This window comes from Emydura macquarii, unplaced genomic scaffold (genome assembly GCF_026122565.2).
Source record: "Emydura macquarii macquarii isolate MOO-44397 ecotype Brisbane River unplaced genomic scaffold, CSIRO-AGI_Emac_v2 contig_2448, whole genome shotgun sequence".
Lineage (NCBI taxonomy): Eukaryota > Metazoa > Chordata > Testudines > Chelidae > Emydura > Emydura macquarii.
Window position 1 is genome coordinate 2,829,405 of NW_027132585.1, and position 144,179 is coordinate 2,973,583.

General features: G+C 41.3%; 1 protein-coding gene and 2 long non-coding RNA genes across 4 annotated transcripts in view; 1 reads left to right on the forward strand and 2 right to left on the reverse strand.

The window, feature by feature from the left end:
• LOC137162657 (uncharacterized) overlaps positions 1 to 128 on the reverse strand; it is a 3,728-nt gene extending 3,600 nt beyond the window's left edge. Inside the window, exon 1 of the long non-coding RNA XR_010922453.1 lies at positions 1 to 128. This exon is cut by the window's left edge and continues 209 nt beyond it. This is a non-coding gene — a long non-coding RNA (uncharacterized lncRNA).
• Positions 129 to 26,784: 26,656 nt separating this feature from the next.
• RBPJ (recombination signal binding protein for immunoglobulin kappa J region) lies at positions 26,785 to 107,717 on the reverse strand. 2 transcript variants are annotated; one of them, XM_067562555.1, is made up of 12 exons: positions 106,679 to 106,713; positions 67,138 to 67,209; positions 64,777 to 64,815; positions 60,606 to 60,701; positions 50,759 to 50,924; positions 49,900 to 50,074; positions 46,400 to 46,537; positions 46,086 to 46,198; positions 43,600 to 43,740; positions 32,998 to 33,153; positions 31,661 to 31,764; positions 26,785 to 31,474 (listed from the first exon to the last, which is right to left on the reverse strand). In XM_067562555.1, exons 4-12 carry the CDS (start codon positions 60,692 to 60,694, stop codon positions 31,159 to 31,161), a joined length of 1,398 nt encoding a protein of 465 aa, XP_067418656.1. In that variant the 5' UTR covers positions 60,695 to 60,701; positions 64,777 to 64,815; positions 67,138 to 67,209; positions 106,679 to 106,713; the 3' UTR covers positions 26,785 to 31,158. The 2 variants fall into 2 exon arrangements, with proteins under 2 accessions (XP_067418656.1, XP_067418655.1); XM_067562554.1 differs by lacking the exons at positions 67,138 to 67,209; positions 106,679 to 106,713 and adding an exon at positions 107,697 to 107,717.
• A 9-nt stretch (positions 107,718 to 107,726) lies between these two features.
• LOC137162659 (uncharacterized) lies at positions 107,727 to 109,527 on the forward strand. Its single transcript, XR_010922454.1, has 2 exons — positions 107,727 to 108,273; positions 109,113 to 109,527. It is a non-coding gene; the product is annotated as an uncharacterized lncRNA (long non-coding RNA).
• Positions 109,528 to 144,179: the final 34,652 nt, after the last annotated feature.

Here is a 144,179-nt window from a genome sequence, read left to right on the forward strand (position 1 = left end):
CCCTAGTTAGAGGGAGCTCACTTTGGATTTTGGCGGTATCTTGGCTTTTTTGCAAAGAAGATCGAATTTTTCACGGCCTCCACCATCCCCTTACAGCCGCCCCTTCGCCACACCATGTTACAGGTGACTCGGCCAGGAAACACAGGTCACAAATAAGATTTCACTTCAAAGGCCCCAAAAGTCAAGTAGAAATAATTCGAGGCGAATCCGCTGTCATTAAAGGCAAGAGACTCTGAACCCTTCTTAAAGGGTGGTCATTCCGCCTCAGGCACAAAAAGGCTCCTCTAGTTGAAGAATGGGAGGGATAAGACCTTCCAGCCTGTCATTTTGCCTGGCATTTCAACGTGACCCATGGCTTAATAAGTCTGGCAAAAGAGACCCAAACCCTGCTTACAGGGTGGTCCTTAAGCCAAGGGCATTGCCATGGGCCAGAACCAAGAGCGCTGGAAAGGAGAGACCTCCATTCCCTCAGTAGAGGGGGGTCTCTTTGCCCAGGCAAGTCATTTGGGCATTAAGAGGGCCAATTTAGAGAGGAGAAAAAGGAAACACCACCAGAACCCTGAGTACAGGGCGGTCACCCAAAAATACTCCTCCTTTAAAGAAGGGGGAAAAGTCCCCAATTTGGAAAGAGCTGGATAGGAACAGGTAAGTGAGGAATCCTGCTGACTCTCCCAGTACCATGCAATTCTCCATCCTCAGCGACACCCTTCCCTCCTTTCTACCCCACCAAGAAAATGACAACTCTGTGCCCCTGAAACTTTACCAAAAAGGACACCCCTTCCAGGGGACACATTTCTGTTAATAGTGTTAGGTGCACCCACGTGCAGGATCTGAATACCACAACATGTACCTACACCACCTGAGCATCAACACATTTCAGAAAGGACAGTCACATCAAACATAGCCCTAGGAATATCCTCGGTCTATCAGCAAAGAGACAAAAGGCCTGCAATTCGGACACAACATACGCAGCTCTCCGAATCTACACAATTCACACTAATACGTCCAGCAGCGTCTTCCTTGTTCACAACAAAACAAGGGGTCAAAGCTGAGGTTGGTAGGGCAGAGTAAAGAGGGCAGGGCAAGAGGAAAGGAGGAAGGATTACGTGGCAGACAGGATCTGAAAGGAGCCCCCACCTCACCTGTTCCTTTCCAGAGTTTCTGAGATTTGGATCGTGGGGCGATTTCTTGGCTTTTTGGAAAAAAGGGTCGAATTTTTCACGGCCTCCACCTTCCCCTTACAGCCGCCCCTTCGCCACGCCATGTTCCATGTGACCCGCACAGGAAATACACAGGTCACAAATGAGATTTCACTTCAAAGCTCAAAAAAGCCAAGTAGAAATCATTCCAGGGGAATTTACTGTGACCAAGAGAAATAGAATCTCAACCCTTCTACAAGGGTGGTCGCTCAGCCAGAGGCACAAAAGGGCCCCCGAGTTTAAGAATGAGAGGGAGAAGACCTTACACCCTGCTTACAGGGCAGTCATTTTGCCTGCCATGTCCAAGTGACCTGCGCCAAAATAAGCATGGAAAAGGAGACCCAAGCCCTGCTTACAGGGTGGTCCTTGAGCAAGGCCAACTACCATGGGCCAGAGCCAGAAGCGCAGAAAAGGAGAGACCTCCATTCCCTCAGGAGAGGGTGTCTCTCTGCCCAGCAAGTGCCAGCGGCCCAAGACACGCTAGAAAGGGGAGACCTGCACCCTCCTTACAGGGGGAGGTCAATGGCACAGAGCATTTTAAAGGCTAGGTCCTGAAGAGTGGAAACCCAGAGAGACCTCAACCCTTCTTAAAGGGTGGTCACTCAGCCAGAGGCATAAAAAGCCCCCTACTTTAAGAATGAGAGGGACAAGACCTTACACCCTGCTTACAGGGCAGTCATTTGAAAGAGACCTGTGGCTTAATGAGCCTCTCAAAGGAGACCCAAACCCTGCTTACAGGGGTCCAGTCATTTGAAAGGACCTGTGGCTTAATGGCCTCTCAAAGGAGACCCAAACCCTGCTTACAGGGTTGTCCTTAAGCCAAGGCCATTACAATGGCGCTGAAAAGGAGGGACCTCCATCCCCTCAGTAGAGGGTGGTCTCTTTGCCCAGCAAGTGTCAGCGGCCCAAGACAAGATAGAAAGGGGAGACCTGCACCCTGCTTACAGGGACAGGTCAATGGCAGAGGGCATTTTAAAGGCTACGTCCGAAGGAGTAGAAAGTCACAGAGCCCACAACCCTTCTTCAAGGGTGGTCTCTCAGCCTCGGGTTCAGAAAGGACCCATAAAGCCTTTCGCTGGGCAAGGAGTGGACCTTGATCCCTGGTGACAGGGAGGTCCTTTGACCTGGCGACTGGTGGGGGATTAAGTCTATGCGGACGAGTGTCAATCCCAAGCTCCCAATACAGGGAGGGGCATGTGTGCAATGTTCTTTTTCACTGGCCTTTTCTTCTCTCTTCCTGAAGTTGCTTTGCTGCTTCACTCGTCTTGTCCATTTCTTCCTTTGAGTTGCTAGAACGAGAGAGAGAGAGAGAGAGGAGAGAGAGAGAGAGAGAGGTGCAGCGGCTTCAGTCTGGGCTCAGTGGACACCATGCTTACAAGGTAAAATCAGATTAAACGGACGAGGTACTTGCCCCTCGTTGAAATTACCCCAACTCCTAGTTTTATTTGATTTTAAGCTATTAATAAATAGTTTTTTAAATAAAAATAAAAAATTATATATTAAATTTTTTTCCTAGGCCCTGAAAGTTTCGTAGGCCCTAACCACTGTGCCTATTGTGCCTAATGAATACGGCCCTGCTTCTGCCCAGTCACTGCGAGTCACCTCTGAGCTTTCGCACTCCGCACCTCCGGCCCTGTTAGCATGAGCCACCTCTGGGCTTTCCTTCTCATCCCCTTTGTCTTATCCCCTCTTATCCCCTCTGCCTTATCAGCATGAACTGCCTCCAGGCTTCTCATGCCCATCGTTTCTTGCCCAGTCAACCCAAGCCACTTTAGGGCTTTTCTCACTCAGCGCCGCCTGCCCAGTCAACCTGAGCTGCCTCACAGCTTTCCTGCCCAGCACCTCCCGTCCTCTCAGTTTGAGCCGCCTCTGGGCTTTCCCTCCCAGAGCTTCCTGTCCAGTCAGTGTAAGCTACATGTGCACTTTCTTGCTCCACACCCCTTGCCCAGTCAGCTTGAGGCACCTGGAGGCTTCTCCTGCCTTGAACCTTGTGCCCAGTCAGGGCCAGTTGCCTCCGGACTTTTCCACCTATCTCCTCCAGTCAGCATAAGCCATCTGTGGGCTTTCCCACTAAAACCAGTGCTCTGTGAGTGTGGGGCCCCTCTGAGCTTTTCCATTTCGTGCCTTCTGCGCAGACAGCGAAAACCTGCCTCCACGCTTCTCTCATCCAGTCTTCCTGCCCAGTCAGCTCCACCCACCTCAGGGCTTTCCCACCCAGCACTTACTGGCCTGTCAGCACAAACCCCCTCAGTGGTTTTCCTGCCCAGCGCCTCATGCCCAGTCAGCGTGAGCCACCTCAGTTGTTTTCCCACCCAGTTGCTTCTGCCCTGTCAGCACAAGCTACCTCAGGCTTTCCCTCCCAGCAGCGTCTGCCTAGTCAGTGTGAGCTGCCTCTGGGCTTCCCTGCCCTGCACCTACTGTCCTGTCAGCATGAGGCACCTCAGTGGGTTTCACACCCAGTTACTTCTGCTCAGTCAGTGCGAGCCAGCTCTGGGCTTTCCTTTCCAGTCAGAACCTCTGCCCTGCCAGCATGAACTGCCTCATGGCTTTCCCTCTCAGCACCTCCTGCCCAGTCAGCAAGAGCCACTTCTGGGCTTTTCTGCTCAGCACCTTTGCCTGTCAGCGTGATCTGCCTCTGGACTTTTCTTTCCAGTCAACATCTTTGTCCTCTCAGAATGAGCCACCTCAGGGCTTTCCCACCCAGTTGCTTCTGCCCAGTCACTGCGAGTCACCTCTGAGCTTTCCCGCTCCGCACCTCCGCTCTGTCAGCAGGAGCCACCTCTGGGTTTTCCCGCCCAGCACCTACTGGCCAATCAGCACGAGCCACCTCCGGGCTTTCTTTCTCAGCACCATTGCCTGTCGGTGCCAGCCGCCTCCGGGCTTTCCCACCCACTGCCTACTGCCCAGGCAGCACAAACTACCTCCATACTTCTCCTGTCCAGCCCTATCCACAGGCAGCTCGACCCACCTCTGGGTTTTCCCGCTCAGCACCTCCCGCCCAGTCAACCCAAGCCACTGCAGGGGTTTTCTCGCTCCGCGCCGCCTGCCCAGTCAGCCTGAGCTGCCTCACAGCTTTCCTGCCCTGCACCTCCTGCTAGTCAGCAAGAGCCACCTCTGGCCTTTCCTGCCAAGCACCCCCTGCCCATCAATGCAAGCTGCCTCTGGACTTTTCTTTCCAGTCAGCACCTCTGTCCTGTCAGAATGAGCCACCTCAGGGCTTTCCCGCTCAGCACCTCTGTCCTGTCAGAATGAGCTACCTCAGGCTTTCCCACTCAGCACCTCTGTCCTGTCAGAATGAGCTACCTCAGGCTTTCCCGCTCAGCACCTCTGTCCTGTCAGAATGAGCCACCTCAGGGCTTTCCAACCCAGTTGCTTCTGCCCAGGGCTGTTTTAAGATCTTCGTAGGCCCTAAGCACACTTGCTTTCATAGGCCCCCCAACCGAAATATCTAATTTGATTTTAAGCTATTAATAAATAGTTTTTTAAATAAAAATAAAAAATTATATATTAAAATTTTTTTCCTAGGCCCTGAAAGTTTCGTAGGCCCTAAACACTGTGCCTATTGTGCGTAATGCATAAGACGGCCTTGCTTCTATCCAGTCACTGCGAGTCACCTCTGAGCTTTCGCACTCCGTACCTCCGCCCTGTCAGCATGAGCCACCTCTGGGTTTTCCTTCTCAGCCCCTTTGCCTGTCAGCGCAATCCGCCTCTGGGTTTTCCTGCCCAGCACCCCTTGCCTAGTCAGCGTAAGCCACTTGTGGGGTTTCCCGCTCAGCGCCTCTACCTTATCAGCATGAACTGCCTCCAGGCTTCTCATGCCCATCGTTTCTTGCCCAGTCAACCCAAGCCACTTTAGGGCTTTTCTCACTCAGCGCCGCCTGCCCAGTCAACCTGAGCTGCCTCACAGCTTTCCCACCCAGCACCTCCCGTCCTCTCAGTTTGAGCCGCCTCTGGGCTTTCCCTCCCAGAGCTTCCTGCCCAGTCAGTGTGAGCTACATGTGCGCTTTCTTGCTCCACACCCCTTGCCCAGTCAGCTTGAGGCACCTGGAGGCTTCTCCTGCCTTGAACCTTGTGCCCAGTCAGGGCCAGCTGCCTCCGGACTTTTCCACCTATCTCCTCCAGTCAGCATAAGCCATCTGTGGGCTTTCCCACTAAAACCAGTGCTCTGTGAGTGTGGTGCCCCTCTGAGCTTTCCCATTTCGTGCCTCCTGCGGAGACAGCGAAAACCTGCCTCCACGTTTCTCTCATCCAGTCTTCCTGCCCAGTCACCTCCACCCACCTCAGGCCTTTCCCACCCAGCACCTACTGGCCTGTCAGCACAAACCCCCTCAGTGGTTTTCCTGTCCCGCTGCTGCAAGGGTTTTCCTGCCCAGCGCTTCATGCCCAGTCAGCATGTGCCACCTCAGTTGTTTTGCCACCCAGTTGCTTCTGCCCAGTCAGCATCAGCCACTTCTGGGCTTTTCTGCTCAGCACCTTTGCCTGTCAGCGTGATCTGCCTCTGGACTTTTCTTTCCAGTCAACATCTTTGTCCTCTCAGAATGAGCCACCTCAGGGCTTTCCCACCCAGTTGCTTCTGCCCAGTCACTGCGAGTCACCTCTGAGCTTTCCCGCTCCGCACCTCCGCCCTGTCAGCAGGAGCCACCTGTTGGTTTTCCCTCCCAGTGCCTATTGGCTAATCAGCATGAGCCACCTCCGGGCTTTCTTTCTCAGCACCATTGCCTGTCAGTGCCAGCCTCCTCTGGGCTTCTCCACCCACTGCCTACTGCCCAGGCAGCACAAACTACCTCCATACTTCTCCTGTCCAGCCCTATCCACAGGTAGCTCGACCCACCTCTGGGTTTTCCCGCTCAGCACCTCCTGCCCAGTCAACCCAAGCCACTGCAGGGACTTTATCACTCAGCGCCGCCTGCCCACTCAGCCTGAGCTGCCTCACAGCTTTCCTGCCCTGCACCTCCTGCTAGTCAGCAGGAGCCACCTCTGGCCTTTCCTGCCAAGCACTCCCTGCCCATCAATGCAAGCTGCCTCTGGACTTTTCTTTCCAGTCAGCTCCTCTGCCCTGTCAGCATGAGCTACCTCAGGGCTTTCCCGCTCAGCACCTCTGTCCTGTCAGAATGAGCCACCTCAGGGCTTTCCAACCCAGTTGCTTCTGCCCAGGGCCATTTTAAGACCTTCGTAGGCCTTAGGCACACTTGCTTTCGTAGGCCCCCCGACCGAAATAATTAATTTGATTTTAAGCTATTAATAAATAGTTTTTAAAATAAAAATAAAACATATATTAAAAAAATCTTCGTAGGCCCTGAAAGTTTCGTAGGCCCTAGGCACTGTGCCTATTGTGCCTAATGAATAATACGGCCCTGCTTCTGCCCAGTCACTGCGAGTCACCTCTGATCTTTTCCACTCCGTACCTCCGCCCTGTCAGCATGAGCCACCTCTGGGTTTTCCCGCCTAGCACCTACTGGGCAATCAGGACGAGCTGCCTCGACGTTTTCGTGCTCAACACCTCCGGCCCTGTTAGCATGAACCACCTCTGGGCTTTCCTTCTCATCCCCTTTGTCTGTCAGTGCCAGCCGCCTCTGGGTTTTCCTGCCCAGCACCTTCTACCTAGTCAGCGCGAGCCACTTGTGGGGTTTCCCACTCAGCGCCTCTGCCTTATCAGCATGAACTGCCTCCAGGCTTCTCATGCCCATCGTTTCTTGCCCAGTCAACCTGAGCTGCCTTACAGCTTTCCTGCCCAGCACCTCCCGTCCTCTCAGTTTGAGCCGCCTCTGGGCTTTCCCGCCCAGAGCTTCCTGCCCAGTCAGTGTGAGCTACATGTGCGCTTTCTTGCTCCACACCCCTTGCCCAGTCAGCTTGAGGCACCTGGAGGCTTCTCCTGCCTTGAACCTTGTGCCCAGTCAGGGCCAGTTGCCTCCGGACTTTCCCACCTATCTCCTCCAGTCAGCGTAAGCCATCTGTGGGCTTTCCCACTAAAACCAGTGCTCTGTGAGTGTGGTGCCCCTCTGAGCTTTCCCATTTCGTGCCTTCTGCGCAGACAGCGAAAACCTGCCTCCACGCAGGGAGTTGGTGAGAACCACTTAAGGGAGTTTGGGCAGGAAAAAGGCTTGCATACCAGACATATTTGTCTGAGTGTCTTTGAGGGTGGTTCTGGTCTGGTTCTGGTTTAAAGTGCACTCTGGTTCTGGTTTAAAGTGCACTTGTTATATTTCTGTAAGCCGGAGTGTGATTGTAGTGTGAGTGTTGTGAATTGTATTCCCTGTTATTGTATTCCCCCTGTTGACCAAGGCTGCCACTAATTCGTCTCAAGATGCCTGCACCCTCTGCGAGCTTAACTGCTGTGACCAGAGAAGTTGTAATAGCCAGTGGGGACGTTTTGGCTGGTGTGCCTCAACAGGTTTGAGTGAAGCGCCTGTTTTGAGTGTCCCGAACTCCTCGGTACGAAACCAGACTCCGGCGACCAGATTCCACATCGCAAACTCTGCGGTGCCAGGATTTCCTCCTCCGACCAGGTTCCGCACCGCCTCGGAGAGGGCTAACTCATTGGTGCCGGGTCCTCCGGCGGTGACCAGGTTCTGCGCCATCTACATACAGGCGAACTCATTGGTGCCGGGGATCTGGAACAGGAGCTGTCCAAGTGCCGCCTGGCAGACCTTGACCGGTGCCGTCTCCTGGCGGGCTCTGCCTCCAGTGTCGGGGAGCAACATCGGCGCCAAGAGAGAGACTCCACGTCCCGTGCCGGGGCAGGTCGGCTCGACGACACCGACCTGGAGTGACTACTAGGGGAGCGGCTCTGCTCTACCCTAGGTGACCGTCCTGCGGGAGATCTTCCTCCCCGTACCGGGGATCTCCTCCATCATTCAGGGGACCCAACGCGGGTTTCACCCCTGACACCGGCCCCTTCTCCTTCGGCAGAGGAGTGGGAGGAGGTGGCGTAAGCAAGGCCAACAAGGCTCTTGCCGCCTGAAAAGCCTCCAGCATCGGCAGGGGCACTCTCCCACTCCCAGGAGTCGGGGGAGGCTCCCTTACCGGAGATGCAGGCACTGGAGAAGCCTCGACGGGCCGGGTCCGGTGCATCTCTGTACTCTACACTGCCCGTACTGACGGTGTAGGGGAGTGTCTGCGCTCTGCACACTGCTGCTTCTTCTTCGGTACCAGTGATGTTGTGCGCTACCGAATTGAGGACAGCACCGAAGGTGCGCTCTGTACCAAAGTCACGCTCGGTACCGAGGCAGAGCAGGTCAGCTCAGATGCCGGGCGGAGTGCTGCCTCCATCAACAGGGCTTTTAACTGGATTTTTCAGTCCTTCTGAGTGCTCGGTTTGAAAGCCCTGCAGATTTTGCACTTGTCCTTTCTGTGGGCTTCCCCCAGGCACTTAAAGCAGCAGTGGTGGGGGTCACTGAGTGGGAAGGCCTTCCTGCAGGAGGCACACGGCTTGAAGGACTGCCTTATCTCTCACTTAACAACACTTAACTAGCTAAAACTAAACTTAGAATACCAAACAAGTCTCTTAAACAAGGGGAATAGTACTTGCTGTGAGCAAGGCTAGTTCCTGCAACCATCACAGGTGGAAAGAAGGAACTGAGGGGGCGTAGGGCCGGCAGCCCCTCATATACTGGGGCATATGTGCGGGGCTCCAGGGGGCGCCAGAGCTGGCCCTACAGGGTCTGCTAAGGGTAAAAAAGTTCCAGGTAACTGTGCACAGAGGTGTGCACACCCCTATACTGGGATGGACATGAGCAAGCACTTGGAGAAGAACTTGTGTATTCTATGGTTCTATCACTGTAGAATCTACCCTTTGCTGCAGAATTCTACTATAGTCTAAGCTTTCATTTAACAGATAGCTCACAGAGGCAGGAATTATCTTTTTGTACAGGGCCTACCACACTGGGGTCCAGGCCCACATCTAGTGCTCCTAGGTGCTATGGTAATGCAGATAAAAGTATCTTTCCTAACCTTCAGGATTATGAAAAACCTTTAAAACGTGAACTGAGTAACTGATGAAGTATTGTCTTACTTAGTTTGCAGCCAGACTGAGGGAATCTCTCCAAGAGGTGTGAACCACCCCAGTCATTTCTATGGGTCACTAATTCTGAAGCCTAAAGGTGACAATTAAATGTCAGCATTTAAAACTATTCCACTGTTGATTATTTAGCAGAAGCTCCATGTAACAGGGTAGCATGTGCCTTTAAGGGCCAGCCAGCCAGCCTTGTTCATTAATCCAGTGCAGCTGAGAAGGAAACAGGTGTTCCCTATGAAGACCTGTGCTGTCAGTGAAGGAGTAGGAGCAGCAGGGAGTCCCCTGGGAGGGGAGGCAGTCATAAGCTGCTGGGCTAAGGGAGAAAGACCAAGGAGGTGGTGTTCAGCTGAAAAGAGCAAGGAAGAATCTTGCTGTAGGCCCTGAGAGGCAAAGGGAAAAATCCTCAGGGAGCTGTAGCCCTGTTTTTGTGTGTGTTTGCCTAGGTTTGGGAAATAAAACATTGCCTGAAAAGAGATTTGGTGTGGCTGGGGACAAGCAGCACCTTATACTCTCCCTGTGTGTTTACACGACAACCTCAAACTGCCTCTTCTACTTCCCTAGATGGCAAAACCTCCAGCTTCCCATACAATGTGACTGCTGCCATTGTATATTGTCAGTACTGAAGCCTTTAGCCCATCGAAAAACAAATGTGTAGAGAAAATAAACTGCATTTATCAAAATAAATAATACTCACGATGCCAGAAAACCACCGGATGTCATTTCAAAGTGGATTATGGGAAGTTTACCTAAATCAAAGAAAAACATCTTCTTTCTCAACAGGAGAGGACAGTTTGGAGGATGACTTTGTCATCATGGAACACCAGGTAGAGAGTGAGGCAAGAGAGACTTTATTCCCTACATCTTGTACCAAAAAGGATAACCACTAGACAAATGGTTATGATAGTAAAGTGAAACAGGTATCTTCAGGTATTATGGGACATTACATCTCTAAGGAATAACCTTGCTGATAGCAATTGGTAGGAATCACAGCAAGGTTTTCCATATATCTAATACATTTTCTTGCCTTTTTTGTACTTTTTCCAATTCCAATACATCTTTTTTGAGATGGGCAACCAGATCTGCATGCAGTATCCAACATCAGGGCATACTATGGATTTATAAAGAGGCAATATGATATTTTCTGTCTTATTATCTATCCCTTTCCTAATGATTCCCAACATTCTGTTAGCTTTTTTGACTGCCGCTGCACACTGAGGGGATGTTTCCAGAGAACTATCCACGACTCCAAGATCTCTTTCTTGAATGGTAACAGCTAATTTAGACGCCATCATTTTATATGTATAGTTGGGGTTATGTTTTCCAATGTGCATTACTTTGCATTTATCAACATTGAATTTCATCTGCGATTTTGTTGCCCCATCACCCAGGTTTGTGAGATCCCCTTGTAACTCTTCGCAGTTTACTTTGGATTTAACTATCTTGAGTAGTTTTGTATCATCTGCAAATTTGGCCACCTCACTGTTTATCCCTTTTTCCAGATCATTTATGAGTCTGTTGAACAGTATTGGTCCCAGTACAGACCCCTGGAGGATACCACTATTTACCTCTCTCCATTCTGAAAACTGACCATTTATTCCTACCCTTTGTTTCATACCTTTTAACCAGTTACTGATCTAGGAGAGGACCTTCCCTCTTATCCCATGACCACTTACTTTGGTGCCTTTGGTGAGGGACCTTGTCAAAGGCTTTCTGAAAATCTAAGTACACTATATCCACTGGATAACCCTTGTCCACATGCTTGTTGACCCCCTCAAAGAATTCTAGTAGATTAATGAGGCAGGATTTCCCTTTCCAAAAACCATGTTGATCCTTCCCCAACAAATTGTATTAATCTATGTGTCTGATAATTCTATTCTTTACTATAGTTTCAACCAATTTGCCTGGTATTGAAGTTAGGTTTACTGGCCTGTAATTGCTGGGATCACCTTTGGAGTCTTTTTTAAAAATTGGCATCACATTAGCTATCCTCCAGTCATCTGGTACAGAAGCTGATTTAAATGATAGGTTGCATACCACCCTTAGTAGTTCTGCAAATTCACATTTGAGTTTGTTCAAAACTCTTGGGTGGACACCATCCGGTCCTAGAAACTTATTACTGTTTAATTTTCGATTCGTTCCAAAACCTCCTCCTATAGCACCTGAATCTGGGACATCTGTTTAGGATAGCTCAGTTAGTTAAGATTGATCAAATGGAAAGGCAAATAGTACCACAAAAGAATTTACAGACTGCATTGACAATTTTTTTTGGTTTTTTCCCTGATAGAAATATTCCTCAGACATAAAGTAGTTACTCACCTTGTGCAGTCATTATGGTTTTTCAAGATGCGTCCCCCTATTGGTGTAAGTGTCCTTGCATCCTTGTGCTGGTGATTAGAGAATTTTGGTAGCAGTGTCTGTTGGGTCCACACATGCGTTGTCGCCTCCTTGTGCTGCACCAAGAGGGTAACCAGCACGCACAGGCTAACCCCATTCATCTCCTTCTCTACTGCAGGATCATTGACAAGCACTTTGAAGTAGAGGGTCGGCTGTGGAGCACCCCTAGGGACACACATTTCGAAGAACCATAGTTACTGCACAAGATGAGTAACTACTTCTTCTTTGAGTAGTCTCTTTATGGGTGCTTCACTGTAGGTGACTCCCAAGCAGCACTCCTTTTGGAGGGCTGGGACTTCAGAGTCAGGTCAGTTACAGGTGACAGCACTGTGGAGCTGAAAATGGCTTTGGAGGCTGAGTCCCCGGTAATTGCATAATGTTCCACAAAGGTACAGACTGATGCCCAAATCACCACTCTACAGGTTTCTGAGATAGGGACATTCTTGAGGAAGGCAACGGATGAGGAGATTGACCTCATGGAGTGTGTGTGGATGCTATTTGAGGTATCATGTTATGAACCTGGTCAGGGTTTTCAGCACCAGGTTTAGATCCCATGTGGGGTGGGATGTTGGGGTTATGAGCAAAGGTTTATTTTTACTCCATGAGTAATCATTTTGTGGCTGAGTATGATAGCACTGAGTATCCCTCTACTTGTCTATAGAAGGCTATTATAGAAGCCACTAGGTGGACCCTGAGTGAACTGAGAGATAGTCCCAATCTTTTAAGAGTCAGTACATAGTCTAGGATTTCTGGAAAAGTAGTAGAAGACTTCTGTTGGGAATTACACCAAGTCTGAAACCTGGACTACTTTTGCAGATAAGTATGCTGTGTTGTGGACTTTCCCGTGTAGTAATACCTCTTGTACCTTCTTCGAGCAGAAGCGTTCTATGCATTGGAACCATGGAGCCAAGCCTGGAGGCAGAGACTCTCCAAGTTGGGCTATAGAGTGCATCCTTTGTTCTGTGAGAGGATGTATGGAGTGGATTGGAGAGAGACCGGAGGGCACATCGTAAGTTGTGACAGGTAAGGGTATCAAGTGGGAGCAATCAGTATGATGTGTGCTACTTCTTTTTTCAGTGGTAAGGGAAATGGGGGAAAGGCATAGAAAAGATCCTTGTTCCATGGAAGGAGAGCATCACCCAGGGAGTGTTGCTCCATTCCTGCTCTGGAGCAGTAGCATGGATATTCTTGTTCAGGTGAGTAGCAAACAAGTCTGTGGTCAGTGTCTCCCACCGTCTGAATAGGTCATGAAGTACTTCTGGGTTTATCTCCCATTCGTGGTCGTGTGGGAACTTGTGACAGACTGTTCGCTATCAAGTTTTGTGTGCCTGTAAAGTAGGTTGTTGATAGTGTAATGTTGTGGGAGATGCACCAGATCCATAACTTTAGTGCTTCTGTACAGAGGGAGGGTGACCTGGCTCCTCCCTGTTGATTTATGTAATACATACATGCTATGTTGTCTGTTTGGACTCGTGTGTTCCCATGATCAGTGGAAGGAAATGGGCACAGGCATTCCTGACTGCCTTGAGCTTGAGAAGAATGATGTGGAGAGAGATCTCCATGGATGACCACTTGCCTTGTGTTGTAAGGTTGTTTAGATACACAAACCATCCTATGAGGGATGCGTTGGTGGTGAGAAGTAATGACAGGGAAGTTTACAAAAAGGTGATCCCTTTGCAAACATTTGCTGAGTTTTTCCACCAGTCCAGAGAGTTCCTGGCCTAGGCAGGCAGGGGCAGAGATTTGTCTAGTCTGTCTCTGGTCTGTAGACTGAGCTGAACCACATCTGGACACATCACATGTAAAGCCTGGCATGAGGTACCAATGCTGTGCCGGTTGACATATGCCCCAAGAGTTGGAGGCAGTGTCTGGCTTCCCCTTAAGTTCTGTTCCATTAATATATTACGTTTCTAATGTATTTGCTTTTAAATTGCATAGATTTTTTTTTTGCACCGGTTTTGTTACTGAATAAAATTCTATTACCTGAAAAATAATTAATCTTTTTTAGTTCACACTATATACTGCAGAGCGCCTACCGGTTCTGAAAGAACGCACTTGTTACTGTACAGCATGACAGATCATAAGATCACAAACACAGTGTAATAATTACAAATGTACAGCAAGCACCACAAAATAAATAGGTGCATTGACAGTGTTATATTCATAGACCAAGCACCACACAATTCCTAACATGCTTCAAACACAGCAGGGCATGGCAGAGCAAAGTACACCACAATGTGTTACTGTGGCTCACTGTTAAAGTCCTCTTTCAAAGCCTCTCTGAATCATATAGCTCCGCATTGAGCTCTTCTAATAGCCCTTGTGTCTGGCTGTTCAAACTCTGCAGACAGCTGCTCCACCTCCGCCCTCCACCCTGGCAGCAACTCCCCCCTCCCCCCCTTGACATTATGCAGGACATATGACTACGATATTATGCAGGACATAACAGGCAGCTATAACCACTGGGATTCTTTTTCACTGACATCCAGTCTTTTGAATAAACAATCTCAGTATGCCTTCCATCTACCAAAAGCACATTCAACTCTCATTCTGCATCTGTTGATTCAGTAGTTAAATCATTCCTGGAGGCTTTCAAGGTGCTCGGTGTACAGCATGGCTATGGTATTGTCTGTCAGCACCTGCACCACCCTGCCCTTCAGGAACCTGAGGAACACTTTGCAGGCTAGCCTGACGGCCCTGAGTTCTTTCACATTGATATGGAGGTGCTTCTCCTCCTCTGACCACAGCCCTTGGGTGCCTAGATCGGCACTGATGTGGGCTCCCACCCCATGTCCGAGGCATCGGAGATCAGGGTGACTGATGGGGTCAGATCCCTGAAGGGGACATCCCTCAACATCGCCCCGGGGGTCCTCCACCAGTTCAGTGAGGCCAGAACCCATGGGGGAACCATGATCACCCTGTTCAAGGGGTGTCTGCTCGGTGCGTACACCGAGGACAACCATGCCTAGAGCAGCCTGAGTTTGAGGTGAGCTATCTTCACCACATATGTGCAGGCTGCCATGTGCCCTAACAGCTGAAGGCAGTGCCTGGCTGTTGTCGTGGGGCACCGGTGCAGACGGGCGATAATCGCCGTCATAGCCTCAAACCGAGGTTGCGGCAGGAAGGCTCTGGCCTGGGAAGTGTCCAGGGTGGCCCCAATAAACTTTATGCACTGCACCAGGGCTAGGGTCGACTTCTGCTCGTTTATAAGCAGCCCCAACTTGTTGCATGTGGCACAGATAAGGGACACACTGTCCCGTACGTGGGCCCTGGACCTGCCCCAGATTAGCCAGTCGTCCAGGTAAGGGAAAATCTGCACCCCCCTGCGCCTCAAGTGGGCCATCACCACTGCCATACACTTGGTGAATACCCTGGGGGTGGACGAGAGGCCAAAGGGCAGGGCCGTAAATTGGTGCTGGGATCCAGCTACCACAAAGCGAAGGAAGCGCCTGTGGCTGGGAAGGATAGAAACATGGCAATATGCATCCTTCAAGTCGAGGGCGGCATACCAATCTCCTGGATCCAGAGCAGGGATAATGGAGGCTAGGGAGACCATGTGGAACCTGAACTGCTTGATAAATTTGTTTAGTTGGCATAGGTCTAATATGGGCCTCAGGCCCCCTTTTGCTTGGGGATGAGGAAGTATCTGGAATAGAATCCTCTCCCTATTTCGTGTGGGGGGACCGCTACCACCGCCCCCAGATTGAGGAACAGGGTGGGAGGGCTGTTTGGAGGGAAGGCTGTGAACTGAAGGGCGTATCCTCGGAGAACTATTCCAAGGACCCAATGGTCTGATGTTATGTTTTCCCATTCTGCATAGAAGGGTTTTAGCCTGTCGAGAAAGGGACGGGACTGATGCGGGAGAAAGGTATCCTTGGGTGCACCATCAAAATTGTTTTCTGTTACCCAGCCCCTTGGGGGGCCCTTGCTGGGAGGTTGAGGGTGAGCTAGGCCGATTGCACTGCCCGAACCCCTTATTCCTCTCTCTGCCCCGACTGGGCTGAAAGGGCCTACGCGGAGGCCTTGGCTGCTTTTGCTGCTGTTGTAGCTGGGGCCGAGACTGACACCTCAAGGCCTGGGGTGTGTAGAGACCCAAGGATCGCAGCGTGGCCTGCGAGTCCTTAAGAGTGTGCTTGCAGTGTCTGCGGCGTCACTGGCTGTTTGTAGTGCCACCCCTGCCAACCTGGTCCCCTCCTCTGGAACCGTGGCAAAGTCCACTGCCTGGTCCTGGGGCAACCTCTCCGTGAACCGCCTCATGGAGTCCCAGAGGTTGAAATTATAGCGCCCTAACAGGGCCTGGTGGTTGACTATGCAAAATTGCACGGCCCCAATGGAGTATATTTTCCTCCCCAACAAATCAATTTTTTTGTTTTCTTTGTTTTTGGGAGTGGTGCCTTGGTACCCCTGCCTGTCCCTTTGATTGGCCGCTTCTACCACCAGGGTTCCTGGGGCCGAGTGGGTAAAAAGGAACTCAAACCCCTCTGCAGGGACATAGTACTTCTTGGCGCCCTTGGACGTGGGGGCAACCGAGTCAGGGGTTTGCCATAGGGCCTTGGCGAGCTTAAGGACCCTGTGGTGCACGGGCAGGGCCACCTTTGATGGTCCCTCTGACACCAAAGAGGGGATCCTCCTCCTCTGATAGCTCCCTCACCTCCAAATTGAGGTTGGCAGCCACCCTTTTCAGGAGCTCTTGGTGTGCCCGGAAGTCTGTCAGCGACGCCCTATGGTCCCTGGAAGCTGCCTCATCAGGGGAGGAGGAGAACTGTGGGTGCTCATCCCCTTCTTGACGGGGCCCCGTGGAGGGTCCCTCCTCTGGGTCTGATCCCTCGTCTGAGGAATGGCCCTTGCGCTCTTTGTGTAGCGCGGGGGGCCCGACCGTGCTGCTGAAGATGGGACTGATACTGTGCCCTGTCCCATATGAGCCCGCCATGGGCCCCAATAAGGCCATTGCCAGGGACCCTGAGGCCAACCCAGTGCTGGCATCGGCACCAGCTGCTGTGTGTCCTGGTGGCATCATGTGTTCTTGTCCTTCCAGGACCCGAGCCACTGGAGCGGTTCCAGCAACCGTCAAGGGTGAAAAGAAGGAACTGAGGGGCCGTAGGGTCGGCGGTGCCTCATACACCGCAGCATGAGCGTAGTACTCCAGGGGGCTCCTGAGCCGACCCTACAGGGTCTGCTAAGGGGAAAAAAGTTCTGGGAACCCATTCAGGGTGCCGTGCACTCACCTATAGTGGAATGGAAATGAGCAATCACTCGAAGTACAAATTCCCTTTTCTGTTGATGTACTCTGTGGCAAGGTGGTCAGGTGCTAAAATAGGGATCGGCCTGCCATCTGTTTCTCCACTACTGTTTGGGAATCCCATTGTTGTAAATCCATCCAGTACACTCTGCACATTGCTGAGAGCCACAGTCCTGCCTAGCAGATGATTAATGGCCCAGCACACTTACATTGCAATGGGCCCCACAGTGGATTTTCCAACTCCAGAATGATTTATCACTGACCAGAAGAAGTCCAACATTGCAAGTTTCCACAGTGCGTTTGCCACTTGTTTCTCAACTGTCAGTGCAGCTCTCATTTTGGTGTCCAAACACTGGAAGGCTGGGGCGAGTTTGGCACACAAATCCAGGAATGTGACCGTGCGCATCTGAGAGTTCTGCAGCCACTGCTCATCCTATGCCTGAACTACAATGTGATCCCACCAGTCTGGGCTCATTTCTCAGGCCCAGAAACAGCACTCATTATCTGCAGCAGCTACATGAATGCTACCAATAACCTTGAATTCTTTCTTGTTATGTCCCACACAGCAATCTGTTCTCCAAGAAACTGTCATGTTCCCCAATTATTTGGTTCCTCTTATGGTTCTGCAAATAGCAGAGGACTATGTGTCCTGTGCTTGCAATGCTAATGACAATAGTGCAGAGCTGTTCAGGATCCATGCTTCTGTCAGTGACGGCATATAGCAAGGAGGGCCATGCAGGTTCCTGGGTTTTTTAAAAAGGCACAAAATGGGATATAGATGACATTATGAGATGGAGACAGTTGCATGATGGGAAGTTGACCCCTTGCTCCCAGTCACTTCATGCAACTTGTTTCTGCTCCCACCATGCACTGCCAAAACTTCCAAAAAGAGTGCGCTGCACAGTGGCGGATTGCAAACTGGAATACCAACCATGGTGCATCACTCTGAATCAACACAAGCACTCCTGGTGAGTGCACACAGCACTGACGCCGGTAGCCAAATATGCATATGCACAACCAATATACTAACGGTGGCAGCTTTATGCTGACAAACTTGCATCAACCAAAGTTTGTAATGTAGAAGATAAATGATTTCTTTGAATAAGTATTCACCACACAGGATGTTGTGCAGTTACTTAACCTAGTAACCTAGCTCTAGATGTACTAGATAAGATACTATCAGAGATGGAGGGATTAAAAAGTGGGGGATGCTAGAACAAAGTGGTTCATTAAAAAAGCAACAAGTCACCAAGTGCAGATAGTGTTTACCCAAAATTTCGGAAAGAACTTAAGAACAAAGTGGCTGTACTGTTAACAAAAATAGCATATGAAGACGCTTTTCCTCACCAGAGTTGTGGGATTTCAGGAAGACGACTGGCAAGAAAATAGCCTGGTTGACATAAAAATGCAATATCTTTGGCAGGCGCAACTGGACCTTATCCTTGTAGAACACCATATAAGGGGATTTGGAAGTCAGAGCCTTGATCTCAGAGACTCGCCTTGCTGAAGTGATTGCCACCAAGAAGGCAACTTTCCATGATAGAGATGAAGAGAGCAAGATGCCAGGCATTCAAAAGGGCGCCCACTGAGCCTTGATAGGACCAGGCTGAGATTCCACAGAGGGATCTGGTCCCTTACTGGCAGGAAGAGCCTCTCCAGGCCCTTGAGGAATCTGGCCGTCATCTCGTGAGAAAACTGATCTGCCCCGAATAGGAGGATGAAAGGCCAGTATGGCTGCCCAGTGTACCTTAATTGATGATAATGCCAGATCTTGTTGTTTTAATTGGAGCAGGTATTCCAAAATGGATTGAACAGATGACTTAGCTGGTTAAAGATTCCACTCAGGTGCGCAGCAAGTGAAATGCTTCTACTTGGCCAGGTATGAGACTCTGGTGTCGGGTTTTCTACTTCTTCGCAGGACATGTTGGACTTGGGTGGAGCAGGCCTGTTCCTCAAGGCTTAGCCATGCAAAATCCATGCCATCAGCAGCAGGAGGGCTGGGTTCGGATGCAGCAGTCGACCTTGGTCTTTTGAGATCAGGTCCGGTAGGTTTGGAAGGACCCAAGGAGGCGAGGGGGGTCAACAATAAGTCTAGCAACATGCTGAACCACTATTGGTGAGGCCATGCTGGAGTTATCGAAATAATTCTCGCTCTGTCCCTCTTGATCTTTATGAGGACCTTGTGAATGAGGGGAATGGGTGGGAACTTTCTAGCTCAGGTCCCGATACAGGACATCTGCAGAGCCGCGACATGGTTGTCTGTCCATACCTTCACATCCCCTACACCACTACTCAACAGGCCCAGGATGATGTGGGCTTTGGCAGAACAGTATTGCAATCGGAACTGATGAAGCAAGGTGAATGAGTGGGAAGGCATACATCAGATTCCCCAACCATGGTAGAAGAAAGGTATCAGGAAGTGAGCCATTGTCAAGCCCTTGCAGGGAACAGATGTGATGACATTTTCCGTTCTGTCTGTAGAGAAGAGGTCCACTGGGGAGTTCCCTACCTCTGGAATATGATCTTGGCAATCTCTGGGTGTAGGGACCATTTGTGGTGAGAAGATAAGGACCTGCTGAGGTGATCTGCCAATGTGTTCCTGACCCCCAGATGTACGGCCTCCAGGTGGATAGCATGGCACACACAGAAGTCCCATAGGTGGAGGGCCTCTTGACAGAGGGCTGGAGGACTATGCTCCCCCGGCTTGTTGATGTAATACATTGAAGCCGTATTGTCTGCCAACACGGACAGCTAGGGAGGGAACACCTTGCAGGCCAGTCAGGAGGCCTGATTTCCCTGACATTTATATGTAATGCCAGCTCCTCCTTGAACCAGAAGCCTTAGGCCCTGAAGGTGCCGAAGTGGGCCCCCCATCCTAATTCCGAAGTGTCCAATACCAGGAACAGCATCGGCTGTGGGGCCACAAAGGGTACACCCCCATTGACACACAATGCAGGTTCGACCACCATGCCAGGGAGGTAAATATTGGTGGAAGGATTGTGAGGACCAGGTCTAAATGATGCCTAGCTGGGGAGTAAACTGACGCCAGCCATATCTGCAGAACATATCTGCATCTGTATCAGGGAACAGTACCGGGGACCTATGGGGGGGTGTCACGTGCTGTCTTCCCGTGACCAACATTGGTGAGATGGGGACCTGTGCCGAGATTCCGAAGATCGCTGTCGTTGTTCTGGGGACCAGTGCTGCAACTTCGACCGGTATTGTGGGTCCAGAAACCAGTGCATTGAGTCCAACTGTTGGCGATGCCACACCAGAGACCAGTGCTGGGGATCAGGTGACTGCTGGCGAGGCATCAGCAACATCTGCGGGGCCAGGAAACAATGAGTTGGTGTCAGAGATCGCTGTGGAGACCCCATCACAGGTTTGCCTCTGGATGGTGCCACAGCCGATGGTATCAACAGAGAGTCCCACTGCAGGGGTCTCCCTTCTAGAGGCGGCAGCGGCACGGGAATCGACAGGAGGTTGTTGGCTACTTGGAGTGCCTGGGGTGTGGACGGTACCATAAGGTGCCGGGTACTCCTGCTCTTCCCAGGAGTCAGTGGCGGGTCTGAGATTGGGCTGGGAATTCTAAGGGTTGAGGCTGCTACTGATCTGAGTCTCGGTGAAGATGAGCAGCCTGGCATGGGTCTCAACTCGTCTCCTTGGTGTTAGTAAGCGCTCTCTCCCAATGTGTGTCTTCCTAGGCACCGGGGATGGTGATTGGTGCTGGGAGGAACTCAGTGCTGGAGGGGCACTCTGCACTGATGCCAATGTACTTGGCACCGAGCCTGAATGGCCTGGCTCAAAGACCAGACTAAGAGCCCACTCCATTAGAAGTTCTCTCAGGACAGCTAATGTCCTGTTTTTAATGCAAGGTATGAACCCTTCACAGATCCTGCACTTGTCTTGCATGCGAGCCTCTCCCAGGGACTTCAGGCAGCTCTAATGAGGGTCATTCAATGGCATAGGCTTACTGTACGATGCACAAGGTTTGAAGCTCAGGGATTGGGGCATGTCCCATTCCTGGGGCTATGTCCCCAGTGGGGTTGTATCTACAAAATAACAGGTAAATTAAGAGCTAAATTAACTAACTTTTAATTTTGTACACTATTACTACAAGAAAGAACCACTGGGTTAGAAGAGCTTGCTGAAGTAAGAGAACATTCCAGCACCACACAGGCAGTAAAAAACTGGGGGGAGAGGCAGGAGAACAGCAGCACCCCTTATACTGGTGCATTTGTGCTTGACCCCAGAGTTGGCCCTACGGACAACACTGAGGGAAAAAATCGGCACAGGTACTTGTGGTGCACACATACCGGACATGGAATGGACATGAGCAAGCACTCGAAGAACTACTCTGCATATGCGGGATGTGCCATCAAAGCTGCTATTTCCCTTATTTTTCTAGCCAAGGTAATGGCAATCAGAAAGACCATTTTCATCAACAGGTATGCTAGCGAACAGGTGACCATAGGTTAAAAGGGAGGGTCTAATCAGTCCTTTCAGCACTAAGTTTAGGTCCCATGAAGGGGTAGGAAGTCGAGGTTGAGGGAAAAGGTTTTTTATTCTGTTAAGGAACCTTTTACTGGTCAGGTGCAATAGTAATGAGCAGCACTTTGCAGGTTGATGAACTGCTGTAATAGCTTCTAGGTGGACCCTGTGAGAGCTCAGGGATAACCCTGATTTTTTTAAGTGTCAGGACATATTCCAGAATATGTGGAAGAGCTGCTGACACTGGAGAGATTTGTTGGGACATGAACCAAATCTGGAACCTGGACCATTTCTGCAGGTAAGTGCGTCGTGTGGAGGATTTTCTGTGTAGTAGAACTTCTTGCACTTCCTTTGAACATGAGCTTTCTAAGGTGCTGGAACCACAAAGGAGCCATGCTTTAAGGGAGAGGCTCCCCAAGTTGAGACGTATGGTAAGCCCTTTGTCCTGAGAAAGAAGGTGTGGAGTGGCTGGAAGAGAGATCGATGGGCACATCACGAGGCGCATCAAGTAAGGGTGCCAAGTCTCTCTCAGCCACATGGGAGCAATAAAAATTATGTAACCTCCATCCCTCTTTATCTTTAGTAGGACATTCAGCAGAAGAGGAAACAGAGGAAAGGCACAAAGGAGGTTCTTGTCCCATGGGAGGAGGAGAGCATTGCACAGAGAGTGCTGCCTGATCCCTACCCTGGAACAGTGTCTGGTAAGCAGCAAACAGATCTGTGACGGTGTTCCCCATCATGCAAATAAGTCATACAGTACTGACGGGTGCATCTTCCACTCGTGGTCATGCAGGAATTTGCAATTAAGCTTGTCTGCGATCTAGTTTTGCCCAGGAGGCAAGCTGTGGACAAGATGATGTAGGGAGAAATGAACCAGTTCCAGTTTCATTGCCTTCAAGTATAGGGAGGGCAATCTGACTCTTCCCTGACAGTTGAAATAATACACACAGGCTATGTTGTCTGTTAGGATCTAAGTATGTGATCCTGTTATCAGTGGGAGGAAATGGGGGCAGGCGTTCCTGACTGGTCTCAATTCAAGGAGGTTGGTGTGGAGGATCTCTCTGTAGGTTACCATTTGCTTTGCATTGTGAAACCATTTAAATGTGCACCCCATCCAATGAAGGATGCATTGGTGGTAAGGAGCGACTAAGGTGGCACCTGAAGAAAGGGGGTCCCTTTGCAAACTTTGGCCAGGTCTTCCACCAGTCCAGGGAGTTCTTGATCCTGGCGGGCAGTGACAGGGATTTGTCCAGACTGTCTCTGTTCGGTCTGTAAACCAAACTGAACCACAGCTGCAGTCATCACATGAAGTCTGGTGTGCGGAATCACCGCCATGCTTGCTGACATATGCTCCAGGAGCTGGAGGTAGATTCTGGCTGAGGACTGGCATTTGAGGACTGCATCGAGCTGCGTCTAATCAGGGAGACCAGGGATAGAAACCTGTCTTGACGTAGGAGGGCTTTGGCCTGTAGCGGGTCTAGGTTGGCCCCTATGAATTCTAAACGTTGCTCTGGTGTGAGGGTCAACTTCTGGGAATTGGTCTGTAAGCCCAGATCTGTGAACAAGTGTATTGTGTCATCAGTGGCTTGACAAGCCTCCTGAAGTGATGGGGCTCTGAGAAGATAATTGTCCAGGTATAGATCATTATCTCTTGTGATCGTAAATGGGCAGCCACTGCTGAGAGAACTCTTGGGGGCTGATGAAAGTCTGAAGGGGAGGACTCTGTATTGGTAGTGGTCGTGAACCTGAGAAAACATCTGTGAGCCAGCAGTACTGAAATGTGAAAGCAGGCGTCTTTTGTAGGTCGAGGGCCAAAAACCAGTCTCCCTGTTCCAATGATGGAATAATCATCGATAAGCTGACCCTCTTGAATTTCTGAAATTTGGCAAACTCGTTGAGAGCTCTGAGGTCCAGGATGGGTCTCCAATCTCCCTTCCTTTTGGGTGTTAGGCAATGATGAGAGTAGAACCCATTGCCTCATAGATGTTGAGGTACTGGTTCTATGGCTCCTAATTAAAGGAGGCGAGCTATCTCCTGCCATAGTACTTTCTTGAGGGATGGGGAAGGGTGTAGTGGAGGTGGTATGGAGGTGAAGTGGATGGAATAACCAGATCTGACAATCTCTGGGACTCATCTGTCTGAAATTATGCACTCCCAGACACTGCACAACGCTTCCAAACGCTGGCCAAATGGATGCACGGGTGCAGGTAGTAGTAGGGAGAGGTCTTGCGGCGCCTTGACCTGGCCATCAAAAGTGGTGCTTAGGGGCAGGTCGTTGAGTCGATCAAAGGCTTCAGTTTTGGGAATTTCCCTCTCCTCCTTATAGTGCCGGGGTGATGAATGAGGCCTCTTTTGGTATTGAGAGCTAAAAATGTCTCTTTTGCCCGTGTGTAGATTCCCAGTGACCTGAGAGTGGCCATAGAATCCTTCAAGGAGTGGAGGGAGGCATCGGTTTTCTGAGCAAAGAGCTTGAAAACCTCAAAGGGGATGTCCTCCACTGTAGCCTGCACCTCCTTTGGGAATCCTGAGATGAAGCCACAACTCCCATCTCATCACCACAGCCATGGACATGGTTCTGGCAGCTATATCAGCACTGTCAAGAACCAATTGCAAAGATGTTTTTCCTATCAGCTACCCTTCCTGGATGATGGGCTTGAAGGAGTCCTGGGAGCTCTCCAGCAGTTTATTGATAAAGTCACGTAGTCCTACTTTTCCATGAGCACCTGGTAGTTGGCAATTTGAAACTGTAGTGTCCGAGGAGTATGCCTTGCTACCAAAGAGCGCAAGGTGCTTCCAGGGTCTGTCAATGGATGCTGTCATAGAATGGTGCTGTCAGTCACAAGAGTTCACAGCATCCACCAAAATGGAATTGGGTGGCAAGTGGATGAACAGGAACTCTTATTCCTTCACAGGGACACAATATTTGTTGTCTGCCCGCTTGCATGTCGGGCCACCGAAGCCAGAGTTTGCCATACACTGTTTTAGGTGGGTCTAGGATTGCCTCGTTAACTGGGAGGATGATTTTGGAGGCAGATGAAGCATGGAGGATATTGATGAGCTGGTGGTGTGCATCTTTATCCTCCTCCAATGGTATGTGCCACTTTTTATGCCAGCTTTTTATGCCAGCTCTTGGAACAATCGGAAATCATCCACCATGGAAGATGACAGCATGACCGCTTCATCCGCTGAAGAAGATATGGCCTTGGGTTTTACCTCCTCTTCAGTGTCACTTCCTGTTCCTCCACTTCTTGAGATACTGAGGCCTGTGATGCTATGGCTGATGTAGAATACTTGGAAGGTTCCTGGATGATGCTCGGTGCCCCTGAGACAGGCTGTTGGTGAGCCATCCTGGGGTCACAATATGGCCACTGCGGTGGCATAGGGCCTGGTGGAGGTGACCAAATGTGTGCCATCTGATGGTACATGCCTGGACCCTGTTGATATTGGATCCCAGATGGAACTTGGGAAGAGTATTAAGAAACTCCTTCCAGCTCACTGTCTGAATCCTCAGTAGACAGTGGAGGAGCACGGCACGATTGCAGGTAAATACCCCTTGGTTGGCCTTGGCTCGATGCTGTGATCTTGGTATCGAGGAGCGGAGAGTCAGATGTTTCCAGCATAGCCAGGTCCCGGCCTGGAATTCAGCTGGTACTGAGTGCCCCGGCATCTGTGCCGGGGGGATGGAGACCTCGCCCATACCAATCTCTCCAGTGTAGATGGGCCAGTGCTGCTGACAATACTGACATCAGCTCGCGTACCGGGAGTGTCTTAGGGCATTTGTCCTTCTCTCTCTGTACCGAAGATTCGGTGCCCATGCCAAAAGGGTCCTTGGGCCTAACAATGGTACCAGACACTGATTGTCACCATGAGGTGTGGATGCCAGATGATCTCTGTGTCAGTGGTGCCGAGGATACTGAGAGAGACAATCATCGCTTTCAGTTATCCCTGGACTTGCTTAGGGGAGTTCCCGCTCTTTTTTGACTTATGAGAGTAGTCTTCAGACCATTTCTTCACCCCACTGTCCTTTGATGTCAAAGACTGAAGGAGACTCACACCCACTGGAGGGTTGGGGTCAGAGAGCCACCTCCATAAAGATTTTTGGTGGAGCTCTCTGTCCTTGTGGGACCTTGGTCTGAGCTGCTGGGAGAGGAAATATGTGGCCCTCGTTGAGGCAGCAAATGCACTGGAAATGCTTGTCCACGACAGGGATTGCGCCTCACTGCAAGAGTGACACTTCTAGAAGCATGGTGAGTCGGGCACACCCCTGTATTTTGGGGGTGGGGGGGGGAGGGAAGCAAGTCTCCCCCACTGGGGTCAACACAAGAACAAAGTCTTTCCTTTCTTCTTTTTGATTTTTTTTATTTAGACACAGCCAAATAGCTAAAAAAAAGCTAAAAGGTTTCTAAAGCTAAAGATTAACAAACGAAAAGGAGAGTTAACGATCAGCTAATGGACAGCTAAGGGCAAGGGGTGGTTGAGAAGGAACGGAGGATGATAATTCATGTGTGCTCACTAGCCTCATGGCACAGCACGAGGAGAGACAGCGCATGTACGGGCTCAATGGTCACTGTTACCAAAATTCTCTGTGCAGGCACACCTACAGTGGAGCATCCATAGGGACACTATTCTAAGAAGAAAATATAATCTTAACCATACAAATCAGTGGTTCACCCTCGCCTAGTATACTGTTTAGTACTGGTAATCAGATCTCACAAATGATACAGTAGAATTAGAGAGGGTTCTGAGTAAAGTGACTAGAATGATAAGAGAGATGGAAATAATTTATATGAAAAATTGAAAATATTTGGACTGTTTACCTTAGAGGGGATACAAATAAGAGGTGGAAACAGGAAAAGGACACAAAATAATGGTACAGAGGAAGATTGAGAACATCTATTCACCTTCTCATAATGCCAGAATAGGGGAACACTGATTTTGAAAGGTAAATTCAAAACTGATCTATTATTTAAAATCCTCTATCAATTTACTCCAGCTCATGTGTTTGTCCTAATAGCTCTTTGCTTATCTAGCAATAGTCTCCTTCTTCCTGTCCCTCCCACAATCTCACCACCGTTAATGAGTGCAATATCTGTTGCTTTTAGTATTCCTAACCATTTCCTGTAGGTATGCCACCTCTATTCCTCATCTCTTTTCAAGAGTTTTGTGACTTTAGGCATATAATGGAATTAATGATGTGTGACTGCAGCTCAAACAGGAGATAACCTCAATGAGCTGTAGCATGTGCACTTGATGGTTCATGTTCTCCCTAAAACCAAGCACAAACTAGTTTGCTGTTATGTTTTTGAAGATGAAAACTAAGCCTAGCTATTAACCAACATCTGAAAAAATGCTCCCCCAGATAGATTGCAGCTACTGAATGCGATGAAAAATAAGCAGGTTATCTAATTGTAATAGTAAGGCTGCTACATTTAAACAATTAAACACAGTTCATTTTTTCTTATTTAATAAATAATATCAAAAAGTGAACCAGTTCTTTTTTTACATTACTGGAAAAACAACAGTCACTTGTTTAACTACAGCAGTTATACAAGCTATAGAGAAACAGGTTTAGATTTGGAAACCAGTTTGTTATGTGGACATTCCATATCCAGTTTCAGTGGAGGCCAGGGTGCCTGCCCTCAACTACTGATGACTTTTCCTCTCCTGGGCTTGGTCTTCTGCTGCTCTGGTTCCACAGATGACCTCACTGTACACAAGCCAAAAAAACCCGATTTCTTCTTTAACATTATAAGTCGGCAAAAATGTGGCAAATTGTAACAACTGTGATCAAATTATATTACTCCTTATATAGTATTATCATCATCATACAGCTGTTAAAATAAGTTGGTCACAGGAGCAATAACATAACATTTCATCTTACTGAAGCCTTAGAAAAAACTGAAACCAAATATTATATGCGCTTACACACACTGGACAAAACACTTTTATGTGGTTTACATTTGACTTTTATTTATTCCTTGAAACTGCCCGTATTGCAGATTTTTTTTGATGAAATATGGAACTGAGTAATTCATTTTTCTACAAAATTATGGTAAAAACTTGCTCAATTTTCTACCTTATTGCTAAGAAATTTTACAGGTGCACAGTTTGTAAAATATAACCCTTAAAGGACTGAATGCATTCACTTGCTGCAAGGTTAAAGAAAGACTAAAACTAAGCATAGCACCTACATCTGGACCAATGCAGTACTGACGTAGGCAAACATTTACAAAGTTGGAACTGTTCATCCATTTGTTAACTTTATGGAGGAAATAGTTCAGTCCTAAAAGGGTTAAGGAGAAACCCTAATATATTACTGTTTCTAACAGAGTTGCCACTCAATCCCACAGTACAGTGCTTGAAAACAAAGTCAAACGTCTGGCACAGGAAAGTACACACATTTGTTCAGTATTCATCATAAACACAGCTGCTTTTGAAAGTAAAAGTAAATAACATGGTTAATAATTCAAGAGCATTTTGTTTCAAAATTGACACCTCTATGGAGTTATTTGGTCTGAAGTAGGTAACTCACTTGTTTCACTTGTGTCAGATTTGTAACAGAAATATTTTATGGATGGGGTATTTATGGTTTTATTTATTTAGGTTCATGTCTTTTCAGGTAACCAGTATGATCCCTTATGAGTCTGTGCAATGCAGACAGAAGTGAAATAGTGTATATCATAATTAACAAAAAAGACAGATGCAGGGAGCCTTCAGATACAAATAATTAAGAAAATGTCAGCAGCAGGTTATATTACACTAGTGTTGAATTCTGAAGTGCAGTTATAAACAAAAACAGAACATAGGTAGCTTTGAGCATTTAATTTGCTTTCTCATCCTATTAGTTGGAACTATAAAAACATTCTGAACAGACTTAATTTCTATGTATATTTTTAGAAATAAGATAAGAGAAGACTTAACAGCTACAGTAGAACAGTTCTAAAGTTTCATATTGAAACATTCTATAAGTAGTTTAATAGAAAATTTTAGCATTCTTGGGATATTGTTGGTATATTGAAAGATGAACAACAGTTCTTCATGCTATTAAAAGAAACAAAGCCACTCACAGGAAAGAGTCCAGGAAAATAAGTTATTTGAACTTAAATTACAACTGAGCATCTTTCTTAGTGCCTGTGTGGATCTGGAAGACAATTCCTGTGTTACCTACTAAAGATAATGGAGCCACAAGTCCAGGAAAAAGCCAACAATAAGCACTTTAAAAATTGAACATAAGCAAATGCTCCTGAAATGGTATTTAATGTATTTTTCCACCAACTAGCCTGTGGCATATAAAGTGGCAGAAATTAGGCAAAATACATTTGTTAGATTTTTTTAAAGTCCAGAAATATTGTGTATACTCCATTGGGCAAACTTATTGCAAGGAAAGAAACTGAATACAAAGGTCTATTGCATTTACATGTAAAAACATTTTAAAATAATGTATATAAAAGCAGGTGCCTCTTATGGTTTGAAAAGCTATTTAAAAATATTCCTTGGAAGTTAAAAAGCTTGCTATGGTTTTATCTGCTGTGTATGTAATGGTTTGTTCTTTAATGTGATTGTAAATCTACTACTAACCACTTCCTTTAATCCTCAAGCTAATAAATGAAGAAAACCTGAGGCTCATAAGTTAAACAGTACTGTATAAAACATACTTCTAGCAAAAACATGGTGAAATTATTTCTGTCAACACAACTGAGAGAAAATTAAATAGCACATAGACAAGTAAACAGATTTGCAAATAAATGCCAGTAAACAGCTTAAAACAGAGATAAGGCCACAATGAAGTCTGCCCTTGGTCACTAAAATAGAGATGAGGTGAGGCAGTATTTGTAACAATGTTGAAGGGAAAGTTACATAGTGTAAAATGCAAATAGGAAGGCTTGTGATAGACTACAAGCACATTTTAGGAGGACAGTGGTGGCACTGATATAAAAACTAACTGAATATGTTTTACAAATGATTTCTTCCTTTAACCACATTGTCTTCAGTCTTCAATGAATGCAAAAACAACATGTTCAAAGGAGCAGTTGAGGCAAACATGTAGAACAGAGTATCAGAGAAGACAAACATATTGCAGAGAAGCAACGCTTTAAAATGGTGCTGGTGCTGAAATTGGAAACTCTTAAAGTGGTCAATGGAAACCTATTAAAATAGTCAATGAGTAAGCCTGAAGGCATGCTCTGTAATAAACCACAGGTCCACATGTACACAGTAGTTGTGGCTCTGGTTTCATGGGATGGTAAAGGTTGAGCAATTAATAGATCTTGTCCTAGAAGGGAAAGATTACACTACATCCTACAAGCCTATGCCTGGTTCTGTGATTGCAAACCACTCGGATGTATTTTTCAAATATAGCTGAAGTGATCCATTACAAAGAGAGGGATAAAAAAGGCAAGTTCAGAATGAAAGTAACACAAATCAACTAAGTCAAACTGAGCCTTAAATTTATGTGGAGAGAAGACTTGAACATTGCACTAGTTCGCAAGGAATGAGAAAACCCATTGGAAATAAAGATGGGAGCTGACATCACTACAGTGCTTTTGTAATCTTATAATTGCCCATTTCTAAGTACTAAAATGTATTTCTAACTATTAGGGTACGATCACTTCACAATGAAAGCACATCTCAGTACAAGGATTACACCAAGGTTTGGCCTAATTTACTGAACAATAGGAAGAAAAACCATGCTTTTTTGTGATTTCTCTCATTGTATAATGATGAAGGGTTTCACCTACCAATCCCATTTGTAGCAAATACTTCTCATGATATTTTAGTCACATTCCAACAAGACAGAAGACATGCTGCCAAATGAAGTCACTGGGAACATTCCACATTTGAAATAAAATGTTTAACTTACACTTCATACAAATTATGTACAAGATTAGAAAAAACCTGAATGGATCCTGAAACAGTTTATGATGTATTTCTGACTTTAAGGAGGGAAGGGGGCAGAAACCACCCTTCAAAACACCACCGCATTCCTGTGACATGGCCAATCATAAACATGACTGTTTGAGATGCCACATATTTTAACTCATGTAATGTTAGACCCTCATGAATTATCACTATAAATACATATTTTTAAAAAAGGAAAACATAGAAATAACTATTAACAATGACTGAAAACAGAGCACTAACGTTAACATACATTGCATGTATTGCAGGCAAGGCAGAGGCATTTTATTTTAAAGCTTTTGCACAGACTTCATATAATCTTAAAAAAAATACGCTGGCCTTTACAAGGTTCTACTTGCTGAAATAAAAACAATTTCAGTTCATAAAAAGTCACAAGACTTCAATTTAAAAAAAGGAACAGTTCCAGCCACAGACCAAAAATATATATATTTTTTTAAACTGGAAGAGTATGGTAATTAGATTATACAAGCATGGTCAGGCTTGGAACCTGAATATACTTCAGAGCAAAAGCTCAGAGGAAAAAAAAATATAAACTATTTGGTAACAAAAGTGTACTATATGTTGTGATACAAAAAAGGTATGGTGAAAATGTACCTTTTATACTAAAGCTTATACAAGTTCCTTGGTCCGTAAAAACTATGTCATGTTCATGTTTTCTAGTTTGCTTAACTTGTATCCCAGCCACATTTCAATTTCTTGCCCATTTTAAAAAAACAGCTTAAAAATAGATTTTAATAAAGTTTTTACATTTCGGATGTATTTTTTTATTGTGGCTTCTAGGTAACAAGGTTCAAACAATATCACTTAGAATGGAAAAGTGTTTTCCCACGAAACCACAAAATTGTTCAGTTTTCTTGTCTGTAGCACTTGAAAGTCAGTTAAAGTCTAAGCAAACACTGTAGTTAGGAAACTACTGTTGCTGTAGATGATGTGACATTGGTTGGATTTGTGCTGACATTTGTGTAACTTCCCTCGCTGTTTGTATTTGTTTCACTGGAAGCCATGAGGCTTGAGTTGGCTCTGAGAATTGCTCCAGCAGCACTGCAGTGTGGTCGTGGGCCTGGCTCCGGTGTATATGTAAAGGTAAGGCTAGTGGAGTAGATTATGCCATCGTTACGGACCAAAGTTACTGGAACCTGGACTGGTTGACGGACCCACCTCCAACCCTCTCGGAAAGCAGAAATGTCTGGAACAACACACAGCATACTTTCTGCACATCTGACAAGAGAGAGGACAACATGTTAGCTGCCAAGCATGTATTCAATTAAAAAAGGCAGTAATTCAGAAAACAAAGAAGTATGTAACTTGAACAACAAAAATCAATATGCACCTCGCCAAAACTTCATCACCTACTATAAACACAACCCCACCCACAAAGTAAAGAAATAGAAAATAATACTGCACCTATACATGGTTTCAGCTTCCACATCCCCAAACCAGACACGTAAATTTGGAGTGAAATTCTGACCTGTAAGTTCCAGCATTGCTACATCTCCACCACCATTTAACTAGAGGGAAAAAAAACCAAACAGATGTACCAGATCAGAAGGAATTACTCTTATAGTACATGAGTACCATAAACATTATTTTGTTGCTTCTTTTCCAATTGATAAAAACAGGAAACAAATTCCACTCAATTAAAAGAAATCTCATGAAAGATAGCCCCAAACGGTTTGATGTCCTGAAGTAAACTCCACAAGTGAACTCTTGTGGAAGATCATTTAAATCAGAAAATATAAATAGCCAGCAAGCATCTATGAAAAGCCTGCACCCTATTCACCATTTGGTAGTCCATCAAAGTCCAAGTTGGCAGAACTTGAGGACACAGCATAAGACCTTTTGTGTAGCCAGCCTTTTGAGTCCTCTTTTAAACAAAATAAGGGTTTTGTTAACAAGGAAGGGTTCAGTCATAGTCTGTTATTTCGTAATTAGTTGTTATTGATAAGCAGTCAATATAAATTTCTAAATAAACAAAAAAGATCTTAGAGGAATTATTAGAGAGGGCAATTTTAAAAAGTTCAACAATTCTTAACAAATACACAAAGTCCATGTTCTCTTTATCGAGCATGTGTTCTCCTCTTGCATAACAGAGTTGAAAAAACATAGCAAAAACCTTATGGAAATAAAAATATTTTTATTTAATTTAGCAAAACAATCTCTTGTGGATGCACATATATAATGTAGGACTAGCTCAAAATTGTTCTGCTTAAGAGAGTTTGAAAGAGGCTTTCAAAGTGGGAGAATGCAGTCTAGTGGCTAGAGAAGGAAAGACTGGGAATCCTTGCTTTTACTCCCATGTCTGCCACTGACTCATGAGTGACCTTGGGCAAATTATTAAAGTTCTTTGATTCAGTTTACCCACGTATAAAATTGGTTACATAATACTTATCTACAGCACCTCACAGGAATATTATGCAATTTAATTAATAACTGTGAAGTATTTAAAGATTCTCCGATAAGAAGCCCAATAATAAGTGCAGTTCCAGAGGGGTAGCCTTGTTAGTTTGTTTTTAGCAAAACAGTGAGTCCTGTGACACCTTAAAGACTAAAAAATGTATTTGGGCATAACCTTTCGAGGGTAAAAACAGATGCAGATGCATCTGACGAAGTGGGTTTCTGCCCACGAAAGCTTATGCCCAAATAAATTTGTTAGTCCTTAAGATGCCACAGGACACTCGCTGTTTTTATAATAAGTGCAAAGTTTATTAACAAAAACAGAAAAAAGTAAACATCGGACTTACTTGAAGACTTTCTACAACAGGCACAGGTGTTACTGGAGCATGGACTGGTCCCATCCCCTCATAAAATGTATATTCTGCCTTATCTGTACTAATGATTGTCCAAGAAGCTCCATCATTAATCATCTCTTTATTTGGTTCTTTTGGGCATGGAGTGGCCTTTAAGAAAAAATGATTAAAAGTTAGGTCTGTATATCTGTTTGATCTTCACACCAGAACTAATGATTAGTAATCTGAATTGGTAAGAGGAAGTGGGTCATGTCTATCTTTTCAAAATTATGCAACTTAGTTTCCCTGTGGCTCCTCCTATAACAGAATGCAGTTAAGGAACAACCACTTGTACAATGTGGCATGGATTGCAACACATTGTGCTAAAATAGTAATCAAGAACCTTACGAGGCATACAAGATACAAAATAAGTAACAAAAAAGTTGATACTATAATATGGGTTCTAAACTTGGGAAATGTGAACAGGCCCAGAAGGAACATCGTTCACTTTTTTATGATTGAGTAGGAAGAGAAATCTTGATTTTTTTCTGTTGTGACATGGGGTCATGGTATGGAAAAGGCTGAAAATTACTGAATTAGAACAATCACAATTACTTAATGAAATACAGGGCTGAAAAATGTCATTTCACATGCTGAAGTGGTTCTGTGTTAATGTTTTGTTAACTCCTGGGGGGAAGGTGGTTGCATTGCAATGTCCAGGTTCAGTGTCTGACACCCAAAAGATGTGACAAAAGGAGAAATTTTACTTACCTGTTAATTTACTTTATTTGAGCAATTCAGTACCATTTGGGTTATAGTTCCTCCCAACCAACAGATGAGAGAGAACACTAAGACGTTTGATATCACACCCTTGACATACAAAGTCTGTCCGTTTTTCAAACTTTCTACTGAAAACAGTACCAAACAATAACTATTAACAAATAAATTCAGTAACTAGGATAAGCAATGTTAATATGGGATTGACTGCATTAAAATTCTCAGTAATGAGATAAATGGCCTTCAAAGGGAGGAGGAGGGCTGGACTGATCTAGAAGAGTCTAAAAAGATAACATTTCCCCTTCTCTTCAATTTTCTGTACCAGTCCAGGTGCTTGGAACTTTCCAAAGCAGTTCTTCATTTTAGTATGGACAGAATCATCATTAAACTATTAGTGCCTGCAATAACTTTTACAAAGGCTGTGAATGCAAGCTTATTCTTTAATGTTTTTGCAAAGATGTGGGCAGAAGCCCTGAGATAGTCTTACAAATCTCTATTAAAAAGGCTTCCTCTCTTTCTGCCCATGAAGATCCTACTGAACAGAAAGTGATTTTTAAAAGATTCTAGTGATTCCTTTCTTGCTGCAACGTAAGTCATTCTGATCAATTCCCTAATCCATCATCTGATGAGGAACTCAGAGGCACATGATGTCCTTTAAATTTTGGTGTGGGATGAAATACCTCTAAGACTGCTTAAGTTTTGTTATTCTTTCTGTTGAATCCATAGATCCCTATGGACATCCAGCCAATGTAGCCTTCCTTCTTTAGGATTCCAGGGCCAAATGTGGTTAGAGTGATTACCGGTTCAGGTGAAAGACTGAAGATGTCTTCAGCCTGAATTAAGGCAGAGTCCTCAGCATGACCACAACCAGGTGAAAAATCACATGACTGCTTGCAGAAAAGGCCTGGAACTCTCCAACTCTTCTTGCTCTTATTAGTATTAATAAGATTAGGGCCCAGATATCTTAACCAGGTCAGGACCCCATTGTGCAAGGCATGATATAACTATGCTTTTATCAAAAACAGGACTCGAAGACAGACGTCTCATCAAAATACCCTTCAGAAGGTTCAAAATTGGGAAGCTATGATGAGAGTTAGCTCCAGTTTCAAATCCTAGTCAAGAACCATGAGGCTATTTACAATTCTCACTTTATCTGCTGCCTTCAGGAACATTGGTCCCAGGTATAGAAGAAGTTCCTTGGCTTTCTCCACCCGGATTCTGTGTCTGGTCCTTGACTGACTGCTCAAAACCTGAACGCCTACCCCTGATGTTTGTTACCGCTTCTCTAGCTGGAGCCTATCTTATTGATATGATTCTGCCTTCTTTCTCCTGAATGATAGGTTTTTGTTGTGCATGATTTGTTCCTATTGGACTGCAATCTGAGAGTCCATATGGGCCTCTGTTGGGGTAGACTTCACTACTTTGAAGCAGCTATATTCTCTAACACCTCTAGGAAAATAAACTTGCCTTTGAAGGGATGAGCTGGTACTCTGACTTTAGGGGAAGAACCCTTACCCACAGTTTGAGTCACAGAATTCTCCTGCCTGCCACCAAGATGGCCATGGCTCTAGAAGATATAGACTGCCATATGTGGTTTCACACATGAACGAGAGTATGATGTCCAGAAATGGGAAAGTCATGATCAGTTTGGCATCCTCATCTTTGGTCTCTGCATACTTGCCATTCTTCTGAAGCCACCTTGCCATGCCTGGGAGACACATGCTGCATAAATTGGCGTTTGTAGTGACAAGCCTGAGATCTGACAAGATCTCTTTTAAGGGATTCCTTACTTCTGTCATAGAGATCCTTAAGAGTTACTCCTTCCACAGGAATTACTGTCCTCTTGCTACCCCAAATTTGACAGTGTCTGCCCTGTGGTTCTCAACGATCATCTCCCCATCTGACACTGAGAGGACAGAGAGCTTCTATTGCCATGTTTAGGGTCCCACTGACTGTCAGGCTTCTTTCTGACATGGGGGTGGGCAGTCAGCAGCTGCAGGGTACTATCAGATTAGGATAGTTCCCTGGCAAACAGTTCCTGCAGCTCCAGAGTATGTGCCATCCTCATTAGAGCATTGGCAGATCCTGCTTAAATACGTCAAGTTCACCCTTCTCTTAAGCTTAGTGATCCAGACTGACTTGCTGACTTTCCAGGGTCTCTCCTCCTTTGCCCTCTCTCTTCTTCTGGCTATCTTCACACTGACACTAGTTGTCCTCTTCCTCGGGTGGGATCTTGTATGCTTGATGGTGTCCGGGAAGGCTGATATCCTCTGAGTGATATTAAATAGCAAGTGCTCAGTGATTTCCCCTTTGGAATGAGCAGGTGGAAGGAGCTTTCTAAGCTGTTCCTTTCATCTCTGCTTGTTCTTAAATTCTAGAAGGTACAGTTCCAAAGATTCCATAAAGTCTGGACTGTAGTTCTGGAATAAGCAGCATAATGCTCATGCTCGACTGAGTAGGAAAAAAGCAGGTGAAGATGAGACTGCTTCTAGCAATAGATTAGAAGCTTCTTTTCCACTGAGTCTTTGCCTGCAAGAAGAGAGTGTGCTGTTCCACATATCCATTAATGATATGAAAAAGGGGGTGAAGAGTGAAGTGGTGAAATTTGCAAATGATACAAAATTATTCAAGATAGTTAAGCCCAAAACAGACTGAAAAAGAGTTACAGAGGGATCGCACTAAAATGGGTGAATGGGCAACAAATGCCAGATGAAGATCAACACTGATAAGTGCAAAGTAATGCACAATGGAAAACATAAGCCCAACTACACACATACAATGATGGGTTGTAAATTAGCTATTACCACCTAGGAATGAGATCTGGGAGTCACTATACATAATTCTCTGAGAACTTCCAGTCAATGCACAGCAGCAATCCAAAAGGCTAACAGTATGTTAGGAATTATTAGGTAATTAGGTATGCCTTGAATACTGAGTTCAGTTCTGGTCACCCCATCTCAAAAAAAATATAGTGGAACTGGAAAAGGTTCAGAGAGGGGCAAAAGAGATAATCAAGGGTATGGAATACCTTCTATATGAGGAGAGACTAAAGAAATTAGGGTTGGTGAGATTAGAAAAGAAACAACTAAGGGGAGAAGCGTGGGGAGATGTCCTAGAGGTCTGTAAAATGAGGAATGGTGTGGAGACAGTGAAAGTGTTATTTGGCCTCTCAAATAATACAAAACCAGGGATCACTGACTGAAATTAACAGGCAGTAGGTTTAATGCAAACAAGTGGACATAACTTTTCACACAACTAATCTGCAGAACTCATTGCCACTGTATGTTGTGATGGCCAAAAGTCTAACCGGGTTCAAATAAGAACAGGATAGTTCATGAAGGATAGGTCCATCAACGGCTATTAGCCAAGATGGATAGGGATGCAATCCCATACCTCTGACTATCCAAAGCTGAGAGTGGAAGACAGGGGAGTAACACTCTATAGAAGTCACTGTCAGAGACAGGATACTGGGCGAGATGGACCATAGTCTGATGCAGTATGACAGCCCTTATGTCCTTATGAATTGGGAAGAGGCCCATGTGCAGCCTGAACTGGGTTTAATCAGTGGGGAGGGAAATAAGAAGTTACTCACCTTGTGCATTAACAATGGTTCTTCGAGATGTCCCCCCAATGGGAGCTCGACTATAGGTATGTCTGTGTCCCTGTGCTGCTGATCGGAGAACTCTGATACCAGTGTCCATTGGGCCTGCACATGCACTGTCTCTCCTTGTGCTGTGCCACGAAGCTATCCAGCGTGTGAGGGCTAGCCGTCCTCAGTTCCTTCTCTAGCGCAGTCATAGCAAGAACTCCGAAGTAGAGGAAAAGAGGGCTGATAGTGGAGCACCAATAGGAACACACATCTCGAAGAACGATTGTTACTGCACAAGATGAGTAACTACTTCTTCAAGTAGTGTCCCTATAGATAGTCCACTGTATGTGACTCCTAAGCAGTCTTGGAGTCCTGGGACTTCAGAGTCGAGTTAATCACAAATGATAGTACTATCGGGACAAAGATGGCATCAGAGGCAGAGTCCCCGGTGATCACATAAGGTTCTGAGAAGGTGTGGACTGACAGACATGTCACCGCTCTGCAGATCTCTGAGACGGGGACATCCTTTAAGGAGGTGACAGAGGAGGATCTTGTGGAATGTGTATGAATGGAGTCCAGAGGGGTCATGTTACAAATCTGATAGTACTGTCTGATGCAATTCAAGACCCACTTGGAGAGTCTATGGGTGGATATCATTGAGCCCTTACATCTTTTCACCATGCACCATGGAGAGGAATAGTCTAGTGACTTCCTGAAGGCTTTTCTACTACCAAGGTATAATGCCAGGGCTCTCCTTATGTTTAAGGTATGCAGTATGGCCTCCATATTGTCTCAGTGAGGCTTAGGATAGAAAGTGGGAAGGTGAATAAAGTGATTCATGTGAAACGAGAAGGTCATTTTAGGGATGAACCTCGGATGTGGCCTGAGTGTAGCCTTGTCTGGGAAGAACACTATTCCAGAGAGTGCTGACTGATCCCCACCATGGAACAGTATTGCGAACACTTCTTATTCTGGAAAGTGGCAAACAGATCCATGGACGGCATTCCCTATCATGTGAACAAGTGGTGTAAAAATGTGCGACTGAGCTTGTTTGCTATTGAGTTTTGCATGCCTGGGAGGTAAGCCACGGACAAGGTGACATTGTGAGATATTAACCAGTTCCATAGTTTCATGTCCTCTGAGGATATGGAGAGCGATCTGGCTGCTCCCTGGTGGTTGATATAATACATGCAGGCTATGTTGTCCATTAGGCTCTTCGTATGTGATCCTTTTATCAGTAAAAGGAAATGGGCGCAGGTATTTGTGATTGTTCTCAATTTTAGGAGATTGAGGTGGAAGGATATCTCCTCATGTGACCATTTGCCTTGCGTTCTAAAACTGCATTTAAATGCACGCCTCATCTAATGAGAGTAAGGAGCAACAAAGGTGGCATCTGAAAAAAGGGGGCCCCTTTGCGAGCACTGGCCTGGTTCTTCTACCAGTTCAGCGAGTTCTTGGATCCTAGTGGACAGTGACAGGGGTTTGTCCAGACCCTCTGTTCAGTCTGTAAACTGAAATGAACCACAGCTGCAGGCATCACATGTGAAGTCTGGCGTGTGGAATCACCACCATGCTTTCCGCTATACACCCCAGGAGATGGAGGCAGATTCTGACAAGCACTTGACAGCTGCACTGAGCGGTGTTTAAGGGAGATGAAAGAAAGAAACCTGCATTGAGGTAGGAAGGCTTTGGTCTGTAGTGCATCTAGGTCAGCCCCTATAAATTTTAAGTGTTGCTCTGGTGTGAGGGTCAATTTTTGGGAATTGATCTTTAGGCCCAGTTCTGTGATCAACACATCATGTCCTCGGTGGCTTGATGAGCATCCTGAAACAACCGGGCTCTGAGGAGACAATTGTCAAGGTAGGGTAAATCATTATCCCTTGTTATTGTAAATGGGTGGCCATCATTGAAAGAACTTTGGAAAATAACTTTGGGAGCCGATGAAAGTCTGAAGGGGAGGACTCTACATTGTAGTGGTCATGTCCCAGAGTGAACCTGAGAAAATGTCTGTGAGCCAGCAGTACTGAAATGTGAAAGCAGGCATCTTGTAGGTTGAGGGCCAAAAACCAGTCTCCCTGTTCCAATGATGGAATGATCTTCAATAAACTGACCTTGAATTTCTGAAATTTGGCGAACTCGTTGAGAGCTCTGAGGTCCAGGATGGGTTTCCAACTTCCCTTCCTTTTGGGTATTAGGAAGTAAGGAGAGTGGAACCCCTTACCTCATAGATGTTGAGATACTGGTTCAAACAGGAGGCAAGCTATCTTCTGCTGTAGTCAACTCTCATGAGAAGGGTCCCTGAAGGGTGTTGTGGAGGGGTTGAGAGGTGAAGTGGACGGAATAATCAGATCTGATGATTTCTAGGACCCATCTGTCTGACATTATGCGCTCCCAGGCACTGCAGAACGCTGCCAAACAGTGGCCAAATGGGTCCATGGGCACAAGTAGTAGTAGTAGAGAGAGGTCTCAGTGCCTCAAACTGGCCGTCAAGAGTGGTGCTTAGGGGCAAGTGGTTGAATCAAAGACTGGGAGCCCAAAGGCTTCAGTTCTGGGAATTTCCCTTTCTTTCTTTGGGGCTCATACTGCTGCTGTGACAGGAATTTGGACGAAGAAGGCCTCTGTTGGTACTGAGGGCTAAAATCTCTTTAGCCCCAATGTGTAGATTCCCAGTGACCTGAGAGTGACCCTGGAATCCTTCAAGGAGTGGATGGAGGTGTCAGTCTTCTCGGCAAAGAGCTTGAAAGGTCCTCCACTATGATTTGCATCTCCTTTGGAAATCCCAAGAGGTGAAGCCACGACACCCGTCTCATCACCACAGCTGTGGAGATGGTCCTGGCAGCCGAGTCAGCAGCATCAACGCCCAATTGCAAAGATGTTTTTGCTGCCAGCTGCCTTTCCTGGATGATGGCCTTGAAGACATCCTGGGAGCTCTCTGGCAGTTGATCAATAAAGTCATGTAGTCATACTTTTCTGTGAGCACCTGATAATTGGCAATTCAAAACTGTAAGGTGTCGCGGGAGTATGCCTTCCTACCACAGAGATCAAAGCTCTTCCAGTCTGTCAAAGGGTGCTCTTCTAAAGTGGTGTGTCGGCCATTAGAGTTCACAGTGTCCACCAAAATGGAACTGGGTGGCATGTGGGTGAACAGGAATTATGTCACAGGGACATATTTTTTGTCCAACCGCTTGCCTATCAGGGCCACCGAAGCCAGAGTTTGCCACACTGTCTTAGCTGGGTCTAGGATAGCCTGGTTATTGGGAAGGTGATTCTGGATGCAGATGAAGCATGGAGGATATCAGTGAGCTGGTAGTGTGTATCATTATCCTCCTCCAATGGCCCATAGAGGGTATCCAGCCATTCTTTTCGCCAGCTCTTGGAACAAGCGAAAGTCATCCGTCGTGGAAGGAGGTGACGGCATAGCCATTTTGTCTGGCAAAGAAGAGGATATGGCCTTGGGTGTTACCTCCTCTTCTGTGTCTACCTCCTGTTACTTCTCTTCTTGAGGTGTTGAGCCCTGCAATACTGTGGCTGACTGAGCATGCCTGGAAGGTTCCTGGGAGATGCTTGATGGTGAGGCAGGCTGTTGGTGCACCGCCCACAATCCCAGTATGGCCACTGCAGTGGCATATGGCCTGGTGGAGGTGCCCAGAGGTGGCCGTACCAAGATGGTGGTGGTGCCATCTGATGGTACATGCCTGGACCCTGTTGATATTGGATACCAGATGGAGCTTGGGAAGAGTATTGAGAAACTCTTTTGGCTCACTGTCCGACCCCTCACTTGACAATGGAGGGTCATGATTGTGGGTAAATACTCTTTGGTTTGCCTTGGCTCAGTGCTGTGATCTCGGTACCAAGGGGCGGAGAGTCAGGTGCTTCCGTTGTAGTCATGTCTGCAGCCTGATAGAATTCAGCCAGTACCGAACACCCCAGCACTGGTGCTGGGGGGGATGGAGACCTCTCCCATACCTCTCTCTCCAGTGCCGGAGGAGCTGATGCTGCTGACAGCACCAACATAATCTCACGTACTGGGAGCATCTTAGGGCATTTGTCCTTATCTCTCTGTACCGAAGATTTGGTGCCTGTGCCCTAAGGGTCTCTGGGCCTATTAATGGTACCAAACACAGACAGTCATCGTGAGGCGTGGGTGCCAGATGATCTTGGTGCTGAGGATACTGAGCGAAATGGTGACTGCTTTCAGTTATCCCTTGGCTCGCTTAGGGGACTTCCCACTCTCTTTTTCGTCTGATGAGAGGAATCCCTAGACTGTTTCTTTGGGCAACTGTACTTCAGTGTTGAAGGTTGAGGGGAAGACTCATGCCTACCAGAGGACTGGGGTCGGAGAGCCACCTCCATAAAGATGTTTTTCTGGTGAAGCTCTCTGTCCTTGCATGATTTCAGTCAGAGCTGCTGGCAAGGGAACATTTTTGTTGGATGTGGCCCTCACAACGGCAGAGAATGAACTGGAATGCTTGTCTGTGACAAGGACTGCTCGCTGCAAGTGTGAGTTTTTGAAGCCCAGAGATTTGGGCACACCACTCCCAACTGGGTTGACAAACACGAAAGTGTTTTTTTTTCTTTTTTAGGCACGGCCAAATAAAGAGTCAGTAGAAAGCTAAAAGGTTTCTAAAGCTAAAGATTAACAAATGAAAAGCAGAGTTAATGACCCGTCTCTAGCCCGGGCAATTGAGAAGGAACTGAGGACGGTTAGCTTGCACGCGCTGGCTAGCCTCATGGCGCAGAGGAGAGACAGCGCATGTATGGGCTCAACAGACATTGCTACCAATGTTCTCCGATCAGCAGCGCAGGGACGCAGACACACTTATAGTGGAGTACCTATAGGGACACTACTTGAAAAAGAAACAGATGGCAGCCTTTCCTTTGTTCTCCCCCTCCATACTCAAGGGGGAACCTAGAAGAGTTGATGGTTTTGTCCTTCAATCTTATTCCGATCCCAAGGAGAGTTGCCTCTGAGCTGACTGGGCTTGCTGAGTGCTCCAATAATGATTACAATTGTAGAGTATCTCTGAGTCCCCACAAGCATTTTTCATGGAGGTTGATGTACTGCATTCTAAAGCAACTTCCAGACAGCAAGAGCTGTTTTTTCTCTCTGCTCCTCAGCTGCTCTGTGACTGAAGGTATAGTCAGGAAGCTGATTCTCAGAGCTGCTGTTGCCTGAATATTCCTTGTGTTTTTTAGCTTTCTGTTTCCTGATGGAGGATGTGTCTTCCTAATAGATGAACTCTGATGTTAGGACTGTTCCTGTCTAGCAGATGCTCTTCAAGTTTGAGCTACTGTTCATACTAGGGATACTTTCAGACATTTGAGGGGGCTTCTCCCAGCTACTTTAGGTTCATTCCTGGGACCACTGGCTCTCTTCAGGGCAGGTATCGAGCCTTTATTGAGGGACAGCCAGGACTGAGCCTGTGCCTGTCTTCTTGGTCCCTCCTTATCCTTATACTGGGAAGAAGTGTTTGTCCAAGGTATGGTAGATGTGGGCCTGTGCTTGTCCTCTACTCCTACTGTCCTTATTCTAGGAGCTAAAGCTGCTGTCCTGGGATGGAGCCCCTGAATCCCTTCTTGCCCCAATATGGTGAAGCCCATGAAATGGAGGTTTCTACATGGGGCTCCCAACTTTGACCAAGCTCCCCGGGGGAACACTCTTCTCCGCTCATCTCCTCTGAATCTGAGCTACTCCTACATTTTAGGCAGAAGATCCAGAAAAGTTAGGCTGAGTTGAAATTTGGCCCCAATCTTGTTTCCTTGAAGGGGTCAGCCATACTAAATGCCTGCTAAGAGTGGTCCACCATATCACATGAGACTGAGGAATTACGTCACTTTGTCATGTGTGCTGCCAGATCAGCTGCATAGATGGTGTGCGACAGGGTTCTGTTTAGGCCTCCAATGTCTGCTTTTTTACTTATGGTGCAGCAGATTACTAGGATAATTTTCTCCACCTACTGGAGAAAGAAATAATTGAAGATTGAGAGATGGTAGAACCTTATGTGAGACAGTATGACAATCTATAGCTTTAATGTTCTGTTTCCATTTGTTGCTTGGGAGGAACTAGAACTAAAGGGTTCAGCTGGATACATAAGACTGGAGAGAGAAAAAAAATTAACAGATTGGGAAGAGTAAAGTTTGGCGCTTCCAGTATCAGTTCCTTTTAAAAACAAAAAATGTTCCCAGATATTTTTTTAAACAAACTTGATGATTACATTTCTTATTTAGTACAATCTGTTTAAATAACTCACTTGAAACTGGATTATTCTCTCCTGGGAAAGGCACAAGTACATTCTTTCAGTATCTTTAAGGTAGAATGCACATTTATGGAGTTGCGATACTGGATCATCTGCATCCAGTAACGCTGTCTGTTTATCCACTTTGCGAATTATCTGTTGGTGGAAAGAAATACACTTAGAACCATGCAATTTATGTTTTATTTACATCATAGATTATACATTTACTTCTGGCAATTTACATGAATGGTACGGTTACAAGACACCTACATTTGCAGTTTAGTTTTAAACATTTGATTAAAAACTCCTTGCAATTTCTAAAACAAGAATGTTAAGGCTGCTCTACCCTTCAGAGCCCTAAGTGAGTGCGTGCTGCATGCATATATATTTCAACTTTTTTGCTAGAAGAGAGGAAAAACAGCATCAGAAACCAGCAAAATCTAATTTCTTTTGTTTGGTCTCCTGATGCAAAAGAGCAGCTGGTCAAGTATCAATACACAATCTTACAGAAGCAAATGCCTCCAGGATTGACAGCTCACATAGCCAACTGCAGCATAATGGTCTGCTTACTGAATTTAAACCTTTAAAAATAGGGATCTATGGTAAAAGTATTAACACATCCTTAACTATAGTTTTGCACATGCAACACTATAATAGTGTATCTTGACAGCTGGTCATGAAGACTGTACAGTATAACTGCAAAGAATTGCTGTTTCCTATATTTGACAATTCAACATAAAAATATCTACTGTCTTAATCCTAAAGAGTTACAGTATTTGATTTTTAAAAATTAAAAATAGTTATAATCCCTTACAGACAATGGAAATCTGAAGCTTGGAATTTTAACTCAACTTCTAGAAAAAAAGTTTAGTACTTCATTTTATGCAACATCAGCAGAAGCAACAGCCATAGTGCTTGAAGATTTCTAAGCCGCCAATCAGAAAGCCAACCATGTCCTCTGGGATTTCTAATGATGATAAAAAGCAACATCATTTTTAAGGGTTTACATTTTTCTTCAGAAATTTTGTGAAAAAATGTAGTTTCTTGCCTAAAACGCTATAGCCAATATAACAAAACTAAAGGTGACCTGCAAACCATTTTATAAAAAGAGTTGTTGCTGAATGTTCCAAACTGCAAGGGTAACAAGTGGATTCAGCATGGCATTTTAAATTTACTTCCCCTTCCCCATTAGACACTGCTGGAATTGCAAATGATGGCACCTTCTCCAACTGGTGCCTTGCCCAACAATCACATTAATGATTATATCACATCTCAATACGGAACTCACTAGAGTGAAAGGGAATCTTTCACCCTTGTATACTGGGTCAAGTCCCTAGAAACTGGGTAAATGATAGATTTTTCTATTCATTGATATAATAGCTTAAAGTGGCTTTTTAAAAGTATTATTTTATACAATTTCGGTGAATAAAATAAACACAAGTTTTGCCCTCAGCAGACCAACCCCATCCTCCAAATAGATTTGGTTGTACAGAGAAATTCTCAGCATAGTCTACAAGATATCCCAGCATGCGCAGGAACTAAACCTGTCAAAGTTTTACACTGTCACCACCATAATTTCTGACCAGCTGCCACACAAAAGAGACTGATAATGATCAAGTCCCTAGTAAGCAAATGATTAATGGTTTTAGGGAACTTAAATAAAGGGAAGGTTTATAATCAGTTATGTACTAATGCCTCCCAGACTAGCTATTTGGGGGTATTCAGTGCACGTATATCTAAAATTAGCCTGTTAAAAACCCCTAAACAATTACAATACCTTTCACAACAACTGACACAGAACTGAGTATTATCATATAAGCTTACAGAACCAAAAAACAATTGTTTTGTTCTTTTGTTCATAGGCACGAAGTAATGGTGATGTGCAATTTTATATGTATTTTTATTATTATATATGTTTAAATAAGTGCAGTATCAGTAATCATCCAAATATACAGAGTGATTTTAGATCTGAATCTAGCATATAAACCGTTCAGCTTTAAGCACATGAGAAGTCCCATTGGCTTCAATGAGACTACTCACATGCTTAAAATTAATCACAAGCTTAAGTGCTTTCACACACTGGTGCCTTTCCTGCCATTGCTAAGCTAGATCTCTTTTTGAAGAGCTTGAAAGGCAATCTACATTAAGCATTTTGATTGATTTGTGGATCATGTCCCGGTTTAGTTTATATTTTTACATCTTATCCTTAACTAAGAATAATTCTACAGCAAAACAGAAATAAGATAAAATATCATATTAAAATGAATAACAGTTTTAAAATAAAACAATGCAATAGCAAAGGAAACAAATTTTAAAAGTCAAGAATTATAAACAATACCAAACCAATTTGGCAGTTCTTCTAAAAACAAAGGTGCTAATCAAGATATACACTCCATTTCTTTGCATAGCTACAGAAAATACATCTATGCATCTAAAACTGTCTAGATGCTCTTATTAACGTATTACAAATTAGCTATAGCATTTGAGAAGTTAAACTGTACCAGTCTTGGGAGTGCCATGCCAGTAACTGAACACACAAGTTTGACAGTCTGTCCATAATGAATGTAGCCATCTCGCACTGTGAATTCCTCTCCCTCTGATTCATCATCATCCACTGCATAAAGCAGACAAAGTTCTATGTTAAATGGCTTAACTCATTTCTCTCTTGATGGCAAGGGAATAAAATGTCACTATGTTACACACAAATATACACACAAATTAGCACTGAATCTTTACTTTGAAAAGTGATGAAAAGGAAATAAAAATGGAGGTTTGTATTTTGAGGGGTATTACTGATTTTATTTTTTGTACTTACAGAGGTGAATATAAAATGCTCCCCACTGTTGAGAACTGGCATGGAAATTACCTCCTTCAACATGCAAGTATCTGGTGCTAACTGTTTGGGATCGAAGTCTATTAAATAGTGCCACTTTTGTCCCTGACGCAATACATACTGCAAGAAAAAGAAAAGAGACCTATTTAATATTGTAAAAAGGTTTTTAAAAAATGCAACATTGATAAAATCAACAAAGACAGATTAGATTGAGGTATATTCAACAGATTCAGATAGTAATTCTCTCACCAATCTGTAATTATGTTCTTTGTAAACTGAACACATTTATGACACTCTGGAAAACTGCCACAGGTACAAGAGTTAATTGCTTCTCTGTAAATGCTGTTCTCTGAAGATACTATAATTCTTGAAATTTTGCCATGCTTAGACCAATGCATCTGTCATCTGGTGGTAATTCCCTTAGCTTATAGTTCTAAACCACTGGACTCAGAGGATGCATTGACCCACACCACTGAAATACTAAGGCTATCTTCAGTGCTCAGTTCCTTTCAAGAATTAGGAAAACATGCATCCTATAAGGATGACCAGTTAAAAAGGGAAAATAAAGGAAACGGTACAAAATTACAGAAACTTCAACTCTCTAGTTTGCTCAGATCTCTCTCTTCAACAGGTTCAGAGAGTCTGACTGAATCTATTCCCTCACACACCTGCTTATTGAACTCTTCAGATTTCTTCAGGGACAGTCTACCTAAATGCGATCTTTCTTCTATACGTGTTATTGCCACAAGCTGCCAGAATTGCATTACTGGCTTCAAGAACATAAGTCAACAATGTGTATTGTCAGCTCACTGGTGAGAGACACACAGCAACAAGGCCATTTCTAGTTACACTGTAGACTCCAGAACATAGTTCCCAACTCCTCAGTGCAATGGACACCAGAACTGCATAGCTGGTTTAATTGAATATTTTTGTTAGCGTGCCAGCTGAACTATCCTTTAAGAGAATCCTTGAGCCCAGATTGGTGTCAACCCTGGTTCTTGGGACTGAAGTCATTGGGTATGTCTATACTACAGTTAGACACTTCCGGCTGACCAGTGTCAGCTGACTTGGGCTTGTGTGGCTCAGGCTGTAGGGATGTTTAATTGTGGTGTAGACCCACCTCCCAGGGTCCCAGAGCCCAGGCTCAAGCCCAAGCCTGAAAGTCTATACCACAATTAAACAGCCCCTTAGTCTGAGTCCCATGAGCCCAAGTCAGCAGTGTACACGTACCCTTTGAGGCTTCCTAGCCCAGTTTCACGATGGATTAAGTGGAACTCTTGGAAGGCGGATTTTAAGATAAACATTTTGGTACCTCATGGCTTGTGATCGTTTCTGGAAAAATAAATCACAGCCCCTCAAAGACACAGAACAGTAACTGTCTCCTCATTAGCGGAGTGGTCAAACTCCATTTCAGAGCATTTTTTTTAAGCTACAGGGGCACGTCTCCATATGTTTGAGCAAAAAAGGGAGTGGAAAAAGAAACAAACACATAGGTCAACACATCTGACGTTGCACTGTGCGCTGAGAAATGGTTATAACAGTGATTCCGAGTCATTTTTTGTTGTTGTAGACCCAGTCCCTTGGGAGCAGCGGGCACCTTCCATCCTCTTGCCCCTTTCCATAATGCTCTGACATAGTTTCTATGGATTTCTTCCTTATCCCTTACTTCTCTTGATTTATTTTCCTTCCTTTCCTTTTTCTGTATGTTTTTTTCTTTTTTTCTCTCGTTTCTTTTTTTGCTCTTCTGTATCTTTTTTGCACTTTTTTTCTCTCATTCACTCAACCAGTTTCCTGGCACCTCAATTATTCTTTTCCATTCCCCGCACTCATCAGAAGGCTAAATGCTTTTGGTACTGAGGAATGGCTACTGGTGCACGTAAGGCTAAGATGAGTTCCACAGGAGAAGAGAAGAGTCACTTGGGCTGGAGGACAAATGCTTTTATCTGCAGCTCTCTACTTGTGAACTGCTCCTCTAACTACATTAGGCCACAAAGACAGCCAAGAGGGAAGGTAGGGAGTTTTCAAGACGTCATCTGCTACTTTAACTACAAGTTTGCAAGTTGGGTCAGGGAATGGGGTCTTTCAGCTTTCCCCCCTTACACTGATTCCATTTCCTGAACTTTGCACCTCAATGAACTAGCCTTGAAATCCCAAAGCAGGACTCAGATTGGAGAAGACTAGATTACAATATCTAAAGTTTAACACAGAGAGAATCTGATGGATCAAGAGCAAGGGAACACAGAATGCCCGAAGTGCATCATTTGTGCACAAGCAAAACTCTGGAGGGAAAAGTAGCAAGGGAAATTAAAGCTCCGAGTGCTTCAGTTATGCACCAGTACCAAGAATTCTAAAGCTAAAAAAATAGGTGTTCCAGAGTGAGCAAGGAAAGTGGGCTCAAAACCTGGATAAATCAACATGAAGAATCCCAAACACCAATGAAAATCAATACTTTGAAGGTAATCATACAAAATATATTTTAAAATAAAATTGACATCAATGAGAGAAAAGAGAATTAAGGAGGTTAAGTAAGATGATAGAGATTTATAAAATCATGACTGGTGTGGAAAAAGTAAATAAGGAAGTGTTATTTACTCCTTCTCATAACACAAGATCTCGGTCTTCAAATGAAATTCGTATGCAGCAGGTTTAAAAGTAAATACTTCTTCATGCAGCGCACAGTAAATCTGTCAAACTCTTTTCCAGAGAATGTTGTGAAGGTCAAGATTATAACATGGTTCAAAAAAGAACTAGGTGAGTTCAAGGAGGATAGATCCATCAATGGCTATTAGCCAGGAAGGGCAGGGATGCAAAACCATGCTCTGAAGTGTCTGTAGCCTCTGTTTGTCAGAAGCTAGGAATGAGTAACAGGGGATAGATCACTTGATTATCTGTTCTGTTCATTCCCTCTGAAGCATCAGATATTGGCCACTGTCGGGAGACAGGCTACTGGGCTAGATGGATCATTGTTCTGACCCAGTATGGCTGTTCTTATGATGCAGACAAGAAGTGCAGGGTTGGTTGGGGTGATACAGAACTAATCACTAATGTTCCTAAAGCAACTTCTTTGCTACTGACTACTGGAGGTAGCTTAAGTACCTCAGCAGGATGCGTCTTCACCTGCTGGAATCAACATCTTAAAAAACTTTGATATAAGGAAGTTCTTGACAAGCCTATATATAGGTATACAGACCATGACCGGAAATCTGCTGAAAGAATTTTTTAAGCCTACCAATCTATATTGCAAATGCTAACCATATTCAATTTATCATATATTCAATTTAGCATAACCAGCTAAATAAAGGGGAATACTGTAAAATACATCAGTGTACAGAGCTGTCAAATGCTCTTTAGTAAATCTGGAAAATTGTACTGAATTTATTTTTAGTTGTAATTGTAATCAAACCTCAAACATACAAGAAGAAAGTCAGATAAGGTCAAACTCACAACCACATAAAGCAAAGACCTGCACACTAAATACTTACAGTCTGCATTTTTCAGTGACTGTTTCTTTTTAGAAGGTTTGGAGATGACTTTGATCCGTTTACTGAGGAACACACCGATGTCATCACTATTACCATAGAACATTTTTACTGATAACATGAAGTGCTTTCTCTTGTCTGAGTCAGAGATGTACAATGTTTTGGCTGTGCAATAGTTCTGTAGATGAGAAAAGACTACTGTTTCTTTTTCAGATAAACTTTTAGTTCAAGATAGCCAACACTCAACACATTCAATAATCAGAAAATATAACATGGTTGGAATTTATCTTTAAAAATATTTTTCTCTACCAATTCCCTGAAAACATAACTTTCTGCTCCAATTTTTTAAAGCACATATCTCACAGAACATATTAAGAATAGGTATTTATAGCATCAGTGAAAGAACTATGTTGCAAATACAAGGTAACTGAAGTCGTGCTTGCAATACCTACAAACAACATAAATCTATGCATTGTCTCAGTTTCATTCTAGCCATCTTAGTTCATCAGTGGTACCAGAAAACATCCATAGTAATTTGTATTATTGTAAAACATACCGCTACATATACATATATATACATACATAGATAGATAGATAGTAGCAAAATAATATATCAATTATTTTTAAAGAATTTTTATTCCCTCCTTTTAAACTTTTGTTGTAGCTGCTTAGAAACTTGATAATTTCATTCTCTTTGTCAATTGACAAACTCTCTCAACTCTAGTTCTTATGGGCCACAATAACTAGTTTTATGTAAGTGATCAGAAAATAACCACAACTTATGTGCATGTGCTGAAAGATACAATAGTGGTTATAATATCCCTTGCTGTAACTTGTGGGAATAATCATTATTGGGCTCTACCTTTCCTTCCAAATTCAGCTGTTGCATTTCTTGGTCACTGTTTCCTATTCCAATGAAAGCACATGGTTGTGACTCTTGTTCAGAGCAACCATCCCGTTCCATTTGTTCTTTTTTTTTCTTCCATCCACTGCCCATAAGGTATACACATGGAGGGGGGCAAAAAAACCTGAAGATGAACAATTTACAGATTACATACAGCTTTTATAAAAATCTTTGCATACAAGTGACAAAACTGAGTCTTGTCCTGGCACATACAAAGCCTTCCTAGCCCAATTAATATTTTACGGCCAACATTACAATTTTCACACCTTGTTTTCCCTGATGAAGTGCTTATTACTTTCTAAAACATTAGTTTAAAAAGGGAAGCACAAGGGAAATTAGCATTTAATACAGTCACAAAGGGAAGGCTGTGTACCTGAACAATATCCCTTCATTCCAGCATAAAGGGAGTGACAGGTTAAAGATGTGACATCTTGCAACTGTACAGAGCAAAATCAGGTGCTTAATACTCCTAGAATGGAGATATTCAGAGCCTTTAAGTACAGCCCTGTTAGGCACTGGGTGTTAAAATGACAGTACGTACATGTACATGTACACACACACAGGGTTGATTGCTGATTAAAGTTGTGCTGGGTGTTTCACTTTAAGACAGGATGCAAAAACTCTGTTTGTAAGAAGAGTACATTGCAGCTTCCTTCAAATTTACTGCATATATCTGCGACTAATAGTTGAATTTTGAGGATTTTCTCAAATGAATCTGTTAATTAGTTTCAGTTAAAATTAAAAAAATAATCGCAATTAATCACAAAATAAAAATAGTTGATTAATTGCCGTTTTAATTGCAGTGTTAAACAATAACAGCATACCAATTTAAATTTATTATAATTCTTTGATTTTTTCTACATTTACAAATATATTGATCTCAATTACAACACAGAATACAAAGTATACAGTGATCATTTTATATTTTTATTACAAATATTTACACTGTAAGAAGATAAAAGAAATAGTATTTTTCATTTTTTCTCATGTAAGTATTGTAGTGCAATCTCTATTATGACAATGCAACTTACAAATGTAGATTTTTTTTATTATTTTTTAAACACAACTGTACTCAAAAACAAAACCATGTAAAACTTCAGAGTCTACAAGTCCAAGCATGAAGGGGCATAAGAATGTTTTGCATATCTGGCATGTAAATACTTTGCAACACTGGCTACAACAGTACCATGAGAATACCTGTTCTCACTTCCAGGTGACATTGTAAAAAAAAAAAAAAAAAAAAAAAGCTGGAAGCATTATTTCCCATAAATGTAAACAAACTTATTTGTCTTAGTAATTGACTAAACAAGAAACAGGACTGAGTGGAGCCATATGAGGTAAAATGAAAAATACTATTTCTTTTGTTTATCATTTTTACAGTGCGATTAATCGTGAATTTTTTTAAGCGAGGTGATTTGTTTTGCATTAAGCACATGCATTAACTGCGATTGACAGTGCTAATACTCTCTCTCTTCTCCCTTTGTGATTCCACCACAAAATCACCAAACTTCACACACACAGTGTCTGAGAACCTCTCAAACATAGGGTATTATCCAAATTTTAAAAACAAATTTTAAAAAATTATCACGTTAGTCAATCACAATAGTTTCTTTCTTCCTAGCAATGTCTGTTGATTAATATGTTAAACATACAATAGCCTTTCTAGAATCTAAGATATGATTTTTTTAAAATTGTTTCTAAACCTCACAGTTGTGAAGAAAATCTTAAAAATATGAACTGTGTGCTACACATCCCCGTATCTGCACCGTGCAGCCAACCACGACATTGAACAAGGCTGCTCTGACAATGGCAGAAATAGTTGGTGTGCAGTTTGCACTCTATGGTTATTGTAGTAGTGGTAAAGTGCATGCCTGTAGGTGGAGGAGCAAAGGGTCCTGTTCAGGGGCTTAACTTTTCACAGCCTTGCATTTGTGGTTTTATGTCGAGGACGTTACATGTGTGGCAATCTTAATTGCTTGACCACACAACTTTTGTCTATGAATTTATATTATATATAAAAAACTACGTTAGGCTATATTTATGGACTTCTCACATCTATGTTAGCATTTCTCTCTCTAAGGCCTGCAATGTTGGTGTAAAGATAATTAGAGAACTTCGATTGACAGATGAAATAATAAAAATAGAGTTAAAAAAAACTAAAATATTAATTCAGTATGTATTGTTATATTTACATCCCTTCATCAGTGACAAATGAACACAAGACTTGCTTTCTGGTCTTCTGATCTTGCTATCTGATTTTCTTTAAAAAAAAATATTTCTGAAATCAGATTTTTAAAATTTAAATATACTTCTTTCTTTTTTAAAAATAAACTTGTGTAAAATTAAATAAAAACTATGACAAACTACGGTAGGACAAAACTTACTATAAACTATAATCATTTAAATACAAACAAAATGCTGTCTCTTGAGCCCTCAAATTGTAATGAGTGCTGCTTTCTAAATTATATAAAGAAACAGAGGGAAAGTAGCTTTAACTCTTGAGGTCAATTCAAGCTTTGAAAATATGTTATAATATCATATGCTGCATTAAATATCTGTATTATTTTTCAGTCTTTACAATTGAGCAAATGCTGGTACTGTATTTACATATTTCCAAATATAAATACTTTTAGTTTATGTTGTACAGAAAAGCTTTTGGCCAAGGACACTAGGAGGCGATAAAGACCATCAGGAAACAAATTATAACCCATTTTAAGAACAAACTGGCTGCCACAATTCAACTTTCATTTTAACTAAAACTTATGATAAGGGCATCATAAATATTGAATTATATTATATAAAATATTGAATTATATCATATCAAGACTCTTAGCTGATTAAATTTTTTAAAACTAATTTCAAACTGCCAAGTCAGAGAGACAAGGTGGATGAAGTAGTCTCTTTTACTGGACCAGCTTCTGTTGGTAAAATAAACAAACTTTCTACCTTTACAGAGCTATTCTCAGGTCTGAGCTCTGTGAAGCTCAAAGGTATGTCTCTTCCACAAAAATAAGTTGAGCCAATAAACAGTATTACCTATTACCTCACCCACCATATTGTCTCATTTCCTGGGACCAACAAGACTACAACAACACTGCAAACAACTAAAAGAGAAACATTCGTAATTATTAAACCTGCTTGATTAGTTCCCTTACTGGTCCAGACTTGAGGGTTACCCTCTTACTCTACCTCTAGATGGAAACAAGTACTGGTTTTAAAATGTTTAACTTTATACAGACAATCCCATGATCTCCTGTAAAGAAGAGTTCTATTATATTGGTAAAATATGTATAGTGAAGTGTGGACATACACCACTGATGCAGTTATTTCTCATTTAGCATGGGACAAAAGAAGCCCCAGTCTTTGATTAGTTTAAAATAACTTGGAGAAAAACCATTTGGAAGAAATAAGTTAGGGTAATATATGAGAATTTCTAAGGTTTAGTGACAGGGCTGATTTCCAGCTACAAATGAAGAGAGAAAAGAGGGGGGGGGAAATCCTTAAACTATTTTTTAGTTTGAAACAATTTCCAGAGTTCACAATTAGATATAGAGTGGGACTAGGTGTTATGGAGCTAAGAAAACGGCTTTCCCTTTCATCTTCAACTTACAGTGTCTTCTAATTCCTAGTCCTCTGCATCAACTACAAGACCATACATTTCTGATTGAGTGGATGTGAAAGTTCCCAAAGAAATAATCTGACCAACAAAAAAAGAAAAATGATTGAAAACACTATTGCCCTGTGATTGTCCTGACCTTTGACAGAACCCTAACTACAAAAGGTCCTTGTGGAAAGACATACAGCAGTCCTCATCCACTGGATAGATAAGGCATTCCTTTGTTAATGTATTTTTCTCTCTATGCCATGAGCAAAAGATCGGCATCTTCTTTTTCAAGCAAGGGATGGAGAAATTCACCTCCAATGTTCCTCTGTGAAGTAGGTATGCCACTATTTGATACAGAGACCACTTGTGAAGATCTGTCATGATCAACTCTTTTGGTTATGTTCTCCTTCCCTGCTAGACATATGGCGATCAGAAGTGTCTTCTGGGAAAAAGAACATTCCCACATCTGCCAAACTTTGCAACACAAGATGCAAAATTTGGTACCTCCTTGCTTGATGATGTAAAGCACAGTGGCTCTATTGTATGCCTGAATCAGGCACATCAGATCTCTGAAGGTACTTCATGTATTCAGAATCACCCATCTGCTGTACATACATGTTCTGTTGTTGCTCTTAGAGAATGACTAAATTCCTTGAGTGGGGACACACGCTTGGTGTGCTCCTCATCTCATGTTGGATGTATCTGTGGTCACTACAATTTGAATGGCTGGAGTTTGAAGTCAATCCCTCTTTCAAGCTCATCACTGGACTGGCACTAAGCCAGAAAAGCCCAGAGGTTGTCCGTCACCCAGAAGAGATATGAGTCCCCCCAAAATGCCTGCTTCCACTGTGATCTCAAGGTCCACTGCACTAATCTCATGAGAAGAAAGGCTATGGTACTCCTAATTCAGCTGAGGCCATCAACATTCAAATGTATTCATAGTATGGCCCAAGATGTCACCCATCTGATCTGACAAATCCTCTCCATCAGATTGGTCATGTGTTCAATCCTGTTCTGCAGCAGGAAGACCAAGATGATCCATGCCTAGGAGAGTTCCCATGTACTCCAAATGTCTGCTGGGGAAAAGTAGAGACTTTGAATCCTGCTGACTCCAAAACCTTTTGATGACATGGAAACGTGAACAGATTGCTCTTTTGACTCCCTCCATAGTGGTGTTCTTGACCAGTCAATTCCCCAAGTAAGGGTATATGTGCACTCCCAGCCCCTGCAAGTATGGCACAACTAAGGCCAAGTGAATCTGGGAAAACATAGTGCTTCAGTGGTGAAACTACCCCAACTGGGCTTATCAGGAGAAAAAAGGGTTTATGTCAATGCTACTGAGTCCTGGCATTCAGCCCTCTTGTTCAACTCTGGCTTCTGCTTCAAGGGTTTACATTTTGAAGCCCTCTGGCCTAGCCCTTTGCTGGTCTCACAGAAGTCTTCATAAATTCCCTTGCCTGGGGGTTGGAGATGCACTCTACTGTTCGGGGTGACATTTGCATGAAAATATTTCCCCTTGTACCTGATGGTCGACTCGGAGACAGTCAAGGCAGAAGATATGTTTGTCAATTACACCACATTGTTCTGAGCATGAAACCACTCAGCAGTCTTCTTTCCTTCTTAGGGGCTGAAGAAACTGACAACATCCACTGAAGAATACAATGCAACAAGAAAAAAACATGAAAAATAATTAGGTGCCAGAGTGCTAAAAATAGGCATCGGAACCATGTGGCAAGCCTTGAACAAGGCAAAGCACTCAATGACAAAACTATTTTAGCAATAACAACCTGGACCTAACTGGAAGGTAGGCACATAGTAAAGCATACTCAGCAATGCATTGCAGACAAGTCTGAGCAATAACTGTGAGGTGCAGCTCCTGCAAGGAGCTCTTTCACTAACAGCTATCAAAAAGTTGCTATCTAGAACATTTCAAGGGCACTGAATAAACTCAGAGAGTAGTCTGTGACCACTAAGAGGGAGGCTGTCTCACACTCCCACTAGTGACTACCTTATGAGACCAAAAAACTTCAAGAGCTTGGGGAGCTGTGTGTCTCTCATTCCAGGAAGCTGAGAACCAGGAGTTAAAATCCTGGTGGATGGTATCTTTATAGAAACCTAACTAGCACAAGTCTAATTTAGAATCAGTCCCAAGAAGGAACCCAGACAACTATGATGGAATGCAACATCTGAGAATGTAAACAATATCTAATATACACAAGCCACTGCCAAATGGCTCACCTGCAAATTTCTTCTTTTAAATTTCTATCACCCTTCCATCCAAAGGCTATTATTACTAAAGGGAAATATGCTCTCATCTTATAAGAGCAACAGACCTATTATTATTTATATTACATTAGCATCTAGGAACCCTAATCAAAGATCAGTGTGTTTGGCAATGTACAAACAAGTAACAAAAAGTCTCCAACTACTTGGCAACAAGTCTTGAACTCTCTCTTCCTAAGATTTTTTTTTAAATCACACTGTACAACATTTGCACATTATATGGTTCCTTTGCACCAAGAATATCAAACTATTTATTAAATCTCATCAATACACCTGTAAGGTAGTTATTTCCCTCATTTACAGATGGATAAACTGTGCACAGAAAGGTTAAAAGAATTCCCAAGGCCTCATAGTAAACCAAGTGCAGAACTCAGAACAGAAATGAGGAATTTCTATAGCCTCTAGTCTGTGACCAGAAACTGAAATTACAAAAGGAGCCCCAATTTCTGAAAACCTAGAAGCCTGTCAAGTAAAGATAGATTATCCTCTGCACATCTGAAGTGAACTAAGATTCTTTCTAAACCCAGGAGAAAAAACATGGAGAGATTGTTTTATGAAGCTTAAAATACAATGTAACCTTAGGCACAATCAGCAATAGTTCAATTAAAAACCTTTCCCTTTGGAAATGCAAGAAAAAAATAGATAAAACTAATGTCCCATGAACTTGGTTAACCAGAACAAAATAACCTTAAAAGTTTGGGAGCCTAATGCATGGATTTAAACACTTGTTTAAAAAAGGAGAATAAAAATTAGAATGTTTAATATTTAAAAGAAATGTATAGTTCTAAACATTCCAATTTTTCTTTTAATAACTAAATCAGTTTGGAAATGATGCTATAATCCTATACTGATCTCCCAACTATTGTCACACTTGAGCCTCTCTCTTTCTGAAACGCTGAAGGTCTAAAAAGAAATCAATACTCATTTGGTAAGTCTATTACTAGGAAGAGAATTCAAAATAACTGGTGTGAAGAAAACTAAATAATGAATGAACCTAGCTCCACAATGTCCACAGAGTGGTGGAGGAACATGAAATCACTTCTTGCTATGGAAAGACAGGATATATGTCTATTTTAATGAGTATCAGATTACAGTTCAGTTTCTGAGCCACTAATGGTGGCCATGACACCTCTGAAAAGTGATGTACAATTTGTGATACCAGATCATGAGAACCTAGTATCAAACACCACAGAACAGTTCCCCTCAGAAGCGTGTTGATGTTTTATACATTTGGTATTTTGTATTTATATAGTATTAGTGTCATTCTGATTGCATCTGGTGATTACTTGTTGGCATTGGGACTGCAATTCTCAGCAGTTGGGAAAGCATACATATATGTGGTTTTAGTAACATTAGTAATATATGCACATGAAAATTAGCAAACCACATCAAGAATGTCTGAAACGTTAACTCCATATTTTATCCAAGGGAATTGTTTAAGGCAATATTACTGGTCAAAGGCACACAGAAATATTTGAAAATTGCTAGGAACAAAGATCCATTTTGAAAGTATCACCTCATATTTCTTAGAGTCACGGGGAACAGGGAGGGGTGGGGGGGAAGAGAAGAAGGGGGACAAGTCATTACACATTTTCCTAACGCAAATGGTGAGTTTTAATCATCAAATGAAATAGTCCTCCCTTCTTCCTTTAAAAGAGTAATCTATCCCCAAAAGGGTTGGATGAAGGATAAGATGAGATAACTCCTACTCCCAAGAGAAGGAACAGACTGTCTGTCTGTCAGAGGAAAGCTGTTTAGAAATGCCTTTTCCTATCTATGGTAGCATACAAAGCTTTTTCAGGGATTAAATGAATTCAGTTCATGCTTTACTCATACACTGTACTCCTTAGCCATGCTATTTTTTAATATGATGTGATCCGGGAAGATAATCACGTGTTCCTGCTGTTCAGTCCTGATCAATCTTGATGGCTGTAAAAATCTTCCTTTGTGTAGCAGTAGGTACTGCTTACTGCTACTGCTGCCTTGAATTGTAACCCCTTTGCTATGCATCCAAAAAAGCTGCAGTAGGCTACAGAGGGCTGCATAGTTGCATTATATACACACAGTGCATTGTTCACTTGTGTCCTTCCCCCCCCCCCCCCCCGATTGAGTTCCTCACTTGTTTTCAATAAGAAATGCAAGGCTCTAAATGGGTCTAAAGAGTTCTTTACATAAACAATTCAATGGAGATGCTGAACCTGGAAACTGCCCAGAAGAGAAGCTTAGTGAAGACTGCAAGCTGTGGAGGTCTTATCAGGAGTGGAAATGCACTGATGTACCAGTACTGGGGCACAGAAGTGTGAATAAGAGCCAACAGTGGCCTTTGAATGAACAACAGAGGCCAAATGGTAGGAAATGAATCCATTTGGATTAGTGGCATTAAATCTCAGAACTCTGCAGGCAATTTTCTGATGGACTCTGATTTTCAATTGTTTCTGTACATTGAGATGTTTAATATCACAAACATCAGGAAATTTTAGCAAGCCATATGATGCAACCAGATGTGGACCAAGGTGTAGAAAGAAAGATTAAGCATCAAAGGTAACAGTATATGCAGCATGTGTGCTGTTTTGTGGTTATTGCACATAGATAACAAAAGTTGTCCGAAACCTCATCTGTTCTAGTCCAGTGTTTTTAGCTCAACAACTTAACCTTTGAAACGTGTTATATACATCTTACAGTAACAGTTATTGTGCATGATGAGATAATTAGAAATCTGGACATAAGGGAGCTTTTCTGACTGGTGTTGGAAGTCAGAATTTAAGTGCATCGGCAGAACAGTGCAGAAGGGCCTGCACACTATTTATTCATAATACACATATTCATTAACCACCTTCCGAAAATGCTTCTTCTGCAGCCTCTAAACGTAGAAAACTACCTGAAGTATACTACAATTGCCTGGAAATTACAACAATTGGATCAGATACTTTGGTGATAGCTGCAGTATAAAAAATGTACACAGATAGGATCAGATAGATAGCATCTTACTACTTATATAATGACCTATCTTTGGCAAGAAGTTGCTATAAAACAATTTATACACTGATACATCTCGATGCATCCTATTGCAATTACAGGCCTGATTCAGGACAGCATGTGCGCAAGTGGTGTCCTGAATTGGGGCCATTTTTTTATACCTTACTTTTAAATTACTGGAAGAAAAGAGCTAAACCTCTGACCACCACCACTTCCTCCAAACAAAACACTTTATGCAGATACTAATAGGAATGGGGAAAACGTTTTCTTACTATGACTTGCTCCCATTTTTCTAAAGTTAATTTTAACTATAATCTAAATACACTGATTCCTTAAAAGTGACCAAAAAAGAGGTTTTGTGCTACTTTTATTTTTGATGAATGTTCTCATTCTACTTGGTTTGGTTTTTTTTAAATCACTGAGATACTGTCTACCTCAGAACACTCCACAAGTAACTGGAGAACTAGTTAACTCAGCTGGAATGAACAGACACAAAAGCAGCTAGAGCGAATATAACCACATTATTGGGGTGAGGAGAAGTGGGGCCCAGGCTAAAGGTCTCTCTCTCCCCACAGAAACCAAACTGTGCAGAGGAGAACCCTCTCAGGGGACATGAGGATCTATAGAGCCGTACCGCTATCCCAACCATGAGCTAGATGAAAAAAAGAAATTCCAAGGTGAAGCAAGCCTGGGATCTGAGAGTCTGCCAGCAGAAACAGACATCGATGTACTAAGCGCAGCAGTTTTCCAACATTCACTATACAAACACCTGTCTTGATTTTGGCAATACACTTGATATATATTCATTAATACATTTCTTTAGAGTCAGATTAAGAGAATTTTAATTTAAGGCAATTCTGTTAGGTACTACACTAAAGTTAATGACACACCAGATAATGAATCTTTTTTTCCCCCAATGAAAAAAGTGAGACTCTTCCTTACCTTTTTTCATTTCCATATGACTTCTGTGCAACTTTTGCATGGAGGATTAGTACTGTTTGATCACCCCGCTCTTTTAGATAATTCCGCATAGCTTCCCTAAAAATTAAATTTAAAGAGAAAATAAGCTTTGAAAGGTTTTTTTTTTAAGCTTTGCAGTTACAATAATTCAAATAGAACTCTAAGAAAAAAATGCAACTGAGGTGGAAAGAAGACAAAATATAGAGATATGCATCACACTAACAATAAAGAGTTGGGTCTGAACCACATTTTAAAAGAATTTTTGGGACTAAGAACTATTCAATTTGCACCTCACAACTGTAAATTATACTGCAATACTCCTTCAGTGAGTTTTCATCATCTATAATCATCACTACATTTTCCATCCCATGAAAAACTTGTGCTGCTGTTTATTTCAATACATTCATTCACACCAAGAAGGATGTTTTGAGGTCTCATTGTTACTATTTATAGTATCTTGCTACCCATATTTGCCCAAACACATTTAGTTAATCCAAGGTGTCCTTCCATTGTTTTATCTAAAAGTCAGTTTTCTACAGTGATATGCTTACATAACATACCCTGGTCAAGGAACATTTCTGCAGAAATTGATTGCTCGGTCCCTCACTGGCTAGAGAAAGCTCACTGCCTACTTGCCTTTGGGGAGTAAACGGATGTGTCACACCATGTAATGCATGTTGATTTTCTAACATTCATCCATACAGTGACAACAGAAGCCAGATAGAAGCTGCAGTTGTCTTAAAAACCAAGACAACCATCTCTTGAGGATAACATTTTACTGGTCTTCTGCATCATACATCAGCCCTCCATTAAGTACTATAACCAACTCTCAAAGTCCTCTGGTCCTTATCTTCAAACCCTTAATTAGGTATGTGCAAATATTGAAAGCTCCCTGTTGAAACTGATGGAAGCCCTGGCTGGGATGATTTAGTTGGGGTTAGTCCTGCTTTGAGCAGGGGGTTAGATTAGATGACCTCCTGGAGGTCCCCTTCCAACCCTAATCTTCTATGATACTATGGAAACAGAGATGAAACTCCATGGAAGGGGTTTCAAGACATTTTTGGTGAAGGGTATCCATCTAAAGGTAGACATTCAGGAGATAAAACTCAACCAATGTTTGGATAGTTCTCTAAAGGCACCAAGACATTTGTTGACCCAGAACTTTACTCAGCCAAGGAAGCAATATTTTTAGCTGACTAGATCTGTTTCCAGTAGAGAGACCCCTCAGATAAAGAAAGCCTATGGAATACAAACTCACCCAGGAGAGGGGAGAGAACATAATCCAACTGCGATGACAATTTAATTTAAATTCTTGTACTTGGCACAGATATCATGGTAACTGGTGCAGCAGAAATATGTATAGAAGTGGATGATACACCAATACAGAAATATGGGCCAAATTACAATTTTAAATATGGATTACCTTGATCTCGCTAAATTTGACTAATAACTGGTAACATGGATACTGTTTCATATTGGCATAAAGTATAGACAACAAAAAACACTCTCTCAAGTATGTTTACACATACTATCTGAGAATATTTATGTAGGTACACAGATGTTTAGTAGTTTGTAACTACCAAACCAAAGATTAATATTTTCTCAATGAATTATATTTATGTATTTCAATACTGATACAAAATTCTTAATTTAACTTAGTCAGAAACCTATGTTCAAGTTGGAGAGTGCATTCTGAATAACTACAGTACTCATGTTTAACAATTTCTCCAACAGACTGCTACAATTATAATACAGAACGCTCACGTGATGTCAGTTCTAGTGTTTATTAAGCACTGTGTCAGGAGAAAATTATCTCCGTCCCTTTCTCCTGCTCTAACGGTTGCATTTGTTCACCATTGCCACAGACTTAACCTCCTTAGAATGGAAAGACTGTCCTCCTTTCTCTACCACATATCAAGAAAATGTACAATAAGAACAAGAATACCTAGCTCTTACATAGAAATTTTCATCAGTATATCTCAAAGCACTTTAAAGAAGGAGGTAAGCATCATTAAACCATCATTACTATATATTACATTTTATAGATAATTACAAAAATAAGTAGCATAATTCAAGAGAAGTTGCCAAGAGATATTTTTATTCCTTCAAGTAACTTAAGCAATAAAGAACATGTATCTGGAAACAAAAAGTAATTCCTTTGTCAGACTGGAGACGGCAAGCAGGTGCAACATATTCTATTAGTCATATAGGAGTTTTCACATACAGAAAATAATTTAGTTAAAAGAGTATTTGAATTTTAACTTAATCGTATATTCTTCAGACTATCATGTTCTTTTTTACTTACATAATCTAGTAATTATTCAGTCTAGGATTTCTAATTCAAAGGGAAAAGAGATATAAAAAAGGACTCCAGCTCACCCATTTCCACCCTCGTTGCCCTTCTATACTCACAAGAAATCTATTTTCTGGGATATGTCTACCAGAGCTTAAAAGATGTTCCCTACTCAATTCTTTAAGCATGGATTCTCAATGTAGGGGTCAAGACCACTAGAGGAGTTGGGAGCAGATCTTGGTGGGGAATAGAGGAGGGCATTTGTGACCACCCTCATTTTCTTTGTTTCGATTTTATGGGATGGAACTTCCTAAACATTTTACTACATTTTCAGAACATGGGGTCATGGTATATAAAAAGATTTAGAACCACCACTCTGACAGATAGTAAATGCTTTCCAGGGTCCTGTCAATATCCCAGGAGAAAGATATCTTATTAACCAAGTAGCTGAACTTTATGCATGAAACCTAGATTAATCAAAGTTAAGCATACACTACAGTTTATTCCTTGATATACTACAGGATGTTAATTCAATTTTCCACTTTTAATTAATCCCAAGAAGGTGGATTCTACCAATAACTTCAGAAGCAAAAAATTCCAGACAACAAATGGGGGGGAAGGGGGGGGGGGAACTTCATGATTTTCAGCCTAACCTTTTAAAAAAAATCCACAAATAGGTTTATATAATAATTATAAAAGTCATATGGGGAAATAGAAAATAACTTGTTGAGCTTATTTCAAACTATTATGAACTAAACTTTGTTTTGAATTACATAAGTACTTTCAACCTAAATATGGAGTAAGTTGAGAATGAAGCTAGAGTATTTCTGGAAATGCATTCCTGATTAAATGTACCCCAAACCTGACATGACACAAAACCTGTTTCTTCTTGTTTTGCATGAGGTATCTTGCACCCTCACGTAAAAGGAAGTAGGCCAGGGTAACAGTGGGTGTCTTATGCCCCCAAATACTATTGTTCACACACAGAGCTATAAAAAAAGAAGTGCAGGTTTTGTGCACGCCAGGCAAACGCAGTGGCCATCATTAAGTAAACATTTGCCTACAGCTGCCACACAGTAGTATCTAAGATGATTATAGTTTTCCCCTCTCCAAAGAATAAGGAATATTTACAGTAACTGTGTGGTAACAACTGGCAAATGGTGACTATTTTAGGTTTCTACAGTAAGTAATTTCAGAACAGAACAGAAATAACTTACAAAAAATACTGCACAACCCTTCTCAGAACCATGTCATAAGAAAGTAGTACTATTTACAACTGGTCACACCTCACAAAACTTTTGGGTTAAGATCATTCTTTGACAGCATTCTTGATTGTGATGTACAATGGAGTCCAAAAGCCTCAAACACAGTGTTTGAATTCTGTAAGTAAAAGAGCTTTGGCATTTGATGTGATTTCTTAGCCGCACTTGTCAATGAATATAGAATGTAGGGACGGAATATACATACTTGTCACTTAGGAGAGGTTTGGAGTCATCTCTGGAAACTTACACCTGAGCAGATTAATACCTATCGCAACGCTTTACAAATAATAAACATTTGGCTACATGAAAGCTAAGTGATTTCTGCAAAGCATTTTGAATTCAGATTAAAGATAGAAATGAAAAGAAGGCAACCACTATTCAGAGTTTTATTTCTGGTTGATAACTCTTTGTTAAAGCTTTCCATCTTCACGAAAAGATTTTAAACTAACATTTCAAAATTTTCTCTGACTCTCTGCAGCATGATTATCCTTCAGCACTGAAAACTAAAGGCTGACAAGTTACAATTTGTTATTTATCTTTGAATTCTTTTAAAGGAAAAAATAAGCTTAGATAAAATGATAAACTATTCAATGCTTACCTGGTGAGACGTTTAGGTTGAGGTCGCTCACCAAATTTCCTGTAAATAAACAAGAAGTTAGTAATTTAAAACAAACCATTCTGTGATAGATTTTTACATTGAAATATTAGTATTTCAAGACAAGCATTTATGCTATTAGATGTTGCTGTATCTTATTTCCTCGATCTTATGTCTTTCATTTTTATTCTAACATAATAAAGTACACCTACTGATATATTTAAAAGCATAGTACTACAAGTACTAGTAACTCATTTGTTATGATCCAGAATGTTTTATATTGAACATATGTCATTTCTATTATTTTTTTAAAACAAGCCAGCTCCTTTACCGAGTTTTTCTGAAATACTAAAGACATTTCTTATTCAAATAAATCAGAAAAATTACACACGTTATTCAAATTTTTAACTAAAATGAAAAAAACCCTTCACTGTGAAATTGTTCTGAATGTACCAAAAGGTCTGGCAAATAAAATAATTCATTATTGTCCAGTTAGGGGAAAAAAGATTAATACAATTCCTACTAACGTTCTCGTTTACTGTCACATTTGCCTCATTTTTCTAAAGTTGACTTTAAAATTCCAAGTATCGTAACTACATCAAAAACCAGAGACTATCTGCTATTACCACCTACTAGAAGTGCCAGTAAGAACAGTTTCTATCAACACACTGACAACAACATTACTAATATTATGAGCATCAGTTGTCTAATTCTGAGCTGCCAAATATTGTACTATAAATACTTCACATTAGGATCACTTTTCTAAGAAACTGATTTTTTCCTTCAATAACTTCTTACAGTAGGGTTGACAAAGTTTGTAATATACAATGGTCTAGAGACTCAAGAAAAAGGAGGTTCTCAGCTAACATGTAGGTATAGCTTGTGATTTGAAAATATCATCCAATTCATTAGCATTGTGGGGTAACACTACCTCACCATGAACTTTAGGCTAGAACTTCCTATAAATGTTATAGTATGTAAGAAGATGAATACATGCAGTAGTATAGAAACATCCTCTTCAGTAATACAAAGTAAACTAAAAAGATTAAATCAGAATTGTCAAGAAGGTCTGAGAAAAGGAAGGCAAGATATTGCTCCTCTACTTCACAACAAGTCTGTTCTTATGTTCAATCTCTTAAGGAAGTACAATCCATTAGCTAAATGTGAACAAGTGCTATCTCAACATCCTTCTACCTAAAAATAAATTATATGAAACAGGGAAGTCAACCATGCAATGGATATACAGCTACTACTGGTAAATACACTTCAGAATGGCAATGCTCTTGGTACAGTATGTTATACACAGATATATCTTTTCCTTTATGCTTCCTGGACAATGCAACACATCCATCTATAATAGCACTCTACAACATTTGAGGCTCTCTATTGCAATAAGGAGCGAGAGATCTAAAATTACATGACAAGAGATCCCCCTATTTATGCAGCAGACCTGCACTGAACTTTGTAGCTAAGCAAGTACAACATAGTAATGTTAGCTGATCATGCATTATTCAATACACTTAAATTTTATATAAGTAATTACAGAAATGCTCCACAAAGTGAAAATATACAGTTAATGCATATAATTTAGTTTGCTTTGTAACAGAGGAATACCATCCTGCTTAGGAGACAGAAAAACTATAGGGGACAGACGGCAACACTAAATCAATTTAAGGTGATTAAATCAATTTAAAAAACACAACTGAAATATTAAACCAGTTCAACTTTGTGCGTAGACCAGACTTTAGTATTTTGGAAGACAAGCTTGTTTTAAATGAATGAAGGTATTATTAAGTGAAAGCTTGAGTGAAAGATTTTGCATTTAGTTCTGAATAGGTGGCAACCATCCACTCTCTGAAAATCAGGTCTCTTTACAGTATCTCAGCTTGGGCACCCCAAAACTAAAGTACCCAACATCACTAATCATTTTTTCTGAGCCTTGGCCTAAAACGTATATGAAAAATTTGATTTTACTTGTCATCATTAATCATTTGCTACCTTTTTACATTCCTCTCAGCTTGAATTATGAATGCAGATTGCTCAATTTCACTTATTTTTACAATCAGCTTGCAGCTGCTTTCACTTTATTTCTTATGTATTAGTGCAATGCTGAACAAGTTTGGCCCATAAACATTACAAGGACTTAAATGCTTCTATTTGGAATGTAAAGCAGTCTCATGAGAATATTTTTATTGCTCTTACAATAGGTTGTGTGTATATGTATAGTGTGTGTGCATATTACATACACAATTTTTAACAATATAAACTGCACTAACATCTATTTAGTCACTGTTCTCTTTTGTAGGCTTTATGACAATAGTTATATTTAGGGAGTAAATAAGGTGAAAAAAACTGAGGATTCACCTGCCCGAGACTCTCACTAACCAGGCAACGAACCCTCTCTAACCAATGCCATCTGACCAACAGAAGAAGAACCTGCAAGACAAGTAAATAGTGTGACTTTGTGGAGAAGTGCATTCTCTGTTGCAATGCTACGTATGTAACTCAATAAGATCACCCATCTAGGGTCTAATGCTGGGCGAGAAAAGCAGTGGATTTAGATTTTTTTTATATTTATTTATATTCTGAGATTCAGTTATTAAACTTCCATTTACTTATTTGTATTACAGTGTCACCTACAGGCTCCAATCTATATCAGAATCTTATTGTACAAGATGCTGTATTATACAAAAGAAGAAAAAGTTTCTGCCCCTAACTAATCACAATCTAAGACCTTCTCTACACACAGAAGGTTTTCTGAGTTAAATCAGTGCAACTCCCCTGTCAAAAATCTCTTATTTCAGTTTAAGAGAGCCTTATCTGGTGTTACTGTGGTTTTAAGAAAATGAATAGAATCTCCCGAGTCTGGGAGCTTACAATGGGAGGAGGCAGTTAGTTTTAGGTTAGAATAGATGGACCTGAGTATATGATGGACCTGTATATATGATAACTAAGTACCTAAGAAAGAGTATTGTTAAGATGTTAGCAATAAACCAACCCTAAGGTAAAAGTTACTCAGAAGTGAAAAACAAGTTTGAATGAACTAAGAAGGATCAATTAAGAATCCCTACATTTCTAAAAACATCAAGAAATGCTGTGGAAAATTGGAAAAGGTTGATTTTTGAAGGCATCGGAATCGATTCATAAAGAAGATGAATAAAAGATTGTCTTCTTTTTGAATATTGCCAGTAATGAAGCAATTTCATTATATAATTTATTTGAACATTACGATAAAGAATGAGCTGAGTATGAGTATGTTTTAAAGTATTTTTAGGAATATGGTTTACCAAAAAGAAATGAAACATTTGAAAGATTTCAGTTTCACTCAAGAAATCAAATGCAAAAAGACTTCTGAATCATTTTGAACAGATCTTAAAGTAAGACAACAGAAATGTAATTTCCAAGAATCTGAGTCAATGATAAGAGGTCACATTGTGATGGGTATAAAAGATACCAGTGTAAGAAAAAGACTGTTAAAAGAGCCAGATCTAAATCTGGAAAAAGCAGTGAGAATTTGCCATATTGCTGAACATAATGAACAATGATTGCACTTTTTAGAAAAAAAACAAACTGATGTAAATATAGACTTAATAAGAAAAAGTAAAAAACAAGTCTACAGCGGAAAACAGAGTGATAGCATAAAAGTTGAAACGTATGAGCATATGAAAGAAAGTTCTAGATATGGGAGGGGGCACCAACCTAAACAACGTCCAGCATATGGTCAAACCTGTTATATCTGCAAGAAAAAAATCATTTTGCAAAAGTTTGTAAATATAAGTCTTGAAAAACTTAGAAATATACATTTAGTTCAAAATTCAAAAGTTCAAAAGAAGATACTGAATAGGGAATGCAGAGCTTATGTTACACATGAAGAAAATTTGTTCTGGGTATTTTGAAACAGAGTCACTCTATGAACTACGAGGATTGGGTGGTTACACTATCTACAAAGGGAGCATTTATTTCGTATGCAATAGATACAGGTGCACAAGCTAATGTAACTTCAGAAGAAATTATAAACTGTCTAAAAATAAAACCTGTATTAAGAGAACAAATACATATTAATTTGCAATCTTATAGTGGTGAAAAAATTCCTGTTATGGGTATTTGTGAACTATAAATCATAGTTAAAGATAATTTAGAAAAAATAAGATTTGCAGTTGTTAAGGGGTAAGGTATTTCTATTTCAGGTTTAGAAACATGTTTAGCCTTAATCTAATTGGTAGAATTCAAACTATTCAGGATTCTGAAACATTGGAAAATAAAACATCAATTTACAGAGTTTTTCACTAGCACTGGTAAATTAGATACAATGCATAAAATAGAGTTAAATGAAACAAAGAAACCAGTCATACATGTAACTAAAAAAATACCCTTAGCTTTAAGAAATAAGGTACACGAGGAATTGGAAAGGTTAGTTAATTTAGATATAAATCAAAGAGTGTAAGAGTCAGCTGAGTGGATGAATTCACTAGGAATAGTAGAAAGAGAAAGATGATTTCTTATGATTATGTTTAGATACAAAAGACAAATTAGTATGTTAAAAGGGAACATTTTACAATAACTACAAAGGAAAAATATATTTGGATAAATGTCAGGAACAAAATACTTTTCTTCAGATGCTTTGAACAGATTTGGGCAAATATTATTAGGGTAAGAAAGTCAATTGCTATGTATATGTAATACATCTTTTGGATGTTACTATTTTAAAAGATTACTTTTTGGATTATGTTCGGCTCAAAAATATTTCACAGAGCAATGCAAAAGATGTTTGAAAATACAGATGGCACACAAGTGTATATAGATGATATATTGGGAAGAATTTTACAAGAAACACTTTGTATTGGAGTGTTCACACAAGGTAGTTCCACTGATTTAACTACGTTTCTGAACCTACTGAAATTGGTACCATTTTCTTGTGTAGACAGGGCCTTATTAGACAAAACAAAAAGTATTATCATGCACATTTTACAGAGAGCGAACTGAAGCACAGAGATATTAATTGAGTGCCCAAGGTCACACAGAAGGTCTGTGGTAGAGCCAGGAATTGAACCCTGATATCCTGAGTCAATCCCCAAGCCATCCTTTGTGGCCTTCCAAATGAAAGTGTGACCTTGTATGGGTACTGCCTCTACTTAAAGGAACTACTGCCTCTACTGCTCTACTTAAAGGAATTTTACTACTGCCGCTATTTAAATTCTACTACTTTATTACTACTTTACTACTGCCTCTACTTAAAAGAGCTTTTTCTACGTGCATAAAGTCAGAATCAAGCCCGAGAGAACAAACTATTAACTCTCTAAACTGTTACATTTTAAAAATACAAATCCTTTTTGGAGCTGTATGCCCATGTTTGCTTACTGTAAGCCCAAATTGTGACCGTCTCTATTAAACTGAGCTGCCTTTTCTGCAACTGTGTTATCTTAGTCCCCTTAAGCTGAAGTCCATGGACAGGTGAATGTCATATCAAAGCATTTTTCAAATGGAAAAGATGATGCCAATCTCTATGTCCTGGCCAACATCCCTTTGCTCACTACAAACAGGTTCTATAGTCCAAAGCTTTGTATGCACAAATGGTCACAGTCACCACAATAATATATAAATTACTGTTTGAAACACGCTTTGGGATGCCTTAGGGGTAATAATCTCTGGGCTTTGCCTACACTACTATTGGGCAAGGAGGTTTTCCATGCCCTGCATTGTATGATATCACATTTACCAAATGGCACGGTTTTCAAAACTGAGGAGCAAAGAGAAGAGGAGAGAATTAGATGCCAAGATGATCTAACTTTACAATATTATTGTAACAATGTCAAGTGAAAATCCGAAGAGCAGAATATCTCCCTTCAGAAGATCAGAAACAATTTGTAAGATATCAAAAGATATTTAGAGCAATCAACACAAACGCATAAACCTCCATGTTTAGTTACAAATGAACTAAAACCTTTAGAAAGTTACTTTAAGTAAAAACAAACAATTTTTAGGCTACTTCCAGATGTATCACTAGCAAATTAACTGCTAAAATAAAAACTGAATTTTAAAATTTACTTGAGTGTCCCGACTTCAATGGTATCAGATAAGAATCCACGATTTTCATTAATTTCACAGCTATTTCGTTCAAAATGTGTAAACCCTGAAGTAGGATATCCAATCTATTCTGCTATGAAAGTTAGCTCAGCAGTGAAATAATCCCAGCACATTTACACTTTTACTTAAGATATATTAAATGAGGATTTCAGAGATCTGAGATGTTCTTGTAAACATCTTACATCAAAGTAAAACACTAATTGTCCTTAAATTGATATTTAATTTATTCATTTATACCTGCTCCAGATTTAAGGATTAAAATGAATAAAAAATTAAATGAGTATGTTGTAATGACATGGTATTTCCCCATGTAACTTTGATTTGACACAGAAAACAAATGTTGTCACATGTATGAATTCCAAAGACTCCTAATTATAATGGTACCATAAATCAGTAGTTTATCGAGGGAAATCTGGATGAAACAAAAACCTGAATGTCAATGCTCAATTGCTTTTTTCACTCCCTTTGCTACTATTCTTTATGGTTTATATTCACTTTCACTTCATAGAGCTGAAACAGTTGCCCAATGATAAGATACTGTTACCAACATCTATTTTCACTTGCTTTAGCAAATCCAGGATTCCTTGGATTCTCACAACTACAAGTCCTAGCTCTCCTATATGTAGGTACAGTAAGATTTCCTGAGAGATGAAGACGAATTTTGAACAAAAAAAAATTGCTGTGTCTTCCCAGTTCAAGATAGAGAATTACTCTGGTAAAGTTTCCTGGCTAATGAACCAGGGCTGAAATACACTGTCATTTTATATTTTAAAATGTATTATAATGTATAAGAAGTCACATAATGAAACCACAAAACAAAATTCACACACACTATAGTAAGGCAATGTGCCCCAATAAATGTCCAACAAAAGCAGAGTTTAAAATGAAAAAGCAGCTCATCATACTGAAAACAAGCACAAAATATAGCAAAGCAGAAACTCTGAAGTAAAATAAAAACAAAATGTCTTCAGTCTTCCCTAAAAGAAGCCAGAAACTTATTATGGCAGATATCTAGATCTCCTTCTAAAAGATATGCTCCAGGTCAAACAAATTAGGGGCTTAATGCAGAAATTACTGGCTACTAATTTCTTTGGCCTGTGTTATAAAGGAGATCAGACCAGATTATGAAAGAAGTTCCTTCTGGATTTAAAAATCTCAAAATAACACTGTAAAGAGAATTTAAAAGGAAAAAGGCCTGCTTTCTTCCCACAAATAGAGCTGGCCAAAATATGGAAATCCCATCCCATGAAAAATTTGGCTTTTATGAAAGAAAAAAAATTGTCCTAAACCTGTTACAAAATGTCAAAGCAAAATTACTCACTGGAAAGTTTTTTTGTTTTTTTTTAAATTCATTCTGGAAGAATCAAAACTGACGCTTTTTTGGGGGGCCACCTACCTGCAAAACTCAACAGTCTCACAAGCAGTGAGTGTGTGGGCTCTCATAAATTTCATGGGAGGAGGCAGAGTACTAGAGTCTCTGCCACACCAGCTTTTGTCAATTTCACTTGCAGAATGTGAAATTCTAAGAGCCTTGCAGACAGGCAGTCATTTTGATTTTCCCCAATGGGAGAAACCAGAAAGTTTTGGCAAAATTGTAAATTTCTCATTCTCAAATTTCAGTTTTGCAAAAATTGAATTTTTGCCAGAAAAAAAACATGTTGATGAAAAATGTGTAACCAGTTCTACACAGAAAGCATGAACCAGATGTTCAAAAAGGCACGGAATATTAAAGGTACAATTTCTGCCCATAATATTTGCACCCACAAAATTGAATAGCAGAGTATTTTGCATTAGCTATTAAACTTCAGGCACAAATCAGGTCAAATTAGGGACAAATTACATCAATCAAAAGCACATTTTCTTTTATTATAAAAGCCAATGAACATTAGATGGCAGTCAAGTGAGTGGGACTAGGGGATTGACTTCATTCAACTCAGGAGTTACAGAAGGTGAGCTTTGTGGTGTGTATGCTCTTTACTGGACCAAGACAGCTAAAAGAAGTAGACACTACGTAGAGGACATAGGATAAAGAAAGTTTTAACTGCTCAGAGGAGAGTAACACTTGAAAGACAAAGAGCCTTGAACAAGACTCTAGATTTTCATAAAATCACTGGAGGAGTATTGGTACACTCAATGGGGATCAACAAAAAAGGAAGTAAGATAATTTCTGTCTTCTGCCAGAGCAGCAAGTGTAAGTAGGAATGTAACTTCAGACTTGGGAGCCTCGCCTTCAGATATTAAACCATTTTTTGCTCATTTCTGCAAATGGGTGGTACACTGAGGGTCCTTAAAAGTGAAACTATGGGGACTGCCATTCCACAGGTCTATGGATGATGTACGCTAAAGCACTAATCAGAACAAGAGGATTTTTAATCCTTCATTTAAAAATGAAATGACTCAACCAGCAGATGTGATGATTTTAGAAATACAAACCGTAGAACTTCAGAGTTAAAAAAACCCCGGGAATGGAAATTGTTTGTAACTCTGAAATGTTCATAACTCTGAACAAAACATTATGCGTTTTTTTTTTCAAGTTTATAACTGAACAATGACTTAATACAGCTTTGAAACTTTACTATTCAGAAGAAAAATGCTGATTTCCCTTTATTTTTTAGTAATTTACATTTAACACAGTACTGTACTGTATTTGCTTTATATATATATATATATATATATATATATATATATATATATATATATATATCATCTCTGCTGTTGCCTGATTGTGTACTTCCGGTTCCAAATGAGATTGATTAGTGAGTTCGTAACTCTGAGGTTCTACTGTATAAAGTAACTATATGAGACAGAGGCATTATAACAGTTAAATTTGAAAAAGGGGGAAAATAAATAACTTCAGCTCTGTTGAGGAACAGTTAGAGGGAAGATTCTATTATTACCTCTTTAAAGGAACTAACAAAATATGTACCTAACATCAGTCTGACCACTATACTTCTATGTTTTCTTCTCTCCCATCCCACAGTTAAGTCACTGGTGGATTTTTTTAGATTGAGATCTTTGGGCAGGCATCATGTCTTCTTGTATGTTTGTACAGCACCTAAGTCAATGAGGCCTTGATCTTGATTAAGACCTAGCGGCACTACCATAATATAAACAAAAAATATTTTAAAAATGTATATATATTGTATTATGTTGTTCTGAGTCTTATTCTTGTCTTTGATGACCCTTGTACACTACATACTCACATTTACAATAGTAAAGTTCACTTTACAAATAGTAATTTTATACATTTTGCTAAATGTATTGCTACTGGCACAAGGTTCAATTAAAATGAAATGCAGAGAGTGAAATTCACAGTTGCCTAGTCAGCATTTTATTTATGAAACTTGTATGGACTCTAATATTTTTTTCAGCAATTAATTTACTTGAGCAAAAGCTGCAATCTGCTGGAATCTTTTTTTTTTTTCAAGCAAATAGCCATATTCGGACTCTACTTCCCATTTGCATATTTTGTCGTTTTTCTGATCTCTCTCAGGTAAAATTTAACTATCACTGAGTAAGAGGAGTGCCTGCTTTTAATAAAAAATATATAATTACACAATTACTGAATACAGGGATGCAACAGATATAATATATATGTATTTTAATAAAGGACAGAGTCCCCTGAAATCCTACTTACAAAATGCATTCAAATTAGTCTGGATGTGACAACATCATGTGGAATTAAAATTGACCAATAATAAAGCACAATGAATCAAACTGAAAGGGGGTACAGGTGTTAGAGAAGTGACTATCTTTTGCTGTCAGCATTCAGCTAGGTATTAAAATATTAATTAATACTTTTGAAAATAGGAGTATACACATTGAATTCATAGTGATACAAAATTGGGAGGAGTTGCAAATGCTAGCAAGGACAGAGAAATAGAAAAAGTTTAAGTTGTAATGAAGTTTTCTACATGCAATTCCAAACCAAATACACCACTCAACACACATCACTAAAAAAAAAAAGGAAATATTAAAAACCAATTTCTGACATCAAGCTTAACAAGATAATTAAATCAAACTTTACGTATATCCTGAATGAAAAACCGTCAGCAAGACTAAAATATCCTTAACTCTGCCGCTACAGAGACATCAGCCTTAAATCTTCTTACTATAGTTCACAATTAGGGCCTGATATTGCAGATCTTTGCGTAGTTTATGGTATGCAAGATGAGGCCTCCTAAGTTGTAAGTTGTGTCATTTTGAGCCAAGGACTTCAAGGGCTTTAAGAGGTTTGCATAGATGGTGTTGACATCTTAAATCTGTAAGTGTCAATGCATGATGTAATGACCATAACATTGCCATCCTCCTATGTTCCCTTGGTTATACTTTTCATAGCGATTTGTAAACAATGTGCAGAAACTTTAATCATGGAGTATAATCCAGGCTCTAGAAGGTTAATATCCATGGACACACTAGTTCTATATTTACAGATGCATATATACTTAACAACACATCGGTTACTTAGGTGCTAAGGAACTGGTGACAGGAACCAAAGATAGACACATGAAGTCTTAAACATCAGGCAATTTCTCTATGCTGTGAATTAAATTAATTATTTGTAAAGTATGTATTTTCCGTGTGTTGTTTATGGCTTTGAAGATCTAAGTGACCATAAACACTGATAAGATTGCTGCCTGCACATCAACAAAACAGCTGTTATCTTCCCATACAGTGATGTCCTAAAAACACAAACAAAATTTCCCAAGAGACAACCTTATCCATTCATATGATTTTTTTCCATCTGTGGTTGCATATTAATGAATGATTTTCATAGATTTAAAGCCACAGGGACCAGTGTGTTCATCTAGTCTGACCTCTTGTATAACCATAAAATAATAATTTCTATTAAACACAGTGTCACAATCATGTATTTAACCTTAGCTGTTGATTCACATAGTTTTTAATATTTGGTTGTTGTCACATGTTCTTGATGGAATGGTGTGTTTGATTTGCATAAGACAACCTTAGCCAAGATTTTTGTTTTTCTGACAGCTGACATGGGTATCAAGAAATGTCAAACAACATGCAATGTGCTCTTGAGACCCTGATTTTGAGATCTTTATTTGAGCAGGCAGTGTCCCGTGGTTTCCAAAAGCTAAAAATCTGTAACACACAAAAGCCATGCTCTTCAGGCTTTAATAAAACCCAACCAATGCAGTTAAAAAATGGAAACAGGTTATTTTTAGAGGTTACCCCAGCCATCTGATATTTGAGATTTGTCGTCAGTTAATATGCAAATAAACAAAACCAATTAAGATGCCATATGCCCTAATTTACATATTTTGATTTTATTGAAACATTAAGGGATTTCATACTTCATTCTTCCAAATGTTGTCAGAGGCATTCAGCAAAAGGATATTTGACAATCAAGTGGCCTGACAATCAAACATTCACAGGTATTACCATTTGTTAGAAATTTCTAAAATATAGAGAATAGAAAAACTTTAATACTATTATACTGTGGAGTAGTTCTTAAGGGATGTGGTGGGAGCTACACTGCTAGGGACATCTGACACTAAACTGGACAAAATACCAGAAAAATATATTACTGAAGGGAACAATCGTGCACTGGCAAAGCAATAGACTAGATGATTTGACGTGTCTTCTCTCTAATTTCTATGATTCCATAAATTAATTCTTCAGAATTTTTAAGACCACTGGCTGCTCTCATCTGAAACCTTCCCTCTTAGGTTAACCTTTACTGATTATCAGAACTTTTGAGGCCATTGCAACTTAAGTTAGCACAAATTGTGAAAGTTTCCAATTCCTGCTGATTAATCCGGATAACCTCTGAAAGAAAGGAGTCTTAAAATTCCTCAGCTTGCTCACATCCTAAACATTTTAGATGCCCTTTGCTGCTTCCTCTCACTTAAACATGGCCATGAAAGTTGTCCCTGTGTCATTTCCTCAATAAAAATGCTGCTGCAGCAGCAGCTCAGTTCTATGCAGAAACCACTGAAAGTTATGCAGATCCACTGTACCACAATAATGAACATTTTAAAAAGGGCCTACTTGTTTAAAAAAATTGGTAGACTCTCTTCAACAAGAAAAAAGTTTTCCTTTTATAAAATGCCTTGTTATGCAGAAAGCCTGATAAAATAAACTGTGTTGCAAAGTCACTCTTCGCAGTACTGTGCATCTGAAGAAATGGCACTTTCCTCCCCCATCCCACCCCAGGCAATTGTTTCATAAGCGTAACCTTTAGGGTCTGTGTCTGTCAGCCAACATAAATCTAAGAGTTCATCAAGTCACCCCTCCTGCCTCATCTCATGAAAGGTATGCATATACACTGATGAAACCGCTTTCAATCATGTCATTGTTGACATTTATTATTTATATGCTACTAACAATTAGAGGGTGAGATCTGAATCAGGGCCCCACTGTGCTAGTAGTCACATAAGCACATTTAGAAACAGGCCCTGCTCTGAACAGTCTAATTAGTCAAGACAAACAATACACAAATACAGACAATGTCAAAAGGCACATGTCGTTAGCTAGCCTCAGCCCTTTCTAAAATAAACTGTAGCATCCGCACCCACACTCATACTACAGCTAGCTTGCTTCATCACTGATGACCCAATATGCACTCCTTCCTGTCCAAGCAACAGAAATAGATACAAGAATTTAAAAAATTACACCACCCTAATGGTGTTTGAGGCATGAAAGTGAATAAAGGCATGAATTCTCCTGCCCCTGCACTCCAATATTGCTTCAGCTGCTCTTCCCCCCCTTTGGAGGGGGAGTAATGAGTGGCCTACCTCCACCATGGTTCTTTGGGGGGCCCAGAAGTGACAAAATACAAGAGTCCCTGATCAATACACAGGTAACTTCTAACTGTCCCTCAAAACTTTCTTAAAAAGTTCCAGGATGAATTCTATTGACCATGTACCATCACATCTTTGTAAGGCATGATCCTGTACTACACCAGACTACGTCCACAGACTGCAAGTCCCCCAAAACAGGGAACGTGTTACTTGTCTGAAACAAGTCTCCTATTGTACAACACTATATACACTTCTGGCACTATACCAAATAAAACTCACATAAATACAAGAGAAAAGCTTGGGTTCACTTAGTCACTCCCTCTCACTGGAAGTCACTTGTTCAATTATAAACTCCTCCCTTTTCTTAGTGTCTTTCATCCTCGCACAATTCTTTCATCACCGTCTTCTTTCTTTTCCAATCCCCAGAGAAAGAAAACAGAAGAAGCCACAGTTGCAGTGCAGCATCCTTGTTGTTTTAATAAGTAGGTTAACTTTCAAACAGCTTACAAGAGTAAACAAGCTCACTTATATAAAAGTATAATTTTGCATTTGGAAGAAAAACTTAGCTAGTAAGTTTTCAGAGCTTCACTCCCTGATTCCAAGGAACACAAGCTATAATCCAAACTAAAGTGGTTAGCATTTTAATTCAACTAGAACTCATGCAATTCTGTCACAAGGATAGATAAATAAATAAGCCAAGAAAGCCAGTATGATAACTTGTCTAAGGACAACAATGTGCTTGACCATAAATCTGAAGATATTTTTCATGTATTCAAGTTTTACCGTAGTTATCTGCGGTTATAAGCTGCTCAAATTATCTCAAGTCGACGAAAGGATTCAAAAATAAAAATAAATACCAAAAGTATCACTCACAGTGCAAACCAGAATTTAACATGTTTATTGTAAATCATTATAAAAAGAGTAATTTTTAAAGGTACTTTTAACCAGATATGCAACTGCATTTTGTATTAATCCCTCATAAATTAATAAGGCTGGCTCAAAAGCTCAGTGCAAACTGCAGACTTTCAGACACTTACCTCAGCAACTGAAAGAGATATCAGCTTGAAAAATCAGCATGCCAACAGAATCTCAGTCCCTAAAACACAATATAATTTGGCTCAGCTATTGTGATTGCATTGGGAATGTTCAATGTACGGTTCTAGTCAAATATCTTTATCCACCAAAAACGGGAAGAAAGAGTTGGCAAGGGGTAAAATTTATACAAGTAGTTCACAAAATTAGCCATTAAAATGCTCAGTGAACTTAATATGTGGTCATACTTTGAAGTGATATCATAGTGTTACGTATTTAATTCATCTCAATGACTGCTAACTAATTTGCTCAATTTACAAGTTTGTTTTTTCTAACTGTCAGCTCTGTAAACTTCACCAGAGACCTCAAAGTCAAGCTCAGTTCTCTCAATGCCTCATCTACATTTAAAAGCTAAGTCAACATAAATTACAGTGCTCAGGGGTGTGAAAAATTCACATTCATGAGAGCTGTAGCTCTGCCAATCTAACCCTCAGTGTAGATGCAAATAGATCGAAGGAAGAATGCTTCTATCAACCTAATTATCAACATTCGGGGAAGTGGAAAAACCTGTTCTATGATTGTAGGAAGAGTCTACGGTACAGCACTAGACTGGCATTGCTACAGTGCCATAGCAGTGCTGCTGCAGCACCCGTAATGTAGATGTGACCTGACCCACATATCACAATTAGTAAGAGAGATTTTGCAACTGAATTTAGTTATTTCTCAGAAAATAATCCTGCTCACTCTCCCACAGCTGTACTGGCTCTACAGAGCTAGCAGAGTAAAAAAATTATCAGCTGATAAAACTGTGAATATAAAAAAAGAAGAGACTGTGTCAGAAAGACATTTCTTTTCTTTTTTTTTTTTTTTTTACAGTCATTTTCTGACCATAACAGCACAGTGACATTCAGACTATAGCAGCAATTTCTAAATTGCAGGAGGAGTTAATTTAAATTAAATATACCTTTTGAATATATGATTTGTTTGCTTCTGTTGCTAGACTATTTAAGAGACATACAATGACAGAAGTTAGAAATGAAAGAAATCTATTAGATTATTGGTTGTTCTCTACAGTGTAATATGAAGCTCTGTTCTATCTTGTTTTCAATGTCCAAACCACTTCTGCGTTCACAGAACAGAGGTTCATATTCTTAACTACACCTTCCATCTCTGAAGTGGAAGGAAGTAACAAACTTTAATCTTATACTCACATGGAAGGTGTCTCGTACGAATCACATAAAATCCTGAGCCATAATGAATTTCTTTTAACTGCCATCATTCCATGCAATGCCAGTACTATACACTATAAAGAGAAACTATGAATGACCCAACAAGGAAGTGGTAAAGGACTAAACTGAGCTTGCAATAGTGTCATTACCAAGGAGGAAGGCTCTTACAAGACTAACCGACCTTGCTAACCTTAAAAGGAAATAGATTTTTTTTCCTGAGCATTTCTGGCCTTCTTAAACAATCTTCAAGGCTCTGGATCAGGATGATCACAATCCACTTTGTTGAGAGATTTCTATCCACTGCTCAACTCAGGAGGAAAGGGTTATTATTCTTTTGTGCTCTTATCCTTACCTATGCCCCCACAATAAGGAATTTCATCACCACCACTGCAACCACTACTTCCTATCAAGAGATCAGTTACAGAAAACACAATAAAACACAGTTATTGCTACAATTTTAGAGAGAACACAGAAAATCTTAGCATCTCAAAAGAGAGATTTAATATTTGAAGGAAACACATTTTTTAAGATTTTATTCAAGCCACACTGTCTCACACAAGTAAGCTGGAGAAGTCGAGGGAGAGTTTTTCAAGACTTGTAACTACAAGTCTGTAAACTGCAAAGCTTGGAATACGCTATAAAATATAGATTGGCATTGCAAAAAACCCCAAAACCATCAATTAACACTAAAGCCATGTCTACACCACTGGTGCTCAGCACCACAGCGATAGCACTCTAGCTATGTCGCTGTAGCACTATAGTAGAGATACTTCCTATAACAGATGTAGGTGCGATAGTAGCTAGGTGAATGAAGAACACACTGGGGCTTAGGTCAGCTGAACATGTGAACTTTTCACACTCCTGACTGCTGTAGCTTTGGTCATCTTAACTGTAAGCATAGACCAGGACTAAGATTAACAAGGACAATGAATCTACAGCTTTTGAGGAAAGTGTCTTGTAGGAGTAAAATGTGGATAATACTTAAGGTCTTATTCTATTAGAAGTTGGAGTACTTTGGATGTATTGTTTCAGTGTGTTGGTGACTTGCCTGAAATCCCTAAAATACATGGGGATTATAGAACAAAACTGTATGGCAGTGAAATCTGCTAACACTTGTGATATTTATACATAATTAATGTAATAGCTTTGTGTTGCTTGAGGATACTTTATCTCCAAGTTATAATTTGTCTATCTTGCATTTGTATTGAAATACTAAATCAAAGTGTAGGCAGGACCTTTCTTTGTGTGTTAAAGAAGGCAGAATTAACCTACAAAAGACAACCCCAAAAAGGGCAGCCACATGCCAGGTACGATATCTAGAAAATGTGACAGTGTGAAAATATGACTAAATAACTGATTACCCTTGAAAGTATAGTGAAGTCTTAAATTCTCTGTTAGTGATGGAAGTAAAATTAAATTATCGAGGTGGAAAATAAAACTATTTTGTACAGTAACTTCCTGAGAGTGCTTCCCCACGCTCCTCACCCCTGCAAAAGCCAGTACTGTAAACTCAAAATGAAATTTCAAAGACAAGCTGGGTTCCTTCTAGCTCATCCATCTCAAAGATCTTGCAGTTGGAATTTCATTAACAATTCTGTTTATGATGCATGAGTTAAAGCAGAATCTAGATCATTCTCCTATAGATGTTTCTGTAGTGCTAAAAGGTGTGGAAAATAGTTTCAAATATTTTTATCACCAAAATAAGATGATGAGACTGACTACACAGAGAACAGAACTGTTGAGTATGAAGTTGCCATTTTCATACATTGTCACTCTTCTGACTATAACCATATGAAAGGATACCAAACCCTCTGCAAAAGTGAGAGAAAGAATTCTTCAAAAGTAGAACAATTTAATAAATAATTAACTTAAAAGCTAGTAGTCAATTAATTATTCTGCTTTTTCCAAATCGCTGGATCCAAATTATCTAAAATGAAATCTGAACAGGCTACTCTATTTACATACAATTTTTTAAAGTTTCAGTGGAAGGCCCAAGAAGACTGTTTTGGGGAGGGATATCTTGACCCTTTTAGAATCACTGCCCTATGTAACTTTTGGAACTGTAACTGCCCTCTTACCCTCCCTACCATGCTACAAGTCAAGACATAAAACAGAAAAACCACTCCCAGCAGAGATAAAAGTGTTACTACCTTTGACAACCAACATGTAGGGAGTGGGTTCACTCAAAAAATTATTCTGAAGATAGACTTCAGCCCCCTCCCAATCTTTTCTATTTCCCTGACAAATTGACAAGAAAAAAATACGACACTCCAGCGTCAAGCTCTCTGGTACTATGTAGGTGCTTGAAAGGCAGGCCCTTCAAATAATGTAATAAAATAATCAGATACCAGTGAGGACAGCTCTATTAACAAAAAAAATCTTCTGTGTATCACATGAGACTGTGTGTGTAGTCAACATCATAGGGAAAGAGGATATTTTCAATATTTGTTTTCTGCGTTTGTAACCCCTCTTCTCACTGCTCTACCACACTAATTTTGGCAAGACAATCAAACTCTTCATTTTGTGTTTGAGAACCTTTCTTTTTGAGGCAAGGGAGTTTAGGATGTTTATATCTTCCTCTCCCTTTTACTTCCGCTCTCCTCCAAGTACACGACTTCACAGTCATCGTCCCTTCCACTAAAGGCAGGTCTACACTGCCAGCAAAATTCGGTGGCAGTCAACGGGAGTTACACAAGCTACGCAGAGTAGCCTGCGTAACTCCCATCGACTTTGTTACTTCCCTTTAGCGCGCCATCTCCACTGCGCTGCACCAATGGGAAATGCGTTCCCATCAACACAGTACTACGCTTTTATTGGAGGTGTCTTTAATAGATCAACTTCCAGATCGATTGAGTGTTTCTTCACTGCCGCTCAACTGATCTGGAAAAATCGATCTGATAGCGGCGAATTTGCCACCATCAGTGTACATAGCCTAAGGAAGGGTTGCAACTCCTGCTACTACTTATTAAGGCCATTCATTCAGTAAGAAAGGATTGCTAGAGTGATAAAAGATGTTCCAGAGAATAAAGTGCTCCATCTGTTGGTCCTGATTTCAGAAAATGACTGATCACAACCATCACCAGTATTTAAGCAGAAGATGAAAATCAAGCCATAATGAATTCGTTGGTAGCTATTCATTGGAGCTATTTTCTAACTTCTCTAAAAGCATTTTCTTTTTGCTAGACAAAAGTAATGAGAGTAAATGTGTGAATGCACAAGTTTTGTCAGTCTGCTTTCTGTGTGTTTTAAGGAAATCATATTTAGCAATAGTAAGTTTTACAAAATTACAGTGTTTCCTAGATTTCAAAGTGATCAATTACATCACCCAAATATGTGGTTACAGAACGTTCACTGGTTCCAGTGGCCAACTGGACAGCCTTGGCCTAGAATTAATCATAAATAAGCAGCACTAGGAAACCGTATACTCCAGAATGCACCATCCCATGAATATAAAAACATCAGCAATGCACACACACACAAAGCATACGTATAATGTTTAAAATTGAGAACAGGATCACCAACTTTTTCCTGTGTCTTATGGCAGCCAAGTAATTTTTATGTTTTAAAAAGTCATAATTCTATAACTTATTAAGGACTCTGAGTATTTATGATTGCATAGTTAGTTACTTTTTTTAAATACACAAACCACTTGTGACATCTTATATATAAGGTCTATAAACTATAGAATAAAGCTCCATTAGGAGATGCTAAGTACATCTAATAAACTATTAAATTGCACTGGGTCAATGACATATGAGTAAGGTCACTTGCAAATTTCTGAAATATACTTTTTTACTCATGTCATGATATTTCCATAATATGTCCGGTGAGTCAGATACACTGACAATCATACTTCAGACAGTGTCTCATGTTCCATTCTTTTTGCTCCATTTGAATTGAAGAGTCTCATACACAACCTCAGTATAAAAAAATATAAGGATGTGAAAAACAGCACACTTATAAGTATCTCAGCTATGTACCTCATGTTTTTTTAATGTCTTCTTTCTCCAAGGGTATTCATCAAAATGTAATACTGCCTTTGGGGGGTGGGGGGAGGAGAATCTTACTGCTTGTAAAAAGACATCATTAAAAAAAATCAAATTATTTCATCCACAAAGAAGAAATGCCTGCATGTATTCCTCTTACATCACATTTTCTATGGTGGATCTTCACATGAAGGAGCTCCCCGATAAACAAATGCAAAGTTATTATTGTACAAAATATATTTCTCAAAACATAAATAATTGTTGTCCAAATGTATCTCACTAGTGTCAGAAGCCTTGTTTTTTCAGGTTTATCATGTTTAAACTCTGCATATAAGCAAATTACAGTTAAAACATCTCCATGCACCACAGTGAAGTGTATTGCATATTACAAAGCAAAAGCTGAAAATCAGAATTATTTCAATTACAATTTTACTTGTTAGAATTTTTTGAGCTTCCTTTGATATCTCTACAAAACTAGTGTTTTAAATGAAAATCTACCACACAGATCTTAACTATTTCTGCTTAAGCATAATGGTCATAATCCTGTGTTTATTACAATACTGTGTTCCCATAACAACGATCATGATATCACAAACTTAGCATTATGATTGTACGGCAAGATAAAATTAAGAGCACATAAGCAGTGTTGTGAGGACACCAATTCCTCAGCTTTGCACCGAACCTCTTTTTAAAATGTTGTCTCAGCTGCTAAAGAATATTCTCATCCAGAAAGGAAGATGAATTTGTCAGAACTGTTTTGAAATGCCAAAGGACAGAGTAGGCCTTTTGTCAGCTCCCCCACTACCAATATCACAGTCAGGACCAGTTTGGTACCATCTTCTAAACACTTGAAGATTGCTGAATATACAAGATCAGAGGATGCTTAGGTACATGGCTGATAGAAGGATTCATTGGAAAACAATTCTGGAATTGCCACTTCCCACATAATGATAGAGAGGTGGATGGTCTTTCCAAGAAACAGCATCGAAGGTGGCATTGGGTCTTTGACAGATGCACTGAACTGGAGACAACAAAACAGTTTACCAGGTGGGGCAGATCTTAGATCCTCCATGAAAAAAAGTGTGGCGATGCAGCAAAGATTTTTCTATAGCTAAGACTGAGAGATAGAAATAGTCATAATCTAAACATTAATGGATAATCTGTTTATTTGAGAAATTAAACTTCAGAATTCAACATATTAAGATTCCCAGTATCTTCCTTCAGAGCATCAATCTTTCACTGGACCGATGAACAATGTGATGTGTGCTATAATAATGGCATCCAGAAGGGCCAAGGTTACACCAAGAAAAGACTGTCTTATCTACATCATAAGTGAAACCCTATGTGTAGTCAACAAGTAATGCTGATAAATTACTCCCTAGATTGATGATGAAAAAATAATTCAGAATGTCCATTTTGAACTGTTTTAATTACTGTATTTAGGGGAATCTTGGTAATTTTAAATCCCTTTTGTAGGAAAAAGAGGATATTTAGTTGGATGTAACATCAAGGCTTCATCTTACATGGCTTTTCAGTTTGCCAAGATACACAAGGTAGCCCTCCCATAATATGAGGATATGCTGCTCACCCAAGCCTAACTAAGGGCAATTCCTTGCCCAATTGTAGGGTTACAAATGGAGAGTTTTCCAGAATTCTAATGTTATTAAGTCCATATCACAACTTAATTCTAAAATTACACACAATTCCAGAGTCCCTGTCATAAATGGACAAACAAATTGAAGAAAAAAAACCTTACGGGATGAATGCTAATATATTAGACTGCAAGTTTCTTGAGCAGGGACCAACTGCATACCACTCTGAAGAATGTCTAATAGAAAATGGTGGCAATTTAATGACATACAAACACACACACAATTAATTTCATCTTCCCTTAGTGATTTTCAGGATGCTATTATTAACTTATAGTTACTACAGTGGAATCCTACTCTGAGTAGATGATGTCACTGTGTGGGGGTGGAGAAAGAACTTCAAAGACTGTCTCTGATGGGGGGGGAAGTGAGGGGTGGGGGACAGGTTCGGAAGCTTGAGGTACTTTTCACTTCTGTCTTGTACTTTTTCATGTACACAGGAAATTCCCTCTGTGGGAGGGAAGAGCAGCTTCCCTAATGCAAACATAAGAATGAGAATCTAAACACAGAAGAGAGTTAAAAATTTTCAAGGTTTCCACACCTGGCCTTCTGCAAGGACACTAACAGAATACCAATTCTGTAGCAGCTGATGATGATGAAACACCTGCTTTAATTGCATCTAGTAACCAAAAAGAAAAACATAATGGAGCTACACTGGCCGTGGCTTTGTTTTTCAAACAGGAACTATGTAAAAAATAGAGTACCAATAAAGACTGCTGTACACAACTAAAAACAATGGTGGCTAAATACTTCAAATTTCAATGCAACAGTATAAGCTGGCCCTTTAAGGTAGGCTACAGGACCAGTTCTGCCTGTTCCAAGTTTCACCCTGAGAAACAGGGAGTTTCCCAGACAAATACTAGGAATTGTTGGCTGAGCAGCAATGCATGCTGGGAAAAAAGGCAGGAACCAGTAAGAGGTCCTCTCATGGATCAGTAACTAGTTAAAAGATAGGAAACAAAGGATTAGGAATAATATTTGCCATATTCTAGTCATTCCCTCTGACGATTCTGGTATTGGCCACTAGAGACAAGATACTAGTCTAGATGGACTACTGGTCTGACCTAGTATGGCCATCTTCCTCTATGTTCTTAAGAGATACCCCAGGGAAGAGATTCTCCTGTGGAGGAAACAGACGGGCCAAGGAGATGAAAAGTCAGAGGAGAAAGCCTAAGAGACAGATGGACAAAAGAGTAAAGAACCCAGAGAGAAGAAAGTTCTATGGATTCTGTTATAGAACGCGGGAGGGGGGAGGGAGAGGAGTGAGAGAGAGACAGAAGAGTGGAGGGGGGACAGAAATACCCAAGGAAGGATGATTTTTAGTTAAAGAGCCAAAAGCAGCCAAGTCCCAGGAACAAAGTTCAGATTAGAAGAGTAAAGAAGAAGGCCATGAACAAAGGGAGCACAAAGAACTGGGAATGTGAACTAAGTGCTAGCTTTCTTTTCCAGGGTCCAGGCTTCCACTAGTGGGTTCAAGAAAGATAGCTCAGACACTTGAAAGACAGTTATGACCCAAAGAGGACAAAGACTGGCTTCTTTTTGGAGTTGTTTGTTTGTTTTGGACTTTTTTTTTATTATTAAAAAATACATCGGATTTTTGTCTAACACAGAAGGGGAATTTTCCTAGTTTAACCAAAGGTCTAAATCTGTATGGCCGCAAACAGTAAACAGAGGCAGATGGGCATCGAATGCCACGAAGGTAACACATTTGTTTCACATGCTTATAGGAATATCTTCCCGGAGTTACTCTTTGGAAATAAGTGTCATACATAACAAATGTATGACACTTACAATAATGGAAGTGGATTCGAAGAGAAAGAAAAGATTTCAGCATATCAAAGCACTGTCAGATTAATTCTTTCATATTGTGGCTGGAACAACAAAAGTTCAAAAAGTTAATTTAACAAGAGTACAATATTTTTACTAGACAGAAAAGAACCATTATGTTTTTACATAGCAGGTTTTCAATGCTGTCTTATCCACAGATAAGAAAACTCCTTCTGCATAGTAAATGATTTTCAAATTTAATTCAGGTATTTTATTTTAGGCACCAATTAGCTGCAAACTTTAGCATTTTAAAATTGTTTTTTGTTTATTTTCAGCAGGTCAAAACACTATCTTAATCCTCCCTCTTCCAGAAAAGATTCATTGCCTTGTAAAAGTGCCATTATAATAAATGTGGAAGATGATGTCCTGCTGGTTTTTTACAGTCTGTATTCTAATAGGGTCTCTATAAAACCACAAGCATTTACTGTGAATGCTTGTGTACCAGAAGACCTACAACAGCTATGCAACTGTGTCCTAACCTAGCAGTTAGAACCCTGCAGAGAAGAAAATTTAGTGAAAATATTTTTTTAAAAAAAAGTTTATGGTACCAGTCAGTCACACTACACTTATTTATATACTGTTAAGAATTCTATTTTACATACATTTAAAAAAAGGAAAATAAGTTCTACCTAGCTGGTTCACAAACTCAATGGACTAAAAACAAACAAGGTATGGGGGGTGGGGAGGGATTTCAAAGGCACAAACGACAGTTAAGCACTAAACTCATTAAAAGTCAATGAGAGTCGGGTGCCTAATGGTCTCATTTGTGCCTATGAAATGTTCCCGTTATGTTTATAAGAACCATTCCTAGCAGATTGCAGAAATGCCTCTCTTCTGCTCATTCACAAGTTCAATTTCAGTCAGAGTAGGAGGAGAAGACTGCAAGTTTCCCCACACACTTTAAAACCATGGAAGAACAGCAGAATTTGAGGGGAGATGCAGCCAAAAGAAACTGAGAAAACAGAGAAAAAAATCTCCCCTATATTGAAGCTCTTTTACCCTCTGTTCCTCACTCCATCTCCCCTCCAGCCCATTTCCCATCCTTCAACTAGCTGCACCTTGAATTTGTAGCTGTTTTTCATTCCTTTCTCTTTATTTCAGTCTCATTCTCTTTTTTTTGTTTTCCCCATGGGGTATTTCGGAATCTTCCACCACTAATCTGACTTCCCTTATATCAGACTGGATAAAAGTCAATGATATTTTTGAAAAACAAAACAAAACAATCAGATTTAAATAAAAACAATTTTTATTTTATTTAAATTTTATTTTATTTAAATTATAACAAGTTATTTTTAAAAATAAACTTATTTACAATGAAATCTGAGTTGAATACAAGGTATGTTATGGCTTAACTTTATAATCTCTTTAAAAACTTAATTAAAAAATAAATATGCTGAATCCATCAGCCTCTATCAAAAACTGAGAAAAGGGTGCTTTCCTATATAAGAAACAAACAGAGGGAAAACATCTAACTTATGAGGTACAATAGGTCATGTATAATGTATATTAAGGGCTTCATCTTGTGGCAGATCCAGGGGCTGTGCTACTGTGTGCAGGAGACTGGCAATATCATAAAAAATGTTGAGACAAGGCCTCTGACTCTAGGAGACCCGAACTCATCAGGATCATTCACTGAGCCCACCTGGCCGGTATTTTACTCCTATTTTACAGCTTCTCCATACTTGAGCTCCAGCTGGCTCACTTCTCAAATCATGACTATTTATGATTTCACCCACCATGGAAACATTCTCCAGTTCATGGAAAACACTGATTGGCCCACTAACTATCAGCCCCTGTTTCTGGATGGTTCCGGGCACTTCAAGGAAATGGCCTTGCTGTTTTCTTTGCATATTTACACAGAGCTACAAGCAAACAGAAATCCATTAATTTCTCCTCCATCTCTAAACAAATAAAATATTGTAGTGCAAAAGGCATGTGGGTTATTTATACAAGCAGAAGTCTTGAACTGTAAGTTTTTGGTTTTCTGGGAGTAGGGATGGGGTGGGAGTTATGTTACAAGGGAGAAGGAGAGGAGTGTGAAACCAGAAAGGAGCAACTGGGTGTCAAAGCAGAACACTGGGCAGAACGGACAACATTGTTCAGAAAGCAGTCTCTACTGCTATTTTAACACCTGGGAACTGGAGAAAAAAACCTGCTGTGGCTGCATGTTATAAAATAGACCCTCTTTGGAAATATTTTCAAGAAATTCCTATATCTCTGGGTAAAAAAGGAACAAGTCCCAATGTAAACAGTGTAACAAAGAGATACAAGGCCTGGTTGTAAAAATGAAACATGAAAAATGCTCCTCAGAAGTCAATTACTTTGAAGATGATGATGTGGACATGCCTGAACAATCTGGATCTTTTTTTTTTTTTTTTTTTTTTTGGTGCACAATTCTTATGGACTCCCAGCAATGTCTTACTATGCTAGTAAATAACTTCAATTATTGTCATAAATTTGTGTGTTGGGCAGATTACCTATGAATTTCAAAATGTCTGTGTTCATAATATAATTAGTATGCTAGTTTGTTGTTGGAGTATTTCAATTACATTTTTACTGTTACTTCTTGACTTCTGAAATGATTTTTTATTGTTCAACATAATCAGACTAGGTGAAGATTTCCTATATAAAAGTAAAGTTCTACTAGGCATTATTAATTTTAACATTTAAAAGTGGTTTTTTTCAAGTTGTTTGGTATGCTGCTAGAGATCATGGTTTAAACAGATTATCTAAATCTGTATGATTTATTATTTTTCTTATAAAACTGGATTTAGAATAAGTTATATCATTTAAAGAGTGGTAACAAAACTGCAGTAGGAGGAACCTTTCGTTTACACTCTATTTTTTTAAAGCAGACATGCACTGAGTGAGTGACTTTTTTTTTTTTTTTTTTACCATTTTGTTTCAGGGTCCGGTTTAGGCATAAGGGGTTATGAACGTCCATCATCTGCGGTTTCTACTGATTTCACCAACACTGCTTCAACTAAACATACTTCAAGACAATAAATTATCTGTATTAAAAAAGAACTTTTTTCATCATCCAATAAAAGCCATGTATGAGTTTGTAATCAGGAGCAGCAAATTCGCAAGACTCCATAAATGAACTGAGCAATCTTATCTATGAAACAAATTCTCCCTTTTGTCTCATTCAGAACAAACATTTGATTGACACAATTTAATCATTACGATCAGGCGACACTCCTTCCAGCAGAACAGACATCACTAGAAAGTTGCTGGACAGAGTATAGGCGAAGTGAACTGAACAGTGTGCAAAACACATTGGCAGGAAATGGATGGAGCAAAGTACACAATAATTCAGTAATATGTGCTTGTGTGACAACAAAAGATGGGGTTGTATCAATTATTTCTGTAAAACAGACATCAGAAAATGCCAATACAGCAGAATACATAAAAGAAGTAGCAGAAAAAGCTATTACAAGTCTGAACAAAAACGCAAGTGTTACATGCATATCTATGTCACAGACAATACTGCAAATGTAGCAAAAATGAAAAAAAAATCTAGAAGATAAGGAAGGGAGCCTGAAGCTCGTAACATATGTGCAGCACTCATTTGATGCATCTTTTAGCCAAAGAACTAAGCACAAATCCAGGAATAAAGGAAAGCATTGTGAAATTGCAAAATATTTCCCTAACAATCACTTTGCTTCGTCTTCACTGAAGAGAGCAGGAGGATCCAAACTAATTTTTGTTCCAACGTGTAAAATGAAATTCAGTGGTTGACTGTTTTGAGCTATTTATTATGAACTGGCTTATTCTGATGATAATGTGTGATAAAAAACGAGATAAAAGAGACAAAAAATTTCACAGCCAAAGTAGTCAACTAAACTACTAGACTAAAGAGAAATGTAGAAGATATGCTGAATATCCTGTAGACTATATCCATAGTCTTGGACAAACTGCAGAATATTGTTGTTGTATTGCTAATGCTGCTGAAATCTGGAAAAAACCAAAAGACATTGAAGAAATACCCAGCAACAAAGTGAAATTACAGGCAGTAAAGAAGCAGATGGATCAAGCACTTACTCTACCTCATTCTTGCCAATATTCTCAACCCAATGTACGAGGCTAAATGTCTAACTGCTTAAGATTCTCCTGCTATCACATGGGCATGTAATAATGATCCATCAATCATCCAGCCATAATAAATTTCAGCGCTCGGGGCAAACCATTCAAGCAGTACATGTTTGCTTATATATTAAAAAAAAGTCACATCATTGAACCAGAAGTCATCACTGGCTAAACACCTGCAACCAGAGTTTGTTGAAGTGCTAAACAGCTTTTGACAGCAGTAGCCTCTTCTGCAGACACAAAGAATATTTTCTTCATTTGGACTAAATCATTCAAAGTTGAGAAACTGACTGGGACTTGAAAAAGCAGGAAAACTTGTCTTTCTTTTCCAGTCTATGAATAAAAATGAGGAGGGAGGAGAGGAGATCAACTAGCGTTAAAAGTCTGAAGGACAGATTAAGTAATTTAAAGTACGTCTACTCTGCAGTTAAAAACCTCTGGCTGCCCTGAGCCAGCTGACTGGAGCTCAGGCTGCAGGGCTGTTTAACTGGCATGCAGACTTCCTGGCTCAAGCTGGAGTTCAGGCTCTAGGACCTTGTGAGGTGAGAGGATCCCAGAACTTGGACTGCAGGCCGAGCCAGAATGTCTACACCGCAATTACACAGCCCCCCAGTCCAAGCCCAAGTCAGCTGTTACAGGCCAGCCATAGGTTTTTAACTGCAGCGTAGACATACCCCATGGAGACTCCTGTCTCATTTTCAAGTGATTTAAGCAAGTAGGAAATTAAGCTCCAGTCATTTTCACTTAGGAATATTTTTCCAAGTCTGATCTGAAATAATCAATCCCTCTGTTTAATAATCATCTAGTTAAAACTGTGAAACATTTTGATAAGACAAGTTTATGCATCCAAACTATTTAAGGTTGTTTTGTTTAATGAAAATTACTTTTACACCATGTTTTGTATGTTTGTTTAAATTCCAGTTACCATCCTAATGCAGCTTGACAAAAATCATGAGCAAAAGTTTAATTATCTAGTAAACAAACAATATACCACTCACTGTTTTATAACATACTAAAAATGTACAATTAAAAAGAATCTAATGATACTATGCTATATAATTGCTTAAATAAATGTGTATCATTTTAGTGTACCTTCCTAGTGTACCAAACCTAGTGTAAAGGCTCTATTCAGTCATAACCATTAAAACATGGTGATTTACATCAACCAGGGAGAATGCACCTTTCTTCGGAAAATAACTGAAATACAAATGGAAAAGATGTTTAAAATTGATCATTTAAATCAAGGCTTTCCACTTGGAGATTTAAATCAATCCATCCTGCCCTATGTGTTGATGTGAACTATGGCAACCTACTCCTTGGCTGAGAAATAAGAATGGCTTTCTCTAGTGTTTCTTAGATGTACTCTCTTCCGAGAACCAAGTACATTGGCACATCAAAGCTCCTAATCCCAGAAGCAAAGATCCACATGTGGGCTTGAGCTGCAATATGCTGTTGCTTGACTACCATGCTGGCTCTGTGGAGTAGGGAAGGAGATCTGTGAGCATTCCACAAAGATGATAGTTGAACATGTATTTGTAAATTAGACTGCCCAGAGACAACGTATAGATGTCAGAGAGCCCTATGAACTCCTGGGGGAATTCTGCACCACTATACATGTGCAGAATTCATGTCCCTCACCCCCCCCCCCCCAACAGATGCCTCCATAGAAAATGACAGGGAAGCAAAGGGAAGCAGTGTTGGGCAGGACTGGGGATGCCCACGGGTGTAGTTTGGGAAGGGGGTTGCCCCCCCAAACAGAAGCAAGGCATGGGGGAGAGGGCATGCAGTTTCTGCAAGCTGAAGGAGGTTGCTGCTCCACTCACTGACTCTGAAGCTGGATGCCGCCTCTTGGGTCCTAATGCTGGTCGTGCTCACCTTCTGTGTGCTGAGAGCTATCCTGTTTTCTGTACAATGACTGCCCAAGGTAGGACAGAGGCAATAGGGAAGGAAGGATGTGGGGTAGGGGATAATGAAGAAACAGCAGGGAGAGGGGATGGTGCAGGAGACAGCAGGGAGAGGGAATGAGGAAGAGAGGGGGAATAGGGGAAGCATGGGGGGAAGTGGGTACACAGCATGCAGTGTCCCCTCGACAGCAGCTGGGGCTCACCCGTTAAGCAGGCCCAATGAACCCCCACTTCCTTGCATCTGGACTATCCCAACAAACTCCTTGCACCCAGACCCCCACCCCACCAAGCCCCATTTGCCCAGTACCAAGACCCTCCCACTAAATCTCCCACAGTCAGACCCCTCTGCCAAGCCCTATCCCGCCAAACCCAGACTCCCCCACTGAACCCCAACCATCTTTGAAAACAGTTTGAAATTTGAAATCAAAGATGGTACAGTAGCACAGGTATTTGTCATCCTGGTTAGTTGGCATGGATGAACTTTTTCAAACCAAATAAGGTTTTTATAATGGAAACTCTCAATCTTAATGTAACTAGGAAGAACATTCAAATCACATTCAGAAAGAAAATACCTACTCATCACCATAATTTAATAGGTAAAACATAAGAGACTTGTGTTACGGAGCAGTTCTGACACTTATTTCAGCAAGTGGTTGTTAGTGTTAATCCAATGCCATTCTCTGTCTCAAGAAGAGCGCACCAAACCTGACTCTGTAACAAGTCCCCCCAAAGAGGTTTTATTGTATTAGGCATTTACATATTTAATCTAGTCAGTGCAATATATTTACATTACAATAACACTAGGTTTTTAAATTTTAAATTTTCTGAAGATGCTTAATGGGCAGGGTCAGAGGTTACTTGAAATTAAATTCCTAGCTTCCCATCTGTGACAGGATGTCCTCACTGGACAGCAAGGAGTTAAAGAGCAGCTTTGGGCGGAGGAGGCCCCACCCCCGTGGCTGTGCAGCCCATGCTCCGCTTGGAGGTGGGGTTTACAGGGAGCTGGCCCACTCAGTCAAGGGTGAACAGAGCAGGGAGGGAGGCGGACTGGCTCTGGGAGCTCGGGAGCAGAAGGCAGCCTGATCCAGATTGGGTGAAAGCATGTTGGAGAGCAGCAGTCCTTGCAGGATAGAGGAGAATAGGCAACCACTGGGACCACACTGACTAGGACAGAGTGCAGAACACAAAAGGGAGGAAGGAAGTGGCCGAAAGATGCTGACTCAAGGCAATTGAGGGGAAGACTTATGGGCAGACCTTGCAGGGCCCTGTGGTGGAACCCAGTGAAGTAGAAAGGCCCAGGTTCCCCTATCCCTCCAACCGTAATTGCTAGGCAGAAGGGACTACCAGAGATTATAATGGCAAGCGGATCCCGGGACTGATCACACCACCCCAAGAGTAATTTACAGTAAACAACTGTCCCATTGTCACCTACCACATGTATTTTTTCATAGCATCCAGTAAGAATGGATAAGCATATTAAGCTACAAGTTTCTGTTAGCAATTAACAATGACAGAGTTAATGTTGGCATTTATAGTCTCCTTTGTAAAGTGCATTGAATCTATGGATGTGCTATATAAACCTACATATTATTTAAGTCATCACTGGGATTCAGAGTTAAGATCACTTGAGGTTAACTGAGACAGTTCACATCTCTAACGCTTATTGTAGTATCAGGAAGACAACAGACAGATTCATATTTAAAAGATTTCCTTTTTCACCACAAAAGCTAGAAGGCTAAAGTTCTGCAGTGCAACTCTTCAGCAGAATCACAGAATACACATCCCTAAACATATCTTGAACTTGTCAACATTATAAATACTCAAACAAGACCAGAATGTATATACCTCCTCTGTATTCTACAAAAACAGAAACAATTGTTTAAGTGTTTCCAATTGGTGTAATTAGGGAAATCTAGGTGTTCAAAAATCCTCAATTGTGTTTAGAACTTAAAACTGAGAAAGATCTGTATGCTAAAGAATGCATACCTGTTTGACTCTTTAAAAGAATCTCTGCTTTGCAATATAGCTAGACTATGAGGAGTGACTGTGAAATTCCAGAAAAGCGGGAAAAAATAGTTGGTACATATCTTAATCCTTCACAGGAACTGGCTGGAAAATATTTGTAATTAATTTCACACATGGGAGCCATGGTCCCAACTAACTATTTTGGTTGACTACTCCACTAGCTCTTTACTTGTACTGTGATAAAATACAGTTAGGTTTTAAAAGTACAGTTGTGATTAGGAAAGTTATTTTTAGTACACACCTAAAAATGTTAGCTGGAGAATTCCCAGTTCACCTCTACCAACCACGGAATGTTAGAAAAAAATCTTGACTGCAAAAAGACTACATGTTGGCAGAAGAAACACTCAACTACATGGAGAAAAAAAGTCAGCTCAGAAAACAGTTGGCCCCAGAAGATCTGATCAAAGGAGGAAGTATCAGAATTCATCACAACATTAATATTTTCAACAAGTCAATTCTCTATATATCTATCAAAAATAGAAGGGGGGGAAATCTGTCCTCCAATATAACTCATTTTTCCCTCTTTTCATTCCTCCAGCTCACTACAGTTTTGTTTTACTTTTGGTTGGGAGGCGGGACAGAAGTATTACACAAGAAAAAAAGCAAATCTTCTATGCAGATTAACTTGTACGGAGAAATAGAGATGGCCCCTGCAGGTTTCAGGCCTTCTCTGCTGAGAGCTCTACAGTGTTGCAGCAGAATTCCCAGCATATGCCCACCCCTCGCACCCCCACCCACTTGGTGCCAACAGTAAAACCGTGACCTGACCTTATTAGGCTGCATCTGTTGTTTACAGCATTTAGTTGTTATGCTGCTACCTCCCCTCCCCTCCCCCCCCCCCAATAAGAAAATCGCCTACGCACCCCAGTGCCTATGTTGTTCTCAGATAGCTTTGTTGCCCACCGATAACGGGCTATGTATCCCGTGCCATAACAGCTCTACCCAAGGCCACAGGCCTCGTCATAGTCTGGCACGTACTAACGTATATCCCTCCCCCAATCCAGAGCTACCAAACTTGCAACGCATTCCCCAGTATAAAAAGGGGTACGCCCCATGCCCAAATGGAGAAAGCGTTCGCCAGCCTGATCACCTGGACCGCCCCGCTTCTCCCGTTCCCGTACTCTGAACACGAATCGTGAAAGCCGGCCTGTACCGAATGATATGCTACGACTCCTTCTCTGTTCCTAGTGGTGAGATATAAAAAGTAACTGCTTTGCCTGTTTCTCTGCCTGCTTTATATGATAATCATTTAAGCTACGTATTAAGTATTACAGCGTGTACCCCAAATTCCTTAATAAACTTTTGTTGTATTATCCAACTGACTGATTATTGACTCTGGGGGATCCATAACCTGTCGCGACATACAGCTGCACTCTTCTCGACACCATATCTGTCTCATTGTTTTGCCCCTTAAGAACTTACATGAAGGGAGTAACATCCCTTCAGCTGCCACTGTAGCTCCATGCTAGTAGCAATTAAAGCTATTAAAACTGATTAACCATGCAAATGATTACTCCCTTTTGGTTTTCCTTTCCATATTGTTCTTCATTGTACAAGACAAAAAGCTAAGGAATTCTGACTGAGGGAAGACATCAGTCTTCTGCTTCTACAAGTTTCTGGTAGGTGAGATAAAACACTGTTTCCACTTGTCAATAATAGCATACCTCTGAAAGGGAGCATGGCCCATCAGTTAGCACACAGGTGAGAGAATCAGGAGACCTGGGCTCCACTCCATTCTTCTCCATTGACTCTGTATGACATTGGAGAATTCACAACCTTTGTGCCTCAGTTTCCCCATGTATCAACAGTGCTTTCAGATCTATGGCTGAAAATCACTGAATAAGTGCCAAATATTATAAATTCTGTTGGTCCAGATCTTGCAATTTATGTACAATGGCATAAATTCAGAGTGGGCTTGAAAATATCCCCCACATTCTCCAATCTCCATTTTAATGTTCCCTGCAGAATTTGTACATATTAGCACCCCACAAAAGAAGCAGCAGCTGCCCACCAGAAAGAAACTGACATAAGTTCAGTCAGTTTCACAAAGTGTCCTGCTGAGCAATATACCATCTATCTTATTTTCTATGCCAGAGATGAGCAACTTTAAGGTACACAAAATCCGCTAAACCCATTTAGAAGCCACAGAGGTTTTTTTGTTTGTTTTTCAAAAAGATTGAGTCAGGCTGCTAAGGAGCGCAGTCTTTTAGAAAAGTTGTTGCTATCTCATATCACTAGGCTCCACTTCTCCACAGGCTCCGCACTCCACTCCATGTCTCCCAGTAACTGCCTCCCCATTGGCTGATTGTTAGGGAATGAGAACCAATAAGGTTCTGACCAGATTTCCTCCACCCCCATCAATGGAAAGAAAGTAATCAAAGCTGGATGGCATGGGACAGAGTCAGAGCTGTGTTCCTGGGGAGCGCAGTACATGACTTCCTTGTGACAGAGCCTGCGTCCATGTGGGAGCAGAGTAGAAGCAAAACACCACGTGCCAGTTCACATCACTCAAATTTGGCCCAACGACCACACTGACATGCCAGCAAGGAAGAGCATTTGCTGTTACACCACCCAACTGTTGTTACTGCCTCTACCACTGGCAGAGGTGTGCCCCAGTTTGCCCATAGCCTGGAGGGTAGGAGAAGATTGGCTAGCCACAATCAGACTGGCTGTGGGAGCCGGGAGCCAATGGGAAAACAGCAGAGCCAGGTGGCTTGGGGAGAAGCCCCTCGCCTGCATGTGTGACAATGAGGTGGTTAGGCCAATGAGTGGCACTGTGACCCAATAATTGGGCTCCTGCTCCCAGTTCTGGGCTCTGCTCCACCACACCCACACTTTAAGCAGTGTCTGGTGCTCAGATTTGGGTGGACCTAGGGGCTAACTAAGTAGGCTGGGGCCCAAACCTGCTCAGCCCCCATCTCCAAGAATATTTTCACCAGCCACCTATGGGCAAGCCAAATAAAATGACTGCTGCCCATCCCCCTTCTACGCAGTGCCTTTTCCCAAACTTAACATGGGTATATGAAATTGATTAGGCTTTTGTGAAATTTCATTCTGAGGTTGGTATTAATGGTCTGCAAAAGTGCTGCTCTCAGGAGTTGCAGCACAGGTATAACCTTAGGACTTATCTACACAGAGACTTAGCACAAGGTAAGTCAGGGTGCGACTGGTCAGCGCACTAACCTTTTCTGCATTAGGTCGCCCTGTGAACCCTACTGGCTTTCACTAAAAATTCAGTAGTGCTTCCATTCCAAACAGCAGCAGGTCAAAATGCACAGCAGCAGGGTTCATAGAGAGGCTAGTTCACTGTACATGCACACCTTGGCTTGCCATGTATTAAATCTCCATGTAGACATGCCGTTGGAGGAAAGGGAGACCAAAAGCTTCTATACAGCAGACAAGGTTATCCAAACCAGTCTCAGAAATGGTTGCTTTAAAGGAGGCACATAGAAAAAAAGATGAACCGCTTCAACTGAGGGTAGAAACTACAAATGGGTTTATTTTGGTGACTTATTAACAATTATAATAATATATAATTATAAATAACTGGATTAACAGTGAACACACTGGTATAAGACTCCTTCTGAATCCCTCCTCTGAGATACCTAAAAATAAAATGAACGCACAGATGTATCATCTCATGCTCTGTGACTGTTTGCCAAACTCTCCTTTGTTGTGAAGCCTCCACAAAACTTGACAGTGGTTAGGCGGCTAGTGCGCTGACATCACTGTCTATCTGTCTATATTCATCTCTTGTCTCATCTTATACTTCGATTGTAACCTTTTTGTTCTGTTTATACAGCACCTAGCACAACAAAGTCCTAGTCTATAACTGGAGCTCTTACACACTATAATAATCCAAATAAATAATATATAATAATAAATAAGTTTGTTGTTAAATAGAGCTACTCAGTATTATTTACCCAACTCTTAAGTATTACCTACACATTAGTTTTGATTAATTTAAGAATACCAGCAACAAGGTTTCAAAGTAGCATTGTTCTTTGACATTAATTCTCTGTGTTTTATATCTTGATTAATGAGTGCTCTGGAGTTTGAGGATACTGATTAAATGTGGCTTCTGACAAACCAGCCACACCACATCTTAGAGTGAAGAAAAAAAAATGAAGAGCAGGGAAAAAAGGAGTTTCTTTGGCCTTTTGTACAACATGCAAAGGAGGAAAACACCATAAAATGGTATAATTTGAAAATACAGGTTTGAAATGTACTGTTCTTAGGTTCAATAACAGTATAATATTTGAACTGCTATTCTCAATAATTTCCTCCTAAAATAAATGGATCAGGTGTTGGACAGATGCTCTCTTGTTTCTTGCCGACAAGGCTATAGGTTGTCTAGCAGATCAATAAAGATTTCATAGCCTATTCCTCTGCATCGTATAAATTGTTGCTTATCAAAATTATGTTTAAGAATCAATATTACCCATCTCAGTACACATACAGAAGGCTTACTGTGAATTTCTTAATGTTGTATGATGACCTTCCACAGTGGAACATCAATCACTCAGCAAATTCAAGTAAGAGGGCAATTTTATGTTGGAAAAAGTACAGCTTTATTAGAAAATAAACTTTTAAAGTTTATGTAAAATGTTGCTGACAGATTGAAGCATTCACCCTGGCACTGAATTAGATGACTTTTTTTACTTTTAACCTAAGTAGTGGGAACAAATAAGCACTGGTTATATTTAAGTTAATGAACATTACAACTGTTCCTTTTATTCATCTTTTATTCAATTTTTTTAAATTAAAAACCCACATGCATGTTCAACTATGCCTTTCCTGTAAAATGCTTCTTGGGAGCCAACAATTTAGTATATTATAGTAACATGTAGGCCAATTAATGGAATGCTTATAATAAATTTCAAAGAACTTGGGGTAAAGAGAACCTTAACAGAGCAAGAGTGTCTTGAAAACAAAGTTAGGCTTGGCAGAATTCAATTTTTATTTTTATTATAATTGACAGATAAATATTTAGAGAAGTAGAGAAGTTTTACAAATATTAAAAACAAATTGTCAATATCATGCCCAAATATACAGATTAAACTTCCTTAAATCAAACTCTAATAAATTCTCAAGCAACATTTTTCTTACTTTGTCTATCTGTAAATTTTAATCATCATCAACGGAAATATTTTTCCATCAGGTTGTGTGCATACAATTATTAACATTTACTGATAAAACATTTACTACATAAAGTTCTGCTTGATGTAGTTTTCTTCTAAAGATTAAATCAAATTATGTACCTGATAAATTACATCCAAAGAAACAAGAATGTGTTGCGAATTCCAAAATATTTATGATGTTTATATTAATTTCCATTTTAGGACACCTAGAAGCACAACTTCTTTCTTCTTCCAACCCCCCCACCCCACAAGATTAGTAAAAATCAATTATTATTGATTATGTAGTTTAGTACTAAAGTTTTGACAATGAAGACCCACTAATATCTCAGGATAACCTCTGTAAGCCACTCTAGCTAGAGACAATTCTGCTGCTCTTTCCGTATTTCTCTTCTTTTAGTACAATAGAACCTCGTTAATTTGTACTAATGTCTAGGAACACTATAGTGAATTAATTTTTCACATTAGAAAGAGAATAAAGTACTTTGTTCTTAGTTTGACAAGTGCAGTTTCCTTTAAATAATTTATTATACTTCAGAATGTACTATGGTATATTTTGTAAAATTAATGAACTCCTTGCCATTAAGACTTCATTATAATACTCTAAACATTTTTAACTAAGAAGTGGAGAGAGACTACCATTTTTGGTGTGTGTGTCAAACAAAATATGTATAGATTAGTGAAGTTCTACATATATATTACCATAATCTGAATAAAAACAAGATATTTGTTTTTAAGTCACTCTATCCTGCTTCTGACATTGCATCCTTTCCATAGCAATTAAATAACTGTCACAAAGGATTGTCTTAGGGTAATGAATAAGCAGCAAACGAAAACAAACTGAAAATCAAAGATGATCTTTTCATACAACAATCCTTAATAAAACCATGAAAAAAATATATGTATTTAGAAGTTTCTCAAGGATTTTCAAGGATTCCCAAAGGGTTTCCCAACAGACAAATTTAAAACGATAAGACTCCTTGCTAATTATTTATATGTTAATACTTCTCGCTTCTGTGGCTTTTACTCATCTGACCATAAATGAGCTTATTAAAAAAACCTTTTAGACTATTTATATGTGAACATACAGTATAACATCCATAGTTTTATTATTTCTCAAATCTTAACCATAAAGTTTAAACCTAGAGTAATAAGCACATCTTCATCTCTAAATTCATTGCACACGCTGTTTACAATTGCTGTCTTGAGTTCCTTTCCTCCAATTCCACCCTAGACCCTCTCCAGTCCATCTTCTGTGCCTTGCACTCCACGAAATTGTTCTTGACAAAGTCTCTAATGACCTCTTCCTAGCTAAAGCTCAGAACCAGTACTCCTTGACCTATTAACTGCCTTTGACACACACTTACTGAAATCTTGTTCTCCCTTGGCTTCCATGACTCTGTCCTATTTGGTTCTCCTCCTATCTCTCTAATCGCTCCTTTGGCATATCCTCCTTATCCACCCTACAACTTTTAATGGCAGTTCCACAGAGCTCTCTCCTTGGTCCCCAACTCTTTTCCTTCAACATCTTATCTCTGGATAATCTCATTCACAAACACAGATTCAACTACCTCTAAGTTCACATTTCACACAGCTTCTTCTCTACTCCTCTCTTTCTCCTCTAAATGCCTTTTAACTACATTAAAATCTCAGCCTCTCTCACTGACATCTCCTCACGCTCAACATGGCTAAAACAAAGCTTCTAGTCTCCCCCCCCACAACCCTCTCTGCTACCTTCTTTCCTGGCTACAACGGACAACACCATTTGCCTGTCACTCAAGCTCATACCATCAGTGTCATCTTCAAGTTGGACCTCCCTATAGGTCCTCATATCCAGGCTATCTAAATCTTGCTGATGGTTTTTGCATAAGATCTCTAAGATATAGTCTTTTATATCCATCCACAGAGCCAAACTTTCATCCAGCATCCCAATTACTGCATTATCCTATTCTCTGGCCTTGACAAATGCAATTTTGCACCACTCATATTCATTCAGAATGCTGGTGTAAAGACCATTTTCTTAGCACATCACTTTGACCATGTCACCTCTCTCTCTGCATTTTTTCTCTGGCTCCCCCTTCTCTATTGCCTCAGACATTAACTGCTTGTCTTTACTTTCAAGTCCCTTCACAGTCTGCCTCACCCTAGCTATTAACTCTTATATGCTATAGAGACATCAACTCCTACCTCCAATCAGCCCAAAAAGGCAGACTCTATCATTCACTTGTTAAATGTTTAAAACATCTTGATGCTTTCTAATATGCTGTCCCTCATGCTTGGGAGGAGCTCCCTGTAAACGTCTGCAAAAACTCACTCATCTTCTTCAACACTCTTTTGGTCAGCAGCCTATGACACCATCTGACACCCAGGTTTGTCAAGAATTCTTTCTAGATGGGTTGTCATGGCAACGGAGCTGCTGCTCCAAGGTGGACATTGGCAAGTGGCTCTGGGCCATAAAACCAGCTTCTGGAGATTCTGGAAGAACAGACTACAGAAAGGCTCGATGCTGGAACCAACTTTATTTAATGCATTCAACAGTGATCTGCCAAAAACCATCTCCAGGAGATTCATGTAGACCCATGATATCTGCCTGAACTCAAGGGACTGTAGCTTCCAAAAGACTGTAGAGAACCTGAACAGTGATAATATTGCCACAGATAACTATTGCAAAAAATGGAGACAAACCAAGTGCAACAAACATTGTGTCAACATGCTTCCACTTACATCAAGCTCAGAGCCAACTTGAACTTACTATGTTTTTGAATGATCAAAATGATCTAAAACCAGTGTATCAAGGGGTCACCCTAAATCACACACTTACATAAAAATACCATCTCACTAAAGTAGCTCAAAAGATCAAAAGCAGAAACTGTCTTCTGAAAAAACTGATAGGTTCTACTTGGGGAGCCTCAGCTATTCAGCTGGAGAATATTGTGCCCATTTGGTTAAACTCTGCACACACACTAGCAGACAAACACCTCAATCATACCATGAGAATTATCACAGGCATACTCAGCCAACAAAACCTGTATGGTTACCAGTCCTACCCAATATTCCTCCTCTAATATCTTGCATTAGAATATAGCCAACAAACTGATCAGGGTACAAAGTACCCTGATCAAGACACCAAGGTACAGCAAATACCACAGTTGCTACTGTCCAAAAATATATGGGATGTACCCCTCCTCCAACTGTATAGCAGAAATCTTACCTGCACAGTGCTGCACACTCTCCATTCAACTGATATCATCAGCTCACCATAGCGGACAGAATGGGAGGGAGAGAATATCTCCCACCAGCTGGAACTTTCACATCACCACCAGACCAGAGGAAGAGCTATCTGGCTTTGGGCTCCAATGCCACTTTTGAAGCCAGTTGAATAGGTCCAGGTGTGGCACTGGTTCACTATGCCAAGACAGACCATGCCTAGGGCATCCAGGACAACCCTCTGTGCACCTTTAGTTATGTGCAGGATGCTGCACACATACTGGATGGTTGCACTTTTTGCACTGGGATCCCCGGAGGTCTTCCAAGAGTGAACACTGCTGACCCAGGGGCCACTTACTATAGCTCAAGACCATCTAGCTATTTTGGGATTGGTTTATTTTTTAAAAGCTTGTCTTGTCCATATGCAGGCATGTGCATGTTCTCGTTCTTTAAATATAGAGAGACACACATAAACACACACACTCTTTTCATTATGCCTACAAAACACTTGATAATGGAATTGCTGCTGGTGTGCTGAGACCACTGCTGACCAATACTGTCTCACTGTTTCCTTATACTCCCCCATCTGTCTGTTTATATCTGACTGTTGTCTCTTCTCTTATGCTTAAACTGTAAGCTCTTCAAGGCAGGGACCATCTCTTTGATCTGTGTTTGTACAGCACCCAGGACAGTGGAATCCTGGTCCATAACTGGGGTTCCTAAGTACTATAGTAACAAATAAATAATAAATCTGATAATACTTGTAAAATTATTTAAACACTGTATAACTATACATTATTCATACAACTAAGTCTATGAAAAAACAAGCTCACATTACTGTTATCCCATCCTCCTGCTTGCTTATATCACCCTTCTGTTTCATCTTGTTTTAAACAAAACTGTAAGCTCTTTGGTGCAGAAACTGTCTTTCACTATGTCATATATTTGTAGGAGACCTACCACAATGGTCCCCTGACCTAACTGGGGCCTCTAGGTACTTGCTGAATATATGCATCTCTATTAGTTGACATTTTCATTAATACTTTATAGCCTTAAAGTGATTAAAGCTTTCCCAATCATTCACATGCAGAAAAGCTTACAATATGCTGCCCATAAATTATCCATTTCCATTTGTAACAAAGTGAGTAATTTAGGTTCAATCATAATAATGTATATATACTTCACTATTTTGACAAAAAATTATGTGGAATAAAATGGGTATAGCAGGTAACTTCATATAGATAAGAAACCAGGTGTGTTTTTGCCACACTGAAAAAACAATTTCTCTGGTGAAGTGCTAACCTATTTCATGAACAGGTTATTGGCACAAGAGAACAGATGCACACAGGTTTTTACTGTAATTTAAGTTTTAGCATTCACAGTTTCATAGAAAGATGTTTTTATAGAAAGACAGTCAATGTGCATTGACTAGAAACTTAGTCAATTGACCAATCACTTAAACGCATGGTCTAGCAATCTCAGTGTGAATAGAAACCTCAAGTCATCATTGAAAATAGGGTGCAAAACCTAGTTAAATATATTCTTGAGTTTTTTAGTTCTAGAAAGATTTTGAATTTCAAACGGTTTTCTGCACCATTCTCCAAAACTGATGAAACATTGATTTACACTGGAACGACTGAAGGTTTCTTAATTTCTGTAGAACTTCGTGAATATTTTTCACTTACTGAAGGACACATCAGATTTTAATTTTAACATATCCACAATGAAAACAGGGTATAACATGGTTAATCCAAAACTAGAGTATACTACTACTAATCCACAACCTGATAATTCTCGCAAAAACCCAACTGGCTTGTTCTGCTTCTCAGCAGAGACTTAACTGCATTGTAGTGAGGCCTCATTAAGACTTCATCTTGTTAACCAAAACATGCTATAGAATATGTATTGATACATTAAATAATATTATGAATAATGGCAAACTAAACTACACCTGTCAAAATTTAGTCATCTTCATTTAGCAAAGTTCTGCCACATGGCATGTCCTGAAACCCATCACTCAATATACTAAAATAGAATCCTCAACACAATAAAGCCACATCTGTTAATAAATCTTAATATGTCTTTTTAAACTTACCTGTGTGATAGAAATATGTTTCAAGTGTTTATCCATAATAAAGTACTATGATTCAGGGTCTCAGTAACAATGAACTCCCACCTTTAATAGGAATTAGCAAATATATACGTTTTGACCAATACAACCAATGTTAGAATCCTCACACACACACATGCTTGGGCTCTCATGTTAAAGCACAACAAATTTAGTATGGTTTTATCATTCATAAGACATTTTCTATGATTGTGAATTAGTCAAAATGTAGCACATATCTCCTAAGAAAAGATAGGACAACATAGACCTGAATAAATTACTGACAACTCTTTGCTAATCAACAAGCAAAAGGAAATAAAACCCAAATGATCAGACAATTAAATTAAATGAACAGAAATGTAGGAATAAAATGAATCCATAACTAACCCCAGAGTAACATCTAAAGCAAACATTTTAAAGCACTTTTTGTCTTGTTCCCCCAACCTCAGAACTCTAAACAGTGCCAGCCAGAAATAGTAACAAACACTTGCTGCCTTAAAGAATATTTAATAGAAAAAACAGGCAGCAGCAGCAAGCTTCATTTGAACATGAAATAAACCAGGCAACATCCAGGCAGCAGTTTAAATCTTGTTTTCAACAACCAAGAGACAAGAAATGGAACCACCATTGAGACTCAAATGAAACAAGAAAAATACTATAATGCCACTTTCACCAAGAGAACAAAAGCAACAACCACCAACCCCACCCCCAAACAGCCTGCTGCTCTCTCTAACACATAGCCACGGCGGGAGATAACGTAATCCCAGAGGGAAAAGAATACTTAGTATGTCTGTGACGTTCACCATGAAAATATCAAACTAGGCCCACCATGTAAAGACACACAGTAATACTTTCACTTACTATTGTACTTGCAGTCCCATCCTTCAAGACTCAATATGCATTCAGAGGAATGGATGCAACTACTCAGTGTGACCCAAAACTGGGGGCATGGTGCCTGCTATCTGCAGCATAACTCAGGACATGGCAGAGGTGTGTAAAAAGGCAGCGGATGCATTGTACCACTACAGTAGGTCTACCCTTGTTACCTAACAGCAGCTAATTAGGAGTGTGCCATTGATTATCCTGACAGAGTTTACAGGTGGAATGCCCGCTATGGCCCAGGCCAGCAGCGTTGATGGGGATGGCAGCTAGCCTTCATGATGACTCAGTGTGGAGCAGATGGAGTGGGAAGGCTGCTACTCTTCCGTTGGAAGGGAGGCAGCTAAGAATATTCACTTGTAACCTACAGAATGGTGAACAGGCAGGGAAAGGGGGACTTCCACCTACTACTGCAAGGGTCTTGATTATGCATTGGGGGAGGAAGCTGGTGAATTCAGCGCAGCCCGGTGCGCGGCGAAAGAGGTGCTCTGCCCCCTCTCATCGAGCCCCGCTACAAAGGAGGGAGGCACGAGTCAGCTTCCCCACAACGAGATGGGAGCCTTTGTCTGGTGCCCCAGGGCCGGGGGCTGAGGGAGCCCCAGTACGCGGAGGCGGGGGGCAGCGGCAGCAGCGAGCCCCAGCCCGGACCCTGGCTGGGAAGCGCCACGAGCGGGCACTCACTCACCTCAGGGAGAGGGAAAGAGTGTCCAGCACTGAGCCCGCCCCACGGGGATCTCGGCCCTCCCCGGACCCGCCCCCAGACTATCCACCTGGGGACCCCGGCCTGTGGCCCGGAGCCTTCCCCGGTGCGGTGACCCGGGGGGGTCCCAACCCCAGCCCCCGGGGTCTGTGTCTCGAGGCCTCCCGCAGGATCGACCGGCTAGGGGCTGTCGCCTCCCTAGACGGGGAAGCAGCGGGGCCAGGGAACAGCGGTGCGTTACCCTAGTGCCCGCAAGAAGGGATCGCTCCCGGCCCGGCACTGCGAACCCCCCGCACTTACCCTGTCACAACAGGCGCCATCTTCTACAAACTCTCGCCAAAACTCCTACCCTCGCGAGAGCTGCCCTCCGCCTCCCCGGGCCGAGGGCGCGCGTGCGCGAGCCTGTGTGAGCCGCACACGCGGTCGCGGAGGGAGGAGCGCGCCGCCCTCTCATTCCCGGGTTCTCCCCTCAGACACAACAGCGGCAGCAGGCGTGGGAACCTGCCCAAGACTCGCGAGAACTCCGGCAGCGGCCTGCCGGCGCTAAGGGCGAGGCAGGGCTAGCATCGCGAGAACAAAGTGAAGGGAGGGGACGGGATTCCCTCCTTCGCTGTGCTTGTGGTGCGTGTATTTCCCAATCTCCCTGGGCCGGCCCGGCACTTGAGGAGGAACAAATCATTCCGGGGAGGGGCGGACGACTCCCGGGGGTCGGGGCCAGCAGCACAGGCTGAGGAGCGGCGGCTCCTAGGCTCTCCCTCCCCAGTGCCCCGTGCCTCGACGCAACGTGCCCGGCCGCGGGGCTGGGAGTGGGTGGCTGAGCTCAGCAGCAGGCAGAGCCGCACCGCGGGGCCCTGCCTGAGCCGCTGCCGCGTGCACCGTGAGCAGGAGCCGGGGTGGGGGGAGCAGTCGCGGCCTACTGCTGCCGCCCTCCAGCGCTTCCCTCCCTCGCCGCGGGACCGCTCTGCGGCGCGGGCAGCCGAAGCGGGAGCTTGCGCTGCGAGTAGCTTTTCTCCTCCCAGCGCCTGGCGCACACCAGCGGTTCCTTGGGGCCCTCCAGTCTCCCATGCGCTCCCTTTCTGCCACCCGCCGTCCCCCTTGAAGCTGACACGGCCGGCCAGGAGCAGGTGGTTGAGGAGTTCCTTCAACCACACACGCTCTAGGCTGCCCCATTTCCACACCCCCGACCCATGGTAGGTCACCAAGTCACCCGTCCACACCAGGGGTTCTGCGTGCACCCCCGTTTCCCCCTCCTTTGCAGACAGACAGGTAGAGAAATGCCTTGGTTATGAGCATGGAAGGCAAGAGAAAAAATGTCAGTAACCAGGACACTAAATTATCTGCACATGGGCAAACTTTTTGGAACTAGGGATTTAAGAGGCCGGGAAATCATGCTTTGGGGCCTGGAAATGCATTTAGGAACCTAAAAGATCATTTGCATAACTAAATGTGCCGTTGAAATTCCCAGTTCAGAGTCTGGATGTCTGTTAGATGCCTACAGTTGGAAAGTGTGTGGAAGTTTTACTTCTAGCTCTTTTTTCACCTTCCTCTTTCTGCTTCGGAGGTATCAGTAAGACATTCAGCTTCACACTCACATCCCACATACTAATAAAAAAAAATCCAATATGAGACTGGGATTTTAAAACTTACTTTATTCTTATCATTACTTTGGCAGCTCTGGCTCACATGCTTACAAAAATGAATTTTCTGTCATTTCAGTTATATGATTTTTGGTCTGCTGCTTCAGCACACTCTTCACTGCTAATGCTAACATAATGCAATGAAGAACAGCTTTACAGACGAACTACGGTAAACTCGTGTTTTAGAAGACTTCTTTGGCATAGTGTTTGTACAACTACAGGAAATGACTACTGGTAATACAGAATACTCTTTTTCCACCATGATTTCCCCCATCTCATTAGTTGCAAAAGGATTTTGATTGGTTCCATTACAGGCATGCTCCTCAGTTTAAGCATACTGCGTATTGCAAATCGTCGGTATTGTTTGTGAAGCAGTAACTCCTAATTCCCTTTGAAAAACCTTTTCCTGAAAACATCTTTTTTCAAAACTGATGAATGATCTCAGTTCATGCTAGTTACATAGCAGTAAAATGGTTTCTGGCTATTTGCCATATTTTGTCAATAAATGGTCATTTTGTGGGGCCTCTTTGTGTGTGTTTAGAATCAAACTAAAAAAATTAAAAACATTCTTGTGTACAAGACATTAATATTTTCCAAAGAGTATATATTTGTATTAAAAAATGGGATCCCCAGAAGGTATATTGTTTCCAAGAATTAATAATGTGAGAAAAGTGCTTTCTGTTATTCAGATGCATTAACAAAGCCACCCATGATACATATTACATTATTTTTTAAAATTATATGTATTCTGTAATAGCGCAAAAAGTCACTCACCCTTACAGGCTGGAATGAAAAGTCAGGAACACCACTCAAAATCAGAGACAACAGACTGAAATTAAGGGCAGTCTCTGGAAAAAAAAAATAACTTCAAGCAAATTTAGATTTTTTTATGGATTTTTTTAAAGTATTGCTAGTATTTATACATCTGATTTTTTTTTTTTTTAATTTCATGCAGTGCTAAATATTTAATTTCTATTGACTTCACGGGGGGGTTGAGAGCACCCAGCACCTCATAGGACAAGGTCCTAAAGCCTTATCCTTATTGGTGGACAGTACCAGATTTCAAGAAGAATTTAAAATACAGTACAGGACAGTAATGACTTTGGATTTGATATGCAAGTCTGTTTTAGCTATTCTGTGCCAATCCAGGATACAATCCTGTATCCAACCCAGCCCCTATTGAACTCAATCGAAAGAGTTCTAAATCAGGTATCAGGGAAATACACTTTCAAAAATGACTAGTAATTTTGAGAGCCCATTTTGAGACATATCAAAGGGGCCTGATTTCAGAAAGTGCTGAACACTGCCCTCTAAAATTCTTTGGAGTCTGGACCTTGACCAATAAATTTGGAGCTTGACAAAAAATAAATGACTGCCCCTGTCTTAGTTCATTGTAAGTAATACATTTCATCTCACAATGTTTCAGTTTACATTTCTGGATGTAAATCACACATACTACTAATACTTACTGTGATACAGTCTTTCTGGAATTTTATAAGCACAGAAAGTACAATATGATTTAGCTGCTTTTCTAGTTAAAAAAAAAAAAAAAAGCTGGGAATGGGCTACAGAGGATGGATCACTTGATGATTACCTGTTCTGTTAATTCCCTCTGAAGCACCTGGCATTGGCCACTGTCTGAAGACAGGATACTGGGTTAGATGGAAGATTGGTATGACCCAATATGGCCATTCTTATGTTCTAGGTAGTTGCCCACAGAGTATATCTTACATCTAAGCATGTGTGTATATGCCAACAAAAGTTAACATTTAAATTGCTAACAATAATAGCTAGATCTCAGAAGTGTCTTTGCTGTTTAAAATGCAAGTAATTACTCAGCATAGCTCAGAGATATTACAGTATCCTTTTAATAGATAAAAATAACTGTTACTAGCAATCTCAAAAAGGGTATAATTTTAATATTAAACAGTTTTCACTGGTATGTCATAGTCTCAAACAGGCCACTGTCTAATAATAATTGTCTAAATCTTAATGCCGATAGGTTAAGTTTTATTATATTATTATTTTACTATTATTATGGTAGCTCCCAAAAGCTAGAATCAGGTGGGGTTTGCATTGTGCTACAAACTGCAAACAAACAGGTTGACAGTCCCAGCCCAAAGAGCTTACAATCTAAAGACAAAATGCAAGAAGTGAGTATAACAAACAATAGGAAGGAAAAGGGGGAGGGAGGATGAGGTTAACAGTGTTAATATCATGCGGTTATGTAGGTTAACAGCATGCACTGCCTGATGGCTCTGAATCATTTAAATTTTATCATCATTTTAAAAATTCCCTATCAAACCACAATCCCTCATACTGTATTACCATTTTTCCCCCACCCAGAAAGAGTGATCTTCAGATAATTTTTTTGAATACTACTTTAGCTAGGTTTTTCCCTCTTCTATATAGGCACCTTTCTACCTAGCATGAACATAACTAGTCTCTTGGGGGAGGGGGGGGGGGGAAACAAACCAACCATCTCTGCAACTCCTTCAGACAATCTCCTTAAGCTCCTACACACACAGGATGCACTTAGGGTGCCTATTCCTCATGAGTTAGCTCTCTGTTCTCCTCACCCTCCTCTAGTACGTCTACATTGCAGTTAAAAACCTTTGGCTGGCCCAAGTCAGCCAACTCGGACTCGTGTGTCTTGAGCTAAGGGGCTGTTTAATTGCAGTATAGATGTTCAGGCTTAGGATGGAGCCTGAGTTCTGGGACCTTGTGAGAGGAGAGGATCCCAGAGCTCAGACTCCGGCCTGACCCTGAACATCTACATTGCAATAAACATCCTCTTAGCATGAGCCTCAGTCAGCTGATACAGGCCAGATGCAAGAGTTTAATTGCAGTGTAGACATACTTATTGTCAAGTTCCAGTACTGTGAAGAAGCAACTATGGGGTGCCCATTACCTAACTCCTTATTCAAATACCTCTCTCCCCCACATCCAACAAAGTTCAGAACTGCTGACATTGTGAGGGCTCTTGAAATTGTAAAGGCCATGCCCTGGTGTTAGTGGGAGTTTAGGAAGCTATTGGGGCCATCACTCCTAGAGTACTTGCTTCATGCAGTGGTAAATATGTAATACACACCAAACCTGTTCTAGTATTAATCAAACACTAGGTATGATTACAAAATGATTTACTGAAAAGAGAAACAGAATATCTTCTGGAATTTGCTCTGTAAGCTCTCCCCCAATCTTTCAAAACATACTAGAGAAAAATTAAATATACTGTCTATGCCTCTCCTTGCCATTCTTTATTCTACCTATAGGGTTGCTTCTGAGATGATAAGGACAGCTTAATAGGAGCAAATTCATCTTTAGTTTAACATCACCAAAATCAACAGTTACAACAGGAATTAAACTGGTCCATTTTTATTTTATTTTTTAATGGAATTACATCTTTATGGATGCATAATAATAAGTATAGAAAAAAGTACAGACTAGAAAAAAAACATTTGCCTGTTTTTTAGATTTTTATCTATAAGTAAAATTGCACTCTGGACTGAAGCTAGAACATCTACAGTTTTGAACTGATATGGAAACAAATGACAATTAAATCTATGTACCAATCTATCACCTAAAATAAAAATAAACTCAGGAAAAAGTTAACCATAGATGCTATTTTAGCTCTAATCTTTTCATCATGTACAATAGTGACCTACCTGCATGCTGGAGTAAATCTCACACCCAGTTTAGGTATTTGTAGTGGAAGGGATAGTTGCATAAATTTGGCCTTTTCAGGGCTTACTCTAACTTTTATGCCATGACTTTTCAGAACTTTTTTCATTTTGAACCTCAATTTTTTTTATCACTTTTGCCTACTTCCCATTCTGACAAAATGAGTATCAATGATAATCCACTAGACTCTGAAATAGCTATTAGTGGAAGTAAATTCCAAAACACAGTGGAATATCTTATTGCTTTTATATGACATTTATGAATAAAATAATTTTTCTAGTCTTCCACCCCTTCAGGGAGTGACTGAAATATGATTTGGTAACTCTCTAGCCCATTAGTGCTTGGATATAATGCTGATGGGCATTTTATAAATGAATGGTTCAACAGAGAAGTCATGACGGAGGTACTGACCTTATATTTACTGCTGAGGTGAGTGGAAAGGTCATTAGTTTTGATTAATTTTAAACATATTCACTAGAATTTCATTTATCACAATATTTGTTTCAAAATTAACCTAACATTATTTGCTCTTTACACTTAACTCTGGCCTTTCAGTTTTTAAATGGTGTAGCCAGCTACAACCCTTTCTACAGCACCTTATAGACTGCCATCGATATTACTTATTGATTAGTTATCAATTTGCTTTTCTGCTCACCTTCAGTTCCTATGGGAGTTGCAGGTGTTCACCATCTTTAAGAATCAGCTCTAGTTCCCTATGCATTATCACTTGAATTTAACCTATTTTAGTCTGCTTTTCAACTGTGTGTTACCTTCTTCCCCTGTTTATGGTATGGAAAAGATTTCTTTATTTTTCATGTGGTCATCCATGAGGCCCAATTCATCAGTATTGCCTGATCTGAGGCTGGCTCCAAATGAAGGGGGTGGAAAGGTCGCTTTACATCACTTTTGCATCTCCCAAATTCTGGGGCTAGACAATGGTTGTATAAGCCCTCAGCAAAATTAGAGCAGCTTGCGTGTCTGCCCTCTGTTTAGCTGTCAAGAGCCCCAGGGAGACATTGTGACAGCCAGGAATATTTAGAATGCAGCTGCACTTCAGCCATAAACCTTTGCTCAGAATTACCCACCTATATTGTGGCTAGAGAGCTGTTATTCTGTCTCTGTATGATCCAGGTAGTCACAGAATTATAGAAATGTAGGACTGGAAGGAATCTCAAAAGGTCATCTAATGCAGACCCCTGCACTAAAGCAGGAGTCCTCCCACACCAAAGGAATTCCCTGGGGACCAGTAGTTACACCACAACTATGACCTCTTTACACCATTGGGCAAGCATAAATTGGAGTCTGTATATCAAGCCTTGAATGAGCTATAAACCTGTCTTTGGGGAGGGATGGGGGCATGTTTACACGCCTCTGAGATGTCCCACATACTATGAACAACACTATATAAAATCCAGCTCCTCATTTATAAAAGCAGATACTACTGCTTTGCTGTCATTCTGAAGAAATAAATCCTCTGTAACCTCGGAAATAAACTTAATCAGTTCTATATATCACTTTCAAAATAGCCCCTCATTTTGATCCATTGACAAAAACAATAAATGGAGATGAAAAGTTAATGAAATCAAAGTCTGGAAAATTACATGGTATAATTAATCCTGACCCACTTCTCTGTCCTTTTAAGGATGTATACTAAAGTTAAAAACATCCTCCATAGGATTTCCTATGTATTACACTTTTTACTTCTTTCTCCAGAAAAATTTCAACTGAATTGAGCAAAGAGGTCTAAATTATCATTGGGCACACACCGTTTTTATTAATGGTGGAAAGAGTCATGCTGTGTGCATGCTCTGTTCATTTTGAAGAAGTCTCATCACCCTAGGACCTATGATTAATGACATAGGAGGGGCACTGAAGTGACAGTTAGGGTTTTGCCAGCTTGTACTGTATATACAGCTGTTGCTGCATAGGGGAGGGAAATGTAAGGCCTAGCTGTCTGCTCAAAACAAAAAGAAATGGCACATGCTATTAGTTCCAGATCGCTGGAGTCCCTGCACCACCATCTGCTGGGGGTCAGAGCAGTTGTCCGGGTCAGCATCAGTCATGCACAAACTAAATGCTTACCACTGAGCTGCACCCGGTAGTACATATTTACAAGAACAATAAAGCAAACCTGCTCCCTGGACACAGGCAACACAATACTCTGTCACATTCCAAATAAAGGAACACAACAAAAGTTGATATGCATCACAAAAGATGTACTGGGGATCTCAGCTTTGTAATTTCAGGCTGCTAACACAAATGGGGGTGGGCTGAAACTGTCACCAGTCAGCTGAAAAATAGTGATCATAGCACTGTATTTGTGTCTGACATAGTAACTGATTCAGAGACATAAGAACTTGAAAAAGATGCCTCAGGCAGCAAGCTCTCCACCATTTAAAAAAGGAGATCTTTTCATGCATCTCTATATCTCTTTTTGTCAATCAATCTCTATGTATATATAATTCAATCTCTGATTTTCTCTTTCTAAATGCACAGAAGAGAGAGTCTTTAGCTAGATGGAGTTTTGCTTTTTTCACACTTTAACAAGCTCCAGTAGCTAATGGAATAACAAAATTTTTGTGTGGCAATGCATGTTCTCTGGAGGGTTCTTTGAACTTCCCCATTGACAATCTGCTTTGTGCAGAGTGAACTCAGAGTTTAGCTCTGACTAAAAATTTCCCTTAGCCAAGCCAAGCTTTCCAACCTGAGTTTAGTCAGGTATCCTGCAGGGAGTATAATAAATGTCTGATAAAATGGAGATGGCTAAGGGGGAAAACAAATACTTTTGTCTCTTCCGCCCCAGAGGCAGCCAGTGAGAAACTGACTCATGTTAAAAAATAAACCAACAAAACACAAAACCTCTGTGAATGCAGGAGTGGCAGCATGGAACCCTAGACAGCCTAGTGATGATTGTTGCAAAGGATACACACAGGGCTTTCCATTGCCCCTGTGCAGAAACTTCCACATCCACATACTCAGCCCTTGAGAATATATAGCAGTACCTTTGGGAATGGCTGTACTCTGTTTAGTATTGCAATACGGTGTTTGTCATATTCCACCATGTCCATAATCCTTGATATTTCATCAAAGCTGCATGATCTTGTTAGCAAATTGTTAGCATGGGCCCACACAGGCCAGATGCTGATGGAGTCCTCCTCACCTGCTCTAGTATGTCCTTACTAACACCTCCTTGAGCCTTGGCAGAGGCTAGTCCACATATAGCCTGTTACACCTGGTGCTGTTGCTTCCACCCTGCACTCTTTTTGTCTAGTACGTAATATGTTGCAGTAGACCTTCAGGCTCACTGCACCTACTGTCCTGCCAAACTCCACCCACTTGTCCTTACAGATACAAATACACACCAGACTGTGCAGGAACTCTGACGCTGGCTCTGCAGCCTTTTGCTGAATGTGTCTAGTATAGTAACAGGAGCAGATTTTCAGCTAATGTAAATTTGTTATAGCTTCACTGAAGTCACGACAGTAGCTGTTGATCTGCTGTTTCTCCACTCTGTGAGAAAATTTCACCAAAAACAGTGCAAATCACTACCTTAGACGGTGATTCACCTATGCATCTCAGTCCTGAATTGGACTCCACAAAAGTTCATGTTCGATTTATACAGCTTTTATGTGGTTGGCCAGAGCTAAAGATAGTATTTTTTTTTTAAAAACACAAACAACAAAAAACAATGTTTTAAGGATTGATTTTAAGAAGAAAAGCCATGTGGAGTCAGATCAGTAGTTCATTTATAGTTTGCATAGGCTAGTGCTCAACATTTAAAGTGTAAATAATCTGAGCGTCCCTTAAATTAAAACAAATAAAAGCTGACAGACAGGATGTCTCAGGGGACTAGTAATGGGATAAAGTGAGGAAGAGCCTTTCACCTCTAGGTCAGTGATCTAAATCTGACCAAAGTGTGTGGTGACAAAGTCATGACCATCTGATGACTGTCCAGCAGCCTATGAGACATTATTTGTTGTTCTCTCAGTCTAGTTCCTAGAAGACAGGTGTCCATGTCATGGAAATCACCCCATTTGGCACTAACTTGTGCTCTTATTGGCAGCCTCAGCAGAGAGGCCAAGGACTGAATGAGCATGGAGAACAGATCACGTTCTCAGCCCTGTAAGTGGTGCCTCCTGAACAGAGTTCAGGCACGTTTGTCAGCTACACAGTGTTGTGGGAAACTAAGACTACTGTTACTTGTTCTGGATTTAACAATCCAGGAAATATTTCATAAGTGCAAGTTTCACAACAAAACAAGCACAAGCAAGAATACATTCTGGCGTCATAAAATAATTGTACTTATAAAAATGTAGTTGTCTCCAAACAGTAGACAAAAAGTGCGTGCGTGGCATGCTCACTCATGCAAATCCTTCTGCACTCTCTCTGATCTAATTAAAATTTTCACTACTCTGTCCACTTTCAAATTCCATTTCAAGATCCACTTCTACCATGATGCCTACAGAAGAATGCCATCTGGTAATGGCTAGGTAAATGGCCAGTAGGGAATACTGAAATAACAAAACAAAAGAAAAATGATATAGACATCTTGTAAGTTTAAAAACAGACAATTCTGAATTATTCAAAACCAGCTAGGAGCACGCTTTGTGTATAACATGCAACCACGTGGCACTATCGCTCATTCCTTCCAACTGAATTGAAAGCTTTTCAGGACAGGTACTGTTTCTTACTTTGTGTATTTGCACAACACTTGGCCCAAAGAATCTCCCATCATGACCGGGGTCTCAGGATGCTAAAAATAAATACATAAATAATACTCTGGGAGAAAAAAAAGGTTATAGAGTATTAAATGTATCAAATAGCCATTCCCTAATCAACACCTTAAACATAGTTTTATTCTTTTGTTTTCCATATTTTTTAATCTTCATTGTTTGTAGAATCCTTTTGAAAAAAAAAATAACCTCTAGCTTTTTTTTCCCCTTTATGAAAATGGAGCAGAAACCAACCCTCTGGTTTATTTATTTCCTTGTTCATGCACCATGTTAATTGTGCATTAGTTAGTTAGTACTAACACAGAGTTATAGAATAGAATTTGCTCATCAGCTGTTTAAATTTTGTTGAAGGAGCATAAGAAAAGAAAATATTGTTTTTAAAGTCCTACAAAAACAGTGACTATTCTGGAGCAGCAGTGATGGAAGGAGAGACAATTCAATGAGAAGGAAGAGATATTATAGGAGAGTAATGGAGACACAGGAAAGAGAAGGAGGTGGAAAGGTCAGGTGAGAGACTGTCACTGCAATGAGCAGTCTAGGGGTTGGCTGAGGAGACAGCATTAAATTGTTCTCAGTCTCTGCTCTGGCACTTACAGGCCTATTGAAAATAGGCCAGAAGGACAGGCTGAATTTGTTACCCCCATGTGCCAGCCTTTTCTGCAGCAGAGAGAGAAACTGACACCGTCTCCAAAGCAGTTGAAACCTGACAAAAATGGTCTCTTATTGCCAGGCAAGCAGCAGTTCACTGTCTTAGTTTCGAGTCATGACAGAAGCATCATTGACAAAGTGTGTGCTGCATTTGAGAGCACAAAATGTGACAGTGAAAAAGACCTGAGAGAGGTAGAAAAAGGAATAGAGGGGGAAGATGAAATGGGAGTGGGGAAGCAAAAAGAAAGTACAAGAGAACAGCCAGAAGAAAAAAAATTGCCCTAAACATAATAAAATAAATAATACATCCAAATATGGAAGTTGACCATCTGTAAAGCATTGCATAAAAGGTGATCCTCACTGCAGCTCTGCAACACAGGAGAGTATGGATTATATCACTATTTTACAAATGGGAAAAAGGAACACAGAGCAATTATGTGATTTACCCCAAGCCACATAGTGAGTCAGTGACAGAGCTGGGAATAGAATACAGGAATTCCCAGCTTCCAGCCACATGCTGCATACATTGTCTAGTTCCAGAGAGAAGCAGAAATAGTTGAAGAAATCTAAGAAACACAAAGACCAATATGTGTCCTTCCTCCCTAGAAAAGTGCAGAGACAAACAAACAAACACACACAAAAAGTCCATGTAAGTGGTTCATTCTTGTCTTCCCTCTCCAGTAATGGGATCAACAGGACGGTGGATCAGGCAGGCAGCAGGGTGAGGAAAAAGCAGCAGAGGCCAGGGAACCACAGATCGACCAACATTGCAGTGCCGTCCAGAGGGACTCCATCTCCTCTCTTAACTACAGCCACATGGCTAGATAAGTAACTGTATTGCTGCTGGCTGCCTGGGTGTTCTGTGAACCTTCTGAAAGGGGATCAGAGCTTACTGAGGAGTTAATACTGCTTGATACAGTGTTGTATTTCTACAGTTTTTACTGGGTCCTCCTTTAGCACGTCTTGGAGGGGTCAAGAGAAGCTTGACACAAAAATCAGAGACAGATAAAAGTAGAAAAGAACCATTTACTTCAATGGGAGCTGCATATTCCTATCCAAAGTCAGAATTGACTGAACATATAAAAGCAAACTTTCTACCTCCCAACATTCCCCAGACTGCTGCCGTGTAATGCCAGAGCACACGGTGGAGATTTTAAAAATATAATCATAACAATTGGTATGCCAAGTTTTCCTCAAGTTTCAGCTGTTTAGTTGGATATTTCTCACATATGATAAAGGCCAAATTCTACTCTCAATTATAGTAGGAAAGTTCCATTAAAGTCAATGGGGCTGCACTGGTGTAGTTGAGAGGAAAGCTTGGCTATGAAAGCACAAAGGAGTCTGCCTTATTGACACAGAAGCCCATTGGGTGTTCACCACTCCGTGTCAGCAACTCATCAGGCATGACATACTCACTACATCTAACACTCAAGTTGTCATTATCTGTATCTAAAAAGGTGGCATGTAATATATTATTTGAAGATTAATGACACACTGGTGATTAATATCAATGTGAAATGTATGTATTAGTACAACAGGGCTGTGGTTCTCAAATGTTTTCTATTGGTGACCCCTTTCACATAGCAAGCCTCTGAATGCAACTTCCCCCCCCCCCCCTTAGAAATTAGAAACATTTTTTTATATTTAACACTACGTTAAATACTACATTTAAACCCTATTGCATAAAATGAATTTACCTTTTCTCACTGCTTTGAAGTTAAGACTAAAACATATTTTTATCCCATTATTGTTATAAGCAGAAGTTATTCAAGTAGAATTTTATTTTAATACTTGACAGCAATTAATCACCAGAAGCAGCCCAAAATCAGTGAGATAGATGATACTGTTTATTTGATACAAGAAGTTTTATTCTAGGCATTGTTTTAGAAAGGGTGCATCTGATGTCGTCCTCCATGTCAAGCTGGTTTTGAGATTTCGTCTTTATTGTTAGAAGGCTGGAGAATCCACTCTCGCATTTGTAGGGAGTGGGAAAGAGCATAGACTCATAGACTATAAGGTCAGAAGGGACTGATATGATCATCTAGTCTGACCTCCTGCACAACACAGGTCACAGAACTTCTCCCATCCACTCCTGTAATAGACCTCTAACCTAAGACTGAGTTTTTGAAGTCCTCAAATAATAATTTAAAGACTTCAAGGACAGATGATTCTCCAGCAAGTGACCTATGCCCCCTGCTGCAGAGGAAGGTGAAAAACTCCCAATCTGCCCTGGGGGAAAATTCCTTCCTGACCCCAAATATGGTGATCAGCTAAACCCTGAGCATGTGGGCAAGACTCACTCACCAGACACCTGGAAAAGAGCTCTCTGTTGTAACTCAGAACCCACCCCATCGAATATCCCATCACAGGCCATTGGGCATATTTACCACTAGTAGTCAAAGATCAGTCAATTGCAAAATTAGGCTGTCCCATCATACCATCCCTTCTATAAACTTATCGAGTTCAGTCTTGAAGCCAGCTAGGTTTCTTGCCCCACAGCTCCCCTTGGAAGGCTGTTCAGAACTTCACTCCTCTGACGGTTAAAAACCTTTATCTAATTTCAAGTCTAAGCTTCCTGAATGCCAGTTTATATTCATTTGTTCTTGTGTCCACATTGGTGCTGAACTTAAATAACTCCTCTCCCTCCTTGGTATTTATCCCTCTGATGTATTTATAGAGAGCAATCATATCTCCCCTCAGCCTTCTTTTGGTTAGGCTAAACAAGCCAAGCTCTTTGAGTTTCCTCTTATAAGGCAGGTTTTCCATTCCTTTGCACCTGTTCCAGTTTGAATTCATCTTTCTTAAACATAGGAGACCAGAACTGCATACAATATTCCAGAAGAGGTCTGACCAATGCCTTGTATAACAGTACTAACCCCTCCCTATCTCTACTGGAAATACCTCATCTAATGCATCCTAGGACTGCATTCATTTTTTTCACAGCCACATCACATTGATGGCTTATAGTCATCCTGTGATCAACAATACGCCCAGGTCCTTCTTTTCCTTTGTCACTTCCAAGTGATGCATCCCCAGCTTATAGCAAAAGTTCTTGTTATTAGTCCCTGAGTGCATGACCTTACACTTTCCACTATTACATTTCATCCTATTTCTATTACTCCAGTTTACAAGGTCATCCAGATCTTGTTGTGTGATATCCTGGTCTTTCTCTGTATTAGCAATGCCTCCCAACTCTGTGTCACCCGCAAACTTTATTAACACACTCCCACATTTTGTGCCAAGGTCAGTAATAAAAAGGTTACATAAGACTGGTCCCAAGACCGATCTCTGAGGAACTCCACTAGTAACCAGCAGAAGAACTCTGAGGGCCATTTCAGACACCAGTGGTTATTCACTTGCAACTGAGCACCAGAACTGGTTTGGAGGCAGGTGTTTGAATTTTGTTTTCACTTCATCATCATTGATCATGTCGATAAACTGTTCCTGTGCATGAATATCCTCAGTAGGTAACTGTTCTGCTGTCACACTGAAAGGGTTTTTCACCAGGGAAGGAAGTGCTTCTGGTAGCACTGGGAAGTAGTGCGAGAACTCTTCATGAAGGGCTCTTAGATGTTCTCTGATAGCTGACTTGAGAGCACTAACAGTGTTGACTTCCTCTTCCTCACTGAATGAGGAAAGTGTCAGAAACATGCCATATCTGTCTGTGTCCAACTTCCTGTGCCACAGATCCAATTTCATCTGGAAGTCTCTAATTTTATTAGTCAGGTCTATTAATGTTGAACGTTTTCCCTGAAGAGACAGATTAAGGTAATTAAAGCTATTAAAGATATCAACTAGGTATGCCAAGCAGAGAAGCCATTTCTTATCACTGAACTTTTTGTTCAGCTCTTGTTTCTCTTTTCACAGGAAAAACTCCACCATCTCTTCACAAACGCGCTTTAATGCTCATCCCCTAGAAAGACATCGGCCTTTAGTGTGAAAAAGCAGAACTTCCTATTCACCACTCATTTTGTTGCAGAGCTCTTGAAAGAGATGACTATTCAGAGCATACACTTTAATGTAGTTCACTGCTTATATAACAACATCCACCACAGCATTAAGGCACATTGGCAATGTCTTAGCAGCTAGGATTTGAAGATGGATTCGACAGTGAGTGACAATTGCGTTAGGCGACGTGCACTTTACCTTCTGCTGAAAGCCAGACCGTGCACCTATCCTGTCTGGAGTACCCTCAGTACAGATACCACAAAGATTTTTCCACTCAATGCCATTGCTTTAAAAAAAAAATCTGTAGTGTTGTGGTTGTTTCAAGTGTTCACACAATAAGAACTCATCCTTAACATCCCCAGCAGTAACATATCATACAAATGCTATCAATTATGCACAGTTAGTAACATCAGTAGTTTCATCAAGTTGCAGGCTGAACATACCGAAAGCAGAATGTTTAATTTCATGCATAACTTGTTTTTTGATTTCTTCAGACATCTCACATATTCTGCATTTCACAGTATCATTCGATATAGGAAGTATATTAAGATTTTTGGCTGCATCATTGCTAACCATAAGCGACGCAATATCTTTGCTCGCTGGCAGAACAAGCTCCTCACCTATCATATGCAGCGTTTTGCTATGGGCGACTTGTGGTGACACAGCATAAGAGGCCTCCACAGCTGAGGGCATTTGCTGTTGGAAACTTCCATCTGCATCAAGCCTAGCTTTCTTTGTTTCTTCTTCGCATTTGAAAAAACCCACGTTTTGATTTTTATGGTCAGGATGTCTAGTTTCAAGATGTTGCTGCAGTTTGCATGGTTTCATTGATTCAGCAGACAAAACTTGGCAGTGAATGACGCATTGTGGTTTTTCAATACCAGAGGTAATGGTGCTGGTAAAACCATGTTTTATGTAAGACTTGAAATGCTTTTGGTTTTTAGCAGTTTTAACAGTAAAGGTGGTCATTATTTTCAGGAGAAAGTATGCACCTGTGTCTCTGACTGTTAAATAATAAAGTACTTCTTCAGCTACTGAACAATCAAGCTTTCTAATGTAATCTCAGTCCCAGGGTCGGCCATAGGAAAAATGGCGCCCTGGGCAAAGGGCAATGGTGCCCTTTCTTTGAAGGCAAAGCAGGGCTGGAGGTGTAGTGAAGTTGGGAGTAGAGCTGGACTGGAGGGATTTGGGGCTGTGTGCATGGTGGGGATTAGGGCTCACAACCCCACCACTGGCCAGGATTGGGGCTCACAGCTCCCCGGGTGGTGGGGCTGGGATTGGGGCTCATTCACAGCCCCGCACCAGGCTGGGGTCCAGGCTGTTCACAGTCCATAACCTCCACATCTGGGTGTCGCGACCCACCTTAGGGCAGCTGTTTACCTCTCTCCAGGGTAAATTAAGCAAGGTGTGACCCAAAGACAAAGAAAAGCACATTTATATGTGAGGTAACAAAGCTATCAGGAGAGTAAGTGGGACCTCTTAATCTCAATGGCGGATGGAGACAGCAACCCCAGGAGGCCTTGCTGCCTCTTAAATCAGCATCAATGGACTTTGGGAAGATGTAAGAGAAAAAGCCATTTTGCCATCCTTCACCGAAAGGGACAAAGAAACCAAGAATTTTGAAGTCTATGAAGGGTCATGGCCAGAGAGACTGGTCAGCCATACTGGAAAGGAGACTTGATGAGAAACGCTTGTTTTGAACAAGCAAGTTTAATTTGTTAAATCAGGTTTTGGTTTTAGAAATGTATTTTTACTTTTGTTTGCTTGCAATCCTTTCTATCTTTATTCCTTATCCTTGGTATCACTTAATCCTATGTCCTTTTGTTAAATCAATTTGTTTTACTTTGACTATAAACCAGTTCAATACACTAACTGAAGGAAAGTGTGTGTTAACCCCAGTTAAGATAACATACTATTATATATGTAAACTAGTTGGGGCTACGTTCTGTTTGTAGATAGCAAGTTGAAGTAGATAGTCATCACTTACACCTAGGTAACTATCAATGTTTAGTTCAATGATCAGCTCATCTTCATCTATCAGCATGAGGGTCGAATGTAGCATTATCAAGATTGCGACAATATTTTAATGTTAGAAAGTTATTTTCTATAATTTTTAGAAACTCCAAGGATTTTTACCAGTGATAGCATGAGACTTTCAGCATATATCCCTCAGATTGAAATCCCCCATAAAAATACATTTTTTCTTTCTGCACATTGTAGATAGATATTTACGGAGTTGCTCATTTTTTACCTTGTTCATATCAGATCTCTACCAGTACTCTGTTGCGTGATTTATCAGTTTGTACATTGATCCATAAGCATTTCAGGTCCTGTCCTGCTCAATTGTTAGTAACTGTAAAATACGTAATGATTACATTAATGTAGAGTGCCACCCACTTCCGCTCACTCTGAGAAGAAAGTAAATCTGGGTAGAGCATGGGCATTAGAAATTGTCAACATAGGCACAGATCTATTGAGAAGTTTCTTGAAAACGAAGGTGCTAAAACTTTGATTCTTTTGGGGGTTTTCCTTTGAGTCACATATTTATTGAATGTCTTCTTAATAGCATTTTGGAGGTATTAACATTTGTTATCTTTTGTGTCTTGATTTTTCCAAATTGCAAAAATCATTTTTCATTAATTTTTTTTTTCTTTTATTCCTTACTGGCCAGCAAACTCTGGAAAGTTCTTCACACTTCATGTCTGTCAAGGCCCAGCTAATCCACCTGCACTGAATCATCATACAAGCATAGAGGTCCTAAACTTATACTGTACTTCAGTGGGCAGTTTAAAAAATCAACTTGTATTTTATAAAGTGGTAGATACTGGGGTCCTTATATAATTAAATATTGAAAGCTATTTTCCTATCAAGCTGTTTGGTGAGGAAACTGCAATGTTGTTTGAGTAAATTTTACCCAAATTAAAAAAGGAGGAAGGTTGCCAAATCAGGAAATGTAAATAACTGCCTTTCATCAGAGAATGAGATTTCAGAGAGACAGGGAGAGGAGAATAAGAAATCTAATCACGTGTTAACTTAATGTAAAACAATTTGCATGAAAATCCTTCAGTATTCAAGTAAGTACCATATGCTTGCTCATCTCAGTCTGCCCTTTCCTTTATTTCTTCAGGGAAATATAGAATTTGATTTGGCCAGTTTTAGGAGCAAAAGATTATGGGGCAGATCAACAGCTACCGTAGTGACTTCAGTGAAGCTATAACAAATTTACATCAGCTGAAAATCTGCTCCTGTTACTATACTAGGCACATTCTTCTGAAAGAAGTGCACAAGTACAACTACTACTACTACTACTTGGGTTTTATGAGAGGTTGACATTTAAAAATCACTAGCATGAAAAGTTTTTTGGTGTTTGGAGCAAGGTTTCTGTTTCACATCTTAGATTTTATCACAGACTTTTGGTTTTATTTATGGTTTTAAGTAATGAAAACACCATGTAAACAAATTTTAGAAGCTGAACAAAACAGGGCGTTTTCTGTAATACACCCACTTAGTCTGGTGTTTGATTCTGAAAAGCAGGTTGTGGTAAATTCTCAAGCTCCATGAAGAGTCTAAGTTTAAAAACAGTGTAAAATGCTCAGAAAAAGGTTAACCAAAGCAATCTTTCAAAATTTGAACCGACTGAAATCAGAATTTGAAGTTAAAAAAAAAAAAAAAAAAAAAGGGTGGTTAACTTCCATTTGTTTTTACTTACCTCTACCAGTGAGAATTTCAGGTACTGTCAGTTACCAGATGCTTGGGAGATAGTGTACACAAATAAATTATTATTTAATGTGTTTAATACAGTAGCGCATTAGGTCCAACCAAAAGTGAGGTCCCATTGTGTTAGCACTGTACAAATAATAGCAGATGGTCGCTGCCCTGAAGAGCTTACAATACAAATAGACAGGACAGAGACAGGGTGTGGGAAGGGTAGAACACAGAAGCAGAGCAATCAGTGTTATGGAAGAAAACATGTTAGTTCCACAATTTTTTTTTATTTATTTATTTATTTACTTACTTACTTATTAAGAGAGTGGGTTTAGTGAGGAGATGATTAATTAAATGGAAAAAATTAAAGGGTAAAGCAGGAGGCAAGGCCAATAGGGATGGGTAGAAAAGCAGAAGAGGGGCAATTAGGAAGTGAAGCTGAGGTGATACGTCCATAAGAGCACAGCACAGGGCAGAGATAGTCCAGTCATTGACCATAGGTCTAGAAATCAGGAACGCCTGAGTGCCAATTCTGACTTTGCCAATGGCTTGCTTTGTGGCCTTGGGCTAGTCACTTTGATTTTTTATGTCTCAGTCCCCACATCTGAGAAACAGGGATACTAATGCTTCTGGGAAGGGAGAGAATAATTAACAATTTAACTCACTTGCGCCTCTTTCTGTTCATGGAATGTATTTGAATAAATTGTGATTTTCTTGAATTGATTTATTAAAAATTTGTTCTGAATTTTGTCTTCCCAATGGCTTACTCTTTGAATTGGCTTTATTGTGATTGATCACATAAGTCAGGTAACACCATTTCAGTTCCCTGACTGGATGACCATAATTCAAACATGTTTCTAGTGCAACTGCTCATGGCAAGAAGGTTAAAATTCAGTTTCAGTGAATACTTGAGAGTGTGGCCATCGTATTTGCTTTCTACAAACATCTGTGCTATTAAAGCTTGAGTGCCCACATGTTTCCAGACAGCAAACACAAGAAGGGTGCAAAAACACAGCCAAAATGAGTTTAAACACCTCAAACAAATTTACAAAAAGAAGTTTTGCAGTATTTGCTCAGCTCTTATAGCTACTCATACCTAAAATGCTCTCACAAAGATGTTGTAAGGATTCATTAATGACTTTGATACTGCTCTGTCTACACTCATGGGCCCTTCACGTCGACTCACCAGTCAGGGTCCCTAAAGATCAGAATCATTCTTATCCCTGGCCCTCTTTTACACCTGTCCATCCACAGAACTCCATGAACCCACAGTCCATGAAGGGTGAGTCCCTCTTTATGAGTCCTTTACCCCCACACTGGTAGCGGATTGCCACTTGGGTTGCTGGGGCACCTTCTTTTGCTCCCTACATCCCATTCCTGGACTTTGCTGTCTGGAGTTCTTCAGCCCTCTTTTCTCCACCCTTAGTCATAGGGCTATGGAGCTCTTTTTGCAGAAAGTCCACCTCCACATACTCCTCCATTAATTTCATGGCCAAGTGATTCCAGCTGGTGCCTCCGAACCCAGACCTTTGCAGTCTCGGGAAGACTCTGTATAAACTGCTCCAGAATACTGGAGTCCAAATAGGGCTTCAATGTTCCATCTATTTTGTTGCAGCCATCGAGTTGCCCAAGCTGACAATTTCTGCGCAAAGGCCTTGGGGCGTATCCAGCCGTCACATCTGACTGCCCTGAACTTTCAGCAGTATTTCTCAGATGACAGGCTGACCTTGGCCAAAATAGTCTCCAGTGTATCAGTCCTTAGCCTGATGTTCGCTCAGACCCCTATAAGCTGCCTGAGCCTCAATGGCCAGATAAGGGGTGAGCTGGACTGCCCATTCACCCTTGTTCCATCCGGCACTAGTAGCCACCTGTTCAAAAAGTTAGTAAAAAGTGCCATTTTACATAGTCCCAGGCCCACTATTCGATTCCTAGTCCCCTCACTGGCAGCATTTGTTGTTGCTCTGCGTGCCAATTCAGGACTGTTTGCCTCTCTGCCTGCTACATCTCCTTTTGGTGCTCCACTAGCCAGCACAGCCTCTTGGCCTTTGCGCCCAGGTCTTCTGCCTTTGCACAGGTCCCCCTTCATGTATTCTCTTCTGCTGAGGGAATTATTGATCCTGGACAAGCACCCATGTCACAGGTCGTCTCTACTGCTACTCAGTGACCTCACTGCCAGGCCAGTTCAGATGGTTTCGCAGTCACAAATGCACACTGGGCTGTTTATCTTTCACCAAGGTGTGCATTTATTTCTTACCTAATGCAAGGCAAAACAGGCTTTTAGCAAGGACAGGCTTCACTCCCCAGTCCAGGCTCACCCTCTGAGCTTCCTCTTGCTTTTTGTTTCCTCCCCTTATAGTTTCCCCAACTACCTTGTTAGCCCTGAGACTGTCACCCAGAAAGTGCCCTTCAGTGGGACCTGCAGCCTTCCCCAGGTTGCAGCATTGTCACTGATTGGGGTGCTGCTGATAGCATCCTCTCATTGAATCACTGACAGCTTGGCTGTTTACCCCACTGGGAGCAGGATTGGGATCACTGTACTTGGTATTCTATTATCTAGGTACCAGGAGAGGTATATTTCTTTCCATGCCAAAACCTGTTCTTGTGACATTCCCTGCCCAAATTTTTTATCCAAATGTAAGCAAGGTCTGAATGAACTCTACCTTGATGGGGATGGAGGGGGCAAAAGGCTTCAGGACCAGACTATTTGCATGAGAACACCCGACCTCCTATCTGCTCAGCATTATGGGACTGCTTTGCCTGAATGATCATTTTGGCTGGTGTTGGTCACAAATCACTTTAGAGTTAATTGCAGAGGCAATGAAATGCTGTCCCCTTATTGTCTGAACAAATGGCAGCAGAACTGTGCTTAGCCTGTTCTGATTGAAGGGTCACTATCATCTGAACAGAACTAGCTAAGCAAGGGGCTTGGATGCCAGAGGCCTGTGAAGGTTGATAGGAGATGGGGACAGGTATTTCTGCCTGGAAGTGTGGGTTCTACTTAAAGGCCCCCAACATGATTTATTGTCTTCTCCCACTGTTAAAAAATAACGGAATCTTAAATAGCTCTAAGAGTCTTTTGTTTTGTTACGCTGATCTTCTCTACTGTGGGACAGCACTCCTGCCTGTTTCGGCTGTTTCCTCACCACAAACTAGTAATCGCTGACAGCTAAGTGGAACCTTGAGAGACCAACCCCCAGAGATCATAGTAGAAGCGGATGGCTGGCAGAGCATGATCAGCCAGCAGGGTGGTTGACAGAGTGGCAGGCAGCTGGCAGAGTGGTGACCATTGCAGCAGTGATGGCCGGCAGGGCAAGCAAGGTGCCTTCTTTCCCTCTCTGCTACCCACTCCAGGATGGTGGGAGGTGAACTCACTCCGATGCACCTCCGAGTTCTAGGTCATCACTGACCAAAGACAACTGTGAGCGGGGGTGTAGAAAAGCAAGACAGGAAAGGCAAAGGACACTGCCCACTAGTGTGAGGTGGGGGTCTTGCTCATGATTTTTTGTGTTTATGAATCCTGCTTGCATTGTTTTCCCAAACTAGTGCTGAGTTACTTCCTTCCTTTTATTAAAAGGTCTTTCTACACTCAGACTCTGCTTGCAGGAGGGGAAGTATTGCCTTTTGGAGGCGCCCATGAGGTGGTGTGTAATTTCCCAGGTGACTGGGTGGGGGCTCGAGCTGGTTCTGTTGTATTGTTGGAAAGCAACCCCGAGGTATTGAACCTGGCTCTGATTGCTGCCAACTTCAGGCAGCAGAAGGGCTATAAAAAAATGGAGAAAAGTTCATGTAAGACCTCCATACCACTGAAGTTCACCCACAATCAAATGCCAGATACATCCACAAGCCTCTCTTTGGATCTGGATTTCAGATGGTTCACAGTGAAGGATTGTTCAGATTGCAGTTTTACTTCAATCCCATAAGAGACTGGGGGCTGTTAAAATTCAGATCTAGATCTGGAATACCTGTAAGCTGGGTGAGTGTTTGAATCGGCAGTTTGATTTGTTCTTCTCTCTAGTCAACAAAACACAAAAAAAGCTTAAAATGTCTCTGAGCTGCAATAATCACTTCACAGCTGCAAGACCTACAATAGCTGTATGTCACATGTAGACAGCAGCCAGTTCACTGAAGTTAGATTTGTAAAGTAGGCATATAGCCGCCAGATGGGTGGCCCAATAAGTCACTAAAATCAATGCTTTTTAATCAAACATTGAGTACTTCATTTACAATAGAGAGATAGCATGTGTGTTTATGTGCCCATGCGCACATACAGAGAGAGAGAAAGGGCTGAATTTTAGTTAGCACAGACTAGTTACAAAACAGGCCCAATACTGCTTATGCCAAAAGAAAAAGTTCAAGGCCTGAAAAATCCAAAAAGAGTTACATCATTTCCTTGTATCTTCCCTAAGGGCAAGGGACTGGAGAGTATGAGTCAGTCTGCAGCAATTAAATGAAAACAGCCTAACTTTGCTGATTTCTCTCTACTCTCACCTTATGGAGTAAAGCAGACTGTTCGAAGGTTTTTACAGAAAAATCTTACAATATGTTAGATATAAAAATAAGTAAAAAGTACACATGTAAAAAAGCGTGTCTTTATGATGAGGATTATGTAAAGAGACAGCAAATGGGAAAAATCTCATCAGTCCATGGGGCAGCATAGCCTGTGCAATGTGCCTGGGCCCGAGAGCCAGAAAGCCTTGAATACTGTCTGTGGCTCTACCAGTGATGTGCTAGGTGGCTATGGAGGAAATATTTTTCTAATCTGCCTAGAAGATATGGACACAACACCCATATATGACACTGTAGGATTAAAATGGGACATGGGAGGATTAAAATATGATCATACATATCATTGTTGCTACCACTGTTATATAATGGCAACAATTCTTATACAAACTAGGTCATGTAAAGTATCAATGGAAAAGTTATGATTTGCTGAGTCTGATTATTTCTGTTTATAACATGCATGTATCATCTTTGTATCTGAAGTTCTAGCTGTAAAGTCATATTTGTATCTCAGGTGTGTTTGCTCCTGGGATAACACTTGTTTGTAACCACTGTAGCTACTTTGTGATTGAACAGTGCCAGTTAGTGGCCTGCCAAAGGATACTTAGCACTCACAATGGGCAATAAAAGGAGCTTGACCTCATCTGGTGAGCTTTCCTGTGGATGCTTCAGCCAGTTAATAAGTAATGGCTGCTCCTATAACTCAAAGCATGCAGGAACATATGACTTGCTCATGTGACCTTGGACTTCATCTGGTTTCTGTGAAATTCCACAAGCTGAAACAATTACCATCCATCCACATAGCAGAGGGTATTTAAGGTCCTGAAAACATCTCCATTTTGTCTTCATTTCCGGTTTCATATTTCTGGACTGGATTTCTAACAAAGAAGCTGTAAATAAGGACTGATGACCACCACGCTGTTTGAGTAATTTCCAGCAATTTTACAAATTAAGAATTTTGCAGCTCAGTTATCTCTACTTTGAAACTGACCTATGAATTTTATTCTTATGTATATGTACAATGATCTTTTAACCTATATTCTCTCTTTTCTTTCTTTTTAAAATAAATATTAGTTTAGTTAATAAGCATTGGGTTTAAGCATGTATTTGGGTAAGATCTGAACTATTCATTGAACTGTTTGGTAATATGTCCAGTCCTTTGGGATTGGTAGAATTATTTATTTAACATATCTGATACACAAGATTTTCAATAATCCCTACCATATTTGACTTGGCTGCCTGGGTACTAGCCAAAGGGCTGGATAACGTTAAGGGAACTGTATTTTCACTTCTGAATAATCAGTGAGGTGATCAGAAGCTGTTTGTTGATGGCTTGGTATATGTTTAAGAAAAACTGTAAGTATTTAACCATTCTTTGCAGTTTTGCCTTGTTTAAGCTAGCCCAGTGTGGCTCCCCTAGAGGCACCCCATATCCCTTAAGTGTTTTAAAAACCTCAGTCAACCTTTCTGTATCCCATCTGTAATATGCAGAAAGAGAGGCAATAATATGTAAAAATTAGTGAATAGCTGAACAGTGCTTTGTAGATACAGAGGTGCTAAGTAATATTGCCTACCTGTCATGGCAGCTGCACAACATTTTGCCATTTATCCACTCCATCCTCCAAACAACTTACAAGGGAAACAAATGTTGGTTAAAACCCAACAGATTTCACAGAATGGACTTTGGTTAAGTTTACTTATCCAATAACATTCTCTGGATAGAGGTTAACTTCCGACCAAGTGAGAATGGTAGTAGTAACTTCCACTTTATGCAAGATCCAATGCTGTGGAGAATCAGGGTATGTGCAAACTAGACATATTTCTCCATCACTGACATTGTTGGTGAAAAGAAAAAGCTGGTAAACGCTATATTGTCCAACATCCCCTGTTGTCAATTATTGTACTTTCAATATCAAAGCCTGCAAAATATTGGGGCATAATACTTCAGGTACAGTTGACGAATTAGCAGGCATAGTAATCACCTTGTATCCCTTAAATTACAATGTGCTTTGGTTGACGAGATATTTTAGAAGGGACAGATTTTCTGTCTTTGGCTAACTTTTCAGTTTTCTTACTGTTCATTCTTGTTTTTCCACTAATAGTTTTGAGTATTCCCCATGTGTCTATTTTTTCTTTTTACACCACATTCTCCTCTCTATTTATTGGGTGCCTTGCACCAATCTGGCTTTTCTTACACACTGGCACTGTGGCAAGAAGGTCCAAGAGAGTCTAACCATGTATGATACTGAACAAGGGATGGAAGGTGGGAAGGAGGCTAACATACCATCTTACTCATTACTTCCACTAACAGATTGAGCGTAAGACTAGAAGCCAAGACCTCCTAAGGAAGACCATGGCTCCTGGACTCGTGTGATTACATCACATCTCAGCTTTCATTTAAAAATAATAAGTCAGTCTTAGTGAAGAGAAGTTTGGAAGCAAAAGTGTAACCAAAGCAATGATACCCGTCTGACACACTGAAACAATAGCTCTGGGAGGTGTGAACTGCACAGTGCATCTCAATGATGTGTTAAGTCCTTGTCCCATTGCTCTGAAGATCCCACCAACACCATCCTTCAGAGGAGTCCATGTGGCCAGAGCAGAAGAGCGAAGAGGATCTGGCCGGCCCAGAAACAGCCTGGCTGCTAGAATAGTTATTGGGGGTCCCACTGCTGCCTCCACCACTCCATGAGGAAGGAGGGCTGAAGGGCCTGTGTCACAGGGTCAGATCATAGGATGGAGTCACATGGCCCTACATCATGGTGTGCCTAGGGCACCAGATTGACTTAACCAAGCTCTGTTCTCAACACCTCTCTTCCTCTTCTATTGCCACTAATTCTGCATATCACGAAGCAGCTTCACCACCACACAAATGCAACTCAGTAGGATAGGCAGAATGAGTCATATGCCTTATGGAATAGGTTTCACCATCCTAAATGGTGCCTGTCCTCTAGGCAGGTGGCCTTACGTAAGCATGACAGAGAGATATCATCTGACGTGTTCTACTAATTGTTTATATGCCTTACCAGAGAAAGAGCCATGAAAGAAAACAGGCAGCCCCAGTAGCCAAGACATCTGGGGGTGTGGAGAGTCATATTATGATCATTTCCAGTGAATAGGCTTTGTTATTGGTTGCACAATGAACACTCTTGAAAATTGTCATCAATCTTGCTACCTGCATTGTCACTTTTTTCATAATCATTCCTGCTGAATATGTGTAGTGTCTCTTGCACTTTAGAACGAAGGTGAGCAATATGATACGTTTTCAGACAGAAGATGGGAGGTGTGGCTTGGCATAAGAGTATGTCTGGGTGGAGTGGTTTATACAAGTGTGAAGTAAATATTATTGTAATGACAGTTCAGCATTGTAATGGCCCTTTCCAGAGTATGACATGTGGGGACTAGTGATGCAAGCCACAACCAATCCCTAAATAAGAAGTGAAGTGTCTATTTAAAATGTGATGAAGGCCAACTGGGGTTGGGATTTGAGTACAAAAGTTTTTTTTGGGAGCAAAGTTTACGTCTTAAGACTTGCATATGTTCTGTAGCTTGAATAAAGATCTCTTCCTTTTATGAATACATTTATCATGACTCTTAATTTTATATTTTAGTTGCTAGATACCATTTATAACCAGAGAGGCTGCAGGAATGGTCTTCAGTTTTTATCCCATGAATCCCATTTTGCACTGGTTATGAATTTAGGTATTTTAAAACCAGTATTTTAAGTATAATGTCACGTTAGAATTGAGAACCTGCTACTGCTATGATCATAAGCGGTACAACCTGTATTGGTTAATGCCAAGTACTGTGAGGTGGTTAATTAACCCAGAACCCTCAGGAAGTGCCAGATGAGTGCCTGAGAACTTGGGCAGATGAGTGCCTGAGGAGGGTAGTGGAACCCTTGATGGAGGAAATGCCATCAAAAGGTGGCAAATGAACAAATCAAAATGAGCAAATTCACTTAGGATAGATTGGGCCTTTCAGGCCCAGCTGATAACCAATCTAGGAATGGAGACCCAAAGTCAGGCAGATGGAAGGTCTCCTCTGCACTGGCAACTCCTGCAGCATTGCTGGTTCCAAATGTATCTACTTCTGTCCTTCCCTTGGCCCAAATCAGAGAAGCCAAGAGGGAGATACTGACACATGGGCAAAGCAGCGCCTCCATGTTAATTGCCCAGGCTATTGCAGCCATATTACATGGAGAGGACACTCCATCCTTGCTGGAGAACCTGGTCATCATCAGGAGGAAAGACCTACCCTCAGTGCAGAACACTCACATGTTTCAGTGCTGATTGTGACACCGACCACTCTTTGATCATTAGCAAAAAACTATATAGGGCAAAACTTGGGAGCAAGCCCAAAATCAACACTACTAAATATAAAAAAACAGAGGATATGCCAGGATTTTTTTTTTTGAAGGCTTTTGGACTCAGCATGCCTGGGAAGTCACTACCAGAGAAGGCAGAGGAATTCTGGGACAATTTAAGACTAATTCATGAAATAGCTTTAGCTACATTTGTGGGGGAAGAGATCATCAAAAAAGGATTGGTTTGAAGAAATGAAATGGAACTATTAACCTTTAATTAACATTAAGAACATAGCCTATCTGGAACACAATAAGAAGCCAACAGAGAGTGCAAGACAGACTTCAATATGCAAAAAACTGAGATATAAGTAGACAATGTGCAAATCATTACTGAAACAAGCTCTATGAAGAGATACAGACAGCTTTAGATATAGGAAATCTCAAAGTCAAGTATGATGGTCTGAAGAAAACTCTAGGCCCCCTAAGGTTGTCTCTTAAATCATAAAGTAGTGAAATTATTACAAATACATTTAAGCAGCTGTCTTTGGGTTGAACATTGTTCAGAGCTATATGCACAAGAAAGGAACATCAACAGTGAATCACTGGATCAAATACCAACTCTACAGGTCATGTCAGAGCTAGATGTGGAGCCCACTGTAGAAAAGCTAAGCAAGACCATTGATTTGCTATCAAGTGGCAAGGCTCCTGGAAAAGATGGCATCTCAGTGAGAAAATTCTTAAGTGCAGGAAAGTAAGCCTACTACCATATCTTTATCAGTTGCCACTTAAATGCTGGAAAGAGTGTGAGGTACCACAAGAGATGGGTGATGCAAACATCACCACCCTATTAAAAAAAGGCAAAAAAGGCGACTGCAACAACTATAGGGGCATCTTGCTACCAAGTGTAGCAGGAAAAGCTTTCACAACAAAGTCTTAAGTGCGCCTACAACAGCTGACGAATCGTGTCTACCTGGAATCGCAGTGCAGATTCAGGGTTGGAAGATCAACTATAGAAAATAGTAGCATTTGACAGTCAGCTGAGCAGGTCTATTTGCAATACTAAAAAGGATAGGATGTCTATCAACCTTGTTAAGTCTTATACATTAATTTCATGACAAACATGAGAGCAAATGTCCAGGTTGATGGGTCTTCTTCAGACAGCTTTGTAATGAAAAGCTGAGTGAAGCAAGGATGTTTTCTTGCCCCTACACTCTTTGGAGTCTTCTTCTCTGTACTCCTGAACAGTGTATTTAAGGATGAGAAAGATGGAGTGGGTATCTCCACACAAGATTGGATGGGGAACTCTTCAATCTCTCATGACTTAAGACAAAGACTAAAGTTAAAAGTTCCCTGATTAGCACCTTTTTACTTACTGATGATGCTGCCCTTATAGCCCACAATGAAGATATACTACAAGAACTCATGGACCGCCTTTCCAGTGCTTGTCAGGCATTTGCTCTCACCATCAGCATTAAGAAAACAGTTGTATTAGGACAGGAGATTCCGCAAGATCCTTAAGTCACCTGAAATGCAAACCAATTAGAAGTAGTCAAAGTTCAGCTATTTAGGTTCTATAATGATTATCAACCTCTCACTGGATGAAGAACTAAATGTTCGCATTGGAAAGGCTGCCACCATCTTTAGTAGACTAACTAAGAGAGCATGGAACAACTCAAAGCTTACCATCAAGACCAAAATGGTAGTGTACCAAGCTTGTGCCTTCAGCACTCATGTATGGTGGGGAAACATGGACAACATATGCTCATCAGGAGAAAAGGTTAAACAGTTTCCACTTACACTGCTTATGCCATGTATTCAATATCAAATGGCAAGATAAAGTTACAAAGGGTAAATATACTAAGTGTGACGGCCCTGCACAAGCCAAGACGACTGTGCTGGCTAGGCCATCTGAGTAGGCTGGAAGATAGAAGCATACTTAAGGTCATACTATATGGGGAGCGATCAGAGGGAACAAGAACAGGACATCCAAAGCTTCATCATAAAGACAAATGCAAATGAGATATGAAAGGTTTTGGAATTGATCTTGACCAATGGGAAGCCATGACAATTGGTGCTTCTTGTTACGATCATCATGTCAATCAGGGCATCAAAGTTCATGACAGGAGCTGGCTCCTACAGCTCAGATAGAAGCAAGCATCTCCCAGCTAAGACACGCATATTTGCAATAACTGTCAACGACTATGCAAGTTTCAGATTGCACTATTTAGTCCCATGAAACATTGCAAACCATTATAGGCTGCAATCTCCACCGTCTCTTGTAGACGAAAGGATGCCAATCAATCATTTTAAGTATTTAATCCAGGGACACCTCAGGGCTCCAGGCGCTGTTCCAGCAGCAGCTAAGTATTTCTGGAGTGTAGAGATGGCCTTGTTTCCAGGTCAGGTCCACTGCACTGGGGCTAAGAAAGCTGATTACGTAGAGAGCCACTACAGCAGTTCTCTAGCACCCAAGGATTCCCCCTACCAGGGGGTATCCTCCACTGGCCAATTAAGTCAGCATTATGGATGTTTTGCACCATTGAAGCCAAAGTGATAGCAGGAACTAGAATCCAGTCCAAATTGTATTATGTGATCAGACCTCTTAGAAGTATGTGCTGTATCAATTAGACAGTATCTATTCCGTCACATACAAATTAAGGCGAAGTTGCAGACGCATATCAAAATCTGAATGCATAGTACACTCAAATGCTAGAAATCCAGCTAGTACAGAGTTAAAGCCCTGACTCACTAAAGTATTTAAGCACACACATAACTTGAAGTACATAAATAGCCCCATTGACTTCAAGTCCCAGAATATGCATGTGCTTAAGCATCTTGCTGAACTGAGACCTAAGGTTCTCAAAGACAGACTCTCACTCTGAGAACCACAACATTAACCCGTCCCAGAAGACAAAGATTAAAAAATCTCAGTCACAGACATTAATATCATTCCATTAAACGAAATGGTCATCAGCAAGCGCAAACAGAACAGTTGCAATACTACAGTGGAAATGAGGCTATGACAAATTGACTGCACATTGAATTCTGCGGCAATGTCAGTTTCCGTGCAAATCCAAAATACAAGTTTATCTTCTGACATGTGGGCACAAGAAAATCCATTTAAGACTATTCACTCTGTTGGTCTTTCAAGAATCAAAGTTTAAACAGAAGCATTATGGCTCTTTTCTTAACAGATTCCATATAAGTTTAGAATGTAATACAACTCAACAAAAAAGCTCACTTTTTAAAGGCCTTTAATTTTAAAAGCCATTTTCCAAACAAAAACTAAAAGTCCTTCTCTTCTGAAATTTTGGACAATAGGGAAACTAAGGGACATCATCTTATTGGAAGTGAATTTAGAAACTCTGGCTTGGAGACAGCAGACTTGGGTGTGCTGGAGCTGTCAAAAGTGGCCAAAGCTGTACAACAAACAGGAGATTACCTATAGGCTGAGCTGCCAGAGAGGCCACCATAGCCAGGGACATTTCATTTTTCTTTGACAGTTCTACTGTCTGTCCTATGGAAGGACTGCAAGGGGAAGCCAAAAGGAATATGATGGGGAGAAACCAGTTTCTTCTATTCTCTGTTTTTCTCATTGTCAGAAGAACAAAGCAATTCTACCCTGTGTGGAACATGACAATGGTGGAAATTTGCTGTTACTGAGGTTACAGAGTCTGTGGCTCCCAGGGAATATACAGTGTCTGAGCAGCTGGAATGAAAGGTAGTGTCTGGATGAATGGACTCAGAGCGAGCTCAGCGGTCCATAGAGGAGAGTTGAATCATATCTGAGCTGCTACAGATGGCAGCACCCAGTCAGGTCACCTGTGTCCCTGGGGACACCCAGACAGAGGTTCACAGACAATGAATATAAATAAGGGTCAAATGAGCCAACTCTGCGTGGGGGTTTCCTCATTACCCTGGTCATTTATCATAGGGAGATATTAGGAACATTTGAGGTTTTCTTCTAGAGATCCTCGTGGGTATTTCTATGAGGAGATGGCAAATAGGACCAGTGTAGTTAATTATTTCTTAGAAAAGCCATCTTACCTTCATTCCACACATGACTCCCACCAGGGCCACAAACAGAATTTTCCTAAGGACGGGGGCCCAGAGCTCCTCTCCCAGCCCCAAGCTCTCTACCCTTCACTTCCACCCTGCATCTAGCCCCATCCATTGCCTCTGCACCCACTTCTGAGCATTCCCACCGCTCTCAGTCCTGCAGTTCCCTAGCACCACACGCAGCTCTGTGCTCCCCGCACAACCTGCTCTGAACTCATGCCCTGCTCTGAGGTCTCAGTCCTGAGCTCTTACACTGCACCTGCACCCCGACCCACACTCATACATACTCTGCTCCTACTGTCCTACACCCAGCCCATGCTCTTCCTCCCACATACATATATAGTACCAAAGAGTGTTTTAATAACAGGCTAAGCACTTGCAGAATGGTGGTAGAATGTGAGTTTGGGTGTTTAAAAGCCAGATGGAGAAGTCTCCTTACTAGGCTGGACATGAGTGAAAAGAACATCCCATCAGTTATATCTGCGTGCTGTGTTCTTCATAATGTGTATGAACCGAAGTAGGAAAGTTTCCCGCAGGGTTGGGCTGTGGAGGTAGAAAGACCGGCCGCCAATTTTGAGCAGTCAGATGGCAGCAATACGCTCAGAGCCAATCGCGGAGCGCTTTGCCTTCAGGAAGTATTGAAAACCAGGTTTTGCAATGAGATACAGTAAAGATTTCTGTTTCTGTATGTTTTGGGCCTTTGCTTACCATCCCCCCCTACCATCGATATCAGTACCCTCCAAAGCCCTCCCCAAACAAGCTATGAATTAATAAAGAGACATGTATTGAAATGATGCAAGCTTTTATTTATAAACATTCAAGTCGGTGGGGGCGGGGGGCGAGTGTTCATTCACAGTCTCAAGGGGTAGTGTGGTTGCTTGCAGGGCAGCTGTCAGCATGGCCGGCGGTGCTTTCTGCTTGCCTCCACCAGGGTGGAAGTGCACCAAGTACTGCAGCCTGGCCATTCTCCTCTGAGACCGCTTGGGGGTGAGGTAGGGGGAAAGGTAACAAAGCCATAGGTGGAGGAGTGTTCTGGAGGGGCTGCAGCGGGACTCCTGAAGCTCCACAAGCTGCCTGAGCATGTCTGCCTGATCGCACATGATTCGCAGCATCTCCTGCGTGGTAATGCGCTCATGCTTCTTCATTGCTCTACAATTCTCCCTGTCCATGTCCAGGGACAAGGTCAGCCACCATGCTTGGAGCTCTGTCTCAGCAGCCGCGGAGGTGTTCATGAGCTTGCCAAGCATGTTGTCCCTCGATTCCCGCCCCCCGCTTTCTAATCTGCGATAGTCTTTCCGCAGCAGTTTTAGAGGGGGGTGCCAAGGCTGAGGTGTCTACAGAATGAAAAGAAATGCACAACGTTGTTATTGTTAGCAGACATAGAAAACTGAAGCAACAGTGTATAAAATACTCCCCTGAGTGTGCACAAGGCTAAGCCAGACCCGCATTCCATTACAAGCATCTCAGAAGGGTTGGCTCGCTGTGCCATTACAGAGATGGTAAGCCAGGGGCACTTTACTCTGCTATAGAGAGCTTTTTAGAGATCATTAATCCTCATTTCAGATGTCCTGTATGAGAGGGCTGACCGGGCATCACGGTTTAATTAAGATGACCATTTTGGGACGAAGTGGCCACAGTGTAGCTGAGGACAGCGAGGGCGGGTTAATAGTCTCAGATACCATGGTAAAATTATTTAAGTGACTCAGGGTATGTCTATACTGGCAGCGGTAAAGTCACCACCGCCAGATCAATCTTTCTGGATCTATTGAGTGGTCAGTGTAGACCCACTCAATTGATCAGAAAGTCGACTGAGTAAAACCACCCCCTTAAGTAGCGTGGCGCTGTGTTGATGGGAACAGTTCCCGTTGGTGCAGTGAAGACACCGTGCAGAAGGGAAACACTGCAGTCGACGAGAGTTACGCAAACCACGCAGAGTAGCTTGCGCAATTCCTGTCGACTGCCGCCGAATCTCCAAGTAAGTGTAGACCAGGGCTCAGCAGCCCAATAAAAAGGGGACTTGAGAGATACAGGGTATCGGCTGTATAGCTCAGGTACTTTAAACATGCACCGTCTTCCCTAGATGAAGATGAGCGATATCAGTCTCCTGAGGGTAACGCATGAGGAAAGGGAAGATGTGCTGCACACAGCGGGGTACCAGCCTGGCCCTTATGCCTCTATGCTGTGTTCTGCCATGATTCCGGATCACTTGATTGCAGTGTGGTGTGGCAAAATATCTTACTGGGGAGGAAGGAACAAGGCTGCCCTCCCCCTAAACCTTGTGCAAAGTATAACAGATTACCTACATGAAAGTTTCCTTGAGATATCAATGGAGGATTCTTAGTGCATACCTCTGCACATAAATAATCTGTTCCAGGAGTAACCCCCCAGTAAAGTCTGCTAAACCCTGAAATCCCCTTCCTCCCCCATTTAAAAAGGACATAACTGCTAAGAAGAAAAAAACGTCACCAGATGCGCCTTTCCCGGGATCATTATTGCTGTCCTGTGTGTTGCCGGACTGCTCTGGGTTCAGGAATAGGTCCTGACTGTCTGGGAGAACGGACACCCCACTCTCCTGCACCCTGCTCTCCTCCTTGTCCATGGAGTCCTCATCATTCTCCCTGGACTGGGATGTAGTGGAGGTATCGATGCTGCATGGCGGCACCATGGTGGGGTCACTGCCAAGAACTGCATGCAGCTCCTCATAGAAGCAGCATGTTGTGGGTGAGGAGCCAGAACGGCTGTTAGCTTCCTTGGCTTTTTGACATGACTGCCATAACTCCTTGATTTTCACGCGGCACTGCTGCGCATCCCTGTTGTGCCGCTTCTCCAACATGCCCTGGGATATCTTCCTGTAAAATGTCCAAATTTCTTTTGCTGGTTCTGAGCTGAGCCATAACGGACTCCTCGCCCCACAGACCGATGAGATCTAAGACCTTTGGTCGACTCCATGCTGGAGCGCATTTGGGCCTTGCAGTAGCCATGATGAGTTCAGCTACAAAGCACTCTCCAGGCTGGCTGCACAGGAAATGAACATTCAAATTTTCCTGGCGCATGAGGGGAAGGGCCATTTCCAGTTTGCATGGCCACGTAACAGCAGAGTGCGAATGTCCAGAGCGGTCACAACGGGGCATTGAGAGATACCTCCTGGAGGCCATTGACGTTGAATTACGTTCTCTCTACAATGACGCAAAATCGACCCATGAAATTTGAATTACGCGCTACACCACTTACAGAGGTTGTTTTATTATATCAACTTTTGCCACACTTTAAGTCAACGGAACTACCGTGCCAGTGTAGACGCAGGCTTTAGCAAATCGACGTAAGTGACATTACGTCGACCTCCATCACCAGTGTAGACCAGCTGTTATACTTAGCAATAAACAGCAGGATCTTATTCAGGGGATAAGGCAATATGCCACGTTTATTATGAATACAGAAAAGAAACATTTCAAAAAGCAAACAATTGCCTTTAACACACACACTTCTGCAGGAGAGATATAGTTACTAGTCCCTTGTTGCTCGAGATGAAGCCACTGGCCAAGTGGTTCGGACACAAGGGTGGAGCTGGGCTCTGTTGGTTGCGACACGATGCTCCTTGGGGTATGCAGAACGAGCCCAAAGTCCAGGTTTTTTTTCCTGGACTTTTATACTTTATCCATCTCCATTCGGGTCTATGGATTTGTTATGTCAGATGGTGGTCTTGTTTGATGTAATCTTCAATTACGTTTGATGCTGCAGGGGTGATAACTTTCCCATCATTCTTACATTTCTGTTTCACACCTTATCTTGTTCCTGTTCTGGGGTTGTAAACTCCCCCCCCCCCCGCTTTCTGGGGTTCTTTATCTCGATTCTTTGGCCACGTGGGTCATAAAGGTTCTTAAAACAAAGACATCTCATCTTCTCTCCCTCCTGCCTTCGAGGCTAAAAATATTGGCTCAGTAGTTCTTATTTCAACATTCAAACCATATTCATTCCTCATTCATACTTGCTAAAATCATTACATTCTTATTTCATTAATACCATTCTTACTTTTACCTTATTCACTAACTTAACAAAATGTTTATACCTACATCAATTTTACTAAAAAGAAAATATATATATACACATTTATTTTAAATCTTCTTGGTCCCCTCATTGCTCCCCTGATTTACACATCAACCACATTTCTGATACGCATTGGGCAATTCTCTTTACTTGTGAATTATTACCATCAGGTTTTAGGATGGTCCCAAACATTCACTCACAGTAACAAACAGCAGAGTTCTAATATGTCATGAATGTTAAATCACAGAATGTTTAGATAGGATGTCCTTATTCCACTTAATTATCATAGTGGAGCCTGCGGTGGCATGAACAAACAATCAATAGGTCCCGAACATCCTTATCGGTAATGCCTATTGCCCAGTCTTGTTCTCTTTCCCAGTGTGAGAATTTAACCCTTAAGTTTCAAATACGTTTTCATGGTCCAGGCCTGCTTTGGTTCAGGCCTACATCACAGTACTCATAGTGCTGGGGCCTAAACAGGCCTTAGAGAATAGGACAAAGGTGATACATGCACCATCCAGTGAAGTTCTTAAGTCAGACAAATCACCATGAACATGCAAGAGTGTGTTTCAGTCTTCCCACTGATGCCCAGTTCACTTCGATACAAATTCAAAGAAATGCTCTGTGTGCTGGGACAGGATTATCTAAGGAACTACATCTCAATAGCTACCCTCAAATGACAATTAAGATCAATTGGAAGGTTTTGCTTCCACTTCCTGGGATTAAAATCAGTAGGATTGATGTCAAGGCTTTCATAGTTGAGTTCCCTACTCTTTGGATCTGAAAGGCCATGGAGGGAAGCAAATTCCAGAGTCTAGTGAACTTCAGAACAGGAAGTAAGTAGTATTGGTTTGATCTGGGCTATGTTTTTATTCCTGATTGTTATGGGCTGTACAAGCTCTGGCTCCAGAGTCTTGTTATACATCCTGTCCCAGTGGCATCCCTAAGAGTATGCCCCTCAAGGCAGAGAGTAGCATAGGTTGAGTTAAAGTCCAACAGGGGTTGGAGAGTCCCAGTTTAGGACACCTCCCTGGGTGAAGGTGCAGCTAAGGGTTATTCTTCTAGATTGAGAGGCAGAAGTTTGCTGACCAGAAGTCAGGACATAGGGCTCTAGAAACACAAGAGCTGCCTTTTTTTTTTTTTAAATAAATGTTTGGCGTTTACAGATAGTTATGTTACATGACAGGAATGTAGGCAGAGACTTTGCTGGTTTGTGTTATTTTAGTTGAATGAGAGCCCTGTGAATTAATTGGAAACTCAGTTTTCTGCTTAATGTGGGCCTCCCGTGAAAGGACAGCTTTTTTTCCAGCCACTCGGCTCCTGGCCCTCCCACAGAGAAAATGGCAACATGGTTGCTGACATTTCTGAAGATGGCCACAGTAAGTTTAACACTATCCATTGGGAGTAGTTCAATGTCATATTTGCTTATAAGTAAGTGCCTCACTGCTACATCACTATGTACTCTCTCAATCTATAATCAAAAATAAAAATCCACAGCTTTCTAATTCTTAAACTTCCT

Excerpts from the sequence above, each read along its gene's own strand:
- RBPJ (XM_067562554.1), bottom strand. The coding sequence starts at position 107,716 with ATGGCGCCTGTTGTGACAGG. Across the intron at positions 46,538-49,899 it reads GTCACTGAAAAATGCAGACT|TATGTATTGCGTCAGGGACA; the intron begins GTAAGTATTTAG and ends TTTTTCTTGCAG. Across the intron at positions 31,765-32,997 it reads CTGTTGTAGAAAGTCTTCAA|TTAAATGGTGGTGGAGATGT; the intron begins GTAAGTCCGATG and ends TTTTCCCTCTAG.